The following is a 121,896-nucleotide window of genomic DNA, read 5'->3' as shown; positions in this document are numbered from 1 at the left end:
CTCAGGGAATTGACTGGACTTTTTCACATTGACACTGAGAATGTATCTCAACCTTAATCCTTTGACCTTTTATAAAAAAAAACTATTGTGTCCAGGAGGTCTGGCATATGGATGAGGCAGTTCACTCAGTCACAGAGTTCTGATGATCCACAATCCTACCCTGAGAGTAGATATAACTACAAATCTGGTCAGGAAGAGAAGCCTAATTCAAACCACACTGTAGTTTTCCTACACTAAACTGTCAGCATTTGGTCATAATACTTATTGGAGGAGTGACCGGGGTTCTTAAAGGCCCTTATGGTGGCAAGATAAATCTACATCTTATTTGAAAAAAGCAGCCTATAAACAAAGGAATAATCTTTCCTGAGTGCCCGCCTCAATTTGCATTTTGGAACCAAGAAAAGGAAAATTCATTTAAAATAGATTATCTGATGACAAGGAGTCAGACTTATGAAAAGAATATTTAAGCTTTATCCCAATGAAAGAAAGAATAAAATACATTTCTTACTAGGGCATAATCTTTGTGAAATTAAACACGTATAATGATCATACTCCAAGCATGTCAAGGGGCCCTGTAATAACAATGAGGTCATAAGTAGAAAAGACAGAAAACATGATCTCATCAAAGAGTATATATACATAATCATACATATATATGCATTCATATACTTTGGAAACTTTTTCGTCCTGCTAAATTAATGAATCATATTGCTATCATGTAGATAAGTAAATGAATATTATGAAAATATTAGTTCTAAATTATTCCTGAACAGGGCAGCCCCGGTGGTGCAGCGGTTTAGTGCCACCTGCAGCCTAGGGCATAATCCTGGAGACCCTGGATCGAGTCCCATGTCAGGCTCTCTGCATGGAGCCTGCTTCTCCCTTTGCCTGTATCTCTGCCTCTCTCTCTCTGTCTCTATGAAAAAATAAATAAATAAATCTTTAAAATAAATAAATAAATAAATAAATAAATAAATAAATAAATAAATCCTGAACATAATCAAGGTAAAATATTTAGTTCAACTATATTGTTAATTTTACAGATGTCCAGTAGATATTATGATGAAAATGATGATAAAGTATTGCCTTAATACATTTTATGGAAATTTAGATTTGACACTTTCTTTTGCAACTAAATTCAGCTCCCTAAAATTCTGTTTTCTGCTTACATTTAGATATGTTTTCATAAATGTGCTGCCAGAGAGAAGTATAATAGACACAGAAATCAAGTCAAGTATAGTGTGTTGGAAAAAACAGTTGACTAGGAGTTAGGCATCCTAGATATTTATTTTTCTACAGCTGAGCTAGCAGTATGACCTTGGTTAGGCAGCTTAATCCCTTTGAACCTGGACTGTCTAAGCTATATAATGAATTGGTTGGACTAGATTTTTAAAGTGCCCTTTGGTTCTAATAAAAATAAAATTATAAATTGCTCTGTGAGTTAAATCAACATTGCCAGTCTGGTTAATTCTGAGTCTCCAACCCCTTTAAAATGGAGAATAGTTTATGTGAATTATACAAAAAATTGATTCATCTCTTCTCCTTTCCACTTTGCCTTTGAACACACAGTCTCAGATTTTTCGTCTGTATGGTGGCATTGTGGGCCTATTTATTTTTCCAAAGACCTTTTACTCTGATTGTTTGATAAGAAACAATATAGTTTTTTCAAAGGTATTGAGTTATTCCCTTGGTTTGTATTAGGGTAGATAAGTCCTTCGAGTTTTTAAATGAGTTTACATTTTCATTCCATCTCTTTGATTCAAGTTTGAAGGGATTCTATTTTGGCTATTTTATCTCTCTGCCCCTAGGAAAGCCAGACTTTAAGTTATCCCCAAGGTATCACTGGCAGCATTCCACACCATCTGTAATGTATAAATATATTCAGTTATTCAGTATATTCCAACTTAGCTCGCTCTAGTAATTTTATATTATTGGAGTCTTTGAGGAGAAAAGCATTCATTCTCTACTGATTTATTCCTGACTGTTAGTCCTGAACTTTTGATTCAGCTGACAAGTAATCTAATACAGAAACAAAACCCTAAAATTTTTCACAATGAGTTAAGTAACAGAGAGTTCTGGAACCCATTCATTGTCTTTATTGCAGTTGACTGGCTGAATACATTTGAACACCCTTGGCAGATTCCAGATTTGAATTTAGGAGACTTAAAGCAGGTTAAATCATTCTCAATAAAGGGGGCTTGTCTTTGGGTCTCTTCACTTGATAGAACCTTTTGTTCACTTTCCTGACATGGTATCCCATTAGTTGCCTTGACTATTTCTTCTTTATTTAAAATTTCCTCTTTTCTTTTCTTACCACTATTATGAAAGAAAACACACCTCCCTCCAACCAATGTATGATTCTAAAAACTTGCTTTTTAAATTTAAATATTCAATGTGATTTTATTTTATTTTATTTTTTTTTATTTTTTATTTTTTTTTACTTTCCTACACGTACAGCTCCACCTATATAAGCTTGTCAATATAAAAATGCTTGGTTACAGTATATGACCTCTTGTAGAGTGCACTCTTAGGGAAAAAGTACAGTGGAGAACAAGGTGGTGAAAATATCAATGATGGTAAGACTGGCAAGAATTTTAATACCAGCTCTCTCACTACTGGTTATTATTTGTCCTTCAAGGATGTCATCTGTTTCTACATCAGTTTTGTCATCTGTAAAATGGGACATTTGCTATAAGATTAAATTATATTACTGTAAAATTTACCAGGCAAGGTAGCCTTTCCATAATTAGATGTTATATTTAAAGCTCCTTATGTATTTAACACTGTGCTTGCCTTTGGAAAAGACACAGAAAAGTCATAAGGTATAACTGTCCTTGGGAATTTATGATTTAGTTGAAGTGTAAAGTTTGCTGAGAGAGATTGCAAGAGGCTTCATAAACCATGCATTCATTCTTTCATTCATTTACTAACTCATTTATTCAACAGATGCTTCTTATATGCCAAATATAAGGGTCTAGAGGTAAATTAATGAGCAGAAGTACTTAGCTTGAGTCTATGAAAGTATACAGTTATAATGGATTTTTCCCCGCTAGACATAGCACAGTTGACACATTTGAATGGTTCTGATGACACTCTTGCCTCAGATTGCCTGGGTTAGAATCTCAACTCTATCAGGAACTATCTGGGTAATTCTGGGAAGGTTATATGTGAATGCTCTGAGGCTCAATATCCTCAACTGCAAAATGAGATCATAATCATATGTACCTTGGTGTGAAAATTAAATGAGTTAGTATACATAAAGTGCATTGAATAATTCATAGTATATAGTAAGACACAAAGGACCAATAAAATATTAACTTTATTATTGCTGTTACTATCTACTATTTTCTGGATATCAGATTAGTCATTTTCTCTTAGATAACAACCTCCTCTCCATTCTGAGGCTGTGTTTTGACCTTCATGTGCACTTCAAGTGATTTACACTTAAGCGAATTAGCATAGTTCATTTACCTAAGTCGTGGTGATTGGTTGCATTAAGACAAAAGCAAGTCAATGAAGTCCAATCCAAGTCCTTCCTAGGGCTTTTGAGATGCATGTTCTCTTTTCTGGTAAAACTGAACCTGAGTTGATATAGCTCTAGAGTTCCTGGCAATCTTCATGTCACCCAGATAGTAAAACCTAATGAAAAAGAACAGAACAAGAAGTTGTAGAGAAACCAGACACTAATGAAAACATATGAGCCTCTGGATCAAACGAGGCCAGACATTACTCCTGAACTTTTCAGTTTTATGTGGTAACAATTACAGTATCCCCACCTTATTTTCTTTTTTTGTGCTTAGCTAAGTTAGCCAGGATTAGTTTCTGTTGCTTGCAAGTACAGAAACCTAACAGATAAACAACTCAGTTACTTAGAGTTTGATGCAAGTTTCCAATTATGAAATATCATTCCTCCCTATCTCCATCTAATAATGCCATGCCACTTTATTAGCATTAGCAGAAGTTTCCCTTTTGGAGGGAAGACTGTGATGGTCTTTTCTAGGACTTGAGCATTGTTTGGAATCTACCTGAGGTGACCAGAGTATCATCAGAACACATAACAAAGTAATAAAACTGTAGATTGATTCAGTGGTGAGTAAGTGAGTATTTCTGTGTTAGGGAAACAGGAGAATTGGACAGTACAAATTTGTTACTGTGTATATGGCAACATAAGAGATCTGGTATATTTATTCTAAAAACAAACAAACAAACCACAACCAGATTAAAGAAGGACAATCAATGAGCTATAAAAATAAATAAATGGTTACAAACTTCAGTGAGTCTATATGGGGGAAATGAGGGGTGCAAATATTAGAGCAAATAACCAGAAAATTATTCTTATTTTTTGTGGTCAACGTGTGAAACAGTCAGCACCTTACAAAAAGTAGCATGTGACATACTTAGTCTGTCACTCACTTCATTATTATCATTTTTGCAAACCATCCTGAATCAAAACAAAGAAAAGCATCACTAATAGAATTGTGGTATTGAGCACCTAAGCATTCTAAGTACTTACCACATAAAATACATCTGATTTCTCTCACTCCCCATATGAGAATTAAACCCCAAAAGTTTTCTTAATTTCTCCAAAGAATCTTGAGATTGGGGAATTAGGTTTCTCTGATTCAAATTTATACATATATTTTTGAACTCTGAAGTTGTCACTGATTTTTCACCCCAATACTACACTGTACTTTGGTCTCTTAAAGGTCCAAAGGACCAATGTCAAAATATGCAGTGTTTAAGAGAAACCTGGGCACCTTCCTCTTTTAAGGTATCTGCTAAAATTTTATTATTTTATTTGATACAACCACTCTATGAACTAGCTCTATATTATTAATGTAAGGTGAATAAATTGGCCTTACTCAAATAATTTGGAGTTAGGAATTACTAGTGCAGGTTGAGGCTAGGGGAATTCCCTGGTATAATACATCCACACCTGACTGACAAAGCAAGAAGACCCGTAATGTCATGACTTCTAGTAGAAACCTGGTGTGTCTTTATGAGGAATAGCTGTTAGTGGAACAGGGAAAGTGGAGATTATAGAAAATATTTAAAAAGAATTGAATCTTTGGAGTTTTTTTTTTTTTTATAAAGTCTGATTTGTGGATTTATAAGTAGAAGGGACTAAGCTGGGAAAATAATTCAAAACCTAGGGACAAATATCAAGAAATAGAAAAAAAAAATCCTTCTTCCTTCTCGTTCATCTCGTTTTTTCTTGGCAAAGCCATAGCTTGTAAATTCCTTTTTTTATGACTATACAATCAAGGTGTGTCACTTTCTTATAAAATAATGAGTTCCTCTACCTCTTTGGTTGGGTTTATTCCTAGGTATCCTATGGTTTTTGGTGCAATTGTAAGTGGCATTCATTTCTTGATTTCTCTTTCTGCTGCTTCATAAAATAATGAGTTCTTATTTGAGTGACTGTTTTATTATTTATAAGGTAAGAGCTGAAAGTCATCTACCAAATTTCTCCTACCTGATATTAAATAGTAATATTCATGTTAAAGTGGAATGCTCTGTTTGTTCAAATTTATTCCCAAGAGGGTAATCACAGCTGAAAGCTTATCTGTAATAATTATAGTAATATGGTAACAATGGGAAATATTTATGGAGCTTTCACTGGATGGTAGGTACTTAGATTTATGTGCTCATTATCTCATTAAATTTCCCAGTGGTTCTGTTGCTATCTCCATTTGATACATGCAGAAAAGGAAGTGGATGCAAAACAGTGAAAGGACACGCCCAAGGTCACAGCAAGCAAATATGCTGTCCAACTGCTTCTTGTGTGATGAAGACCCTTGATTATTGTTTTCCTTGGATGCCTCATGTTTACTTGGATAGATGGAAGCAACCAGAATAATTTGGATGCTTCCATGATCAATTCTATTGTGATTTGCTATTTGTATCATCAACTCCAGCAATGGCCAATACCAAAACTTTCTTTTCTATTTATAATTAACAATTCTATTTTGAAGAAATGAGATGAATCAAGAACAAGGGGGAAAAGCTATCACCACAAAGATATAATTATAGAAATTTTAAGGAAAAATTTCCTAATGGATGAATAATAAAAGATGAAGATACCTGAGGCACAGAAATGTCAACTGAGTTGCTCAAGGTCAAACAAAGAGTTACATAAGCATATCACTTTCCTTTGTCAAAGAAGTTAAGTTTTTTAAGTAACTAATTTATTTTAATGTTGGAAGATCTCTATAAATCTTCCTGCATTACTTAGATAAATAATTTGCCACTAAAATTGTTTTTCAGTAATTTTGTTTGGCTATTTTAGTGTGTGTTTTTCATAATCTCTAACGCTGAATTTCTCATCAGTTCAGCCCTCCAGATTTTATTAGGTTTTGCGTGCTCAGGAAATAACACCATCAAAGCAGAGTTATCTTCACATACGCAGGACAATTATATTGATATATCATGTTCTGTATTTTAATTTCAGAATTATTGCCTCATTGTTTTCTCCTGGAGCCCAGTTTTTATTTCTTTCATCTTATCGTTAAAGGTACAGCGACAAGTAATTCACCCTTTAAAAAAGAGGAGAAAAGAAAAGGTTTGCTAAAAAAAAAATGTAGCTAGAAAAATCTCCCACAGAGTGAATTCCCACAGTGTTATGGAAGATGTAAATTTAGCCCAGTGTGATTCAAACAATCAAGTTAGGAATTTTAATTTAATGGTTTGTTCCTTTGAATTGTTAGACACTCACCTCATTGTGCAAGTTGTATTTGAATTGGAGAAAATTAAACTAAAATGTGTTGAATTTGCCCCAATCAGGTTATTTTAGGAGGTCTGATTCACAGACTCAGTGATGGACTAGTATGAAAGAGTCAACAAGCAAAATAGGAGGCCTCAATTAATAATAATTAATAATAATCATCCTATTTTCTCTCAGTGTGTTAGAACTTAAATATTTGCTTTGGGGGATGGCTATATAATTTTAGCCATTTAAATGAGTTTGGAGAACTCATCTTATTTTCTTCATTTCAACACAACCCAGAATGTTGGTCAGAAATCTCAGTGACTTCCAGATTGGAGGGTTTGTGAATCCCTTCCTGCCCTGGAGCTGGCTTGGTTGTGGCAAATAAAATGCTGGAGTAGAAAAAAAGAGAAGTTGGATGAAACAACAGATGGAGAATAAGAACTATGTATTTTTTATGATATTTCAGGGAACAGTCCAATAGGCCAAATGGACCTAGACAAACATGGCTCCTATCTGCAATTGTGATTGAAAGATTAAGTAAAATACAGCACTTCTCTTGGAAAATAAGAAGGCATTATAAAAAAGCCCATCAAGACAAAAGTGACTTGGTTACAAGCCTTTTTACATGTTTACCCATAAAGAAAGCAATGTTAATAAAGTGAGCCTTTTGACAGTAAAATGGAATTCTTACCACTTAGAGGTTTTAAAAGTTTGAGCAGATAGGGACCTTAGAGCCAGATGTGTTGTTCAACCTCTTCCCAAGGACATGGAGACAAAAGCTCAGAGAGAGTGTGTCATGCCAAGGGTCACACTGGTACTGGTGGAGTTAGAAAAGGCATGTTCTTTCTTGTCATGCCATCTTATCTCCTGACTTTCCCTTGGGAGCACTTCTGTCTCGAATAGTTGTCATTTCCCCTTGTCCCTTTCCTTGAATTTAATGTTGATCTTAGTGGAGAGCATGCACCTCTGCCCTTATGAAGGACTATGGCCCTGTCACACAAATGGTGACATAATTATTCCCACCACAGAACTGATACTACCGTGGCTCAAGATCTTTTCATTGCCATGGTGGTTCTGAAAGCCTCAAGCCCTTCTGAAGCAGACAGATCTAGTTCCCGCATGGTGGGACTGAGCCCCAAAGTATGACTCCTCAAAGCTGGGGGTTGGGGGGGGGTTCCACTGACAAAGGCTAGCAAAGACATATGGTTCTACCTGCCTCATTTCAGCATCTATAAAAAACATTTCTTAAGTCTCGATGAAACATGTTAATGTAAAACAATCAGATCATGAGAAACAAAAGGACATTTTGTGAAAGTGAACATTTGAATAGAGATGGAACATTCGGTCTACTGTACTGATTTTACCAAGAGCCCCAGAGGCTAGAGAACTTACCCTACTAAGGAGCCAAATGGCTTCAGGCCCCTTGACTTCTCCAAGTCTCAGTTTCTTCATCTGTGAACAAAGGATTTGGATTAGGTTATTACTAAATTCCCTCTGTGTTCTAGCAAGCTCCCTTAAAACATAGACATCTCTATTATCATCTTTGAAGTGCAGGAGGAATTAACAAAGGGATAAAGACATATTTTTTTTTATCGTGATTGTACAATTGCTGTCAGCTAAGATTAACCTCATTTGTGTGGTTTCCTATTGGGCCTCACAAAAATCTGGATGCTTTTCAGCTTAACATGTGTTAACATATTTGCTCAGTGTTTAGAACAGTAGTTTTAGAAAATTCTTTTTTTCCAGAATCTTCAACAAACAGTCCTTAAGCACTGACCAAGTGTAGGGCACTCAGCATCAAGAGTCAAAGAATCATAGAGTTTGTTGGCAGTCCTTGGGGAGCTTGTGATGCTATTGAAGAGAATCAAATTATGATTGAGGGCACATTTAATTAAGTGACAAATGAGTGATCTGGAGAATAATTGAAGATTGTGGCCTGTTGTTATTTAATTTTCCTATATTGAGGATTTCTGATCTTTAAATCTTTTTGGGGATGCTTGGGTGGCTCAGCAGTTAAGCACCTGCCTTTGGCCCAAGGCGTGATCCTGGAGTCCCGGAACTGAGTCCCACATTGGGCTCTCTGCATGGAGCCTGCCTCTCTGCCTGTGTCTCTGCCTTCTCTCTCTCTCTCATGAATAAATAAATAAAAATTAAAAAAATCTTTTTATCACAGTTTAAATAAATCTATTAATAGTTGACTCATCTAGGAGTGAATAACTGTCTTCTTATATTTTGAGATAATTCTCAGATTAAAAAAAACTTTCCTGGCATTTGAGTCTAATGACTGAATGCTGTGGGAAAGAAGTAATTTCGATGATTATGTCTAAATAAATATGTTATATATAGCTTTTTTGTTATGCTAACACTGTCCCCAAACCACATACTAAGATAAACAGAGTGTGTGGAAATGATTGGCCAAGAATCTTATGCAACTGGATGACATTCCAGATACTACAACAACTGCTAGTCACCTATGTCATCTATTCGCCCCCTTTTTATTAACTAACTGAGCTCTAATTTCACATGGTGTGGTATTAACTTGTTAAAAAATATCACATTTACCAAATTCTCTTGTAGCAAGGGTAGTCATGTGACAGTTTTATCCAGTGAGATATAAAGGTAAGTCGCAGGATTGAGCTCCCATAAAGCTAATTAAGGTTAAGGGAGAGGCTGATCCAAGTGGCAAATGCCCTTTGCCTTCCATCTTTCTCTCTGTGATATGGATGCAAGGTGGGATTTACTACAGCCATGTTGAGTTCACAAGGTAGTTCTGTAAATAATATATCCTAAATAAGGCATTGAAAGAGCTGGATAGAGCCGGAGTTCCAAATGCCAATATGAAATGTTATACCAGCCATGGACTCCTTACTTCTCTTACCAGGCTTCCCAGTCAGTGATGAAAATATAACCCCTAATTTGTTTAAGCCAGTTTTGGGAGATTGCTTCTTTATTTGGGGCTGAACATGTCTTAATGAATACGAGTAAATACTATGTGCAAAGTGTTAAAACTTGCTAGGTATATAGAAAGCCTTCTAGAAATTTCTGAAACTCATGAGAGAGATATTATTATACATATACATATATGTTATATGTGCATGTATTGTATGCATTTGTATATGCATATATATTATATATTTATATTATTTTAGAGGAGAAAGAGCATGAGTGTGGGGAGGTGAAGAGGGAGAGAGAGAATCCCAAGCTAAGCACAGAGCCTGACAAGGAGCTCCATCTCAGGACTCTGAGATCATGACCTGAGCCAAAATTACCAGTAGGAGGCTTAACCGACTGAGCTACTCAGGCACCCCATGATGGATGTGATTCTAAAGAACTCCATGAATACGGAAGAAAGCATTAATCTGGTTGATGAATCAGAGAATTCTTCTTGGCAGAGAATTTATTAGGGCTTTTGTTTTTCTTTGTAAGGGTAGGTACCACACTATAGGCAAATGGGGACCAGAAAGATGATGCCTGGGGCCGAGGAGCAACCTGAGTGGTGCCGCAGAGGTACTCTGGTTTGATCTCACCAGCTAATCAAAGAGCTCTAAGCAAAATAGAATGCTTCTCAACTGTTTTAGTTTGTTGTAGTGCAGATCACAAAGTTGGCCTGAACTGGAAATTGCAATCGAAGTGGTAGTTTTCCTGGGATTTCCGTATCAGCTTGTTTCTACCTCCTAACTGGGCACAGGACCAACCATGCTTTGTTATTGTTTAGCTCTTATACTGCAATCTGCAGGTGGAGAGAGCCACAGTAGAGCAATATGGGGGAAAGAGAACCAAATACCCATTTCTGTTCTTGGATATTTGACCACCTTACCTTTTAATCCCATAAGAGATGATAAGTGAACTTTCTAGTGAAACCTGAGAAAAAGTTATAATAAACTGTGTCCCCCTTGGGGGGAGGAGGCTTTCTCAGCCCTTCACCTCTTGCGTACCCCAGATGGTGATCATCAGGAATTTCTAAGATGTTGGAGGATGATAGCTTAGATTAAGTAAATTGACATGGTTTATGGATTTGCATATTTATGGATGTTATTCAACTATCTATAGTCACTTAGATAACAGCCATGTTCATTTAGGTGTTATACACATAAACATATATTCAGATGTTACCTTCTAGAACCTGCGTAAATGAGTGGTTATATTCTCTATGTGAGCTTCTGTTGCCAGAATCTTTATTTTTTCCTGAAATCCTTTTTGGAGGAGTTTCTGCTTTTCATGGCCCATTTTCTGGTTTCTTTCTTATATTTATCTGACTTTACAAGATACATGCTTGTATATGCAAAGTATTGCATGGGTCTGGAACAAATACTAAATGCACACAGGTATTGGATCCCCTCACTCCCTTTCCATGTGTGGACTCCTGTTGTGCATCCCTGAGGACTCAGAGCACTTTTCCAGTGAAGTTAGGTACATCAAGATCTTCAGCCTAAGTGCTTCAAGGAGTGACAATGAAAATATTTGATTTGTTAATAAGTCATTAGCCAATCATGGAATAGGTGAGAAGCCTTGTACACCATTTCTTGGATATAAAACTGGGCTAATGGAGATTCAGAAAGATTAAATTAGGAGTCCATGAACATTAAAAGGGGGAGCTGGGATTCAAACCCTATTTCTGACCTGAAATATAGAATTTAAAGCAGTGAACTACAAAATCCTCAGCTCTCATTCACAATAAGGCAGTGATTTTAACCTTATGTTAAATGAAATCTTACATATGTAACTGATATATCCCACTTTACCATTTAGGGGTTCAAAACAAGGTCATCTCTCTTTTAATATGCAAATTAAGTGACTCCAAGCCCCATCTTGCTGTTATAGAAATGTCATTCTTTCCTCCTTGGACCCTCCTTCCCATAACAAGCGCGAAAACACTAGAAGTATATATTCAGTCCATGACATAACATGGGAAGAAAATCCAAAATAGTCTACTCCGTTTCCCAGAAGCCAGGATCTCCCTGCTATTGCTGTCGCTGCTGTGTGGTGTCGCTGCTGGAGGCGGGAGCAGTGTGTGGGTCCGCTGCACGAAGCATGACAGTGATCTACTACACACTGGCATCTTTGGCTGATGGTGGACTCGATGTGGGTAGCAAGAGGAAACTGTCTCGAGCAGTTCAGGCAGTGATCTGGCTACCCACGCTTCTGTTCTTACAGCTCTACTAAGAAATTGTTCTTTCACAATATAATCCATGGCCATTTTCCTGGTAGAGGTGTATTTCTTTCTCACATTCTATCCTGACTTTTTCAAAGTCAAATCATTGACCAAGGCGTTCATTAAACCTGGATGCCTCCATCATCACATCCATATTCCAACCAAGAAGAAGGAGGAAGAGGGGAAAAAAAGAGAATGATCTTCCCTTTAAAGATATTTTCTTTACATCTCACTGTCTAGAACTTAATGCCAGATTGTCACACTTATCTGCAAGGGAGCATGGGAAATGTCACGCGTATTCAGAGTGGCCACATGTCCTGCTAAAATTCAAAGATGCTCTTTCTCAGGAAAAAAAGTAGCAACCAGCAGTCCCTAGTCTAAAGAAACACTAACTTATTACAAAGTCCCTCCATTTCATAAAACAGAGAGGAGCCAATTGCTCTGGTTGAAGCAGAGGTGGTTGCGCAGAGCCCTGCTCACTCAGCTTTGACACCTCTGCTGTGGTTCTTGAGGCAGTGCTTAGAAATATAGGGCTGCAGTTTGAAATTGCAATTCGAAAACTATTGCACAAAGATGACAGCTCACAACTCCAAGGGTTACTTGCTTCCCGCTTTTGACAAACATATCTACTTATTTTTCCTGATAAATTTAAAATCTACAGAAAAATAAAAAGAATAATATGGCAATAATACTACACGCCCCATCACATTCAGTCCAGTACTGCTTTAAAGAAAGAAAACATTTCAGATTCAGCTAGAATTCTTTTAAAATTCTACACAGGTGCATTCCCTCCTTTCTCCATGTCTATGTTCAATGCTATCCTCCCCCAGATGTATCATATATTGTTAGATATCCTGGTTCACTGAAAAAATTAAGGTTTATACTTAATTTTGATTTCTTTTATTTTTACCTAATGTTCTTTTTCTGTTTGAGGACCACATCAGGATACCACATTACATTTAGTAGTGATGCCTCCGCTTGGCTATGGCATTTGCATACCTTCCTTGTTTTCAAAGACCTTGATAGTTAGCAGGAGCATTGGTGAGGTATTTTGCAGGACACCTTTATTTTGGGATTTGTCTGATATTTTTCTCAAGACTAGACTATTAGACTAAGGTTATGGATTTGGGGAAGGAAGACCACAGAGAGAAAGTGTCATTTTCCTTATATCATCTCAAAGGTACATACTATCTACATGATTTATTACTATTGATATTGACTTCATTCACCTGGCTGAGGTAGTGTTTTTCAATTAGAAAGTTATTATTTTCTTCCTTTTCTTTCCATATGGTATTCTTTAGAAGAAAGTCACTAATACAGAGCTCACACTTAAGTAGTAGGCAGTTTTGTTCCTCCTTGAGGGTAGAGAATCTCTACATCAATTATTTGGAATTCTTCGTGAGAGAGTTGTCTCTTTGCTCCCATGTATTTATTTATTCAGTCTTTTATTTATGTCACTTTGGATTCATGGATATTTCTTTTATATTTTGGGTTATATTCCAATACTATTTTTTTTATTTTTTTTTTGCTCAAATTATCCAGCTTTGAACATAAGGAGCTCTTTCAATGTCCCTTTGTCATACTTTCATGCTATATCTTTTTGACATACTCCCAATATCTTGTTGTCTGTCTGTTTGTTTATTTCCTCACTTATTTAAGTAGTGCTTTATTTTCTGGTACCGCAAATGCTCCAGGTTCATCATGCTTCTGTCATAGAATCAGCTCTTTCTCCAAAGAGCTCTAGTTCGTTTTTTTTTTTTTTAAGATTTTATTTATTTATTCATGAGAGACACACACACACACAGAGGCAGAGACATAGGCAGAGGGAGAAGTAGGCTCCACGCAGGGAGCCTGATGTGGGACTCAATCCGGGGACTCCAGGATCACACCTTGAGCCAAAGGCAGACGCTCAACCCCTGAGCCGTCCAGGCATCCCAGCTCTAGTTCCTTTTATTGGCTAACAATATTAAGAATCAAGGGATGGTTGAAGTTATATATACACACAAACATGAAAAACACATATGTATATGTATATACACATGTATATTATATATATACAGGCATGCATTATATATGTACATATATATGTGTGTGTATATATATGCAGAAGACTTTTATTCTAACAGGATTTATTTATTTATTTTTTATTTTTTTTATTTTATGATAGGCACAGAGAGAGAGAGAGAGAGAGAGAGAGAGAGAGAGAGAGAGAGAGGCAGAGACACAGGCAGAGGGAGAAGCAGGCTCCATGCACCGGGAGCCCGATGTGGGACTCGATCCCCGGTCTCTAGGATTGCACCCCGGGCCAAAGGCAGGCGCCAAACCGCTGCACCACCCAGGGATCCCTCTAACAGGATTTAATAGTAAGCTAACAGGTGGCAGCATTTGTAGAGTGTGGTTCTTGAGGTTACCTGCCCTTCCCCACACATTGTGAAAGCAAGTCACTTGTTCATGTTACAACTTAATCTTAACCTTTTTTTGAGTTCCAAACATTTTTTGAGATGCTGCTGAAAATTTGACAGACCTTTTGCCCTGGTGGAAAAAAGAAAGGATAAATAAACACATAAGAATTTAGTCCAGGATTCCTGAGGTTCGCGGACTCCCTTCAATTCTGACCATTGGTGTCAGTGACTTCTGGTCGGAGACCATGGTGATAAAGGAAGGGCTAGGAAATCCGCACACCTTGTTGCTGGCTTTCTCACACCCCGCTTTTGCTATGACCTCTTCTCTGGCCAAGGAAATGGTATCATTTAACAAATAAATGAGAAAAGTCTGATGTAGTAATACAATTTCTTTATCCGTTAATTTCAGACATGTTATTTTAAGTGAATCTTTTTTGTGTAAAATCATGATGGAATTGTTCAGGGTTCACTTTTGATTTCTACAATTTGAAGAAAAAAATCTGAGTTGATTTGCATGGGTACTTTAATTCATGTCTTCCTCAATTGTGTTTGAGTCACTTCCCTTTTATATTAATGGCTTCCTATTTAAAACCCATACTGGGGGATGGAGGGTATATTTAGTAAAATGTTGTGTCTATGCAAGCTGACGTAGGTGTTAAGACTGAAAGAGTTAATGGGGTCCAATCCCAGTACATTTTTCTGAAGCTATGTTTAACACTGATTATTTCAAGGTGGTTTTTATAATCACTTCCAAATGTTTTAATGAGGCTGTTTTTCATTTTTCTTAAGACTTCTTTAAACATTTTTTTTTCCTTTCCATATTGATTTTCCAGCCACTTTCCTTAATGCCACCGTTGGCAGGCCCAGTTATGCACATTTATGGTTTGTTCCGGAAGCTTCCCTCTGCCTCCCAGCCCCATCTCTCTTCCTGCCTCCTGGGTACTCTTCATCTGAGGAGAAAGATCTTCTGGTCTGATTCCTCATGGTTTCCCTTGCAGCCCGACTCCCAGGCAGTGCAGTTGTTCTTTCAATCTGTCAGTCAGTCATAGCTACCTCCTGTTGTCGTCTTATTTCTTTAAGATCTCTCTGGAATAGAATCTACAAGATTTGCAATTTTACCAAATTTATCAGTTGTGAGTGTTGGAAATCTGTTTAATTTGCGTTTACATTCCTTTGGTTTCAGACTTAGCCTTAGAAGTGCTTCCCCTGGCCCTTCTGGGATTCTCCAGCCTGGTAAGGGGCCCCTTCCCTACTGTATCAGGTAGTGATAGGCAATTAGACTGCCCAAGGAAGGCAGGGCCGTGACACTCATCACATGTCACAGCTTTTGGACAGCTCTGTGTAAACACACGTTACCAACCAGCCCAGGCTGATGTCAGAGATTAGAGTCAGAATGCGTCTGCCATTCCCTCAGACAGAGGTTTTGTTAGGTCATGATAAACAGCCGCAAGATTTATGACTTCCCAAGGAGGAAAACCAATTCCCTAGACTGTTGCTGGGAGTGCTGTCGGTATGCCAGACCCTCTCCGCGAACATCATGACACAGAAACAAGATCACCCATCAAATGTGTTCTTATATCTTGGTGCAAAGTGTATTGGGTATTTTCTAAAAGGTAATGATAATAAATGGGCTTGTTTTCCTATTTTCTTTGCCTTACCGGTTGATTTGAGTCCAGAAGCCTATTTTCAATTTAGTCCAAAGTTTTTATAAATACAGTTTTCCCCCAAACTATATTACTCACACAAGCTTATTGAATGATTCTGCATTTTTATTTTGAAGTTGAAGTGGTCAGGATACATTAGTTTTGAATGGAGAGAGAGGTGTGTCTCAGGTTGATATCAAGATGTCTGCTGAGGTCAGCAGAGTTGAAAGCATTAACATAGTGTTCCTTATGTATATGCTTGGGAATTCAAGCTCTCTCGTTAGCTATTCCCTCAGGATGAGGAGCTATTTCTGTATGAATGATATTAAAGTAACTCCACATTCAATGGAGAGAAGGCAAATTAGGTAACTTGTTTAAGAAAAGCTTTTTAAAATCTGAATTATGGTACAATTTTAACATTAATTTTTGAAACTAAACCACCATTTTCCAGTGTAGTGGTGATACTGAAATAATAATAATAAATTATAGGCAAATGACAAGAATCTACATTTTCCTAGGACCAGTCAAATGGAAAACGAAGATTATCAAATCATTGGATAAACATTATCCCCAAACCTCAGATGTTTTGCTGTACATATGTAACCACCTGAGTATTTGGGAATGTCCATTTGGGGCTGATATTTTCTCCTCTCAACCAGGGTCATTTGGCTATCAAGCAAATTACGCAGCAACAGCAGCAGCAGCAGCAGAGGATGAAGGACAAAGGCCCATGTGAAAAAAAAAAAAAACTTTGGAATATCATGATATCAGGGTCTCCTAACATGAATTGGGGTCCCAGGCAGAATGTTTCATGATTCCTTCATTAATGCCCATGGAAGCTATTGATTGGACTCTACTCCTAGTCTGCTTAAGCAATTACAAACCTAAGAAAAAATGTTACTTGAATCTGGGGTCTTTTATTAATAAGATTAATTGGCATAAAATTTAATAATTGAGAAAGGATACCAAAAAGGAAGATAAAATAGGGGTTCTAATGAGAAACAGATACCCATCCCCAAGGAAATAAATGTGAGCATGGATGTAATGTTAATATAAAGAGAAGGGAAAAATATGTAGCTGCTGCATATAGTGGCAAGCTCTCTCCTAGGGCTACATACTGGCTTCCAGTTCTGTTCCCCCTATTATCTCTAACTCGGAAAAATTCTGCTTTTGGAGTTGAAATTCTCCATGCTTTGTTTTACCCTAAGGGAATGCATTCAGTTTTTCTGGAAGTTTTTATTTTGTGAAAGCTAAATCTCTTTTTCTTTTATCTTGGCAATGATGTATTTTAACAAACACATAGCTAGCAGTCCCAGCAACAATTAGTCCAGTCTCCGCATTGCCCCACAAGGGAATGGGAAACACCAGCTCACTCCCACTGGCATCTGTATCCTTGTTCATGTTTTATCTTCTCTGGCATGCCTTTCCTTCTTTTTGTTTCTTTGACTGTGACCAATCACAGGGTCAGCCTGAGTTCCATTTGTTCCATGAAGTTTTTCTGAAGGATTCTGGTCCCCTTGATCTCTTTTCCTTTCAGTGCTGATTGACACTGAAGGATTGATTTAGTCCTTGGCTATAAATTATCTTCTATCTATTTCTCTCTTTCTCATTAGCTAGATTGTAGGCCGCTTGAGAGACTAGAGATCGCATCTCCCATGAAGGTCTCTTCATAGAGCAAGTATGATCCTGGACATGTGATATTATACCATATGCTACATATCCACTTGTGAGAATGGCTTAAGCAGAATAGAACTGCTTACTTGGTTTTAATCGCTCCCATGGCATTAATGAGGGAATTTGTTACCTGGGAACCCAGTTCATATTAAGAGACCTTGATATCATATTTCCCAAAGGTTTTTTTTTTTTTTCCACATGGGTCTTTGTCCTTTGACTTCTTTTGTTTGAGAGGAAGAAACCCCTTGAAAAATTTATTTGAAAATATTTTCTAATTATATCATTAATGGATTATAAGAGATGACTAAGGTTTCTCTTATAATAAATTTATAAGAAAGTTACCACAAGTTAATGATTGTCCACTCACTGTGAAAAAATTTCAAAAATTCATAAGATTTATTATTTCAGACAAAATTTTTCTAACATCATTTTTTTCAATAAAGTATCTGACAAATGCTGTTTTTCATAATCTCTTGGGACACCCTTGTTGAGTCAGATTAGCATTTTACAGATTGTTTTTCCATGTGTTAAAATCCGATATACCTGAATTTTTTTAAATTATTATACCCGAATTTTAAGAATATGACTTACAATTATTCATAATGCCATTTTCCCAATTGGAACAGATCCCATATTGTACTAAACCAGTGTTTTTCTAAAAATGATTCTCATATTTCTGGGATAAGTTGGATGAGATATTTTAGGGAAGTGCATCAATAAACATTTTAGATTTTAATTATGCATATTTTAATATGTAATAGAAAATATATAGCAGGTATATAAAAGCTTGATTCACTGACATTAGTGCTTAGGATAAGCTATATAAATATGGTGAGCCAGGGTAAAGAAAATTATCGAGTATTTAGGTAGTTACTAAGTCTTTTTTTTGATGCATGAATAATGGCAAAAATTGTAAATTTATTAGAAGAGATCCAGTTAGAGGAAACATAGTTCCAAACCAAGACTAGATCTTCTATGAAGAGGGCAGAGAAGAGTTTATTAGCACTCATTCAGTGAGAGAAAAATATGTTCCTAACATGGTGCCTCCATTGCCTTGCATGTATTTCTAATGAAGGTCTTCTGCATGAATGCTTACTATAGGTTGAACATAGATAGCCCAGGTTCACTGTGACCAGGCCATCCACCTGGCATTGTGATAGTGAATACATTTCCAACTTCTAAATTTTTGATGTTACCATACTCTGATGAAGTATAACACAAACAATCTGCTAATGAGAAGCATTTATATTATATCAAAATGGACAAGATTTTCTATAAGTTATAAACTAAAGAAGATTCTGTGGCAGCTCTACAAATATCACTTCCACTTGCATTCAGTACTTTTTCTAGAGTAGGATAGAAAAGATGGAGAGATACAGGAGAGGCTGGAATTACCTCTATCTCTGGCTATAATCTTGAGTTTAAGGCCACTGTATGTCCTATATGGTCATTATTCTAAAGCATATAATAAACTCTACTTCTTCTTCAGCTAAGTCTTGAAATATGACATATTTCTGCACTTCAAGCTAAAATATAGTTTTAAAAATTGACTGCAGCTAAACCCCATCTCTTTTTCCCTTTTTTCCAATGGTCATAAAATTTGTGAAATTAAAGGAATGTCCCTTGTTCCTTCTAAGTATCACTTTGAATGGCTAAGAATACAAGATGTTGATAAAGAGTAAGTCACGCCTGGCAAGTGACGTAGCCAGCATTACACAAAGAGATCATCATTTCCAAATTGTAGAATATAGTGATCATTTTGCTGGAGATTAAAAAGTCATTATAGTTTAGCTGTTTGTTATACCTGGGAAGTATGCTTTCAGAATAGCTCTATGAAGAATTAAGAGCTGCCATTCTTTTGCTCTAACGAAGCCATTAGTGGAAATAGAAATCAGCCCTTAGAGGGGATTCTAAACTCTCAGCTCCTCCAGGAAGCTGCCATGTCTTATTCACGGAGGGTTCCATGGTCCTTAATGCAGAGCCTGGTCTATAGAAATGCATTGTTATTGTTACTCATCATTTTTATATTTGTCCATTCATGCATTTATGAACTTATTGTGAGTGTTACCAAAGACTAATTATATATTGATAGGTGGTCATGCTACTAGTTGAAAAAAGAGGGGAAAAGGAAGGAGGAGAGATTTGAAAGGGAGAGGGAATGAATCATGACAATCTAATTAATTATTTATTTATTAGATTGAAACACACTTTTTGCTACTAAAAATAATCTAAAAATTAAACAAAAGTTAAAAACATTATATGATTGTTTAAAGTTGGTTTCTTTTCACTTACTTTAGCAGATCATAATTATATCCTATAACTCCAACACTAAAAGAAAACATTTACTCAACATTTTCATAGCTTTTTAAGCAAAGCAAAACATTGATTTAGGCTGAAACAAGAATTCTTATCATTCCCATCCACTATAAACTCTCCATTAAGCACAATTGGATAATAATGTAGTGTGACCACTGCTGATCTCTATCCCTCTTTGCCTCCACATCAAGATAGTAGTTCTCATGATTATAAATGTGTTAATTTGAAATCAAGAATGCTACAGCATCACTAAAACTAACAGTTTTAAAGTTTACAGATCATTAATGTGACTTAAATTGACTGAATGACTCAAATATTGTAATTACAATTATTCTGTACTAAACCACTTGGTGAAGATTTGAAAATATTGTAAACTAAAGTGCTGGTTTATAACTGAAATCCAATGTGGGTAATCTTTTGATTTTCCCTCTCTCTTTCCCTCCCTCTCTTTTATAGCTTTTTCTATCTTTCAACTGAACTAGACTCTGTGTTATTTTCACCCATAGATTGCTCTGGCTTTACCATTTGAAGAAATGAAAACAATATTTCTGTTTACTGTTCTTTCTTAATATAAGGGCCTAGTGTATAATGACAAACATTTCTTCTAATGACAAACATTCTGCATTAAAGTTTATTAAATTATCTATAGGCTTTAAATCTTCATTTATACGTGCATAGTTGAAACAACACAAAGGAACACCAAAGGAATTTGATTATCAAGATACATTTGAATTTATGAAAACTCCTAGAAACTGGCCAATGATTGTGTTAAAAGTTATTTTATTTACTACTGTATTATCTGAGTGAATTTAATGCATCAGTAATTTAGATACCTGGATTGCTTTAAGACTTTGGATTTGGGGAGTTCTCATTACATATAAAAGCATCCTGCAGTGTCTTTGCTTAGGGAGCCCAACCTGTGTCTAAAAACCCTTGCAAGGTTTTCTTCATTTACTGCAGGGGGCCGAAACAAGTAAGCAGATAGGGATGTTTTAAAATAAAAAGGAAGAAAAACCTATTCTGTCATATGACAATTCTATGATACTTCTAAGGATCAACACTGGCTGTAAAAGAGGACAATAGAGGGTGTGTGTGTGTGCGCGTGCGCACGCGTGTATGATTTACATTTGCAAGGACATTTAAAAACTGTGCAGTAACACTGCTTTCTGAAAAATAAATCAAGAAATCAATCTCATCTACAAAAGCATCAAAAACAATAAAATATTTAGAAATACATTTAACCAAAGAGGTGGTAAGAGACAACTTTGAAAACTACTCTGAAAGCAGAAGACACTGATGAAAGAAACTGAAGAAGACACAAATAGATGGAAAAATATCCTGTGTTCAGAGATTAGAAGGATTAATGTTGTTAAAATGTCAACACTACCTAAAGTAATCTACAGTTTTGATGCAACTTCTCTCAAGATTCTAATGGAATTTATTACAGAAATAGAAAAAAACACTCCTAAAATTTACATGGAACCACAATAGACCCTGACTAGCCAAAGAAATCCTGAGAAAGAAGAAAGCAGGTTTCATATTTCCTGATTTCAAGCTATACTGTAAAAGCTATAGTAATTAAAACAGTATGGTACAGGTATAAAACAGACAAGCAAACCAATGGAACAGAGTTGAGAAATTAGAAATAAACCCAATCATATAAAGTCAACTAATATTTGACAAGAGAACCAACACTACTCAATGGAGAAGAGACAGTGTCTTTGATAAACGATGCTGGGAAAATTGCATACTTCACATGGTGAAAGGATGAAACTTGACCCCTATCTTACACCACTCACAAAAATTAACTAGAAATGACCTACAGACTTAAATATATGACCTGAAACCATGAAGCTCCTAGAAAAAAAAAAAGAAAAAAAAAAAAAAAAACAGAAGAAAAGCTACTTGACATGGGTCTTGATAATGAATTTTTGGAAATCACACCTAAAGCCCAAGCAACAGAAACATGAACAATTGGGACTACATCAAAATAAAATTTCTGCACAGCAAAAGAAAACATCAACAAAGTAAAAGACAACCTATGCAATGAGAAAAAGTATTTGCAAACCATATATCTGATAAGGGGTTAATATCCAAAATATACAAGTTACTCATGCACCTCAATAGCAAAACAATAAAGCAAACAAAATCCAATCCTTCCAAATAGTCCAATTTTAAAATAGTCAAAGGGGCAAAGAATCTAAATAGACACATTTTCCAAAGAAGATGTATGAAAGGCCAACAGGTACATGAAAAGATGGTCAACATCACTAATCACTGGAGAAATGCAATTTAAAACCACAATGAGATATCATCTTATACCTAATAGAATGGCCATCATCAAAAAGATAAGAGATAACAAATGTTGGCATAGATGTGGAGAAAAGGGAACCTTTGTACACTGTTGGTGGAATTGTAAATTGGTGCAGCCACCATGCAAAACAACATGGAAGTTCCTCCAAAAATTAAAAATAGAACTACTGTATGATCCTGCAATTCCACTTTAAGGGATATATCCAAAGGAAACGAAAACACTAACTTGAAAAGATATTTGTACCCCTCAGGTCCATAGCAGCATTAGTTACAATAGCCAAGATGTAGAAAGAACCTAAATGTCCACCAGGAGTAAGTGGATACTTACATGCACACACACATATAACAATGGAATATTTATTCAGCCTTAAAAAAACAAGAGAGTCTTCCCATTCGTGACATGGATGGATCTTGAGGGCATTATGCTAAGTGAAATAAATCCAACAGAGAAAGACAAATACTGTATAATCTCATATATGTGGAATGAAAACAAACAAAACAGCAAATTCATAGAATGAAGAGATCAGATTTGTGGTTCCCAGAGGTGGGGATAGGGAGTGGAGAGGGAGGGGCAATTGGAGGAAGATGGTCAAAAGGTATAAACTTCCAGTTATAAGATATATAAATATTAGGGATGTAATGCACAGCAAGATGACTATAACTAGCTCTGCTGTATGATGAAAAATTGTTAAGACAGTAGATCCTAAGAGTTCTCATCATGGGGAGAATCATTTTTTTTTTGCTTTCTTTTTATTATAGTGATATGAAATGAAGGATGTTAACTAAACCGATTGTGATAGTCATTTCACAGTATATGTAAATCAAACCATCATGCTGTACACCCTAAACTTATACAATGTTATCAATTGTTTCTCAGTAAAACTAGAAAAAAGTGCACAATGATGACTTGCAAAAACAAATACTGGGACCAATGGATAAAGTAATGCTCCTCCTCTGTGTCACAGGCTGGTGGCAGCCTGGGAATGCATACTTTTGAAACTAGAAATGAGGCTCTGGCAGGGCTCAATTTACATGGACTCTCCAGGGATGATTAGGAAGTTCCTATCCACAACTCTGTTCCTCATTGATTCTTCCTTGTGATTACTCTTAAAAAAAAAAAAAAATTAAAATAGGGACGCGTGGGTGGCTCATTGACTGAGCGTCTGCCTTTGGCTCAAGTCGTGATCCTGGGGTCCCAGGATGGAGTCCCGCATCGTGTTCCCTGTAGGGATCCTGCTTCTCCCTCTGCCTGTGTCTCTGCCTCTCTCTGTGTGTCTCTCATGAATGAATAAATAGGATCTTTAAAAAAATTAAAATAGTAGTATATACTCTTTTCTCTGTTAAATCTTATTCAGAACTCCAACATGAAAGCAGGAAAAAGCAGATCAGCTGCTTTTGAAATAAGAGTAAGAGCACTGGAGCCTGGCTGCCGAAGCTCTTTCCTGTCCAAGTCTCCCTCTGTAATCAGTTCCTCTACGGACTCTTCTGGAATATGGGGAATGTTCTAGTTATTCACTTATTTGGGTTAAGACTCTCAAGGCCTTAGCTACAATGTAACCATCTAGAAAGGCTTTCATAGTCTACCATTACTTATTAGTAATTCCTACCTTCAATCTCTTTTGTTAGCTAGTAACTAACAGAACCCAAGTGGCTGAGACAGAGAAGTGACCTCTAATTTGATGAGAGATTGAGGAGAAAAGTAAACTATTTTGGATTGTGTCAGAGAGAACATGAAAAGGCTAACACAAAAAGAAGAACTGAGCATTGGGGAAACAGCCTTTAGAATGCTGGTTGTCTCGTAGAAGGAAATAAGTAGGCCAAAAGGAAGGAATTATTATGGAAAGAGAGAAAGTAGGTTATGGAAATAACACTAGTAATTACTTTTAGGCGTAGGCCTCTGCTCTTAAGCTTGCTAATCTGGTTCAATGTTTGCTCCATTTGATGAGAAGCCTCATTAAAATCGGAGACTCTTTAAGAGCTTATTTTGCCTGAGTGATGGCCTGGGAGACCAATAGAGTACTTCAAAGAGGAAAAAAAAAAGTTGCCCAAACTTCCCAATGTAGATCCTAGACCTACAGAGCCAGATGTAGATCTAGACTTTAAGGAAATCTTTGGTTTAGAGGTCTACTTGGCTATATTTTTGAGCTCAATTTGATGATAACTGGTAACTGACTTCCTTCTTGAATTAGCCATTTATTCCCGAGGATGTCTCAGAAACCAAAAGGAACAGGATTGCCTTTTGTAGTAAATTTGCCCCAGTCTCTGCTGGATCCTCAGATTCTTTCTTCAGCTCGTCATGTGAGTTGTATGAAAGTTTTGAAAATTATTCCCATTTGTCAAAGGTCACAGTGGAGAAGAGTAGTTTAGGTGTGAAGGAATTCAGGTAAGCAACTCTGTAATGAGTTCAGGGGTTGATTTTGCATAGAATTTATGTGTAAATAAGAAAGAATAGCAAATAGAGAGATTGAGAATCATAGTGAGCTAGTTTCCCCATATCATCTTTTAAATTATCTGTATTTTCCATTTACTTATTCTGCTTTTTGAACACATTTGTAAGGAGTGTAATGTCTAAATGCATCTATTTCCCTGAATATATTCAACTTGAGTGCTTCTGTATTTGATGCCCTCAATACAGTGTTTGTATACAATTTTCACATATCATTTGTGTTTTGGGAATTTAGTTCAAAACACAAAGATATTTTTCAACATTATCAACTTTTAAAAAAATCCTTACTTCGTTCCATTCTCTCTCTCTCTTCTCCTTCTAAAATTCCAAATCACATATAACAGAATATATGATATTGTCCTATTGGTCCTTAAAAGCTATTTCTTTTCTCTAATTTTTTTCTCTCATCTTCAGATTGAATAATTTCTATTTATCAGTCTCATCTTTCTCTGTCATTTCCATTCTGATGTTAGGCCAGCCAGTGAAGTTTTTGATGATCTATTTTCCAGTTCTAGAATTCCTGTAGTTTCTTTCTATAGCTCCTATGTCTGTGCTGAAAATTTCTATCTTTTCATTCAATGTAAACATATTTTTATTTATAATATTGAACATAGTTACGGTAGATATTTTTAAGTCCTTCTCTAATAATTCCAACATGTGAGTCATCTCAGGTTTGGTCGTTTGGTCTCTGATTATCTTTTCTATTTAGAAAGGATAGCATTCTTCTGTTTCTTTTACAAGTAATTTTGAACTCTGTCTTGGACATTTGGAATGATATATCATGGAGACTGGGGATTCTGTTACATTCCTTCAAAGCATGTTGATTCTTTTTTCTTCTAGTAGGCAATTAAATCATTTTGAACTCAAAATGAGAATCTCTATCTCCCCTCTAGTGAATGACAGTCCAAACTTTAGTTCAGTTCTTTTATCATTAGCTAGGCTACTAAATCTATTCTGTGAATATGTTCAGGTATCACCCAAAGATTTGGACAAAGTTCATAAAAAGAATGTGAGATTTTCTCTGTCTGTATTTCTACATTCTGGAATTTTCCTCTCACTTCCCATTATGATAGTTGCTCTGAACTCTGTCCTCTGGTCTTGAAGAGAGCTAGTCTGCATGCTTTTCATTAAAGTTTTAGCTAGCTCATACAATCTCTGCCCTCAGGTTACAACAACAACAACAACAAAGATGGAGGAGCTCACTTCATACTCTTTCCTTCTAGCAAGTGTTAACTCCCCTCTGTCGTTTTACTGCTTATTCATTCTCTAGTGCCCTTGATGGTTTTCTCCCTCTAGTTTTTACAGTTGTTTTAACTTTGTAGTTTTACCTTTCACATTTATGTTAATCCACCCCATATTGTCCTTTAGTTTCAGTGTTAAGTGAAAACCAGTTTTATTTTTTTCATATAATGAGCCAGAGTTCCCCTCCATTTATTAGTCTGTCTTTTCCCCCATTATAGTACAATGCTCATCATACAAAAAATGGTCTGTTTCTGAGTTCTTTAATCTGTTATAATTTGTCTGCTTCTGTGAGAGTAGAAATTTTTTGTTAGAATGCATTCATCATATGTCAATATCTGGTGATGTAAGTCCTCTCCTTGCCTTTTTTTTTTTTTTTTTTGACTATTATGACTTCATTTCCTTAGAGAGGTATCACTTCACAGTAAAATTGAGGGGGAAGTACAGAGGTTATCCGTATACCACCTGAATCCACACACACATTATCATCATCCCCCACCAGAATGCTACATTTGTTATAATTGGTGAACTTACACTAACACATCATATTCACCCAAAGTCTACAGTTTACAATATGATCCTCTGATAGTGTTGAACATTCTATGGGGTTAAACAAATGTATAATGATGTGCACCTATCATCAAACAGAGAGTTTTCATTCCTCTAAGAATCCTTTGTATTCCACCTGTTTATTCTGTTCATCCCCTGCCCCCACATTGGCAACCATGGAACTTTTTACTACCTCCATAGGTTTGTCTTTTCCAGAATATCAGAGTTGGAATCATATAGGATATAGCCTTTTCAGACTGACTTATTTCTTTTAATATGCATTTAAGATTCTTCCAAATCTTTTCATGGCTTGATAATTCATTTATTTTTGGAGCTGAATAATTTTCCATTGTCTAGATGTAGCACAGGTTATTTATTCATTCACCTAATGAAGGACATTTTGGTTGCTTCCAAGTTTTGATAATTATGAACAATCTGCTACAAACATTCATGTGCAAGTTTTTGTGTGGACATAAGCTTTCACTTTTTGGGGTAAATAGCAAGGAGCATGACTGCTGGATCACACCATAAGATATATGTATAATTTTGTAAGAAACAGCCAAATTGTCTTCCAAAGTAGCTGTGCCATTTTGCATTTCCATCAGCAATAAATGTGAGGTGCTGTTACTTGACATCCTTGTCATCATTTGGTGATTGAATGGATTTTGGCTATTCCAATAAATGCATAGTGGTACCTCCTTATTTTAATTTTCATTTCCCTAATGACATATGATGTGGAACATCTTTTTATATGCCGATTTGCCATCTGTACATCTTCTCTGGTGAAGTATCTGTTAAGGTCTATGGCCAGTTTTTAAAATTGGGTTGTTTTTCTTATTAGTGAGTTTAAGAGTTCTTTGCATATTTTGGATAACAGTACACTTTCAAGTGTGCCATTTGCAAATATTTTCTGCCAGTCTGGGGCTTCCCTGTTCATTCTCTTAACATTGTTTTTCACAAGGCAAAAGTTTATAATTTTAGTGATGTCCAGCTTAACAATGCTTTCTTTCCTGAATATGCCTTTGGTGTTGTATCTAAAAAGTCATCACTGTACATAAGTACACCTTTGTTTTCTCCTGTTATCTTATAGGATTCTTATGGTTTTGTATTCTATATTTAGGCCTGTGATCGATTTTGAGTTAATTTTTGTGAAAAGTGTAAGGTCTGTGTCTAGATTTTTTTTCTTGTGGATGTCCAGTTGGTTGAACACCATTTGTTGAAAAGATGGTCTGCTCCTTGTGTTGCCTTTGTTTCTTTGCAAAATATCAGTTGACTATATTTATGTGGTCTGTTTCTGGGCCCTCTTTTCTCTCCTATTGATCTATATTCATCTCTTCTTTCACCAATACCACATTGTCTTGATTACTGTAGCTTGATAGTAAACCTTGAAGTCAGATAGTGTCAGTCACCCAATTTGTTCTTCTTCAATATTGTGTTGGTTGTTCTGGGTCTTTTGCTCCTCCATATAGGCTTTAGAATGAATTTTTCAATATCCATAAAATAGTTTGTTGGGGTTTTTATTGTGGTTGCATTGAATACCTTCATCAAGTTGTGAAGAACTGACATCTTGACAATATTGAATCTTCCTATCCATGACATGGAATATTTCTCCACTTATTTAGTTTTTCTTGGAATTTGTTTATCAGAGCTTTTTGGTTTTTTTCATATAGATCTCGTACACATTTTGTTAGATTTATTCCTAAGTATTTTGAGGGTGCTAACATAAATGATATTACATTTTTATTTTCAAATTCCATTTGTTCATTGCTGGTATATAAATAAGTAATGGACTTTTCTGTATGAAATTTGTATCCTGAAACCTTGCTATAATCACTTTTTAGTTCCATTTTTTTTTTGGTTTTTGTTTTTTGTCAATTCTTTCAGACTTTCTACATAGACATCTACAATCATGTCATCTACAAACAAAGATGATTTTATTTCTTCCTCCCCAATCTTTATTTCCTTTTCTTACTGCATTAGCTAGAATTTCCACTACAATGTTGAAAAGAAGTGGTGAAAGGGAACTCCTGTCTTAACCTGATCTTAGGAATTTCCAGTTTCTCACCATTAATGATGAGCTAATGATATTAGCTATAGTTTTTTTGTAGGTATTCTTTATCAAGCTGAGGAAATTCCTCTCTAGTCCTAGTTTACTGAAACCATTTTTTTTGTTTTGTTTGTTTGTTTTTTTGAATGGGTGTTGAAATTTGTCAACTACTTTTTCTGCATCTATTGATATGGATGTATAATATTTCTTCTTTCGTCTGTAGATGTGATGGATTACTTTAATTGATTTTTGAATGTTGAACAAGGCTTGCACATCTAGGATAAATCTCGATTGAACATGGTGGATAATTCTTTTTATACATTGTTGAGTTCAGTTTGCTGTTTTCTTGGGGATTTTTACATTCATATTCATGAGAGATATAGTGTGTAGTTTTCTTTTCTTATAATTTCTAATTTTTGTCATCTAATTTTGGTATTAGAGTAATACTAGACCTATAGAATGGATTAGAAAGTATTCCCTCTGTTTTTATCTTCTGAAAGAGATTGCAGTGAATCAATAATTTATTTCTTTTTAAAGAGATTTTATTTATTTATTCATGAAAGACACAGAGAGATAGGCAGAGACATAGGCAGAGGGAGAAGCAGGCTCCCTGTAGGGAGCCTGAATATGGGACTCAATCCCAAGATGCCAGAATCATGACCTAAGCCAAAGACAGATGCTCAACCACTGAACCACCTAGTATGTCCTAACAATTTATTTTTTAAATGTTTGGTAGAATTTACCAGGGAACCCTTCTGGGACTGATGCTTTCTGTTTCAGATGGTTATTAATTATTGATCAAATTTAAAAACAGATCTAGGTCTATTCAGATTGTCTATTTTTTCCTGCATAACTTTGCTCCATTTATTTGTGGTATATTAATGTTTCTACCTGCTTATCTTTTAATAGTTTTGAATTGTTTTACTCTTATTTTTCTTCTTCCTTATTTTCTATTGGACATATTAAATTTACTTTTATCTGGTTTGAATTTTAAGCTATGTGTTCTTTTGTTTATGAATGTATTTGTTTCTATGTGGTTACCTTAACCTAAGAATCATAGTTACATTTATTTATCTCTAAAGATTTTTGTAAAACACTTTTAAAAAAAGATTTTATTTATTTATTTGAGAGAGAAAGATACTGAGAGAGAGCATAAGCAGGTAGGAAAGGGAGAAGCAGACTCCATGCTGAACACGAAGCCAGATGTGGGGCTCAATCCCAGGACCCTGGGATCATGACCTGATCTGGAGGCAGATGCTTAACCAACTGAGCCACCCATGTGCCTCAAAATACTTTTTAATATGTAAAATTTACATCAAATAAAAAACCAGAGAAAATTATTTAATGAAACCAATAGACCAGCATCCTACTTCAACTGTTAGAAACACATTGCCAATGTTGTTTCATCTATAACTTCCTCATGCCCACACACCCAAAAAATTATTTTAAGCAAAAAAATTTTAAGCAAATCTAAGATTTCATGTCATTTTACCCATAAATAGTTGAGTTTTTATCTTTTAGAGGTATATTCTGAAATATTTACTATAACCATAATACAATTATAAAAAGCTACATTCTATGCAGGCAGCCTATGAAAGTGGGGAAAAGCAAGGAAATCGCTCCTTTCCTAGAGCCTCCAGAAGGAACCAGTTCCGCTGACAATTTGAATTTAGCTCAAACTGAATTTGTATTTCTGACCTCCAGAAGTGTAACAGAATATTTGTGCTATTTTTAAGCCACTAAATGGTAGTTTGTTATAGCAACAATCAGAATCTAATACATTGTTGATACTGGTCATTTTTTCTAGGACTTTTCATGGCTAGAGCAAGAAAAAACATATATTTTTTAGAAGATTAAATACATTATGTACTTTCACTGTTACTTCAAAGTCAAATTCAGAACTGAGTATTTACTTATCGTCATTAAATTTACATCATATCTATTTTCTCCCATGACCCAAATCTCAGTTCTCAGTGACAAAAAAAAAAAAAAAAAAAAAATTACTCATTTGCTTTATCACAGATTACAAAAACACCAGTTTTAGAATAATACCATTGCTACCACCAAAAACATGATTACTGAAAATGGTTTATTCTTGTATTATTTCCCACTGAGAGTGTAAAATAAAATTACTGCATTTTAAAGTCATTTGGAATAGATCTTCTCTGCGTGAAATGCCACCAACTGGATACTGAGTTAGCTTCATTTGTTTAATTTTTAGATTTTTAATGATTTCTTTTTGATTGAATTTTATTTTATAATCACATAAAATATTTTTATTGCTCCACCATTAAATCCACAAATCAAAGTTTGGCTTCTAATCCTGTTTCCCGCCCCCCACACTATTCTTCCTCTATTATGAGTACATTTTTTAAAAATCGCTGGACAAATGTTAATGATTTGCTTTTAAAAATAGTCCAGATAACACTCTTAACTATGCATTAGTAACATAAAAAAATGTGCAATCATGGACATTTTAAAATATACTAAGAGTGCACAGAAAGAATTATTAAGTGACCTGGACTCACACAAACCTCAGAATCATCAGCTCCTGTTCCCCTCTCCCACTCACTTATCCTTTTCTTGCATTATTTTGAAGCAAAATCCCAAAAAGCAAATAATTTTATCAATAAATATCTTAGGAAGTATCTGTAAAAGATAAGGAATCTCAAAAAATAAACACAATTATTAAATCAGCAAATATAAAGCATTAAAAGTTATAGATCATCGTTTATTTCTATTTTTTATTTCAGTGTAACTGACATACAATAGTCTATTAGTTTCAGGTGTACAACAATAAGATATCACATCATATCTGTCAGACTGGCTACTATAAAAAAGCAAAAAAATAACAAGTGTTGGTGAGGATGTAGAGAAAAGGGAATCATCAAGCACTGTTGCTGGGAACATGAATTGGTGCAGCCACTATGGAAAACAGTATGGAGGTTCCTCAATAAAATAAAAACTACACTACCATATAATCCAACGATTCCATTTCTGAGTATTTATCCAAAGAAAACAAAAACACCAATCTGAAGAGATGCATGCATCCCTCTGCTCATCCTTTATTTTTTGTAATTTTCTTTTTTTTGAATTAGAATTCAAATAAGGCCCATCCATTGAAATTTTTCTTTATTATTTTTTTTATTTTTTTTTAATTTTTATTTATTTATGATAGTCACAGAAGGAGAGAGAGAGAGGCAGAGACATAGGCAGAGGGAGAAGCAGGCTCCATGCACCGGGAGCCCGATGTGGGATTTGATCCTGGGTCTCCAGGGTCGCGCCCCGGGCCAAAGGCAGGCACCAAACCGCTGCGCCACCCAGGGATCCCGAAATTTTTCTTTAAAAACATTTTTAATCTCTAGCTTCTCTCTTCATAGTTTTTTTTTTCTTACAATCTTTTCTTTTTTTCTACTGTTGGTAAAGATCTATTGGTTATTCTATAGATTTACTCATAGTTGGCATTTTTATAGATTGTATCGCTCTGATGCCATTTAACATGTTTCTCTGGTCATTGTATTCCCTACACATTAATACTTGAATCTGGCATCTTGATAAGAGTTCCTCAAAGGTGATGTTTTGTTTTTTAGTCAAGAGACACATACTACATAGTTCTGTCTTTGGTGATCAATTCTTAGATCCATTAAGTCATTAGAAGTTGCAAAATGATGATATTTTAATTGTCATTACTTTGTTAATTTTTAGCTGGAATTCTTCCGTAAGGTTAAACAAACTTCTCATCTATTTGGTAAGGCAATGATACCTGATACTATTCATAATCAAAGCCAGGATTACAGTTTGATTCTTTTTATTTACACATTTTCAAAGTAATGAGATGATTCCCTGGTAATCAGGGATCTCCAGAGAAACGGCCAATAGAATGTGTATGTGTGTTTAAGAAGTTTATTTTAAGGAATTGGCTCACATGTATAGAGGCTAAATCCCAAGACCTGCAAATAGTAAGCTGTAGACCCAGGAAGCCAGTGCTATAGTTCCAGTCTGAATCTGAAGGCCTGAGAACCAGGGGAGCTGATGGTGTTAAGTTCCAGCCCAAGAGCAAGAGAAGACTGATGTCCTAGGTCAGCAGTGAGGGAGGTGAAGTTCATTCTTCAGAGAGAATCAGATTTTTTGTTCTATTCAGGCCTTCTACTGATTGGATAAGGGCCACCCACACTAGAAAGGACAATCTGCATTACTCAGTTTAACAATTCAAAGGTTAATCTCATATAAAACACCCTCATAGATATATCTAGAATAATGTTTGAGCAAATATCAGGTTACTCCAGGGTCCATTCAAATTAATGCATAAAATTAACTATAATATCTGGCTTCCTCAAACAGGAATCATTTGCTGTTTTCTATTCTTTTTTCTTTTTAAAAAAAGTCATCATGAACTCATGGATTTAAATATATTTGGTATGTTTCTAGCCATTGAAATTATTTTCATTATTGATGCTCTAATTTTTCCACCCTTGGACCCTTCAATTTGGCTCCTAAATCATTTTGACATAGTAACAGTAGGTTTTGACAGCCTCCTTCTTTTCATTATGATATTCACATTTTTCATGTACCTTTCTGGCCCTAAACTTGAATCTGTCATTTCCCTGAGGAGCCTTCCTTCTTTTTAGAATAAAATGCCATAATCTGGGTGTTAGGGGTGCATATTACTTATACAGGTGGTTGATTATTTAAAATTTTTCCATAGATAAAGCTGAATATGTAATTAATTCTTATTATTCCAATTCAGAATCATAGAATTTTGTTTCTTTTTTAAACTTTTAAAAGTTTAAAAACATTTAAAAGCCACTGGGTGGCTCAGTAGTTAAGTGGATGACTCCTGATTTCAGCACAGGTAATGATCTCAGGGTTATAGGATCAAGTCCAGTGTTAGGCTTCATACTTAGCAGGGAGACTTCTTGAGATCTCTCTCTCCTTCTCCCTCTGCCCACCACTCACTTTTTTTCTCTCTTTCTAAAATAAATAAATAAATAAATTTTTAAGAAAAAAAAAGGATTAGTTTATCAAATAATAACTACTTACTGGATCCTACATTACACACACAACGATATCAGAAGAATAATACCTAAAGTACCACCAATAATATGATTGTTGAAATAGCTCAAGATTTATTTTTTGGGGGACGCCTGGGTGGCTCAGCAATTGAGCATCTGCCTTTGTCTCAGGGAGTGATCCCAGGTCCAGGGATTAAGTCCCACATTGGGCTCCTTGCAGGAAGCCTGTTTCTCGCTCTGCCTGTGTCTCTGCCTCTCTGTGTGTCTCTCATGAATATATAAATAAAATCTTTTAAAAATTATTTAGTTTTTGCAGGTCTTTTATCCTTATGATTTATTCATTGGTCTAAGTAGTCAAACTATTATGTTTTAAACTCACTTGGAGCAGTATCTCTGTGTATCTCACATGATACACATATACATTCATTTCATTCTATTTTTAAAAATAATTAACAGATGAGTTGCCATATGATGCAGCAATTCCACTTCTAGATATTTATCCAGGGGGGGATCCCTGGGTGGCGCAGCGGTTTAGCGCCTGCCTTTGGCCCAGGGCGCGATCCTGGAGACCCGGGATCGAATCCCATGTCGGGCTCCCGGTGCATGGAGCCTGCTTCTCCCTCTGCCTGTGTCTCTGCCTCTCTCTCTGTGACTATCATACATAAAAACCCTTAGATATTTATCCAAAGGAAAAAAAAATCACTATCCTGAAGAGATATAGGTAACCCTATGTTCATAAGCATTACTTATAAGAGCCAAGACATGGAAACAACCTAAGTTTCCATCAATGGATGAAGAATATTATTAACCCTCCCCCCAAAAAAGGGATCCTACCATTTGTGACACATGGATGGACTTTGAAGAATTATGTTAAATGAATTAAGTCAGACAGAAAGACTACTATATGATCTCACTAATATGTGTGATCTAAAAAACCAAATTTATAGAAACAGAGAGCAGATGTGGTTGCCAGAGACAGGAGGTAGGAGTTAGGGGGATTGGAGGGATGGTCAAAAAACATTAACTTCCAGTTATAAGATAATTTGGGATTTCATGTACAGCATGATAACTATAACAATACTGTATTGTATATTGGAAGGATGCTAAGAAAATAGATCTTAAAAGTTTTCATCATAAGGAAACAATTTTTGTTTGAGGTGATGGGTATTAACTACATTTTTGGTATTCAATTCATAAATATACACATACCAAATCATTATATATTGTACACCTTAAACTTAGACAATATTATATACCAGTTACATCTCAATAAAACTGGCAAAAATTACCATCTTTTTTTTAGCACATTCTTAGATTTATAGGATAATTTAGCAGATAGTGTAGAGTTCCATATACCCAACCAATATATCCAACCCCAGTTTTTCCTATTGTTAGGCTCTTGCTTTAGTATGGTACATGAGTGTTGTACATTACAATTAATGAAAAATATTGATACATTATTAATAACTAATTAATAATCATTACATTGTGATTCACTCTTTGTGTTGTACAATTCTATGGGTTTTGACAAATGCATAATAATATGTATTCACCATTAAAGTTTCTTTTTTTTTTTAAGATTTTATTTGAGAGAGAGCAAGAGAGAGAGAGCATGAGCAGGAGGGAGGGCTAAAGGGAGAGGGAGAAACAGACTTCTCGCTGACCAGGGAGCCCAATGTGGGACTCAATCCAGGGACCCAGGGATCATGACCTGAGCTAATGGCAGATGCTTAACTGACTGAGCTACCCAGGTGCCCTACCACTAAAGCTTCTTACAGCATGGTTTTACACCCTAAAAATCCCCTGTGCTCTGCCTTTCATCCTTTCTCTCTCCTCCTAAACTTGGCAACCACTGATCTTTTACTTTTTGCTTTTCCCAAAATGTCATATCGTTAAAATGATATAGTATGCAGCCTTTCCAGACTGATGGCTTTGAGTTAACAGTACACATTTTAGATTCTTCCATTTTTTTCATGACTTGATAAGTAATTTATTTTTATCACTGAATAATATTCCATTGTATGTATTACTGCTCTTTATCTATTCACCTATTGAAGGACGTTTTGGTCACTTTCAGTTTTTGGCAATTACGAATCAAGCCACTCTAAATATTTGTTTGTCACTTTTGTGTGGACATCTTATTTGGGTAAGTATGTAGGAATGCAATTGTTGGATTGGATAGTAAAATTATATTTAGTTCATTTATGTGAAAGGATTCTGTTCTGATTTATCTTTTTTGCATATGAATACCAATACTCTGGCACCATTTGTTGAAAAGAGTACCTTCTTCCATTGAATTGTATTTACTTCTTTATCAATGATCAATTAGTTATATTCATATGAGTCTAGTTTTTATCTCAATCTCTTTGTCCTGTTCCCTTCATTCCTTGCAGGTAAATGCTTTAAAATATATGTATCCATCTACTTTCTTAAATTAAAGGGAGCATACTACAAACTGTCTTAGTCTGGTCAGGCTGTTTAAACAAGATACCATAGTCCAGATGGCTTAAACAACAGAAATCTGTTTCTCACAGTTCTGGAGGCTGTGTAGCCCAAGATCAAGGTTCCAGATAATTTGGTTCCTGGTGAAAGCCCTCTTCCTAGTTATATCCCCACATTCTGGAGAGAGCAGGGTGAAGCAAGCCCTTACCGGTCTCTTCTTAAAAGGGCAGTAATCCCATCATGAAGGCTTCACCCTCATCATGAAGGCTTCACCCTTACCACCTACATGTCTCGTCATCAAATATTATCACATTGGGGATTAGAGTTTCAACATAAGAATTCTAGGAGGACATAACGTTTTATTCATAGTACATACTTCTATCTAATTGGATTGGTCAGAAACCCCAACACAATGTTTAATAGCAAAGGAACTAGTGGCTAGCCTTTTCTGGATCTTTGTAGGACAGAAATACACTAGCATTTGAATAGATAGACACGTAGGTAGGTAGGTAGACAAAATGTTAAGAACTTCTTCATTCATTCCTATTTCATTGTTTTTAAAATTAATAAAATCTATAATTGAATTTTGTCAAGTACCTTTCCTGTATCTATGGAGATGATAATTTTTTGCCTTTACTTGACTATAATGATGAATTATAGTAAGGGTTTTCAAATGTCAAACCACACAAGTTAAGTCTATTTAGTCATAATAATCATGCTCCAATGTGTTGTTCGATCCTGTTTGCTAATATACGAGTTGTATAAAAATTCTGCAGTATTATATTTTTAAGTGAGATTAGTCTGTATTTTTTATGAAGAAATCTTTGTCAGGCTTTTGCATCATGTTTTAATTGCTTCATAAAAGTAAAGTTGGTAGAATTTGCCTGTGAAATCTTCTGTACCTAGTCCTTTTGTGTGTGTGGGGGGGTGGGGGGGTGGGAGGTTCTCTTTTACTATTTTTATTTCTTCTATGGAAAATGATCTGTTCAGATTCTTTATCTCCACTGGGTTATTTTTGGTAAGTTGTAGTTTTCTAAAAAATTACATTTTATATTCATTTATTGAAATATAAAGCCATATCTTCCTTCCAAAAGAGAAATATTCTCTCTTGCATTATTTATTCTTTTGATTTTTCTAAAATTTTAGTTCTAATTTATTTCAGATGTCTTTTTTACTTAAGTTGTTCTTATTTTTTATATGACAATATGTTTTAAAAAGTGATTTAAGTACATTAATTTCTGCATATCTTTAATTATTCTCCAGAGACTAGCTCTATTTTGTTAGAGCACTTTCCTTAAAGAGGGCACCAAAGTTTGGACTTTGGCAAATCTTGTGAGGATATTTTTTCAATCATATTTAAATGACATATTGGTAAATATAAAATATTATGGTCACAGACTTTTTCTTTCTACACCTTAGGAATAATACTATATTATCTTCTTGCTTCTTTCTTTTCAGTGTAATCTTGTTTCTTTGTAATATATTTGCTCTTTCATTCTGGAAGCTTTTAGAATTTCTTTTTTTTTTTTTTTGGATGTTAGTTTACTATATTATGTACAGATATAGGGTTTTATCTATTATTTTGTGCTCCATAAAGGTCCTCTTTTCAATCTTTCTATAAGTTGGGAAATTCATTTTTTTTATCAAATATTTTTTTCATTTGTGTTTTTAAAAAATATCCATCTAGTGCTTCTATTACCCATCTGCTTTTGCTTACATTTGTAATCTTTACAAGTATTATTCTCTTTGTTATGTATGTCCTATTTATTTTCTTTTGCTGTCTTTTGGGAAAGGTCTTCAATCTGCTATTTCAGCACACTAATTTGTTTTACAAATTACAAACTAGTGCTCTTTATTCACCCATCACACTTTCACACCTCATATTTCACCTTGTTCTTTTTTTCTTTCTTCTTAGAACTTTGTAACACTCTTAATATCCTCATTTTCCATTTAAGTACATTCTTTATGCTTATTTGGATTATCTATTCCAAAAGTTCTTCATCATGCAGTTATTTTTGCTCAGTGTATTACCTTTATGTTATAGTTTGCATCTCAGCTGTGTTTGAAGTTATGTTTGCCTGGGGATAACAGCCATATGAGGCTCTTAAACTTTTTTGATCTTATTCTGCAATAAGAAATACATTTTACCTCTCATGACCCATTTGATATAGATTACAAAATGATATTTGTAAATCTATTTTGGACATATATTACAAAATAATATTTATTTTATGGTGAGCAATGCACTGTGGTATTTCGTGGTCTATTTGATTTAATTGAAAAATACTAGTAACTAGTCACCATATTGAGTCCACACCCACAGACTGAAAATTCTATGCTATACAAGGGAAGGACTGAAGGACTGAAGGACTGAATGATTAAGAAGGAGGGATTAGAGGAATAAGCTATAGAGCCCTAGGCACCACAGAATCCCTCAGACTAATCTAGTTTGCTCCATTCCATTAGGCAATAGCTCTGTTTTGGCATTCACTTCTAAACTCTTAGAAGCAACACTAGGAGGTGACAATCCTTTCAGGTTATAAATTTCCAGCCCTGGGGGTTTGGTGGAGAGGAGATTGGATTAATGACTAGGCAAGGGTTACTAGACAGTTATTCCTACACCAGCCCCTCCCCCTCAAAAGGCTGCTCTAAGAACATCCACACCATAGACCTTTGTGTTATGTGTGATTTTTGATGTAAAGGAGCAAGCAATGATTATCCCAACACAACAAAGGGTAAGACAAGAGCAGAGCTTAAAAAATCTGCCCCAATCTATATTTCATTGCTGCTGTCAAGCTGCATTGGTCCTAAAGGGATTCCTGATTCCTCCCAGACCAATTCACAACAGCTTGTAGTCTCCCTGGGATTTCTCACTGTCTTTATGTTATTTCTCCAGATCAATAATTTTTTTTGCTTCCACAGTGTCTCCAGAGCAGATTATGTTGGGGGAAACTCAGCAGCCCTGTGTTAGGTTTTTCTTCAGGAATCTTCAAAATATACAGGCTCAAAAATCATACTTTTTCATGCCAAAGGCCTCAGTGATCAATCTGAGAAGTGTCTACCTCAGGTTAGGAATCAAGTGACTGAAGTGAGGATATATCATTTCACTTTTTTATGACTGTCTTTGCATTTATTTTCTTCTGCGTTGCTTGGGTAGCACTTATTCTTACAAGTTCTTGGTTAGGCTTCAGTGATGCATTTCAGCAGTATCTGTACAACCAAAGCCAAATAGGGGACTTTAGTCACTAATGCACGGGGAATGCAATCAATCAGAATAGCTCTGGGAAAACAGTCCCCACTTTCCTGGGTCACGTGGCTCATTAAGATAATTCAGGTCACTGTTTTTTTCCAGGGATGCATTATAGCCCATATGTGAGGATAAGTAACACTAGGGTTATCCAACAAGGAGATGAGATGGGTCTCTAACTCTAGAGTATGATATGAAGAGCTACAAAAATCACCTCTCCCTCCAAGAGCACCTCAATACCTGCTCTGACCTTTTCTTTAGTTAGTTTTAAGTTCTCCATCTTGCTTTGAAATTTGTTATTTCTAGTTTCTTTGAGCTAGAAAACTAAAACCAGAGAATTGTTTCTTATCCCCACCTATAAAGGTTATTTTGGATATTAGCACCCGTGATAATATCACCCCTCCATTCCAATTTAGCAGGTAAACTCTTCTACATCTGACTTTTTCCACAAATATATTTTCCCCTCCCATCTATATCTGTTACTACCTTCTACACAGTTGCTCACTGTGATCCTCAGGTCTTTCCTTGCTCTCACCAATCCACAACTTAATCCCGTTAGTTTTAACTTCTAAGTTTTTCTAGAATCCAAACACTTCTCTTCATTCCTGTGGCCAGCATCTTAGGCATCTTTCCCTCTAGTTATCTCCCACTGCTTTCTGACTAGTCTCCATATTTCCATATTTTCAATCTTGTTTTCCTCTAATGTTTTAACCATGTTAATACATTACTGAGAGTGTTCAATGTTACCCATTGCCCTTGAGGTGTTCTTCAAATGTTTTTCCCCACCAAAAAAAAAAAAAAAAAACATACCCACAAATACAGTGCACTTCCATTAGTATCAGCAGCAAATGCAGTTAATCTCATGATTTTGTGTGTATTCCAAAGTGGATTGGGGAAGATACGTAGGGACATATCTGAATCTCCTGAATAATAAATACATTATTTAAGCATAATATTTAAGCATTATTTAAGCACAAGTTTATAGCATAAAATTCTGTGAGTAGGGTGCACAAAATAATACTAGGAACCTATTAAAACTTAGTTTTGTGAGTATGTATGCGTTCACACAGATGTGTGCACAGATGAAATAACCAAAATGTGCTCTTCATATAGTAGGACGTCTACTCATAGTTTTTGAATAGAAGGAAGGTTTTAGGGATAAAATTGTAAGATAATTTTTGCCTGGGTCACCTAGTTTCTTGGCTAGATATTGGGGATTCCTGTGAATATATGAATAACTCATTTCAAACTGAATCAAATCATAATTTAATACAATGTGTCCCAATGTATTATTTGTGGAATGCTTATTTAAAAAAGAATTCCAGGGATGCCTGGGTGGCTCAGTGGTTGAGCATCTGCCTTGGCTAGGGTTGTGATCCTGGGGTCCTGAAATTGAGTAACCCCCCTCCCCGTACATCAGGCTCACTGCAGGGAGCCTGCCTCTCTCTGTGTGTCTCTTATGAATAAATAAATAAAATCTTTAAGACAAAAATTTAAAAATAAAAAAAAAATAAAAAGAATTCCATGGTGTATTAGTTTTCTATGGCGGATGCAACAGATACCACAGATTAACTGGCTTAAGACAATACAGATTATTACATAAAAGTTCTGGAGGTCAGGGATCCCTGGGTGGCGCAGCGGTTTGGCGCCTGCCTTTGGCCCAGGGCGCGATCCTGGAGACCTAGGATCGAATCCCACGTGGGGCTCCTGGTGCATGGAGCCTGCTTCTCCCTCTGCCTGTTTCTCTGCCAATCTCTCTCTCTGTGACTATCATAAATAAATAAAGAAAAAAATATTAAAAAAAAATTTCTGGAGGTCAGAAATCTGATGTGATCTCACCGTGTTACACTCAAGGTATGAGTAGAGCTGTGTTCCTTCTGGAGGCCTGAAAAGAGATTCCCTTTCCTTTCTTTTCCAACTTTTGGAGACTGCCCACAATCTTTGACCCACAATCTTTTTTTCATCTTCAAAGCCAGCAATGGCTCCCTGAATCATTATTAGCATCTTGCATCACTCTGGTACTAATTCTCCTGCCTCTCACTTTCATGTACAAGGACCCCTGTGATTACATGGGCCTATTTGTTAATCTAGTATAATCTTGCTATCTTAATGTCAGCTAACTAGAAACTTTAATTATATCTGTGATCTTAATTCCTCTCTGCTACTTAACATACTCACAGATTTTGGGGATTAAGACATGGACATTTTCTAAGGGAGGGATTATTCTGCCTACCATCCATGGTCATATTTCTTCTTAGAGAGTGTTAGAAATGACAATGCACAACAGCACAATGAACCATAAAACATCACTGCCAAGTGTGATTGTTCTAATTGTGCTCTACAGAAGGGTACTGGGCTGGGGAAGTTCAAGTAAAGAGAAGAAGTCCTGACTCATCTTCATTTGATGACCTCAACCGGATATTAAAATATGTATAAAGTTGCAATAATTAAAACAGTATGGTATCAGCAATAGAGTAGCTAGCATAATAAGACATAATAGGCTGAAATAAATTCATGTATTTTTAGGAATTTAACCTAGATTTAAGTTTTCATGTGACACATTTTTCTGTACTTTGTCCACTAATATCCCTAAAGTATGCTACATCAGCCAAATATTGGTTTTTACATATATGCAAATCACCAACTCTTCTACTCTAGTTCATAATATAGTTTTGGGAAGACTGTCATCATGTTTATGAAATTTTTGGTGTTTTGGAACATTTAAAAATTGCCTTCAGGCTATTATAATGAAGTAAAAGTGTAGAAATGGAAATGCTGATATTAGTAATGATGTATTTAAGATGTTATTGGCAATTTTCAGATGGGCCAAAAGTGTTGCATCTTTCTTTTCTATGGCAAGTTTATTGGGGTTAAGCTCATCAATTGTCTGGTTAGTTGTTAATATAATAAAACTAAAAATAATATACTGAGTCATGGAATTGTATTATATGACATGTGATTTTTTTCTTTCCCCTATAAGAATAGGCATAGTAGAGAAATGGAGAAAATAAATAGTTCATTAAAATTATAGCTTGGGTATCAAAGATGTTTTTACATCTATCTTTTTTCATATTACTTATATTACTCCAATAGTTTTCTTGTACACCACATTAATTTCCAAATGAATCAAAGATATAAATGAATAAATTCAGGGGGATAGAAAAGAACTACACAACATTACACATACTAGAAGAAAACATGAATGTATTTTCTATAACCTGAAATTTGGGGAAATATTTCTAAATATGTCTCAACAGTCTAGAAGCAATAGAAGAGCAATAAATTTAATTCCAGAAAACTGAAAAAGTGTATATAGCTAATTAAACACAGTAAAAAGACAAATTAAAACCTTTGGGGAAATATTTGCAATTTAATCACAGACATGGACTAATAATCCCTAATATATAAAGACTTCTGAAAATAGAGCAAAATGTTCCATAAAAATATGCTAGTGAAATGAACAGAAAGTTCACAGAAATAGAAAATCAAATGGCTCTTAACCATATGGAAAAATACTTAACCTCATTTATAACAAAAGAAATGCAAATTAAAAGTACTGTTAGCCCTTTCTTCACCCATCAGATGGGCAAAAATCCAAAGTCTGACAGCATACTTAATTGAAAAGGCTATGGATAAATAGACACTTTATACACTGTTAGAACTGTAGATGGTCTATGGAGGAGGATTTTCCAATATCTCACAAAATTATCTATGTGTTTACCCTTTGACCCAGCAACTACACTTGTAGAAATCTATTATGGCCAAAACAAGGGCAAACATTTGAAAAGATGCAGAAGACTATTACAGCATTAAGGGTAATAGAAAAGATTAGAAACAATCTTAATATCTATCAGTAGGAGACTCGTTGTTCAAACTATTGCATATCTGCACATGGAGTACTTTAAATAGAATGAGAAATATCTTTCTAAACAGTTATGGAATGATCTCCAGGATATACTGATGAGGACAAAAACAAGGTGGTAAAATATGCTAATGTTTAAAAAAGAGGAGATATTGATGTTTTTAACAAAACAATGAAAAGAGAACCATAAAACCAAAATTCGAAACAAATTAAAAAGCTTACATATAGTGGGAAGAAAGAAATACGGTGGAAAAGACAGATGTCTTTAAATACACCTTGTTTGGAAGATGTGACTTTGGAAACTTAAAAAATGTTACATTATTATCAAAGAAAATTTAATGAAAATGCAATCTCTTAAAATCTAAACAAAATAACATGGATGAAACTAATCCTATCTTCAGCTGACCTAGTCTCATAGAGACTACTATTCCAAATGACTTTAAAACTCAGTAATTTGACCTTATATTACAAGCAGGATCTACTCTAAGGAGAGAAAAAAAATTTAAAGAAATGTTTAAAAGGTATTTTTAATAACTATATCATTGGTGGCAATGGTTATTCTGAGACTGTTTTATGTGTTGTGTGAGATAGAGCAAATAAGTAATTATATTGAAATTATTGAAAACCAAACTTTTCATCATGAAGGGAAGGAGATACTGATGTACACATATAATTCTGAATTTAAAATGGAAGCACTCATATGACCTATCAACATACCTTTTAATAAAATACGTACTTTGTAGACTGGTTCTCTCTATAAGCCAATAAACAATTATCAACCCAGTTGAGTCTCATCAGCACCCAGATTGTGTCTTCAAAACATCATTTTTCCAGCTAAAGAAACTAGGTTTTTAAAAGAAATAGCTGAATCCTGGCTCTGGCTTAAGAAATGTAAGAGGGAAATGTGGCACATGTTGTAACTGATAAAACAAAGGTTACCAACCAGGCTCTCAATAACCAAAAGGATCCAACAGTTAACCTAAATTAGTTTCCACTGAACCAAGATGGGATAATCAGTTGGAATGGAAACATTTGATATATCAAATATGCAAAAATTAGAATTCATTGTGATTTCTGTATGCTAGAGAAGAACTCATTATTTTAAAAACTAGTAAGTAGAAAGGTCCAAATACTTATCCAGACTTTCCAGTATTATCTGAACCTTACAGTTCTCAAATAACTGATGAAACAAAGCTTCTTATTACGTATTCCAGCTAATAAATGAAGAAGAAGTGGTAGAATTAGAATATTACCATTACTGTATTGGTAATGATCACCAGTGGTTACTGGTATTAAAAAATAGAGATAATAGATAGCATGCATCTCCTGATGGAAATACATAAAACCATCTATAAAACGGTCATGGCATACACACAAAAAGTTGAATCTGAATCTTACCATTTTTCTATATCTCACTATGGAGATGCAATCAATAAAATTCAGATTATAGGGGAATTCTATATGACAGAAAAGCCAATTTCTTTAACAACAATAAAATATACATAGATAAAAACTCAGAATATTGAAGGTGGATTTATAAAGAGACGAGACAGATATCAATAAACTTCAATAATGCACCTTACTTGAATCACCAATCAAGTATGCAAATTTTTTTAAAAAAGAAAACAATTGGGGACTTGTGAAGAACAGTGATTATTGAAGATTTAAGAAAATGTTTTACGTTATTTTAGGGAGATGGTGGTTTGATTTTTAATGTAAACACAGAAGCCCTAAGTACGAGCTTAATAATTATTGAAGCTTGATGGTGGGTAAATCAGGTTTATCATATTATTCTCTCTACTTTTATTTGTGTTTTTAAATTTCCATAATAGAAAGTTAAAAATGTTTCTATTAATTCACATTTGTGTCATTACTAAGAGCAAAAAGAACCCCTTTATCAAGAAAGGAATTTTGATATTTGACTTTTCTCGATTAATATTTCAAGGAAGTTAATAAGATACATTAAAGTTAGAAACTCAATTACTCGCTCAAGCTTAACACTGGCATATTTTCTTTCCAATCAATTTCCTCTGCTTTATAAAAGTTGTTTCAAGTAAACTGAGAGAACTAGAAATTATAACTCAGAGATAAGAAATAACTTTGGAAATTTATTTTGTACTTTAAGTTCACATTTAATTGAGGCTTTTGGCAATTGCATACACATTGCCTAACACTCAAAATTTTAGAAAGACTGGACATATGTTTCATAGTTAGAGATCTCGCCACTTTTTTTAGCTGTCAAAGTATCTTTCCCTGTACTCAATCCTATGTTACTTCATTGAGTAGAACATTTTTATATAACAAAGTTGGAAAATCAAGTCAGTGAGCAAAGAATTGATTATACCTTTGGTATATTGTTCTAATGGATCAGTTATTTGAAAAAAATAATTAAATTGTATTCTTACTTTTTATCAGTTAATCACATACAGATTAAATATTTAAATATTAAACATGAGACCATAAAAGTTATATAAAAGAAAATATTAATGAATGTTTATGTAACCTATGTTGAAGAATGACTTGCTCATGTGATATCAAGTCAGAAGCTACATAAAAAGATTGACGGACTTGAAGACATGAGTTTTAAATGAAAATATCACCCAAGACCTCTTCTCCCCTAGTTAATGGCCAACTAGTAAATATTTAAAACATATAATATTCTTAATATAGTAAGAGAATTTATGAATGGATGTGAAAAAGATAATTTTTCTGGGAGAAAAATGGACTAAGCACATGCATAAATGCACAAATAAAGAAATACAAATTACTAATATACAAATAAAAAATTTCATACAGACTTACTGGTATTAAAATAAATGCAAATTAATACAAACTTCAGATGACACTGTCTCATCTATCAAATAGGCAAACACAAGCTATTTGATTGGAGAGGTATGTGTTTTGGGACTCCAGGAGGGCATACTGCTCGAGAAGGAGAACCCAGCTATCCTCTCTGGAAGCAGTTTGTCTGTACTAAGACCTTTAACATTTCCATGACCTTTTGCATGGAAATACTTTACTCTGGAAATTTATATTTAAAAAATAACAAAACAAATGTGGAAACACTAACAAAAATGTTTATGTATCATTATTTATAATAGCAAAAAGAGCAGCAAGCAATTTGGAACCAGGGATGAGGAATTTCTTCTACTTCTTGTTAGATACAGATGCTGCAGAATGCTCTGATGACATAGAAAGATGGTGACAGCTATGGTTAAGTGGGAAAAGAAGGATTCAGAGCAATTTATACTGTGTCATCCCATTTTATTTCATATATATAAAATCTATTTGCATTTAACATGAAATATATAACTTCCATAATGAACAAACTTTAAAAAGATGTTTTGTTTCCTATTTGTATTTGAAGAACTTCTGGTAAGAAGAACATATGCTGTAGAATGTAACACTTGGAAAGATCATTCTACACATAATGATGCTTGTTCTTGTTGAGGCAGAGCGACTGATGGGTGAACTGCAGCTCCAGAGGCAGAGCCCAGAGTGGTCAGCAAATATGCATGATGTAAGCTCACATCTGAGTTTAACATGCCATAAAGCAAAGATATGTAATAGCTTTTGTATTTGGTGGATGGAACATGGGTAGATTTTTACACACACACGCATACACACACACACACATTAGAAGAGCTAAAAACTGCCTGCCAGAGAAGTTTGGGGTAGGTAATGAGGAAAGACTAATGCTTTCATACTGATCAATATTAGCACTCATTAACTAAGGGTTAATAACTCAATGATACAAGCATCAAGTCATACATAATGGTTGCAGGTTGAAGTGACCTATTGGTTTAAATAAAATATAGTATTAAAAATTAATTTTACCCATTTTTTACCTTATTAAAGAAATGAGGATACTGGAAAATATAATATTAAATACATGGCATGCATTATATTTCTTTTCGACAGTTCTTGTTGGGCACTATAATTAAAATTTAATCATGTCATATTCCTGCTCACGATCTTTCAGTGTCTTCTTGTTACTCTTAGGATAGAGACCAAATCCTTAACATGGCCTATAAGGCCCTGAGGAGTCTTACCCTGGCCTGCCTCACCATTATTACCACTTCCAGATCTTCTCTTGATGTTTGAGATCCAACCAGTTGCCTTCTTTTAGTTCTCCAATATAGGATTTTTCTAGCTGCATACTGAAACTTAATAGTATGTCACAAAATAAGTTTAGTGAATTGAGACCAGCATCAAAAACCAGGATTGAATAGAAAATATAGTATATCACAAGCAAGAAGTGTAAATATTATTTTAGGTAAGTGCTTTTAATTTTGTGTGCTTGTTTACTGGATTATGTTGTGAAACTTATTTCTTATTAAAGTAAAAAAGTGTTTGAGAAACAATACTGTAACCCAGATTTCTCAAGTTTAGCACTGTTGACATTTTGGTTGGATAATTCTTTATTGTGGAGAGCTATCCTATTCTTTATAGGATGGTTAGCAGGATCTCTGGCCTCCACCCATTAGATGACAGTAGCACATCCCACCTCTATTATGACAATTCAAAATACCTCCAGACATTGACAAAGTCCCCAGTTGAGAACTATTGCTCTAACCCAGCATGTTTGACCCACAACAAAGCTTTTTCACAAGCTGTTTTCTCTTACTAAAAGGCGCTTGTTACCTCTTCTCTCCAGGTATCTTTCAGATCTCAGCTCAGTTGCACCCTCTTTGGGAAAGTCATCCTTCTATTACATGTTCTTATAAAATCATATGCTATACTTCAAGCACTTATCAATTTATAGTTTTCTCTGTTTACTTCTGTGATTAACATCTGCCTCACTCATAAGGCTGTTAGTTCCATGAAGTCAAGTATCATACCTGATTTTGCCACAATACAACATTAAACAAATATTTATTCAGTGTCTACTATGTGTTGATTCTGTACTGGATGCTAGGTGTTCATTGGTAGCCAAAAAAGCAAAATCCCTGCTCTCAAGTGCTTGACAGTCTTGTTGGGGAGAATTATAATACAGAAACATACCAACATTTAAGTACAAATTTAAAATCGAAATGTGCTAAAATGAAGATGTGTTTTGAGTTGGGAAGATAGAGTTGTCAGGAGAAGGAAGCACTGAGGATGTGAATGTGAATTTGAAGTGCCAGTAGGACACAGAAACATGAGAGCAGGGAAAGAGCATTCCAAGAACAAGTATCACTTACTTAAAAGCCTTTTAATATATTTCTAGGTTTTTAAAAATCATTATACTGTGAGAAGAATGCATCAGAGGAAATTAAGAGAAAAGAAGGGGACGTCACTGAAGAAGCCTTTCAGTCCAGTAGGAGACCACTCATGCCTTGGACTAAGGATTGTCATAGTGGAAATGGAAATAAGTGTATAAAATATAAGTACTTCCTAAGTACCTTGGATGCCAATTACCAGATTTGACATACTAAGTGCTTAGTAACTATTTGCTGATTTAATATCTATTGAGTGAATTCATTGAACATTACTAATAAATACATAAAAGCTTTAAGAAATTGACAATTTTTATTTTTGTCATATCTGCCTATTAAAGTTCAGTTAAAATTCTGAATTGTCTATAAAGAATTTCCCTATACTCTCTGACAAATTAATCTGTTATCACAGCTATATTCTTGCAGAAAATTCATTCTAGCTCCCTTGTAGCATTTATCACTGTTTCCCTTAAAAAAGATACTTATGTGTTCATCTGCCAAACTATGTTTTAGGTACAATGAAGGTTTATAATTTTTATTGCTTTAATTCTCATATAATAGATTGTGCATAGGGGATTGTGCATAGGGTTGAATGATATGAACCTCAAGAAAAAAATCACTTGGGAAAATTTAGTCTCTGAAACTTGCTTTGATGACTCTTTCAATCAGAAATATCTCCCAAATGGACAGGAAATTATTTATGCTTTTATTTGAAGTTAAAGTTTATTTTGAGAAAGCAGTGTTTTAAAACATGTCTCAATCTCAGAAATACCAAAAGCAGGTTTCACTAATACAAATAGTTTTTGATGATTTGCTTTGCCATGGGAGCTAAAGGAACATACATATTTTTATTTCACTGTGATTATTAGCTAGGAATGGAATTGCTGGGTAAGATATTGTTTACCTCTGTAAGAGTTAAGTAAAACTACTTAATCTTTTTCCAAAGATATTTACCACTTTATGTTCTCACTGACCTTGTATGAAAGTTCCAGTTTCTCTACACCCTTGTCAACTTTCACTATGCCAGTCATTTAAATTTTAGCTATTTTACTGGATACAAGTGGTATATCACTGAAGCTTTAATTTGAAGTTTCCTAATAACTAATGATGTTGAACACTTTCTTATATCCTTATTAGGCATTCATTGATCTTCCTTTTTGAAGTGTCTGTTTGGGCCCTTTGCCAAACTAAAAAACCTTACTTTCCAACTTTATTGAAATACAATTGACATATATTGTGTAAGTTTAAGGTGTACAATGTGATGATTTGATACATGTATACGTTGCACAATGATTATCACAAAAATTAGTTAACATATCCATCACCTCACATAATTACACTTTTTTTTGTTTTGATGGTAGTAAGAGTATTTAAGATCTACAGTACAGTATCATTAACTATAGTCACCATAACTACTCATCTTATAACTGAAAGTTTGTACCCTTGGACCAGCATCACCTTGTTTTTTCTACTCTCCAGTCCTTGATAACGATGAATCTATCTCTAATTCTATGAGTTCGGGTTTTGTTAGATTCCACATATGAGTGAGATCACACACTATTTCTAAGGTGTCATTTAGCATAATGCCCTACAAGTCCATCCATATTTTACAAATGGCAAGATTTCCTACTTTTTACAGCTGAATAATATTCCATTGTGTATTTTCACTACAATTTCTTTATCCATTCATCTATCAATGGACATCTATGTTGTTTCCATGTCCTGGCTATTGTGAATGATGCTGCAATGTCATAGGAGTGCAGATATCTCTTCGAGATGGTGATTTAATTTCCTTTAGATATATACTCAAAGTGAGACTACTGGATCTTAGGGTAGTTCTAATTTTTTTGAGGAACTTCCATACTGTTTTCCATAGTGGGGTACTAATTCACATTCCTATAAATAGTGCACAAGGGTCCTTTTTCTCATATTCCTCACCAGAACTTACCTTTTATCTTTTTGATAACAGTCATTTTAACAAGTAAAGTGATTTCAACACTGTGGTTTTGATTTGCATTTCCCTGGTGATTAATGATATTGATCACTTTTTCCATATACTCTTTTACAATTTGTATGTTTTCTTTGAAAAAATGTCTATTCAAGACCTTTGCCCATTTTAAAAATCAGTTTTTTTAAAAAAGATTTTATTTGTTTATTCATGACAGACACAGAGAGAGAGAGAGAGAGGCAGAGACGCAGGTAGAGGAAGAAGTAGGCTTCCATTCAGGGAGCCTGAGGGAGACTCGATACCCCGTCTCCAGAATCATACCCCGGGCTAAAGGTGGCGCCAAACCGCTGGGCCATTGGGGCTGCCCAAAAATCAGTTTGTTTTTTTTCTATTGAATGGTATGAACTGTATGTTGTATTAATATCTTAACATCATTTCTTTTGCTGTGTAGAATCTTTTTAGTTTGAAGTAGTCCCATTTGTTTATTTTTGCCTTTGTTTTTTGTGGTTTTTGGTGTTATAGCCATAAAATCATTGCCAAGGTCAATGTCAAGGAGGTTTTCCCCTATATTTTCTTCTAGGTATTTGATGGTTTCAAGTCTCATGTTTAAGTCTTTTAATCCATTTAGAATTAGTTTTGTTTGCTTTTATTTGAGTGAGGGAGAGAAAGAGAGAGAGAGAAAGAGAGAGCAAAAGCAGAGACAGAAGCAGATGGAGAGAGAGAGAATCTGAAGCCAATTCTGTGCTGAGCATAGATAGAGCCCTATGCAATCCTCCATCTCCTGACTGCGAGATCATGATCTGAACTGAAACCAAGAATCAGACACTTGACTGAGCTACCCATGTACCCCTAGAGTTAGTTTTTGTTGACATCTTAAGATAGGGGTCCAATTTCATTCTTTTCTATGTGGTTATCCCTTTGCCAAATACTTTTAAAAATTATACTGCATGCCTTTGTATTATTGAATTATAGATATTCTTTATATAGTACAGATATATGTATTTGCCAGAGATATGTATTACAACTACTTTCCTCCAGTTTGTGATTTGCCTATTCATTTTCTTAATGGTAATTTTACCGAAGAGAAGTTTTTACTTTTGATAAAGCCCAATTTCAGAAGTTTTTCTTTTTATGGTAAAAGTCTTCTGTGATGTGTCCAGCAATTGCTGGATCATATAATAGTTCTAGTTTTAACTTTTTGAGGAACCAATTGGCTGCCCCTATTGGTGGTAGCACCAGTTTGCATTCTCACCAGCAGTGCAAGAGGGTTCCTTTTTCTCCACATGTTCATCAACTCCTGCTCTTTCTTGTGTTGTTGATTTTAGCCATTTTGGTAGGTGTGAGGTTATATCTCATTGTAGTTTTGATTTGCAATCCTCTGATGGTAAGTGATGTTGAACATCTTTCATGTGTCTGTTGCCATATCTATGTCTTATTTGGAGAAATGTCTGTTCATTTTTTAATTGAAAAGTTTGGGTTTTGGCTGTTGAGTTGTATACATGCTTTATATATTTCAGATACTAATCCTTTATCAGATATGTCATTTTCAAATATCTTCTCCCATTCAGAGGTTGCCTTTTAGTTTTGTTGATTATTTCCTTTGCTGTGCAGAAGATTTTTATTTTGATGTAGTCCTGATAGTTTATTTTTGCTTTTGTTTCCCTTGCACCAGGAGACATATCTAGAAAAAAGTTGTTACAGCCGATGCTGAAGTTAGTGCCTGTATTCTATTCCAGGATTTTTTTGTTTCAGGTCTTATTAGGTCTTTCATCCATTTTGAATCTATTTTTATGTATGGTATAATATAGAGGTCCAGTTTCTTTCTTTTTCGTATTACCATCCAGTTTTCTCGACACTATTTGTTGAAGAGACTGTGTTTATTACCATTGCTTATTCTTTTCTGCTTTGTCAAAAATTAATTGATTCTATAATTGTGGGTTCATTTCTGGATTTTCTACTCTGTTCCATTGATCTATGTGCCTATTTTTGTGCCAGTTCCATACTGTTTTGATTACCACAGTTTTGTAATATAACTTGAAGTCTTAAATTGTGATGCCTCCAGTTTTGCTTTTTTTATTCAAGACTGCTTTGGCTACTTGGAGTCTTTTGTGGTTCCATACAAATTTTAAGATTGTATCTTCTAGTTCTGTGAAAAATCTTGGTAATTTGAAAGGGATTGCATTAAATGTATAGATCACTTTGGGCAATATAGACATTTTTAACAATATTTGTTCTTCCAATTCATAAACATGGAATATTTTTCCATTTCTTTGTGTTGTCTTGAATTTCTTTCATCAGTTGTACTGTTTTCAGAATACAGATCTTTCACCTCTTTGGTAAGTTTATTCCTAGGTATCTAATTGTTTTTGATGTAATAGTAAATTGGAATATTTTCTCAATTTTTATTTCTGCTGATTTAAATACAATAGGTTTTTGTACATTTATTTTGTATCCTATGACTTTACTGAATTTATCAATTGTGGTAGTTTTTTTGGTGGATTTTTGGGATTTTGGTTGTCTGATTGCTGTGGCTAAGACTTCCTAGTACTATGTTGAATAAGGGTGGTGAGAGTGAACATCTTTGTCTTGTTCTGACCTTAAGGGAAAAAACCTCTGTTTTTCCCCATTGAGGATGATGTAAGCTGTGGATTTTCCGTATATGGCCTTTATTATGTTGAGGCATGTTTCCTCTAAAATACTTTGTTGAAGCTTTTTACCATGAATGGATATTTTTCTATTACCTTTTTAAAAATTATCTTTAAGATATGTAGTGATGGGACACATGAAACAGCCTTTGGACCACCAGATTCAGCAGAGTGAAAGCTGGTAATCAAGCTTATTTCCTCATCTGTGGATAAGGTAACACTACAACTGAAAAGTTCCTAGGAGTAAATGAAATAACAAATGTAAAACACCTGTAACAACACCTAGCATGTATTAGGGATTCAATGAATTGCACTAAGAGACTTAATATCCTTATTTGTAAAATATGCTCTCAGAGTAAGGTTGTGAGTGTGTAGAAAGAGGTACATAAATAACATGATTAGCGCACGGCATGTCCTTTTAATATAGACCCAGAATATAAGCTTTAAGTGCTTGTTGAACCTATAAATCATGCTATGGTTATAGAAGATGGAAAGAAACCTATAGACACTTTCTTGGAGTTCTATTTTTTTGCTTAAAATCTACATCATGCTTCTGTAATGGAAGGCTTGGTTATTTATTTATTTAGTCAGTTAGTTGCTTTTCAAAAAGCCTAGCAGTGAGCCAGTGCTATATTAAAATAAGATGGAAAAGAAAGACAAGATGGGACACATGAAACAGCCTTTGGGCCACCAGATTCGGCAAAGTGAAAGCTGGTAATCAGAGAGTAACAATTTTAAATTCTTTCTTTGTACCTAAGTGATCATCAAATGAGGAGATCAGATAGTTATAGTCTCTTAGGAATTTCACATATTAAATTAATAAATGGTTACCTAGCATAATTAATATTTGCAAAATATTCACATTTCCATTATATCAAGGATTAGGGTTCATCACGATTTTCCCAGAATGTTGTCTACAGCCATACCACCCTGAATGCACCGATCTTGTCTGTTCTCAGAAGCTAAGCAAGGTCGGGCCTGGTTAGTACTTGGATGGGAGATTTTCCCAGAATGTGATGCGTAGTCATCACCATTAATATAACCAAATAAATATCTAAGATAAGAAAGACATAGGGTACCTAGGTGCCTCAGTCATGAGCTGATCTTGGCTCAGCTCAGGGCTGGATCTCAGGGTCATGCATTCAAGCTCTGTGTTGGGCTCCAATGCCCAGTGTGGAGCCCACTTTAAAGGAAGGAAGAGAGAGAAAGAAAGATCCTCACACTTTTCACTTCAGCTCACACATTATTGATCAAAAATATCATACCCATGAATAACTTCCAATGTGTGGAAAAGAGAATACTGATGAGCAGCAGTAATATTTACCACAAATTTAAAATTCCATTTTGAATATAATAAAAAGCAATAGGTATTAATTGCATGGTTCCTTCATTCTCTTTACTTAAGGGCCATAAAAGAAATTCCAACTTCAGATTAAAGGGTAGTTGATATAAATTCATTCAATCCTTATATTTCCCTGACTACATGCCACCATTTCTAAATGTTTTATACATATTTACTCATTTATTTTTCAGTATAATCTTAAGAGGTTGATATTACTATCCCCACTTTATAGATGATGAAATTAAGGTACAGAGAGGTTAGTAAGTTGTTTGCCCAATGTCACACAACTGCAATCATACCCAGACAATCTGTCCCCAGAATCCATGCGTAGCTTCTCAGAGTGGGCCCTTAAAATTATTTTTTAAATTTTTTTATTTTTTTAATTTTTATGGCAATATATTTAGTTGCATAGTTCAGTAAGAATCTGTTCTCTTTGTAACAGGTATAATTGGAAAATTGGTTATATTATCAAGGAGTGCTAGAATGCTATATTTGCTCAGGTTTTTGTACCTGTAAGGAAGGGTCTTTTCTTTTCTTTTCTTTTCTTTTCTTTTCTTTTCTTTTCTTTTCTTTTCTTTTCTTTTCTTTTCTTTTCTTTTCTTTTCTTCTTTTCTTTTCTTTCTTTTCTTTTCTTTTCTTTTCTTTTTTTCTTTCTTTCTTCCACCACCCCTCTCTCTCCGACCCCCCTTCTTTCTTTTAGAAGTGACCTTCCTTACACACCTGGTAAGGATGCTGGGAATATTGTAAAAAAGATATTAGGCTGATACATTTCCAGGGGGCTTTATTGGCTCCATAAAGTAAATTTTAGTATTTAAGCTGTCTAGTCATATCTGAGTCTATGCACACCTCTCTCAATTATAATGACTATTTTTTAAAGAACTGTGTTTACTAACTACCACAATTGATAAATTCAGTAAAGTCATAGGATACAAAATAAATGTACAAAAATCTATTGTATTTAAATCAGCAGAAATAAAAATTGAGAAAATATTCCAATTTACTATTACATCAAAATGTAAATGTAATTACAAAATTACTATTACATCAAAAACAATTAGATACCTAGGAATAAACTTACCAAAGAGGTGAAAGATCTGTACTCTGAAAACAGTACAACTGATGAAAGAAATGTACACACAGAACTGTGTGATGAAAGTTGTAGTGTTACCTTATCCACACAGTTTAACTATTTTTTAAAGAACCCATTTGAGCTGGGTATTTCACAAGTTGTCTTCAACCCTCATGAAATGTTTGTGTCAGAAAGAAACCATTAGGTGGGAAGGCCACTGCTGGACTTGAAAAGATTCTTTACAATGCAGCAAAATGTTTCAATGCTGCATATATTAAAAGCATCCTATTCATTTCATATTTTTTGCCACATTTCTATATATGACCCTCACATATAAGTAACTCTGTTGCTCAGTGTTTGATCTTCATCCAACAAAGTTTGAGTCAAAACCCCAAAATGTATCATTTTCCTCTTTTAAGAGGAAATTCTTAAATTTTCACAGTTGCATGGGACAAAAAGAAAGAAAATATACAAATCAGTTATATGTTTTCAGTTGACTTATAGCTTGTTTTTCCTATCTTTTGCACGTTAATACTAATAGCAAGTGATAATTAATTCATTCAAAAGACAAAATGGAAAATCATAAGTAATTTCTTATTGTCCAAACATAATTTGATTTTCTCAATTCTGCTTTTTCAAGAACCAAATTCTACATCAGATGCCATCTGCTAACTGAATGATTTGATCATCTATGCTAGGAGATGGCAAATACAGCTTGCAAGTCGAATCTGACCTGCTTCCTATTTTTATAAATAAAGTTTTATTTGAGCACAGCCACTACATTTATGTATTGTCTATGCTGCTTTTGCACTACAATGGTGGAGTTGAGTTGCTGTGACAGAGACAGTCTGACATAAAAAGCCTAGATTACTTACTATGTGGCCCTTTTCAGGAAAAACATTTTCCCCCCAAACTCTGGTCTGTGAAGATGATACCAGGTGCTGAACTGCTGACAATAAGTAAGGTATTTTGAATGTTCTTTATCCTGTTGTCAATATTTCATTTCATCTTGCCAATCGCTACTCACTAATACATGCTTAAAGAAGAGTCAAGTGAAAACACAGTGAACAGAGCCTCTTAGTCCCAGTAGATAATCAAAGCCCACTTCCGTGATATAATTGACCTCACTCTCAAATGATGACCATCAATATAAAACTTGCTATTAAGCATTTTTGTTTTATGCTGCTCTGTCAGGCTCTAGTCCTACTTCTACTTATGCCTGTTATGAGTATTTCTCAATCTAAGATACGCAATGCTGAGACAGAGTTCCATCTTACAGTCTAAATGAGATGAGTATTTAAACTGCTAATAATAAAAGAAGAAATCAGAATTCCTTTGCAGCTAGATATTTTGTTATCTACTTGCCCTATAAATTTTGATGGAAATTGCAGATCACAAAACTTTAAGAAAAAGAATTGTAATGAAACTTATTTACCAGGAAGTTGTGTCAAAGAGTTTGCTTTAAAAGACATCCTGTTTAATTTTGGGTGAGGGAAAAGGGTGAATAATTTTAGACATCCTTCTCTTAATAGCCACAAGCCAAGCTTAATTAAGGAGACAAAATATTAGTTTGCAAAGATAAACAGAATCAATGCTTAATGTTATCTTTTTTTTTTTCTTTTTGCTCTGAGTTCAACATACCAGCTGGCTTGAACTGTGGGTGACATACATAATTAAAACTTAAAATAAAGACTAGAGAATCTTACTTATCTGGCTTTCTATTCCTTTTTATGTTGCCCAAATAACAACCCTGTCATCATCTTTGCATAATAAATCAAGCAGAAATTCCTGCTGATATGATGAATATTTTATTTTTTCAGTCTTGACCATTGCTCTATCTTCTGCAAGTATAGAGGTAAATTAATGAAGCAAGTTGCTAAAAATAGTAAGTCTTATTAACTAATTAGGTGATCATGAAGAGGTGAAAATTCAATATCTAAAGTTGATATACTATCATTTATTTTTTTTGACTGAACTGATTGATATCCAATCAAGACAATACTGTCAAACTACTATTTTTTTCCTAATTTCTTTATTATGAAAAATTTCACGCATGCAGGACAACTGAACAAAAATAAATGCCCATCATCAAGATTCAGCAATTGGTAATGGCCATATTTGCAGTTGCTTGCTTTATTGCTAGTATTCCTAAATCTAGAATAGTCTCCAAGCAACATTTAGGTACTTAATTACATTGACTTTTTAAAAAGATCAAGTAAGTTTTCTCATAGATTGTCCTACATTTTGAAAGTACCTGTTTGTTTCTTTTTAGTGTTTTTACTGTTTTTCTTTATCCCCTATCCCCTATTTCTGGAAAACTGAAACGTGTATCTAAAAAACCAGATTCACAATAAATGTTTTGGAAGATAGTATTTCATGGGTAATGGTGTGTATTTTGCTTTGCCTCTTATCAAGAGGCACACGATGTCAGATTATCCCAGTACTAGTGATGCTAAGTTTGATCACTAATAGATTTGATGATCAGTAGACCTCCATATTGAAAGACATATTTTCCTTTGGCAGCATGTGTATATCTTATATTCCAATGACTATTGACCAATGATTTTAACCTTTTTAGAAATAGTCTTTGCCTGGATTGATTTCATTGAGGGTGGTGAGATAACTATGATATGTAATATTATTGTAGTTTATATACTCATTACCTAATATTCTTTTCTGAAAAAAATTTTTCCTCCTAAAAATTGATCACATCCTTCCCTTTAGTTTAACCAGCTATCAGAATAAGGAATTGGTGTAATAGCAAGATAACTAAATATTCCAGTTTATCCTCAACAGTTCTGGGTATGTCTTTTTCCCAGCATAAATATTATTGTGCTCCATTCAGTCTAAAAAATTAGTCTAAAAATATTATAAGATCATTCCATGATTAGTCACCTTGAATTTCTCTCTCTCCATTTCTTTTTTCATTATGAGAATGCTATGCTTTTTTATTCAATGTTTTACAAAAAAAGTTATGCTTTTTTATATCCAAATCTTTTATATTCAAAGATTATAAAAATTATTCCATTTGAAATACACAGATCCTTTTTCTCTCATTACAAATTTTATGTGTATTTCAGTACATCATATTTCCTCTGAGTATCCAATTATATTGTGTATATGTGGGTTTTTCTTTTTAATTTTAGTTAGTTAACATACAATATGATATTAGTTTCTGGAGTAGAATTCAGTGATTGATCACTTACACACAACACCCAGTGTTCATCACAAGTGCCCTCCTTAGTACCCAATATCCATCTAGCCCATCCCTCACCCATCTCCCTCCATCAACCCTGTTTTTTTTCTATCAATAACAGTCTCTTATGATTTGTTTATCTTCCCCCTTCCCATATGTTTATCTGTTTTCTTTCTCAAATTCCACAAAAAGTGAGATCATATGGTATTTTTCTTTCTCTAACTGACTTATTTCACTTTGCTTAATACACTCTAGCTCCATCCATATCATTGCCGATGGCAAGATTTCATTCTTTTTGATGGCTAAGTAATATTCCATTGTGTGTGTGTGTGTGTGTGTGTGTGTGTACACACACACACATACAGTCTCTCCATTGTTTGGCTATTGCTGATAATGCTACTATAAACATTGGGGTGCATGTACCCCTTCAGATCTGTATTTTTGTATCCTTTGGGTAAATACCTAGTAGTGCAATTGCTGAGTCACAGAGTAGTTCTGTTTTTAACTTTTTGAGGAACCTCCCTATTGTTCTACAGAGTGGCTGCACAAGTTTGCATTCCCACCAACAATACAAGAGGGTTCCCTTTCTCCTCATCCTCACAAACATCTGTTGTTTCTTATATTGTTAATTTTAGCCATTCTGACAGATGTGAGGTGATTTCTCATCTTGGTTTTAACTTCTATTTTCCTGATGATGAGTGATGTTGAACACTTTTTTTTGTGTCTCTTAGCCACCTGGGCGTCTTCTTTGGAAAAGTATCTATTCATGCCTTCTGCCCATTTCTTAACTGGATTATTTGGTATTTTTTTGATGTTGAGTTTGATAAGTTCGTTATAGATTTTGGATACTAACCTTGTATCAGATATATAATTTACAAGTATCTTCTCCCATTCTGCAAGCTTTTAGTTTTGTTGATTGTTTCCTTCACTATGCAGAAGCTTCTTATCTTGATGAGGTCCCTTTTGTCTTACTATTTTTGGTGAAGTTGTACGTGTGATTGATTCCTTGATTTCTTTTTCTTTTGCTTCATTATTGGTGTATAGAAATGCAACAGATTTCTGAACATTGGTTTTATAACCTGCAACTTTGCTGAATTCATGTATGACATGGAGTCTTTCAGATTTTCTACATGATAGAGTATCATGTTGTCTGCAAATAGTGAAAGTTTGACTTCTTTGCTGATTTGGATGTCTTTTATTTCTTTTTGTTGTCTGTTTGCTGAAGTTAAGATTTGTAGTACTATGTTAAATAGTAATGTCAAGAGTGGACATCCTTGTGTTTTTCTTGACTGTAGGGAAAGGCATTCAGTTTTTCCCCATTGAGTATATTAGCTGTGGCTCTTTCATATACGGCCTTTATGATGTTGAGGTGTGTTCCATCTACCTCAGCTCTGTTGAGGGTTTTTTTTTATCAAGAATGAATGCTGTATTTTGTCAAATGCTTTTTCTTTTATCAATGTGGTACACCATGTTGATTGATTTGAAAATACTGAACCACCTCTGCAACCTAGGAGTAAATCCCACTTGATCATGGTGAATAATTCTTTCAATGTACTGTTGAATTCAATTTGCTAGTATTGTATTAAGAATTTTTGCATCAACGTTCATTAGTGATATTGGCCTGTAATTATCCCTTTTAGTGGGATCTTTGGTTTTGGAATCAAGGTAATGCTGGCTTCATCGAATAAGTTTGGAAATTTCCATTCCATTTCTATTTTATATATATATATATATATATTAATTCTATTTATTGGAAGCTCACTCTGGGCCAATGAAGAAAAAAAATAGAAACACAATAAATAGAAATTTGACTTGTTGAAAAGCTAACATGTCAACTGACACAGGGCTACTTACATTTTACTGCCCAGAACAAGCACAGCAACCCCACTATATATCTTTAATGTTTCACTCTGCTAGACAATAAGCCTGGGACTCCTTAGCAGAATCCTAAATCTCTCAAAGTAATATGTTTTCTTTCAAATGCATGGTATCAATACCTCTTAAATAGTCATTGTTTTCTACTTTTGTCTGCAAGATATACCTTCCTCTCTGTTAAGGATATTGTGGTCTTCTCTCTTCTCTCAATGCCTGAGGTCACTCCCTGTTCACTATGAAATGTAAGATCTTCTCAAAGATCTTATTCTATATATAAAAAAAGAAGAACTTTATGATCATGTATAATTATAAATTTTCAATTTTCAGTGTCAGGGAATATGGATACCATGGTCATCCAGTGGTTGACCAGTATGCATTCCTCATCTTCTTGAAATATTGTTCCTATGAAGGATGAAAACCTTTTTATATAAATTTATTTTTTATTGGTGTTCAATTTGCCAACATATAGAATAACACCCAGTGCTCATCCCATCAAGTGCCCCCCTCAGTGCCCGTCACCCAGTCACCCCCACCCCCCGCCCACCTCCCCTTCCACCACCCCTAGTTCGTTTCCCAGAATTAGGAGAACAGTTTGAGGAGAATAGGTATTAATGCCTCTTGAAATGGTAGATCTCCCTTGGGAAACCTTCTGGCCCTGGACTCTTACGTCTTGGGAGATTTTTGATGACTGCTTCAATTTATGTGCTGGTTATGGGTCTGTTCAAATTTTTTATTTCTTTCTCTTTCAGTTTTGGTAGTTTGTAAGTTTCTAGGAATTTGTCCATTTCTTCCAAACTGCCCAATTTGTTGCCACACAATTTTTCATAGTATTCTCTTAGAACCGCTTATGTTTCTGTGGTGTTGGTTGTGATCCCTCTCCCTTCATTTGTGATTTTATCTATTTGGATCCTTTCTCTTTTCTTTTTGGCTGGCTAGGGGCTTATCAATTTTATTAGCTATTTTGAAGAACCAGCTTTTAATTTTGTTGATCTGTTCTACTGGATTTGTTTGTTTCCATATTGAAATTTTTTTCTTGTGGTTGACTTCAAGTTTCACAGTATTGTCATCTGAAAATATGCATGGTAGGATCTCAAACTTTTTTGTACTTCTTGAGAGCTGATTTGTGACCCAGTATGTGATCTATTCTGGAGAATGTCCTGTGTGCACTCGAAAAGAATGTGTATTCTGCTGCCTTAGGTTGAAATGTTTTGAATATATCTATTAAATTCATCTGGTCCAGTGTTTCATTCAAAGCCATTGTTTCTTTGTTGATTTTCTGCTTAGATAATCTGTTCACTGCTGTAAGTGGAGTGTTAATATGGTTTAAAATTTTGTATGAGTTCTTTTTTTTCTTTAAGATATTGTCTAAGGATGAATGGTCAGAACACTGGATCAAAAGTAACTTAAACATTGTCTAGCAAAAAAATACCACAAATAAAGTAGAAATGAATGATAAACTTGGGGGGGGGGAAATGCTTGCAGTTTTCATCATAGACAAATGGTTAATACTCCAAAAAAAAGTTTTACTAGACAGAGAAAATATAAAAAACAACAAAGAACACAAGAGAGATATAAACAGTTCACCTAGAAAAGAAATGCAAATGACTCTTAGTATATGAAAATAGGCTGGGGATCCCTGGGTGGCGCAGCGGTTTGGCGCCTGCCTTTGGCCCAGGGCGCGATCCTGGAGACTCGGGATCGAATCCCACGTCGGGCTCCCTGCATGGAGCCTGCTTCTCCCTCTGCCTGTGTCTCTGCCTCTCTCTCGCTCTCTGTGACTATCATGAATAAATAAATAAAATCTTTAAAAAAAAAAAAAGAAAATAGGCTTAGCTTATTCACTGGAAGTCAAATATAAATTAAAACTGATTAGTGGTACAATATTTGATTTTTCCCAGTGGCAAAAATCCAAAAGTGTGACAGTGTACTCTACCAGCAAGGCTGGATAGAGACAATCATTTATATTGTAGGTGATAATGAAAAATAGTATAATTCTCTATGGAGAAGAATAGGCAATATCTAGCAAAATTCTACATTTACTTATACTGTCACACAGATAATCCAGAATCTCTTTTTCTCAAGACCCTTAATTTAATCACCTCTCTAATCGCTCTTTGGATGTGTAAGTTTCTGGAAGTTCTTAAGCTCTGGAGGTCATGATATAGACATCTTGGGGGGTCACTTTCTATCTACCACACAGGATCATAAACAAGTAGATGAATTTAACAATAAATATGAAAGGATTGAAGTCAAACAGAATATCTTCTCCTTTTAGAACACAATTAAGAAAAAATAATCAATGAGTAAATGACCAATGGGAAATCCTCAAAATGATCAGTACACTTCTAAATTGTCCTTAAGTCAAAGAAGATATTGCAAGAAAAATTAGAAAATATTTGGAACTAATTGCAAAGAAAACAACTCCATTTCAAAATTTGTGGAAAACAGTTAAAGCACTGTTTATAACTTTTAAGGCTTATATTAATAAAATGGAAGAGTACACAATCAATGATCTAAACTTCCATTACAAGAAGTTAAAAAAAGAACAAATAAAAAATAAGGCAAGGAAATGCATAAAGATGAGAAAAAACTTATATAAGAGAAAAATAGAGATCAATAAAATTCTACAAAATGCATAATCCACTAGTTCTAAAAGCTCTCAGCCAAATGTAAATATTAGGGTAAAAGAAGGAAACATTCAGCTAATCTCATACTTAGTAGTGAAAGACTAAATAATCTCCCATTCTAAGACTGGGAATAAGGCAAGTACGTCTGCCACATTTATTTTATTCTACATTATGTTGGAAGTCCTAAACTGTGCAGTAAAGCAAGGAAAATAAATAAATACACACAGACACACACAGGAAAGAAAGACATAAAACTGTTTTTACTTTGTGGATAGCATCATGATGTATTTAAAAATTCCTAAGGATGCTACTGGGGAAAAAAAAAAAAAGCTACTCTAACTTTTGAGTAAATATAACAGCATCACATGATAACCCAAGACTAGTATACCAAAATCAGTTGGTCTAGATAGTAGCAATGAAAATACAATAGCATTAAAAATATATATGATGCAAAGAGATAATTTTAAGAACATGTATAATACCTGTACAATAAAATTTGAAAGATTGCTGAAAGAAGTTAAAGGGGACATATATAATTGAAGAATCATACAAAGTTCATGAATTGGAAGACTAAATATTGTTAAAGTATTGATTCTCTCCAAATTTATTTATAAATTTAACACAATCCCAAGTAAAATCTCAATAGACACTTTAAAGAAATTGTCAGACTGGTTCTACAGCTTATAAGGGAATGCAAAGCATATAGAATATAAAATTTTGAAAAAGAAGAATGCATTTGGAGGATTTATACACCCTGACTTTAAATAATAAACAAGATAGTATGATATTAGCATCAATATAGATATTTAGATCAATGTTATGGAATTGGGAGTTGAGAAGTAGTTGTATAATTATATGGTAAATTAGTTTTGACAAATTTCCAAAATGAGGGGTGCCTGGGTGGGTTGGCTGGTTAAGTGTCTGCCTTTGGCTCAGGTTGTGATTCCCAGGTCCTGGGATCAATCTCCCTTTCCCTCTGCCTGCTGCTTCCTCTGCTTGTGCTCTCTCTCTTTCTCTATCTGTCAAATAAACAAATAAAATATTTTTTTAAAGTTTAAAAAAATTATAAAAGGAATTGATGGGGGAGAATTTGTCTTTTCAATAAATGGTGTTGGGATAACTGGATATCCATACGGGAAAAAGAGGGCTTTGGCATTTTCCTGACACCGTACACAAAATTTGATTCAAAATAGATTATGAACCTCAACATGAGGTTATTTAAAAGCATAAAACTTCTAGAAAAAGACATATGAGAAAATCTTTGAATCTTGGGTAAGGCCAAAGTAGTGTAGATAGGACACGAAATATAAGAGTCACAAAAAAAAAAATAAATAAAAAAAGAGTCACAAAAGAAAATAATTAATAATTAAATTTCCCCAAAATTAAAAACTTGTGCTTGTCAGAAAGTTCCTTTAGGAAAATTAAATGGCAAGTCACAGATGGTGAGAAAATATTTGCAAAATGTACATGTTCCAAATTACTTGGATTCGGAATATACAAAGAAGTCTTACAAGGACGCCTGGTGGCTCAGCAGTTGAGCGTCTGCCTTTGGCTGAGGGCGTGATCCAGGAGTCCCAGGATCGAGTCCCGCATTGGGCTCCCCACAGGGAACCTGCTTCTCCTATGCCTGTGTCTCTGTCTCTCTCTCTGTATTTCTCATGAATAAATAAATAAAATCTTAAAAAAAAGAAGTCTTACATCTCAATAAGAAGAGAATCAAGTAAAAAATATGCTGATACTTTGTAAATGAAGAAGTCTAGGAAAAGATGTTCAACATCATTGGTCACTAAGGAGCTGTAAATTAAAACCACAATGAGATACTACTGCACACCCACTGGAAAAACAAAAATTAAAAACAAGTGTTGGCAAAGATGTGAAGCAAATGGAAACCTTATGAACCATATGTGGGAGTGCTAAATGGCAGTTGGAAGAATGGTAGTGATTCAGAAGGGGGCAGCTCTATGAAAGGGGGCAGGATGATGCAGAACAAAGCAACAGCCAATCCAGAGTTGTCCAGTGAGACAAGTTGTTGTTGCTGGCCACTGAGATTGTGAGATTACCTATAATATACATAACTTTTAAAAAGTTGAGTTGTAGTTTGGCTTTATTTCTTCTCCTTCTTTTTCTGTGCAAAATATTTTTTGTTGCTAAATTTGTTGATATTTTTCATTACTGCTTCATAATTTGTTTTTTTTCTTTTATTATTATTTTTTTATCGGAGTTCAATTTGCCAACATGTAGCAAAACACCCAGTGCTCATCCCACCAAGTGCCCCCCTCAGTGCCCATCACCCAATCACCCCAACTCCCCACCCACCTCCCCTTCCACTACCCCTTTTTCATTTCCCAGAGTTAGTGTCTCTCATGTTTTGTCAACCTCACTGATATTTTCACTCATTTTCTCTCCGTTCCCTTTATCCCCTTTCACTAATTTTTATATTCCCCAAATGAATGAGACCATATAATGTATGACCTTCTCCGATTGACTTATTTCACTCAGCATAATACCCTCCAGGTCCCTCCATGTCGAAGCAAAAGGTGGCTGTTTGTCATTTTTAATGGCTGAGGAATATTCCCTTGTATACATAAACCACATCTTCTTTATCCATTCATCTTTCGATGGACACTGAGGCTCCTTACACAGTTTGGCTATTGTGGACATTGCCGCTTCATAATTTGAATCATAATTCCCACTTTCCAACTTTCCTGTAATCTTTTAATTGAAAGTCCAGCTTTTTCCCAGTAATTTGAAATGCCACCTTTATTATATATCAAACATCCATATATACTTGCTCTACTTTTGTATTTTCCATTCTTTTCATTGTTTTGTCTGTCTGTCTTTGGACATAATATCACACTGTTTAAATATAGTGACGTTACAAAAGTATAATTTAATATGCTTTTCATTGCGCTTTTTCAATATTTTCTCGACTATTTGCTTCTGTATTTCAAGACTCAAATTTTCTAGCTTCACAAGAAATATTAGTATTTTTATTGGAATCACATCTTTTCATATGTCATTTTTTATATTAACTCAAACAATAGTGACTCTTTAGGAATTGAATCACCCAATTCAAGAATATAGAGTGTCCTTTTTGTCCAAATTTATTTTTGTATCTTGCAATAGTGTTTTGTTTCTGTTTTCTCCCACATTTTTGTTGCGGGATCTTTTCTTCTATTATATTTTTCTGACTAATAATTTGTACAAATATGAGATATTATTTTTACGTGTTAATTTTATATATCATGCCACATCATGGAATTATATTATTACTTATAATTCTATTTCCATTGACCCTTTTCAAGTACACTATCATAATTCATTTATTAAATTTATTTACACACTTATGTATTATTTATATCAAATACATATTATACATATTTATATTATCTATTTATAGATCAAGATACATTTTCATCTTTTTCTCTTATAATTACTATACTCCTAATTATTTCTTATAGTTATATTGGATAATATTTCTAACACAAGAGCATAGAGTAATGCAAATGATAGGCATCTTCCCCCTATGCTGTCTCAGAATTTATAGAGTGTTTCCCTATACTTATGTATGGGGAAACATTTATTTATTTATTTATTTTAATAATATCTTTTTTAAAAAATCATTTATTCATTCATGAGAGACACAGGGAGAGAGAGAGGCAGAGACATAAGCAGAGGAAGAAGCAGGCTCCATGCAGGGAGCCCCATGTGGGACTTGATCCCGGGTCCCCAGGATCACGCCCTGGGCTGACGGCAGCGCTAAACTGCTGAGCCACCCGGGCTGCCCATGGGGAAACATTTATATGTTACATTTTAGGTTCAGGAATAGAAATATAAACACACACACACAGGCAGACACATATACATACACACAAAATAATCCTCTTTTTTTTAAAGATTTTATTTATTTATTCATGAGAGGCACAGAGAGAGAAAGAGGCAGAGACACAGGCAGAGGGAGAAGCAGGCTCCATGCAGGGAGCCCGACGTGGGACTCGATCCCGAGTCTCCAGGATCATGCCCTGGGCCCAAGGCAGGCACCAAACCGCTGAGCCACCGAGGGATCCCCCACAACATAATCATCTTAAGATAATTCATCTTAGGATGAATTCATTAAATCTTATTTCAGAATATATTTTTTTAAGTTAGAAATTGTTGAATTCTGAAATACCTCTCAAGAATCTAGAGAATGTTTCCTTAAATGTATTAATGTGCTGAGTGACAATTATGGCTTTTAAAATGTGAACTGTTTCTGCATTGTTGTAATATACTCTACTTGCTCAGAATACATTATTTTTGAATGTACCGTTTTATTTTGTTTGCTAATTTTTATTTTAGATTTTTTTTGCGTTGACATACATAAATAAAATTGTCTTTAATTTTCATTGTTGGAGTTTCTAGCTTTATAGTTTCAGTGTTGTTCTCACCCCATAAAAATACTTTGAATATTTTCCTTTTCTTCATTATTACCTGTGTGATGTTGTTATTTGCATGCCTGCGTGATTGGTATGTTTTTTGGAGAATGTGTACAGAGAAATTAAAATTTGCTAATGGCCATTACATAATGGAAACCTGGAATATTTATCTTATTATATAACCTTGTACATGCTTATTGAAGAAATCCTACAAAGTACAAATGAGCAAAAAGCAAAATACAGTAAAGCAACAATGCTAATAAAAGCAACAACCTTTCACTACTTTGAATAATCTCTTCACTAGATGATTTTAAAAAAATGTAATAGTGACCAAAATCAGAAAAAAAAAAGTATCTTATATTGGCCTTCTTCCACCAGAATGTTGCCTTGAGAACCTTAGCTTTTAATTTATTACTACATTTTTATTTCTTTTATATTAAAAATATTTTAAAGTATTTGACATATATGGCTGTTCTCTTAAGCTAATGATTCTATAATGTTTGAAGACTAAAGGGTAGCCCTTTAAAAAAATAGGAAATATCTCATCTTAACCAATATCTCATGCAACCAGACGAGATAATAACTTCATATTAGTTTATGAAAAACCAACTATTGACTAAAAGGAAGACTACCATTTTGACTGCAGAATAAATTTTTTTGAGTACTTACTTTAACCTGTCACTTTTAAAAAGTTATTATAAAAGTTATTTATATAAATAAATGAATAAATAGTTATTCATACCCTCACTGAGCTTGTACCCTAAGTAATGATGTCTGAGATTCTTCTTTATGATTAGATTTGACTGCTAAATTCAGGTACTCTTATGTGGATACCATCTTGATTTATATTTTTTAAGACAGCAAAAAGTACAGAAGAAAAGATTGGTTTTCTATTTTCTCTGTTTAATTTTCCTCTATTTTTCCTTTTTATAAACCCTTTCTGAGATATTAGAATACTTTTTAAGGATCCCTTCTTATTTTTATATACAGTATTTTTAGTTTTAGTAGTGGTTGTCCTTCATATAATAATATGCATATGTGAGTTATCACCGTGTGATGTTATCAACATTTTACCTCTTTGAATGAAGTTTAAAGAATTTTACTTCTGTTAAGGTCCTTTTAGCAACCCCACTTTTTTTTTACTTTTCTTTATCTGTATTTTTTGAGTATAGGTGACACACAATGTTACATTTTCAGGTGTACAACTTACAAATTTGACAAATCTATACATTTTGCTATGTTTACCACAAGTGTAGCTACCATCTGTCGCCATACAACACTATTACAATATCACTGGCTGTATCCCTTAAGCCCTGATTTTTATCCCATGACTTATTCATTCCATACCCAGAAGCCTGTACCTCCTACTCCCTCTTCACCCATTTTGCCCATCCCACCATCCCCTGCCCCTCTGACAACCATTAGTTTGTTCTCTGTATTCATAGTTCTATTCTGTCATTTATTTCTTTATTCATTTTTTAGATTCCATTTATGAGTGGAATCATATGATATTTGTCTTTCTCAGACTTATTTCATTTAGCATAATGCCCTCCAGGTCCATCATGTCACAAATGGCACAATCTCCCTCCTCACCTCTTAAACAGAGTTTTCTTTAGTATTTACTCCACATACTTTAAGTACTACGTTACATGGTGTTATAATTTTTGCTTTAATCATCAAATATGATAAAAGAATCTCATGAGAAATAGGATTGTCTATTACAGTTACCCTCTTTGCCCATTTTGATGTTATTGCCTTCCGAAGTTCAAAGCCGCCTATTATTTCCTCTACAGTTAAGGAACTTCTTTTAGTTACTCTTTAACAGTAGATTTGCTAACCATAAATTGTCTTAGTTTTCCTTTTTCTGAGAATGTTTTTATTTACCCATCATCTTTGAAGGATATTTTCACCAGACTAGAGTTGGCAATTGACTTCTTTTCTTCCACTACTTGAAAAACGTGTCACTTCCTTCTGGCCTCTGTGGTTTTAGATGAGAAATGGGCTTTCACCTGATTTGGTGTTTTCCTCTAAGTAACGTGTCATTTCTGTCTGACTTCTTTGAGGATTTTTTCTTTGTCTTCAGTTTTCAGAGGTTTAATTACAGTGTACCTTGGCATGGATTTCTTTGGGTATTCTGAGGCTTGCTTGGCTTCTTGAATCTGCACATTTCTGTGGGTTATTTTGTCCTACAGGTCCCTGAGACTCTGTTTATTTTCAATCCATTTCCTCATTGTTCACATCAGGTAAACCGTATTTGTTTGTTCTCAAGTTCACGCTGTCATTCCCGTTCTACTACTAAGCACATGTAGTCAGTTGTCCAGTTTCACTTATCATATTTTTTCAGTTCTATAACTCTCATTTTTTTTAATAATTTGTTTCTTTGCTGAGATTTTGTTTTTTGTTTGTTTGTTTGTCTCAAGAGAATTTGTAATTGCTTATTGGAGCATTTTTATGATGGTTGTTTTATAATCCTTGTCAAATTGTCCCAACATTTGATTCATCTTGGTGCTGGCATCTATTGGTTGCTTTTCTAATTCATGTCATAATTTTCCTGGTTCTAGATATGATGAATAATATTTTATTGCAGCCTAGACATTTTGGACATTATATTAGGAGACTCTGGTTCCTATTTATTCATCTTTTTTGCAGGCTATGCTCCCATTAAAATGAACCTGAAGATCTTGATTGTTGTTTATGTTTAGCTTCTTGAAGGGCCTGGTGTACCTCATCATGGCAAAAGTGGGCCTGACATCACACTGCTTTGTTGCTGAGTGGTGTGACTGCAAACTTGGTTCCAAACTAAGCTCCTCTGATACCAGTGGAGTTCCAATTTTTCCTGCCATTACTGTTACCTCTTCTGCCTCTTTGATGCCAGATGAAGAGGGAGGTTCACCTCCATATTGTACCCCGCTGACACTAGGAGGGGGGACATATAGAAGAAGTGGACTGTCACTTTCCCTGCCTTATACTACTTTACTCCACCTCCCCAGTGCTAAGTGGGTACAGAGGTTCAACTCTCCACTTAGTCTTGCTAACTCCAGGTCTGGGGTGAAAGCAGGGTGCTTATCAGCTCCAAATGGTACCCATTGTTTAGTGTCCTTGATGCCAGTCCAGGTGGGTGCTCAGCTTTCCAAGGACTCCCTCACTTCAGTGGGGATATTGCAGGACCAGCCACAGGGCATTGGGAAGCATATCAAAGATCAGCTCCCTTCTCAGGATCTTGTACATAAACGATGAGGGAATCCAAGTGATTTTGCCTGGGCAGGGCCTGGGGTAGAAGATCAAAATTCCATACCAGGGCTGAAACTGCATGGGTACAAGGTGTGATTCCCTCCCCCCCCCCATAATGTTTGACTACAGTGGAGCAGGTATTGCAAGAAGATTCTACCTGAGGTCCCACGTTTTCCCATCCTTTGGCTTGGGATGAATGGGCTATTGCTGAGGGTTTTATTTTTCTTTTATTTTTGGGCTGTTTTGTTCTGTGTTTTATTTTTATGTTTTGGTGTGTACCTGTTAAAGTCTTCTGCAATGCCCTCTCAGATCTCTGAAGATATGTGAGGCAATCAGGAGATCTAGGGAACTCACTGGCATGTTATTCTTCAGGTCTCAAGGTCTCTTACAGCCAGCCTTCCTTCCACCTTTCAGAGAATCCCTATGCTTATTGTGTTATGTTCAAAGTTGTTTAATTGTGATGGGGAGAGCCTGTGAGGAATGGGGCTATTCCACTCCACCGTGACAGAACCAGGACTCCCTATCATAGAAAGATTTGAAATGTATAAAATCACATCTTTTATTATTTTTTACTTCACATGTTGCACACAAATCTGGTCAGGGATTCATTTGGCTGCCCAACCCTCCTTGTCAAATCAGACCCTGGAAGATCAAGGGCAGACCAGGTTTAAGTGATCATTAATCTGTTAAAAGAAAGTGAGAGGAGAAACCTTTTCCCTGAGTAACTAAGGCAGAATTTTTTAATATGTCTTTAGATGATAAATGACAAGTGAGAATATTTGATCTAGGGACAAGTGTAATATTTCCTCTGGATTTATATCTACCATTTAGCACCACCAACTTCAGTTCATGAACACATCTAATGATAAATATCCCTTTTAGGTTAATTTTTCTATATCTAAAATAGTGCCCCAGTGGGAAGTGATGACCAATCCATTCCCCAATGGCTTCAGGTAGGGAAATTACTGAGTTCATCATCAATCTTACCCTTCAGTCCTCCAGGGAAGATTATCTTTGTAGAACATTGTAAAGCTAAATAAATTTTAAAAATTATCAAAGAGAGATTATAAATCTAAGCAGAAGTTCTCCAGACTGGGCACTCACTGGGGAATTAGGAAAAAAATAATACTAAAGGGTTTGCATTGCCCCAGATCAATTAAATAAGAATATCTTGAGTGGGGCCTAGGCATCAGTAGTTTTTAAAACTGTCCAGGTGATTCTAACGTGCAGCCAAGACTGAAAATAACTCATCCGGGCAGGTAGTGTTTTCCTTTGACAAGGGAATTTATCTGTTATAACAAATTACGTCTACCATGCCACATAAAAGCTCACACTGAATAGATGTTCTGGTGATATGAGATAGCCAACTCAAAAGCAGTTCCTTTAAGATTGCTCCTCCCAACTTTACTAAATGCTTGTTTTGCTACCAGAAAGTCTTTTCAAACCAGGACGAAGAATGGGCAATGCTCTAAAACTATTTTCTCCCAACAGACAAAGAATCAAATCCTATGATTCTGGAGAGATGGATACTCTAAAGTTGAGATCTCTCACACAGAAATTGTGTTCATAACCATCAAGTTCAGTCCATTGTATTTCTTAACTTTGGAACCCATGACATTCTGACTATGTATAACAGAAACTTTACCTTGCAAAAAGTACTTGCAAGTGAGCCCACCAGGTGTAAAGCATTGAAATTGTTGGATTGTGTATTGAGCATTCCCTGATCCCACTGCTCCTGATGGAGAGCTCACTTTCAACCTAGCAAATCAATCTCATTTTGCCCATGGAGAACATTTATAAGCAAGAGTCTGCATTTTTGAAACTTCAAGGATGGATACCTATACTGCTGAGTTGGTTGTACCTGGAAAATGTTGGGACTTTTACCCAGGGGAATGGTGTTGAATGAGGGGGATGACAGTAAGGATAACTAATTCCTCAATCTGGAAGAGTATAATGGAAGCTGGATACATGCCAGCTCTGTGTTTGTGAGATCTTACAAGGAGACAATAAAAGTTTCTGGATGAGATGAGTATTGTTATTAGGGTAGAGGCATCAAAGGCTGGTTAAATTGCCCTTCAGAGAATGATACTTCATTGGGGCATTAAGTTATTCTCCCTTAGGGGCATTGACAAAGGATTGGAGAACACCAACCATAGTTTTTTCCTAAGAAAGGTAAGCCTGAGGACTGTGATAAAATGGATCTCTCCTCTTCAAGTTTTGATAGTCTGTTTCCTGACATGGCCTATCATGGATTCTGACAAATTTAGAGGGTTCCACAAATAATCTCATTTACAGAATTCTACCAGGATCTCTCTCTGTCCAGGTTCTCCTTAGTCTTAATACTGCTGACAACTGCAGCCATTGGCCCTGGTGCCCAGGTATTTTTGAGAATACCATTTTTCTCTTGATTTGGTTTAAGATTTGGGATTTTCTATTTCAAGAGGTTATTTATCTTGGCTTAAAAAACCGGTGGGAAGTCTCAATGGCACAATGTTAGACAACCTAGCTTCTAGAAACTTTACAAGTAAATTTAGCAATCAGCATCCACATACATAATCCATATGCTTAAACATAGTTGTGTGTGAAAATGCAAGCAGAAGATTCTGTGGAAGCTGTGCCATCCTTAGATTCCAGAGAAGGGCTAATAGTTCACTTAATGTTCTAGAGACAGAGTTGGTTCAGTTAAAAATTTATTTAGTAAATGCCAACTGCATCCTAATATATAGAGAAATGCATAAAATGTGGTCTCTGTCCTTTAGAAGCTTACAACTGATCATAATCTTTATATTCAGCCAAATCTGACCACAAAAAGTGCATCCAATTTCAGAAAGTGTTAGACAAATGTTTAACTTCAATAGTTCGCCAATGATTACATACATAACTCACTAAGATCCTTCATTCTAGCCTTAAATTTAGTCACTGCAGATTGACTCACTCATCTCTCATTGTACATACCTATTATTAAAGCTTTTCTATATGAACAGCCCTATAAACATTGAAATTGTATGAAGGATGGCTCATTAGACCAAGTGCATAGCTTTAGTTAGTGGCTCTTAAAGTCTTAGTAGGCTGCCAACTACATTTTCAATATTTATCAGCCACCTCTTACACATCTTTGTCCAAAAGAAGAAAGAGGCACATTCTCTAAATCTATGAGGAGCTACATCACACAAGCAGCATATAAAAGCTTGTGGCATGGTTGGTTGGTCTCCAAAAATATCAAATGAGAGTAAAATGAAGATAAAAGTTCATGATGGCTACACAGAATGCTTAAAATATTTGATTCATTTTCACTTAATGATAGTTGAAATTTTCTCTAAAATGAAGGTGATTGCCTCAATGTATTTTAGATGTTAAAGCTGAAATTGAAGAGAAAGAAATTCCACTTAAACTTCATACACAAATAACTAGTAAAGGATGTCAGCTGCATTACATTACTACTGCCCATATTGGCTAAGTAAATTATGTGCTCATTAGTTTATTGAGTTAATAAATGAGAGGCTTAAAAATGTACATGCTCTTACAAGTGAAATATTTTCACAGAGCCAAAGGAAGCTTGACTAATTTGAGTTAGATTTAAATCCTTTGTCTTCGGTAATGATTAATACCATGAGACAATAAAAGAGTAATCAGCTTCTAATTCTGACTTGGCCAGTTCTCTTGTTCCCCGAGAACATGGGAAATTCTCTTAGTCCATAGGTCTGTATCTCTTCATCTATAAAAGAACAAGACAAAACTGATTCTTTGGGCTACACCTCGTTCCATGATTCTGTGCCATTAGACAAAGATTCTAAGGGGTCTTATATTTATAACTTAATCTTATATATAATAAAATTGGTCAGGTATTATTAAAGCATAGTCTTATAAAATAAGGGTCATTTAAGGACTGAAATATATCCTAGGCTGAGAAAACTCTGGGGCCAAGACCCATGATATAGCTGCAATAATTAAATTGCTGAACTCTCAGAGGAGAATGGGGCTGATGATATATTATCACAAGATATGATAATGTAAATGAAAATGCTTTGTAAACTATTTGAGGCTGTATAAATGTCAGATATTAGGCATCATTATTTTCTCCACTGGGAGACCAACTTACAGAACTGGCCTCAACAAGGCCATGTAATAAGTCAGGGACATTTTGGAAGAAAATACATTTTTCATTCTGACATTCCTACCATCCTTTCATCTCACCAATATTTACGGAGCTGCTTCTACTTCTAAAGTGCCAGCAGGGAAATTAAAGGGGTGTCTAAGACTATTACTATCTTCAGCAAGTTTGCAATCTCGTAAATATGTATGAAACAACTGTTTCATCTGTTTGGGTTTTTTTCGAATGACTTTATGTGTAGATTATTTTCCTTAACTAGGTTTTAAGTTCATTGAAGCCCCAAAATAGACTTTTATTTCTTTTGACCTCCTTCATGATATTCAATGGACTATTGGGCATAATGATCCTAAAAAATTATTTTGATGGAAATATTAAAAATAATCTCTGTGACAGGGTGTAGACTCTCTGAAAGGCTAAACAAATGTAAATTATTACTACTATTTACTACTGTTATTTATAAATTGTCTCTAGTACAATGTCTAGGCAATTAGGATTCCATAGTTTTAGAAATGTGACTCAATAAGGACCTAAAATAATAATACAAAAATAAGCAACTTTTATGGAGGACTAATAATGTGCCAGACACTGTTACGTGCTTATAGTCATTGTCTTATTACTCCCCACAATCATTCTATTAAGTTGGAAATCACTATTATTCCCACACTATAGATGAACAGAGTAAGGTTTAGAGACAACTGAAGCCACATAGTAAGTAGAAGAACTAGAAAATGAATCCAGGTGGTGTAGTTGTCAACACCTGACAAAGGACACCATTACTGGCAGCCTAATATACCTGGTTTACCACATTAAAATTATCTAGAACTTTAGACCATTCTAGACCAGTATTTCTTTATGGAGGACAATTTTACCACCTAGGAAATATTTGACAATATCTGGAGATATTGTGGGTGTCTCACTTGCAGAGGTTCTACAAGGGTGTGACACTTGTGGGTGTCACAACTGCAGAGATTCTACAGAGGCCATAGACGCTGCTTAACATCCTGTACTGTCAAGACCCCCCACAACAAGGAATGATCCAGTCCAAAATGTCAATAGAGAAACTCTGATATAGATCTGTCTTTTCATGCCAGGACCTTTTGGTTGAAAATCAGTGATTTGGGGCAGCCTGATGGCTCAGTGGTTTAGCGCTGCCATCAGTCAGCCCAGGGCAATCCTGGAGACCCGGGATTGAGTCCCACGTTGGGCTCCCCGCATGGAGCCTGCTTCTCCCTCTGCCTGTGTCTCTGCCTCTCTCTCTCTCTCTATGTCTGTCATAAGTAAATAAATAAGTCTTAAAAAAAAATCTTTAAAAAAAATGAATATAAATGGCCTAAAACAGCCAGAACAAAAAAAAAATTTTTTAAAGAAGAAAATCAGTGATTTTGTTGTTTCTTAAATTGAAGTATTAACATACAACATTATATTAGTTTCAGGTGTACAACATATAATGATTCGATATTTGTATATGTTGTGAAATGATCACCACAATAGGTCTAGTTACCATAGTTACCATCCACAGTGACTTTCTTCTATTGGCTCAGGCAGTCATGAACAAACATGATCTGAAGGGCCAGCAGAGGAGCTCAGGTAAATGTAAGGATGCAGTTCGTGATACCAGAGTTTTTATGGATGGCAATACAGTGTGGGGTACCTTCCCTGAAGGTAAGAATGGAATTCTGCTTTGATATTTTTTTTTTGGTTGAATTTGTAATTTTTAAAGGTTTGGTTTATAGTTCATCTCCTACCCCCCAATAACCCCTGACACTTTTTGTTAATTTAAACAATGTTCTATAGCTGTTGTTGTTGTTGTTGTTTTTAATCTAGAATATCCTTGAAATCTTTCCTATATTTGAGACTCTTTCCATCTAACAGTTATATGGCTTTATCTATGAGTAGCTAAGATAAATAGCTATAGCAATTTCATGGTACTTAAAGTCACATTTCTTGATAATCTCTGGATTTTCAGGGACCATTAGAGATCCCTGTGTGAATCTTGGAATAATGAAAAGTACATTCTAGCAAATACTTTAGGTATTCTGCTATTGCTACATTGATTTAGAAATACATTTCTAAATCAATTTTTTTTCGCAATTTTAACTTGTAATAAAATGAGTCTTAACAAAAATGCCCTTTGCAATCTAAATGCTTGGGTTAGAACAGCAGGCCAAATTGAGAATTAATTAACATTTCGAAGTCATAGTGCTATATTGCTTAATCCTAAATTGTACTTCAAATAAGGATTGATTTCTACATCATGACAAAACAACTTTTCCCTCTTCCCATGCTTTTTTAGATGGGAAAATATGGATGGTGTAGATTTAGAGAGTAAGATCAAATAATACAACCATTAAATGTTTTTGATGAAGCCATAATAGTCTATTACAGAATCCGTGTTCTCTAAGTCATCTTTAAAACTTTGAGAAAATAATTATTACTAAATAAGGAAGACAGAAAACCAACCAGTACTGAACACATTAGTATAATTTATGTATTCATAAAACTGATAATAGACATTTATTTCTAAAAATCCTTAAAGCACAGGTAATAATGGAGCCAGTCAGCAATTTGCCACTTGCAATTAATCACTCTCTTCATATTCACAACATTCAATTTTTCTTGCTATTTGAGAGAGTAATGATTAATTGATAAAAGTTTAACAAGCGCACTAATAGCAGGTGCTCCTAATTGCAAAGTCTTCAGAATGATTCTCCCCAAACCTACTTTATGCTAATTTGTACAGCATTAGTCATAACACTTTACAATTTTACTTTTAAAACAACTTTCCTTTTAGTCACCCTAATTTAATTAAGAATTTTAACTAGTTACATGTATCAAGAACACCAATGAATTTTAAATTTGTGAGTTTGATTACCATAAGAGATTAACAAGAAAACTCATAAAAATGCACGGCTGCCAATTAGAAGCATCAACACTGTGTAAATTAGAATTTGTTAATTGGTTTAGCAAATGTAAATTCCATTTTTTGGAATTTTATGAACTGAAAAATTGATTATATTTTTGTGAGCCTCCAGAAATATCTTATTAGTGATGATATTTGTTTCAGTAGTTCCTGAGATTATACTTGTATCTTAGTCACAAATATTTCTATTTCATTTATTTCACAAATATCTGATTATAGCATTCATTTTTCATCCACACATATTTGCTCCTCACCATCCACACTATTAAATGAATACTTAAGTACACATTTTTCTTTCATCTGTCTTTCCTCTCAGCAAGACAGTTAAAATATGCATTCTAGGTAAGGTTTGTTATTTTGTACTTTCAATATTAAAGCATATGTAATTAATTTAGTTTCCTTAAACACTATGTGTTTATGACAAAACCTACAGATGCTTTCACAAAGATGAATACTGAAACAGCATTCCAGGTATGCAGATTAATACTGTTTGCCTCTAGGAAATAGACCCAGCAATCTTATATTTTATAATTATGAGAGGAGCAAAAGCTATATTTCAGTATGCATTGTGGAATGGGGAGGTCTCTTAGGAATGTAAGATCAAAATCGATTCACAGCAAAAATCTATTCTAGCTTCAAAGTTGCTCCCATGCTGAGTAACAGTCAAGAAACTGAGGGCAGAATTTAGGACAGGCCTAACCTACCCTTATGGCTGAGTCTACATACTATAATCGAGAAGCCGGGGGCGGGGGGGGGGTGGGAGATGGGGCACTGACTGGATTAGATTGTTCTGTGAATCGAGTACTCTGTTTTCCAGATAATGTGACTCATTTGATAGTGGCTGACACACACACACACTCTCTCTCTCTGCCTCCTAACTTCTCTGGCCCCTCCCAGAACTGTTTTTGGAAATCACAATGCCTGATAATCTCTCCTAAAGGCCCCAAATTGAGCAGATAATTATTTGGCCGTTCAAAACCTCTTGCATTAATGCATTACCCTAAATTAGTGTAATTAGATTACTCTACCCATGATTAGCTCCCAAAGGGATATAGCACAGGATAAGACCACAAGGTAGAGGGACCATGAACTTAGTGCTTTCCCCTTTGATCAATGGGGGTAGGAAGGGACTCGACATTTCCAGAGAACATGCTTCATGTTTATAGTTCCATATCTTCTCATCTTCAGGCAGGAACTGAGACCCTGGTGACTAGACATGGGAACCAGGTAGCAGCAAGAAAGCATCTGGCCTTGGAGGGCTGCTGCAGGACTCTGGGTTGCTAGGAATTAGCCGGGTCATAAGGAGGCAGAGCAGCCCTTGACAACCAAAAAACAGAGGAGCTTTGTTTTTTCACCCTGATCCCTTCCTCGTTGTTACATCCTATGTTATACTAGTTTAAAAGAAAAAACCTTGGAGGAGTCCAAGATGGTGGAGGAGTAGGAGACCTTAGTTTCTTCTGGTCCCAGGAATTCAGCTGGATAGCTATTAAATCATTCTGAACACCTGCGAACTCAACTGGAGATCTAAGAGAATAGCTACAACTCTACAAATAGAAAAGTGACTCCTTTCTGCAAGGCAGTAGTGCAGAGAAGGGAACCCCAGGTGGTGTAGGGGAAGAGAAACTGCAGGGGGAGGCAGCCTCCAGCAGCCGGCCACCCTACCAGAGAGTATCAGTACTCTCTACTGATAGAGCAGTGGAGCACAAAATCAGAACTTGTAGAAGACTGCTCCGGTGAGGGACGACCCTGCCCGAAAGGTGCTCAGGCAGCAAAGCCAGGGTGGAATCTTAGGTGGGAGAGTGTGGTCTCAGGAACCCCGGGGTCACAGGGGGACGGAGGGGGCCTGAGTGCAGCAGAGTTCCCACGCATGGGAGCAGGGAAGCTGGATGCAATCAGTGAGCCCAGGGAAGGTGTCTCAGCCCGGGGTTGCCCCAAACCTTGAAGCATGGCACAGTCTCCCCAAGCAGAGGCCAAGCAAGTGGAAGAACTGGTGAGACACCCCCGCTTTCTCCCGAGGGAGGAGCAGCACAGGTGTGGGCAGCAGGAGTCAGCAGGGTTTGGAGATCCCGAATGGGGTCAGGCGCCTGAGACAGAAATGCTGGGCCACAGGTTGGGGGAGGACCGAGTGGGGATAGAGACCAGGGAGACAGGAGGGACTGACTTTTCCCTGAGGGTGCACTGAGGAGTGGGGCTCCAAGCTTTCTGCTCAGGGGCTGGAGATGGGAGCCATTATCACTCTCAGCCTCTAAAATGGCTCAGACAGCCTTCAGGGAACAAAAGCCACACAGAGCAATCCAGAGCAGATTACTGAGCCTGGCCGCTGGCTAGGGTGGTGCAGTTCCACCAGGGCCAAGACACTCGAGAATCCAAGCAATAGGCCCCTCGCCCAGAAGATCTATGAGAACATCCAGCAAGACCAAGTTTACCAGTCACCGAGAACTGCAAAACTCCAGTGCTAGGGGAATATAGCATGTAGAATTCATGGGGTTTCCCCTCGTGGTTCTTTAGTCTTTCAATTTTAATTTTTCTCTCTTTCTTTTTTCAACCAATTTCTTGTTTTATCCATTTATTTATTTATTTTTAATCAACTTGTTTAAAAAGCATTTTTAATTTTCATTTTTAGTTACATTCTATTCTTTCATTGTATTTAATGTTATTTTTGTGTATATATATGTATATGTATATATGTGTGTGTATATATATATGTTTTTCATTCTTTACAATTTTGGGATGCAGTTTCTTATTTTCTTTCTATTATTTTGTTATATTCTTTTCTGTTATTTTTTTTGTATATATATATATATATATATATTTAATTCTTTACAATTTTGGGATGCAGTTTCTTCTAATAGACCAAAATACAGCTAATATCTAATGTATGGTTCTGTTCTCTTCACCCGTCTGATCATATTCACTTCTTTTTTTTTTTCTTCCTCTTTTTTTCTGTTTGTTAAAGTCTTTTTAAAATTTTCACCTTTACAATTACATTTTATCCTTTCAATCTGTTTAATTTCAATTTTGTATATGTATATTTTTCTTTCTTTACAGTTTTTGAGATGTAGTTTTTTTTCTAACAAACTGACCAAACTACACTCAGAATATAGTGTATCAGGAGACCTGGGTGGCTCTTTGGTTGAGCATCTGCCTTTGGCTCAGAGCATGATCTTGGAGTTCCAGGATCGAGTCCCACATGGGGCTCCCTGTACGGAGCCTGCTTCTCCCTCTGCCTATGTCTCTGCCTCTCTCTCTCTGTGTCTCTCATAAATAAATAAATAAATAAATAAATAAATAAATAAATAAATAAAGAATCTTTTAAAAAAATAGATGCAGAAAAAGCATTTGACAATGTATGGCATCCTTTGTTTGATCAAAACTCTTCACAGTGTAGGGATAAAGGGAACATAACTCATTATAAAAGCCGTATATAAAAAGCCTACAGCAAGTATCATTCTCAATGGGAAAAAACTGAGAGCTCTTCCTCTAAGGTCAGGAACACAGCAGGGATGTCCACTATTACCACCATTGCTCAACATCGTACTAGAAGTCCTAGCTTCAGTAATAAGACAACAAAAAGAAATAAAAGGCATCCGAATCAGTAAAGAAGTCAAACTCTCACTCTTTGCAGATGACATGATACTCTATGTGAAAAACCCAAAATACTCCACACTAACATTGCCTGAAAACACAGAGGAATTCAGTAAAATGGCAAGATATAAAATCAATGCACAGAAATCAGTTGCATTTCTATACACTAATAATGAGACAGAAGAAAGAGACATTACAGTCAATCCCATTTACAATTGTACCCCAAACCATGAGATATCTAGGAATAAACCTAACCAGAGAGGCAAAGGATCAGTACTCAGAAAACTGTAGAACACTCATGAAAGAAATTGAGGAAGACACAAAGAAATGGAAAAATGTTCCATGCTCATTGTTTGGAAGAACAAATATTAGTAAAATGCCTATGCTACCTAGAGAAATCTATACATTCAATGAAAGGCCTATCAAAATACCATCAATTTATTTCACAGAGTTGGAACAAATAACCCTAAGATTTGTATGGAACCAGAAAAGACCCCAAACAGCCAAAGGAATGTTGAAAAAGAAAACCAAACCTAGTGGCACCACAATGCCAGATTTCAAGCTGTATTACAAAGCTGTAATCATCAAGACAGTGTTGTACTGGCACAAACAACATACACATAATGTCAATGGAACAAAATAGAGAACTGAGAAATGGACCCTCAACTCCATGGTCAACTAATCTTCAACAAAGCAGGAAAGACTATCCAGTGGAAAAAAAGACAGTCGCTTAAACAAATGGTGTTGGGAAAATTAGCCACATGCAGAAGAATGAAACAGGACCACTTCCTCACACCATACACAACAATGGACTCAAAATAGATGAAAGACCTAAATGCAAGATAGGAATCCATCAGAATCCTAGAGGAGAAACAGGCAGCGACCTCTGTGATCTTGACCACAGCAACTTACTAGACATGTCTCCAAAAGTAATGGAAACAAAAGCAAAAATGAACTATTGGGACTTCATCAAGATAAAAAGCTTTTGCACAGCAAAGGAAGCAGTAAACAAAACCAAAAGACAACCAACAGAATGGGAGAAGATATTTGCAAATGACATATCCAATAAATGACTAGTATCCAAAATCTATAAAGAAGTTATCAAACTCAACACCCAAATAACAAATAATCAAGAAATGGAAAGAAGACATAAACAGAAATTTCTCTAAAGAAGACATACAAATAGCTAATGGACACATGAAAAAAATACTATCACTTGGCACCAGGGAAATACAAATCAAAACCACAGTGAGATACCAACTCATACAAGTCATTTGGCTAAAATTAATAAGTCAGGAAATGATAGATTTGTGAGAGGATGCAGAGAATGGGGAACCCTTGTACACTGTTGGTGGGAATACAACCTGGTGCAGCCACTCTGGAAAACAGTATAGAGGTTTCTCAAAAAGTTGAAAACAGAGCTACCCTACAAGCCAACAATTGCACCACTGCATATTTACTGCAAAGATACAGGTGTAGTGATCTGAACGGGCACCTGCACCCCAATGTTTATAGCAGCAATGTCCACAATAGCCAAACTATGGAAATAGACCAGAAGTCCATCAACAGATGAATGGATAAAGAAGATGTGGTGTGTATATATATATATATATACACACACACACATACATATATATATATATAGATGTGATATATGGACCCATAACCATCCTTTGGCTGTTTGCTTTGGCCTGGCCCTGTCCCTGCACCCACCTTGTTCCCTGGTGTGGGGGCCCTGCCCCATGACCCATAAGTCAGAGTAGCTTCCCATCAGGACAAAAGGTGGGAGTGGGGTGTTAGGGAAAGGTGAAGAAAATGGGAACCCCTCCCCTCTCCACTTAATAAAATTTTTATTTTTCTACTGAAAAAAAAAAAAAAAATCCCTGTACCCAGGCTTGTGGCTCCCGGCCCGGCCTGTCCACCCCGGTGCGGCCAGGACGCGCTTGACCAGTCGGCCCTTGTGATTTCTCCGTCCACGTCCCTCGGGAGGCTCAGAGAAGATCCCTGGGCTGGCGACAAGGTCCTCGCCAGGAAACGGGTCACACCCACACTTGAAAGCTTTGGCCGCATCTAAACACTGCAAACTGCTAGAATTTGTTATAAAACATGAAACACTTCCATGTGAAACAAAAACCCTCCTTGATTTAAGAGGCAAACGAGGAAAACGTGTGTCCCACTCCCTGCTTGTCGGGATTATATATATATATATATATATACATGTTACTCAGCCATCAAAAAAAAAAAATGAAATAAGTCGCGGACGGCCGGGGTGGCTCAGTGGTTTGGCGCCTGCCTTTGGCCCAGGGCGTGATACTGGAGACCCGGGATCGAATCCCACGTCGGGCTCCCGGTGCATGGAGCCTGCTTCTCCCTCTGCCTGTGTCTCTGCCTCTCTCTCTCTGTGTCTCTCATGAATAAATAAATAAAATCTTAAAAAAAAAAATGAAATAGCCATTTGCAATGACATGGATGGAACTAAAGGATATTATGCTAAGCAAAATAAGTCAGTTAGAGAAAGACAATTATCATATGATCTCATTCATATGTGGAATTTAAGAAGGATCATAGGGGAAGAGAGGAAAAAATAAAACAAGACAAAATCAGAGAGGGAGGCAAACCATAAGAGACTTTTTAAAAAAAATATTTATTCATTAGAGACACAGAGATAGATAAATAGATGATAGATAGAGAGAGAGAGAGAGAGAGAGAGAGAGAGGCAGAGGGAGAAGCAGGCTCCATGCAGGGAGCCCGATGTGGGACTTGATCCTGGGACTCCAAGATCAACCCTGGGTCCAAGGCAGGTATCAAAGCGCTGAGCCACCCAGGGATCCCAAGAGACTCTTAATCATAGGAAACAACCTGAGGGTCACTGGAGAGGACAGGGTAGGGGATGGGGTAACTGGGCATTGGGCATTAAGGAAGGCATTTGATGTCATGAGCACTGGGTATTATATAAGACTGATAAATCACTGACTTCTACCTCTGAAATGAATAATACATTATTTAATTAATTGAATTTAAGTTAAAAAACGTGTATTTAAAAATGAGCATATATACAAAACATATGTACATATATATTAAACTTTCATTCTTGGGAAACACCAGAACTGGTTTATCATGGCAGTGGTAGACATTTTTGATTAATGTGTGGATATCCACCTAGAAAAACATCTCTAAATTTGTGCTTTATCTTATTTCCCATTTTCTTGATTCTTGTATCAAAAATGTATAAAATATACTTGTTAAATAAATAGATAATAAAAAATATTTTAAAGAAAAGGAAAAGTGGGACACCTGAGTGGCTCAGTGGTTGAGCATCTGCCTTTGGCTCAGGGCGTGATCCTGGAATTCCGGGATCGAGTCCCACATAAGGCTCCCTGCATGGAACCCGCTTCTCCCTTTGCCTATGTCTTTGCCTCTCCCTGTGTCTCTCATGAATAAATAAATAAAATCTTAAAAAAAAAATGAAAAGAAAAAATTGCAAACAAGCTCAATTTCCAAAAACCAAAGATCTTTAGTAAATTTAGGTGTTGGTGGCACATTATGCAGCCATTAAAATAATAATGAAGATATATGGAGGAAATGACATGGAAACATGTTCATAATTTATTGGCAGGGCTTTCTTCTTTCAAAGTAATGTCTATACCCAATGTGAGGCTCAAACACAAGTTCACATTTTATTATTTCACTAGTTCATTGAATATGTTATATACATATTATGTGTCAGGTTCTAAGTGCTTCAGTAGTAAATGAGATAGATCTGTTCTCCCGAAGCTTGCATTTTAGTAAGAGATTCAAAAAATCAAAGAGTAACTAGACAAATATATAATGTAGTTTCGAGAGTCATATTTGCTATGAAGAAATATAAAGAAAGGGAAGGAAGGGTGGGTGAAAATGACATCTGACTAGATACAGGGATAAGTTATGGAGCTAAGAATATTCCCAGAGGGGAAAATTAGTGTAAAATCTCTTATTTGGGAATGAGAAGGCCAGACTTATGGTAGAAAAGACCAAGGCTAAAAGGAAAGCAAAATAAGAGGTAGGACAGCATAGAGAGAAATGCAGAAAGGTCTGTAGTGATCGCTGCAAATTAGAGATGCTCTAGCGCCCTCACTGAGCTCTCCTTCCAGAGGATGATTCCACAAAGGAAGCATCATCTGCTGTGAACTGGAGTTGATTCTGGGTGTGGAAGGGCATCCCAGAATGGTGTGCTTTACACATGATAATACCCAGGGTGTCAGACATATTGTCTCACATCCAGTGGAGAGCATATAAGTATGCTGGCACTGTAATTATGTTTACTTAAAAATAATACATTCTGTGAGCCAGTCAGTCACTTCTGTAGGTTCTATGTCACCTTTGAGGCTTGGAGGTTTTTTGTTGGTTTTTTTGTTTGTTTGTTTTTTTAAGATTATTTTATTCTTTTGAGAAGGGGGCAGAGGTAGAGGGGCAGAAGAAGAGGGAGAGAGAATCTCCAACAGACTATCCGCTAAGCACAGAGCTCGATCTCACAACCCTGAGATCTAAAAAACAAAAACAAAAACAAAAACAAAAAATTCCCAAGATATTGACCTGAGCCAAAATCAAGAGTCAGATGTTCAACTAAATGAGGCACCCAGGCACCCCTGAGGTTTTTAGCCTCCATTTTAAACCCAGTTAGTAAGCATTACTGGACTGGCTAAGTTGGAGAAATAGGGAAAACATGCATTGCTTTTACAGGAAATTCCCTAAGGGGGAGACTTTCTCTGGGGGCACTTCAGTGTTCCAATTCATCACTCTTTTCCCTCTTTTCTAGGGGTACCCCAGGACAGTTTGTCCAGTAACAGAAGCCCTCTGTAGATTTCACCACTTTGAACCTTGTCTCATAATGTGGTACTGGTAACCTTTATGGTCTACCCCTGGTCAATACAGGGATTCTAATCTTTGACTCTCCAGTTGCAATATTTTGGGGAAATCCCCAGAAAAACCATTCCACTTGAAGTCACAATTTCTTAGGCTACTAATAAGGAGAATAATATTTATCTTTCCCATAGGGTGGTGGGATGGTTGATTAATAAATCCTTAAAGGGTGTTTTGAAGATTACAAGTGTCAGCTATTATTGTGATTATTATTAGCTGAACCTACAATCCAGAATTAGAATGAGCATCAGGTTACAGCTGACTCTTTCATCTTCTGTACATATGTCCTATCCACTGGAGGAATTAAATTTAAGCCCAGCATAATTAATTGTTTATGAAGCATGTTGTGAGTCTCAACTGTTCAAGTGCCAAGTGCAGTTACGAGAAACATCATGGCTTTGGTTTGAATCTTGTAGTGATATTACATTCTGATGGGCTTCATTTACATTACAGATCAAGTAGTCAGGGTCTCATTTCTATATTCTGTGCAGTACCCGGTAGCCTGCTGGCATGTCACAACCATCCAATAAAAGCAGTAATAAAGCTGTAATCTCCTTCCCTTTACTCTTGATTTGCCTCCATATTAAAAAAGAAAGTAGACTAGACAGGAAGAAAGACGCTGTCTTATTTTTGGCAAAAAAATAATTCAAAATCATTGCTAATGAGACTATGGAATCTTCTTTTGCCTGCTTACCAATAAGGAAAATAAAAACTATTTACTCTGAAGTCTGGTTGTATCACTCTTAAATCATTTCTAGTCCACTAAGTGCTTTGAATAATGGAGGAGTTAGAAGGGCCCCTGATTTAATTTTGTCTCCTGTGTTTCTTTAGTATCTTTGAGCTCTCTTGCATTTAGGGGAATAGCACAGAAGAGAGAGTTAAGGATGATTTTTTTTTTTCAAAAGAAAGCTATTAAAAGCTTTTACAAGGGACTTGAGCTTTAATAAAACCTCTCTGTATGCAGGAAGGCCAAATCTCCAGGGATTTGGAAAGAGGCAACCTCAAAGTTAAACATTTGAAGAGCAAACTAAATTCATGACTTCAACATCACTTCCTTTCTTCTCTCTCCCTTATCCTCCTTATAATAGATCCAACATTGGTTCAGCACATTCTTTCACCCCAAATCTCCAATAGATCACAGTATCAAATTCTAAGAGCACATGTTTGCCTGACATTTTAGTTTATAAAATGTTATATTACATATGTGTTAGTTTTCTATTGCTGCCATAATAAATGACCATAAATGTAGTGACTCAAAACAGCAGCTATTTAATGTTTCACAGTTCTGTAGGTCAAAAGTACAGGCTCAGGTTAGACTAGCTGGTTCTCTGCTGTGGGTTTCACAAGGCTGAAGTCAAGGTACCTGTGGGGCTATCGTCCTTTCTAAAGGCTCTGGCGATGTATTCTCTTCCAAGCCCATTCACATTGTTGGCAAAATTAAATTCCATGTGTTACAGGACTGTAGCCCTGTTTCTTTGTGGCTGTTGGCCAGGGGTTATTCTCGATTTTTACAAGCTGCCCACATTCCTTCACTAATGGCCCTTTTTCTCCATCTGCAAAGCCAGCAATGGCGGATCAAGCACTCTTCAAGCTTTGAACCTTTCTGGCTTCCCCTCTGCCTTACTCTCTGCTTTTCAGTTAAGAAAATTCTCTTGTAAGGGCTCATGTGGTTAGACTAGGCCTAGCTGAATAATCCAAAATCTCACCATACCAAGGTCTAAAACTCTCAATATATCTGCAAAGTCTCTTTTGCCTTGTAATATAACGTATTTGAAGGTTCTAGGGATTAAGGCATGAACATCGTTGGGGGAGGTTATTTTTCTGCCTATTATTCTATGGCATTATCATACTAGACAAGGAAGACACTATTATAGATGAAGACTTGCAAGATCTCAGTAGCATATGTGATTTAACCCAGGTCACAGAACAAATAAGTGGCAGAGTTCAATGGTAATAACTGAAATCTTTTTGTTACTTGTTATTTTTGTTCTTTGATTTTAACAAACATTTAAAGGGTTCTTATTAAGTGTGAGGTTCTGTACTAAGCTGGAATGCAAGAATGAAAGATGGAATTTCTGCATTCAAGGGGTTCACAATTTTGTAGGCTAACCTGACAAATATGCAAGCAATTTTAATATGGTTTGTGAAGGCTTGACAAAGATTCCAGAAGGAATATAATCTCAGGGAGGGAACGAGTGGGCATTAGGAAAGACTTCCCAAATGAGGTGATCTTTAAAAGGCTTTTTAAGAACAAGTAGGAGATTATCAGTTAGATATTCAGGATGTAGTGAGAACATGTGCAAAGGCTTGGTGGCACAGAAAGCTAGGGTTCCTTCAAGAACCAGAAGATGGGATAAAATGTAGTGGTGGAGAAGAATGGACAGGGAAGCCATAAGACTGGATAGAGATATAATGTGAAAAAACTTTTTTTAACATATCCACCTTCCAGGCAGCCCCAGTGGCCCAGCGGTTTAGTGCCACCTTCAGCCCAGGGCCTGATCCTGGAGACCCAGGATGGAGTCCTACGTCCGGCTCCCTGCATGGAGCCTGCTTCTCCCTCTGCCTGTGTCTCTGCCTCTCTCTCTCTCTCTCTCTCTCTCTCTCTCTGTTTCTGTGTGTGTGTGTCTGTCATGAATAAATAAATAAAATCTTAAAAAATTAAAAAAATTAAAAAACCATATCCACCTTCCTGTACTGGTTAAGATCAGTTGCCCCATTTGAGTCAGATTTGACATAACCAGTGAACATTCTAGAAAAGTATAGAATGAGGAGATTCAGTTAAATGAAGGCTGAGATGATGAATAACAATGACTATCCTATTCAAGGCACTTGCTAGATATTTTAAGGGTCACAAAAATATAAAGTATATACTTTGGCCTTACAGATTCTTTCATCTCATGTCAGAACTCTTTTAGCTGCAAGAAGTAGAAAGCCAATTCAAGCTAACTTTGTCCAATGAAGCAGAATCTATCGATTCATATTTCTGAAAATCATGAGGATCTATGGCTTCAAGCAGAGCTAGATCCAGGGGCTCAAACAATGTCATTGAGGGTCTCTTCATCCCTGACTTCTGACCTCTTCTTTTAGAATCATTTCAGAGAGCTCTCCTTCGTGTTGCACCAAAACTGCCCAGCAATAATTTTAGGTTTACGTTGACTTTATAGCTAACAATCCTAGCGAAAAGAGCATTTCCTTTCTCCCAGCATTCAGGTGTTTCTGAAAAAGGATTCTGATTGGTTTGGTTTACCCACACCAACCCATGGACCAATCACTATGTTCACAGAGAAGGAGTACTTGAAATAGCTTGCCTGAGTTGTACATCCAACTCTGTAGTAGGAAAAGTGGAGCCAACCTCATGTGTTGGAAATGGGGTATTTTTTAAAGTAGAGTAATGATAGATATTCTGAAATAAAGAATGAGAGGTGAATATACCAGGTCTCCACTACACCAGTACATACAAATCACCTATGGGTTTGGTTAAAATACAGATTGTGATTCAAGAATGCTAGGGTGAGATCTAAAATTCTGCATTTTTAACAAGCTCCCAGGTGATGCTAATGCTACTCGTCCATGGACCAGGTTTGTTGCAGCAAGGCACTGGACTATCTATTGAAGGAACCAAGCAGAGTATGTGGAAAGATAACCATAACGCAATCGGAATTGTCTGAATGGATTCATGAGTGTTCATGATGTTTACCTCAAGGGAGAGACACTGGAATTTATCTCATTTTTTATCTCATTCCCTCATGTGTTGTTAGGATTTTTTTTTTAAACATTGGACATCTCTTAATTTGATAATAAAGAAAAAAATCACCATATGGGCAGATACAAAACAAGGAAATATGGTAGAGGTGACTGCAGAAATGTGGGCTGGTGCTCTTAGAGCCCAGAGGAGGCAACTCCTAACTCTAGAGGAGGAGATGGAGGGTTTTGCAGGTTGGGTAGGAGGGCGCTCAATAGAAATGAGCAGAGAGATTTATTCCAGGAAGAAGGACTCCTTGGGTAGTTGCAGGTATCAGGGATGAAGAGTTTGCATAATAAAAAAAATGCAAATGTTAATTTGACATAATGACACAAGAGATAGGAAAAGTGAGAGTGTCAAACAAATTGTAAAGGCAATAGGTATATAGGAATTCAAAGACGAGAGAATTTCCTTAAGTGAGGTCAGTAGTTCTCCAACTCTGGTCTGTAGTTTGACCTGGAATTTTTTCAAGGGGTCTTTGAGGTCAAAACTGTTTTAGTAATAATGACCAAGATGTCATTTGGCTTTTTTTTTTTTTCCTGTGTCCACATGTAGTGATGGTGCAAAAGCAATGATCAGCTGGCACCTAGCATGCATCAAGGCATGGGCATCAAACTGTACAGTGGTCATAGTGGTTATATTCATCATGACCAGCCCTCATAGGAAAAAAAAGGAAAAGAAAATCCCAGTTTTACTTAAGAATGCTCTTGATTAAGCGGTAGAAATTACTAATTTTATTAAAGCCCAACTCTGGATTTTGTTAAATCTTTTTAATATTCTATGTGGTTAAATGGGGATTATGTATAAAACATTTCTGCTGCATCTCAAAGCATAATGATCGTCAGGAAGGAAACCACTTGTATGATTGAGTTATAAGCCACACTGACAAACTACTGTTATTCTGACCTGAGTATTTGAACATTTTCTTAAAAATAAACAAGTGAAAAAATAAAAAATAAAAAAAATAAAAAAAAAAAATAAACAAGTGAGCCTCCTACTTCCAGGAACACAAATGACAGCATTCATTCTCAATGATAAAATTTGAAGTCTCCAGGAAAAATGAGAACTTAAGAAAATGTTTATCTGTTACCGTGAGCTTCATAGTATTTCAATTCTGAAAGGTAAGATTGATGGCATATTAATAAATGTGACTTTTGACACCTCTGTGTCATCATTTGGATTGTTTACATAATTCAGTGAGTCAGATTTTCCACATGACCCAGGCACAATGTCACAAAATTACACATGGGTAAGAAAATCCAATGAAAGTGCAAGACTTAGGGTGCCTGGGTAGCTCAGTCTGTTAAGCATCTCCCTTCGGCTCAGGTCAAAATCCTGGGGTCTGGGAATGGAGCCCTACTTTGGGCTCCCTGCTCAGTGGGGAGTCTGCTTCTCCCTCTGCTTCTCCTCCTTGCCCATGCTCTCTCAAACAAATAAATTTTTAAAAAATTTAAAACCTTAAGAAAAAAGAAAGTACAAGACAGCCCTATAGATATAACTCCAGTCTGTGCAAAAAGCTCATGGATATGGTTTCAGATTCCAGATTCCAACTATCCTTTAAGAAACTACCACCTTTCAGGTTTGAGCAGAGTATCAAAAAAGAATATACAAAATTATTTAGAAAGGCTGTTCAAATACTCTTTCTTTCCAAAATACATATCTGTGAGGGCCAGATTATCTTCATACACTTCAGCCAAGAACTATATTGCAGCAGATAAATGCAGTAGGTGATAGGAAGACTTTGCCATGTTCTCTGAAATCAGACATTAGAAGGATCTGCAAACAGTGCCACTCTTGCCCCTAATGGTTTTGCTTATTTATTTTTGACTTTGGCAAATACAGTTTTTTTTTCATCAAAAGAAGTCATTTATTTTAGCATCCATTTGATTTAATGGTATTTTTAATGGCATTAAAATTGAAATTTAATTTTCTTTCTTTTTAAGTGTTCTAATTCTGTAAATATTTGTGGATATAATCCACATAAACAAAAGATCTTTGAGGTTTTTTAATAGTTTCTCAGAATATGAAGTGGTTCTGAGACCAGAAAGTTTGAGAAGTACCAGGCAAGGCTTATCAGAAACACTAGAGTTGCTAGTTTTTTTACTGCCAATGAATTATGAGTATATTATAATACAGCAAACACATGGGTTCTTCCTCTTAGAATAAGCTTCTGTTATTTGGCTGAACATAGATAAGCTTTTGAGTATGATATCTGGACTAGAACCTATGCCTTTAGAATCTTACAAAAACTGAAACAACTCACCACCCCCAGCAAATACCTAAAAGTATAAATATCGCTGGTCTTTATTTCAATGCCCCTGAATAGAATAGAGCATTAAATATTTGCCCTTATATTTAAAATGTGATTTTTCAAAGTAAAATTTAGAGATCAAGTCTCTCACATTCCTAAACTATTTGGGCAGAGCTTCCTTTTGTTCTAGTTTTTTATTGCTCTGGGGGATGTCAAAACACACTTAACAAGTTTTTGGAGTTAGAAGGTCTATTTCATGGCACTTTGATTTCTCTTCTAATGCTGCTGAAGTTTGGGTCACTGGAGAGTTGGCTGATAGATTCCACCCAAGGCTACCACCTCAGGATAAGGGGATGAAACCCCTTCTATGAATAGCCATATTCTTTCTACCTGACAATAAAATGTTAAAAAAAAATAAAACTTCCCCACCAGAAGCTTTCTACCACCGATTATATTCCAAGTGTTTTTGTAGATGACACATTTAAATCTCATAGCAATCTTATGAAGGACCAATGAAATTGAAGATCATAGGGGTCCAATTACTTTTTCAAGGTCAAGTAGCTATTGAGTGGTGGGGAGACCAGGCCACCTGACCCAGGAGATGTGTCTTTAACCAAGACATTTTGTTGAAAGAATGCTTAAAGTGGAGATTATTTTTAAAATAACATTTCAAATTAAGAGTTGCTTAGTTTTTGTGGGAATGATTTGAATTAGGATTTGCTTGTGCTTTGGACACATATTCTATGCTTATAAGACTTCCAAGAAGAGATTCAGGAGAGGCTGAGGCCACAGGAAATAGAAGCTGAAATGATTTGGAGTTGGCAGAAATCTGTCATGCTCCTCAAACTCTGCCAACAAAATTACCACCAAAGGCAGAAATATGCAAACCTGGTTCTCTGTTACTAGTGACAAATGGCTTTATCTTTCGTGCTTTATCTTGTAAATGTTCTTGAATTCTGCATAATGTAATTCTTTGTTTTAGTATAATAATCATTTTTAAAAATGACTTATCGCTGAATAAAAGTGATTCTCCAAGAAAATCCAGTACTACAGTTCTTCATGTCTTGAGGAGGCTCCTATTACACCACCCCAATCTTAGAGAAGCCTGGTCCCGTAGACTATGTTTGGAAGACCAGGGAGGATTATCTCTTTAGTACATCCTCTTCGTGCACTATTGCTCAGGGACTCTGTACTAGTACTAACTTGGCTGCAGGGCTCTAAATAAATTGATAGCAAGAGGGAACGCCAGCGGGGCCTGGGGGCAACTCTGCAGGCTAGCTAGGGTTGGCAAACTCAATGAATGTTTCCCCTTTCACTGCTCCTTTTAACTTAACACCCATGGTTATAGAGTTGAACAAGAAGGAGAGAAATTGGCCAGGTATGACTGCTGTAGGGGGGCCTTGGGCTCACTGGAGGGAGCATCACATAGACTATTGGATGTGGGCTCCACTACGTATCTTCATCCCAGTAAGAATGGGCACCAGGTCTGCCTATTATTCTGATTTTTTTAAATTAGAGAAATAAGAGACTTATGACATAAAAATATGTTATTACATTTTAATATATATTTATATATATTTATATTTTATACATATAAAGATATATATTTTTTAATTTTGGTAAATAATTCAATTCTATAAAATATGTGGCCAATCAATAGTTTTGGACCTCTGGCCTATGCTGTATGTTCTCCCAGAGAATGAGGCAACATTTATGTTGCATATGGTTATGTCTTTGGTTGATATCTAGATAGGTATTCTCAGGCTGTATGGGTCAGGAAAGCTGTGAGAAGAGAAACTTATATCCTCCGACCATATTACAGTTTTTATTTCTGCCTACTTACAAGTACCAAGAGGGAGAATTAAGATGACTCTACTTAAATAGGATATCATTTTTATGGTGTTACCATCTGGGGAGTATACATTTCTTTTTGTTCTTTCTGGTAAAAAGGGGACAACTGTTTCCCATCTTCTGAAAATTCTTTTTGTATTTTGAAATAGTTATGAAGGCTATCCATGCTCATATTTTTGTTCTCAGACAAAATAGCCCCAAATCCTCAAATATTTCCTCAAGGATATTCCTTTTTACATTTTAATTATCTTCATTATAGACCTCTGAACTCTCTCCAAGTTTCCCATATCTTTGGACACACTGGCACAACTTGTTCTTATAAAAGCCCAGCCAATGCTAAATACAGATGGAGGATTTTTCAGTTACGACAGTTAAATCTTTGTGTTATTTTCGAACAGCATTGTATTTCTGACTGACACCTTCACTTGTAATCAATCTGCTACAAGCCTCATATAACTTCCACTATTTTTGTGCACAGCTAGGCCTTTCACAATCTTATGCCATAATTTGTGACCTGCACCTCCTTATAGTTCATCCTATATAATATCTTTTATGTTTAATTTTTATCTCTATATCTGGAATGCCAGAACTTTCATGCCAATATCTAAATAGTGTCCAATACACAATAGGTATTTAAGGTATGTTTACTGAGTGAAATAACACAAATATGATTGAGGCAATATGTCCCACCAAAAGAAAAAAAATTGAATCTGGTAGAAGCTTCTGGTATATTTTTTTCCAAAGTTGACTATAGGTTTAAATTCTACTTAGAGGAAGATTTGTGTCTAAGTCGTGGCTTTCACTTCTTAGCTATTTGATTTGGACAAGGTAGTCAAATTCTCTAAGCCTTTGTTTCTAATCTATAAAATATACATAATAATATCTCTTTAGATTTATTGTAGCATTTATATGAGATATTGCATATAAAATGCTTGGACACAGTCTTGGTATATAATGAACCTCTCTCTCTGGCCAAAAAAAAAGCTAGATTAAGAAGAAAATATAATGACCAAAACATGGAGCTCAATATCTGAGTATGTTAAAGAAAGGAGATATTTTCTCATCTCATGTTTACCTTCTGAAAATCCTTGTGCAGAAAATTATTTCTGGACTCTTTAAGAATTTGTGGTCATGGTATTCCCTCTCGATGCTTCACTTTCTCATCTTCTGCTCAAATTAAATGCATGGCATAAATGTTTGTCCCAGAAAAATGCTCACTATACAATATTAGCATTTCAAAATCATCAGTATCATCAGTTTCATCCTTTTCCTGTATCTTCATGAGATCAAAATCTAAATGGAAAATATAGCCGAATATTGCAAAAAAGAAATGTACAACTGCTACTAAAATGCTTTAAGGAAGAATATTTGCAAAGGCAAAGAGGGATGGTCCCTTTGCAAGGAAAGAAGCAAGCCTTACCCAGTGTGCTCCAGAGGAGGTGTGAGGCAAGTGTTTCTTGATTGATGATGGTGGTGGTGATGGAGGCATGCTTGCGTTCCCATGTCACAGAAAAAAAGGGTTTGGCCACTACAGAAACAACAGAATATTAAGTATTCCAGTGAGTATCAGGCTGTGGCAAAGCTTTAGGAATGACAGGAAAAGTAAAAGGAAATGACAGTTAGGAAGTGATTCACAGCAACATGAAAATAACAAACTGGCAGACTTCACGGATGCTAAAATTCACAATTCTAAAATGGTCACCAATTTAACTCCTGAAGTATGTGTCTCAGCAGAAATTGCTGTGTAAAGTGAAGATTTACAGTTTCTTTAGCAGGAGGTGAGTTGCTCAGGAACAAAACTTTTATAAGGCTTATTAATTGTCATCGAATGGTAGTATTTAGGGATGACGTCTGTTAGCACAAGTTACTATAAGGTGATAACTCACATAAAGTTTATATTAAGCTTAGGATTCATTAGAATAATTTTTGAAAGCCAGATGACCCTGCAGCAATTTTCATTTTCAGCCACTATAGTAGATCATTTTCTACTTAGAACTACCTCAAAATGATAATGTGTCCCAAGGACACACTGAATTTCGTTTTTATACCTTTCCAGCTTTACCTTCTCTGGGAAAAGGTCATTGACAATGACACAAATAAAATCAGAATATCCTATAGTCATCACTATTCTATTAGGCTTATGGACTAGAATAAATCAGTTACATAATTAAAAATTATTAGATTAAAATTTTCATATTGAGAAATATAGCACACTTGAATTTATAATATACTAGCCCAAATATTTGTTGTGTGTATTGACTTAGGATGACTAAATATGAAAGTTCATATTTAGAAATGATGAAACTAGAAAAATGTGGTGAAACAGGTCTAGAAATAAAATGACAGAATTTTGTACTAGTTCCAAAATTTCTTATGCAAAAACCCTGAGCCTCATTTTTCCCTTTAATTAAATGGGAATGATTTCATGATGACATCGCAGTGTTGTTTATTAAGACAAAGAAGATAAAGAAGGTCACAAAAATCCACAGGGCTGAATGGACACATGTAAAGTTCTACTACTATTACCATGGCTCCTACCCTACTTCTGCTACAATTACTGATATTACAACTGCTACTACCTCACTAACAGCATTACTCTTCTCGTTGTGCTTGCTTCAAGCAGCTATTTCTCATCCTGGATTTGAATATGATCAATATACAGATAAATTGCATATATACGTTCTTTGAACATTCAACTCTTATATAATTAAAAATAATGAAAAAAAGCGTAAAACATAGTAATATACTTTATATATGCATTTTAATAAAATCCATGAGTATCAATCATTTAAATTGTCAAAAAATAACCATATGAAGTATTTGAATGTACAGGAGAATGACTGTCTTCCGTTATCCTCTCAATCTCATTCACCAGAGATGACTCAGTCTGCACTGTCTCAGCCTACTGCTCTCAGGGCTAGCTGTTTCAGGAATAGAATAAATACATTTTGAATGTAAACTGTTCAATACTATACAAATTTCTAAATAAGTAAGTTATCAGGTAAAGACTTTCAAATACATTGCCTTCCAGTGGGGAAGACAAAACTAACTTCAATCAATGCCATTAACAGATTTGGAGTGTGTGTTAAGCACAGGGCAGAGTACTGGATACACTTAAAAATATCAATTCTCAGTTCTCCTTTCTGTTAAGCTTCATTTAGGCCCTTGTTCTCTTCTATCTACATTGACCATTATAACATCCCTGTTTTGTTTTTTAGCATCCCTCCTCTCATTTTTAATAGATTTTCAGATTATCTCACAGTTTAACCTTTATAATGTATTTCTCTTAGAATGTGTTTGTTCATGTATAAAATCACTTTGATTACAGTAATCAAATGTATCTGAATCCTGTTGTAGGTTTCCTGCAAACAGCAAATGTCATCCACCTTAGATGGAGTGGCTGGAGATCAGAGGGTAACTGGGCCTACCAAGGATTGCCCAAGACTGACATCGAGTAGCTGCATTGTGGTAAAATCTTGTTGCTGCTCTTGGGAGGACTAAGGCTATGTTTCGTCTGCATAGGCAGGGGTCATAAAAGGGTAATGCATCAAGCAGACATAAAAATATGTTTTCATCTAAAATTATAGCTTATGTATTCCTCCATGTAAAATTTAAATGACTATATGATACTCACAGATGTGCCATTCCACCGTTGTTGTGCATTATATTGTTTCTAATGTCGTATCATGAATAATGGCTGCAGAGAACACATTAAGATCTCTTTATGTTTGTGTTATTTCATTAGAATAGAGTCCTTGAGGTAAGAGTTCAAGTCAAAGGATGTGAAAATTGTAATAACACATATACAGAATGCCACCTTCCAGACTCACAACAATTTAACTTACAACATTGATGCTTGAGATGGTCCATCTCACAGCTTCCTCCACCTCTCCTCTGACTCTTTAATCCTAGATTTATTAGTATCCAAAATACATAAAAAACTCATGCAAATCAATAGCAAAAAATTCAAACAATGTGATTTAAAAATGGGCAGAGGATTTGAATAGACATTTTCCAAAGAATATATACAAACAGCAGGTAAATGAAATGATATTCCACATTACTAATCATCAAGGAAATTCAAATCAAAACCACAATGATATATTATGTCACTCCTGTTAGAATGGCTACTATAAAAAAGACAAGAAATTATAAGTGTTGGTTAGGATGTGATGGAAATGTAAATTGGTACAGCCACTATGGAAAATAATATGGAGGTTCTTCAAAAAATTAAAAAGAGAACTACCATGTGATCCAGTAATACAACTTCTAGAGCATATATCCAAAGGAAAATGAAAATAGGATATCAAAAAGATATCTGCACTCCCATGTTCACTATAGAATTTTAAAAATAGCCAAGATATGGAAACAGCACAAGCACTCATAAGTGGATGGATGGATAAAGAAGTTGTGATATATCTATACAATGGAATGCTATTCAGACATGAGAAAAAACAATCTGCCATTTGCCACAACATGAATGGAGCTTATGGGGCTTGTACTAAGTGAGATAAGTCATATAGAGAAAGACAGACACTATATGACATTACTCCTATGTAGATTCTAAAAAAGTCTAACCAGAATGGTGATTACTAAGGGCTGGGGGTTTGGGGAAAAGGGGAGATGTTGGACAGAAAGTACAAACTCCAGTTATAAGATGAGTAAGTTCTGAGGATCTAATGTAAAACATGGTGACTAAAGTTAATAATATTGTAGTATATACTTTAAAGTCACTAAAAAAGTAGGTCTTAAATGTTCTTATCACAAAAAAAGAAAATTGGAATGGTAATAGGGGCACCTGAGTGGCTTAGTTGGTCAAGCATCTGACTCTTGATCTCAACTCAGGTCTTGATCTCAGGGTCCTGAGTTCAAGCCCCATGAATATATATATTTTTTAAATGGTAATTATGTAATGTGATGCAGGTGTTTGCTAACTCTGTGGTGGTAATAATTTTGCAATATGTGTATCAAGTAAACCTTAAGCTTAACTTAATAACTTAAACTCACACAATATTATGTCAATTTTATCTCAATAAAGCTAGAAAAAATATTTCTATTCTTTCATGAATTACTGATTAGTATGGAAAATATACAAACTTTAATAACTTGTCTGACCTTTCTATATGGAATTTATCTCAACCCACTGTCAGACTTGTAGTAATATTGCTTTCAGCTTTATTCTTTGCCTTTTAATATGAATTACGTTATCTTTCATTTTTAGAATAAAAATTATTTCATGAAATCAAATTAATGATTTTCTTATTATTTGCTTTATTTCCATTAAACAAGGCAATTAATCACAGGTAATAATGCAAGGTCATTTAATTAACTTGAAACTACTCCTACAACCATCATGGCCACCATCACTACCATTTTAGTTTAGAATACACAGATTAGAAAGTGAAAATCTGCTTCACTTTTTCCCCCTCATCCAAACCCAAAGCAGAGATAACAGCTAGTACTTTCATGCACATCTTCCAAAGCTCTCCTTTTACATGAATTTACACTCTCCATCTGACCCAGCCTTCTCATCCTTTCCGTCATCGAGCTCAGTAGGTACACTTTCAAGTTACATTTTGAATTCTCTACTCCTTTTTGTTTCCCAGTCACTTTTCTGGTCCAAATCATCATCAGTTCTTGCAATAGCCTAATTAGTAGTCTAGCAACTTCCACTCTGTCTTCCCTACAGCCCATTGTCTTCACAGTGGTCCACAATGATCATTTCAACTTGTATTTTCTTTTTAAACCATTGAGTGGCCTCCCATTACAATTAAGTTTAAATATGCATCTTAAACCAGTTTATAATGCCAGGCAGGATTGGCTACTGTTTCTGCTGCTTCCTGCCTTGACTTTTCGGCTTACCAACACTACTTTTATTTTTCAGACCCTGGAAGCTCTTTCCTAACTCAGAATACATACTGTGCCCTTTTCTTGAGATTTTCTTCTGTCTCCTCTTTCCTTGCCTGGCTAACTCCTCCTCATCCTCCATGTTAAATACCACTTCTGCCTTGTCTTTCCTCACTTTCCTCAATCTAAATGGTATATCTCTTTTCCCACTTTTAACTTTCCACTCAAATATTGATATAAGTGGTTTATAACCACTTGTGTGATTATTTACTTAATATTTGTCTCCCCCAGTAGACCATAAGCTCCATGACAGAACATGGTCTTACTTATTGAAAAGGGAATATTATCCAGGATACAACACCAGGGAGACTTCTAAAGCATTGAAATGAAAACATTTCAGTTTTGATTTGGTTGGTGGTTATGTAATTGTACATATTTACTTTTCCATGAGTACAAGTGAGTAAATTCGTACAAACTCTTAAGCTTTGTAAAGTTTATCACATATACATATGCTATCCCTAATATTTATCTTTTTCTCCAATTTAAAAGTTTAATAAATTAAATCAAAGATAAAGATTTTGAAAGTTTTCATAGTAAATATCAGGTTGCCCTTGAAAGCTGTAGCAATTTACATTTCCACTCACAGTATATAAGGGTACTCTTTTACCTGTATGTTCTCATCAATATGCTCTTTCCATCAATATGACAAGTCAAAGATAATATCCCATTGATGTTTAAATTTGTTTCCTTGATTATTAATGAAATCAAACTAACATCTTTAATCTGTCTGGATTTATTGAAATACAGAACGTAAGAATTAAACTTATGGGGTGCCTCGATGGCTCAGTCAGTTAAACATCTATCTTACACCCAGATGATGACCCAGGTGGAGTCCCACGTGGAGCTCCTTGCTCAGCCCTGAGCCTTCTTCTCCCTTTCCTTCCCACTAGTCCTCTCTCTCACTATCTCCTTTGCTATCTCTGTTTCTCTCTCAAATAAATAAATAACATCTTTAAAAAAAAGAATTAAACTTATTTTGCCTATCCAGTTGTTCTAGTACCATTTAGTGAATAATCTTTCCTTTCCTCTTTAAATGTTATGCCATTAATCTTTATCATATTTTTGTGATGTCAATGACCTTGATAATATAATAAATTTTTATATAGAGTAGAATCTGTTTCTGAGATATCTCTTCTCATCTATTCATTTGTCTCCATATTGTTGCACCAGTGCCATGCTGATTAAATTAACATAACTTTAAAAAAGTCATCCTCATTAATCTTCTTTTTCAAATGTAGAAAGAATCCTGATACTTCAAATCATATCTAAAATGGTTTTATCAGATAAAAAATGCCAAGATTTTGATCTACAGTTCATCTTGGGTGGGGTTCCTCGGGGAAACAGGCATTGAGACTGAGATTTTTGCATGCCGGTAGTTTATGCAGAAGTGCTTGTGGTAGTAATGCCTGTGAGACACTGGATAAGAGATGTAAAGGACAGGGTGAACTGCCAGGAAATAGCAGCACAGGCTTCCACTGATCCCCGGGGGGGACCTAAGGACTGAGATGATTCTTCCAATTGACCAGAATTGAAACAAAAGGGCTATATCAACCAGCCAATTGTTACAGGCTGCCTCCAAGGAAGAAGTGTAATGGGCAAGGCCAAGGGTAGTTCCTGGAAAAAAGCGCAGCTGAGTTACCAGTAGCCAATGCTCTGTCTCTGGAAATGAGAGTCTTGATCCCCAGTGGGGTTACAGGCAGTGAAGCACAGCATCCACTACGCAATTTTCACAATACTGCTTCCTTTCCCAGGAAAGTGATTAGCTTTTCCTTTTATTCAGTCATTTTATATCTTAAAATAACCCTCTCAGGCTCAAAATACAAAAGCAGAAAGCTGGAAAAATGGAGTAACTTTTCTGTGTAATAACTAGTAGTCAAAAAAATAAAAGTAGCTTGGAATAATGAGCCAAATCAACAAGGGAATTTAACAGGACTCAATGGCCATCTTTTACCCAATGTTAGCTAAAAGCATAATGTGGTTCTCAACAAAAGAAAAGTTAACCAATTCCTTTTCTTCACATTAATTTTTCCATACCAACTCCAAACTCTTCATCCTCCTTGAGCTAAAGTAAACTTCAAGAGCCCTCTCTCATTCTTCTCGCTCACACTCTGCGTCTTCTGACACAGCTGACCACCAACATCTGGCATTTGTCCATCCAATGGTCTGCTGAACACGTCTTTCACATACATGTATCTTTCACCCCCAAGCTCCATCCTCCCTTAGTCTCTTGGGTCCATCTGTGACTCTTCTCTCACAGTCATCTTTCAGGTTGTGGTCAGAACCTACCACATCTATCTGTTAGATATGTCGGAACCTGCCTCTTGTTTTTATTCTCAGTGCTATAGACAAAGTTCACATCAACATCATTTGTAACATGGACTAGTGTTGTAAACTTCTGGTTTCTATGTCTAATTATTTCTTATTTATAATCAATTATGTCACTAACAAAACAGCAGTAGCCACCTGAGCTCAAAAACTTTGAAGACTACCTATTCCTCATAGAGTAAAATTTAAGTGTGTTTAATATGGAATTCAAAGCTCTGTGTGTTTTCTGTCTCACTGGGAATTTTGTTCTGTGGTTTTATTGCATCTCTTGTGTTCTCCTTCTGGTTTTTTCCCCATGTTTCAGCACTACCTATAAATGTAACTCTCTCAGCACCCCCTAAAGACACTGTTTTCATCTTCAAGACTCAACTCAAATGCTACCTCAGTGAAGTATTCTTGGATTTCCATAGCAGAAATTCATCGTGCCTCCTTTCATTTCCCATGGTACTTTGTTTATACTATGCTTGCAAAATGTATCCTGCTTTTATATATTTATATGTTAGTGTGTTTCCCTGACTGGCTTGAGTTTTGGAAGGCAGAAGCTGCTTATTTCATTCATTTTTGTATTCTTCACGATGGATTAATATTCACTTCTTGGTTTTGGAGTAGGGTCGGGGAGGGTGCCTTTCTTGAGCATACCACACTTTAATATCCGAACAAAATAGGCCTCTGCTGGCAAAGAGAAAGGGCAATTCTAGTTGAGATGTGTAGCTAAGCAAGAGTCTGTCACAGGTATAGGTACCACATTTTGAAGATATAAGCAGGGCCTAAAAACTGTATCCTATTTTGAATAAATAACAGAACCAGGCACAATCCAGAGCTCTGATGTCTTTAGACAACTGGATGAACCAATTCTTAAATTTCCTAATATATAGAATACAAACTTGAAGGATATCATAATAATTATCATTTAATATTTGAAGAAATACCATTAGGTAGTAGATTAAATCTAATTCTGATGCACCAGGGGATATAGCTAGGCCCAGTGTAGGAATTAGACTTTTCCCCACATATATTAGACAGACATTTCCCTTTAACAATTCATAAATAATGTGATAAAGTAAGTAATATCTTCCCCAAAGAAAATTCAAGTGACAGCTGAATGATACTAACAATTTACATTCCTATAGCACTTTATGTATAAAAAAGGATAAATGTATACTTTTATATATTTATAATTATAATTTCAAAGTATAATTACATTTGACTACTCTTAAAACCCTATAAGGTGGGGGTTGCCTGGGTGGTTCAGTTGGTTTAGCGTCCGACTAGATTTCAGCTCAGGTCATGATCTCAGGGTCATGAGATTGATCTCTGGGTCAAGCTCCATGCTGGGGGTAGATATTGTTTCAGATTCTTTCTCTCCTTCTCCTTCTGCCTCTCAACTCTCTGTCTCCCTCTCTAAAACAAAACAAAACAAAACCTATAAGATAATAATGCCACCATGATGCTTGTTTGTTTCTTAATGTTCACTTTGATCTGCTATTTCCTACTAACCTGTGTTTTATTTTGGAGTAACAATAACAAAAATATAGTAAACAATAATATCTAATAGTTATTAAGAGTTTACTATTCCAACACAGAATATTAAACATTTTATACATTTTACACAACAACCTTGAAGACAGAGTACTATTGTTATTCTCATTTTACATATTTGATCTGAGGCACAGGGAGGTTAAGTAAATTATCCAAAGTCATACAGCTATAAAGCAGCGAAGCCAAGATTACTTGCCCGCCAATCTAGCTAAAGAACCCTCACGCTTAATCACTATGCTTTTATTATAATTATTATCATTAATTGTGCTCACCAAGTTGAAATTTTTAGTGGGCTGGCAGGGAGGCATAAATGAAAACTTATCTCTTAGAATGCATTACTGCATTTCTTTCTTCCCTTCAAACAAATTCCTGATGTTTTAACTTGCATTTAGTGTTGGCCATCTCTAAATATTTCCTTTTTACCTGTTTCTACTCTTTGCTATCTATGTAAAGAATACATATAATATATATGTATATTGTATTATATTAATTATATCATATTAATCATTTGTATATAATAAATTGTTAAAATAGGTATTCCGAGTAAACTCTCTGTTCAGACCTCTAAAATTTTCAAGGTTAGAGACTGTGCCTTGAGAATTTTCTGAAGAGCTGACTTGAACTTTCTTTGAGGGAAGTCCAAACTAAGAAGTAAACATGACTAAGACGAACACAACTAACCAAAACAATGATGTGAGGGATTCTCAGTAGTTGTAAGGACAATAAAAGACGTGAATAAAAGAGAAAAAAAAGTTTAAATCACAAGTCCTGAAGGAGAAAAGCAGTTGAAATAGTATAAATATTCTTGGATGGGGAGTAAAATATTAGGAATGTTTAGAGATAAAAGTTAATCCATAGGATGAGAAATTTCAGATTAATTTTTATAAATCAGAAGAACAAAGGAATTTCTACTAAGAGGTACAGATATACACAAGAAAGAAACTGAAATTATTATTGCAGAGGCTCCAAAAAATGAAGGAAAAAAAGAAGCAAAAAATCAAGATGGATAGGGAAAAAGTGTGGCAAAGTAATAAAGAAAAACAAGAAAGAAAAATTGAGGGAGCAATATTCACAGAGAAATTCCTATGGTTTTTAATGACACAGATACATAAAATGTGAGAGAAAGGCAGAGCTGAGTCATTCCCACAGCTGGCTGCTGAAGTAAAGGCTGCAATGTTTCTCTATTATGACAATTGACCGGCCAGATAAATTATGATTCAGTAAGTTACAGGTGTGGGAAATGGAGTGGAAATGTACAAGGGACTCAGCAAACTGTGAAGCGGCATTGGCTTTATCAGTGGACTCCTGTTGAGTCCATCTAGTCGATGAACATCTTTATCAGCCAGCAAATATAAATGACTTATGGGAATAATATTTCAAGGCATAATGACACAGCTATATCTAGTATTCTTCTAAGATCTGGGTTATTAAATATTAAATATCAAAGCTGTAAATTATAGTAGCAGCTTTATATAACTAAATTAAATTCAAACAAAACCTAATTTCCTTAATCATTGGCTGTAATCCTCCAGGAACATATGCTATTAACTCAACTACAAATGGCACAGAATTGTATGACTTCAGTTAAGTTATTTGATATCAAATTCTAATCCAGGGCAGACTTCTCTGTAAATCTCCTACAGGGATTTTAATACTTCTGCAATCATATTGGCTTTTTCACAGAGTAACTAATCTTTTCGTACTCTTATTTCTCACTCCTTTATCCAATTTCTTTTTCTTTTTTTCTTTCAGAGCATATTCTAGGTCAATTTTTTAAAACAAACGTCTGTGGATTTTAAAAAATATTATTCAAAATTATCACCACGACTATCATAACCTTAGATTCTATACAGAGAACTAATTAAACTTAACTAGGAGTATTTATAGATCCAATTAACTATCTATGGCCATGTATGTCAGTGAAAACCCAAAATAGTAAAGAAATGATCAGTATAATTTGGCTCATTGTCCTCATTGGCCAAATGTTTATCATGGAGTTTGTTCAATGATGAAGTACATTGTGTCTATTGTAATTATGAACAAATGGTTTAAGTGAATTTATTTTGTGCTCTTCTTGGAGAATCGTTAGTCATTTTTTGAATAGTCCATAATTGGCATAGACTAGATAAATATATGATTAAGAATTTATTTATTTATTTATTTATTTATTTATTTATTTATTTATTTATTATGATTAAGAATTTAAAATTGGTTAAAGTAAAAAAGTATGAAGGGGAAGGAGGAATTAGCTCATATTATGGGGATTTACACAGCAGTAAGGAGATGAGAGTCTTGGACAAAATGAATGCCTGAGAAGTCTGGCCTTCTGTTCATAATCAAGGTAAACAGTGATGTTAGGCATGGGGAGACTGCTCTTGATAGACACTAAGAAGAAGGAAAGTAGTTAGTTTAGGTTTTAATCCTAGATGTCAGGCTTCCTGAATGTGAGGATGGGGCAGTCCAAGACTGCCTTGAATTCAACAAGATGATAATTCAAGATGGTGGGCAGTTCAGCCAAAGGGGAGGGTTGTTTTCTTGATAAGCAAAAGGTCGTAAGGATTCCCTTCTGCATCTGTATGCTGAGGATTCTTAAATGTTATTTCCCTGAGTCCAAACTCTTCCAGCCCTAGGGTTTCTCCAGATTCCTTTTTGCTTGCCTGTCTATATCTTCGCTTGGATGTCTTGTAGGAAAATCAACAAGGACATGGCTTCTATCACACTCAGGGGCTCCTCATGGGGCACCTTCAAAAAGTTAACGGAGACAAATTTAATGAGAAGCAGTACATAAAGGTGTTGATAATATTAAAGAAGCCAATACAGAATGCTGGAGCATCCAGGGATGGGTAACATTGGGAATCTATTATCTCCTTCAAGCCTGCATGTAGGAACATGGGCAAGGATCCCAGACAAACTTTGATCCATGGAACAGAGTCCATCAGATTGAAGAAGTAATCCCAGAAAGCAGTCTCTGGTGGGACTGGAAGGAATTAGAAGGAATAAATTCTTCTACTTTTATTTTCTCCTGCTTCCTGCTGTTACCTCACATATATGCATCTATGATATACATACATGTATAGATACATCCATTGATCGATCTATCTATGTATAGATTTATAGAGAGAAATTCTTCATTCATATGTATACGCATGCATATATGTACACATAAGTCAACTTTCTTCTGTATTCAAAGTACACACAGGCGTCAATATTTTTACTTGTTATTGTAGACATCTGGGCTGGTTGATCTTTGCATGAGGCAACTGGCTTTGAGGTAGTACTTCTCCTAGGCTCCCTCCAATGCCTAACTGGAAGCATCCCCAAAGTCTGAGTCTTCAAACCTCTACTCTTTCTCCTTACATTCTATCCCCAGCATTCAACTATTGTCTTTATGCTATTGTGAGTTCTGACTTCAAGGCGTAAGTCTTAATTCATGTGGACACTATTTGATTAGGGGTATAGAATTTAAAACAAGGTCTATCATTTGCTATGAAAAGATGTGGAATTAAAAATTAAATAGACTAACTTCTGCCCTTTCTTGACTAAAAATGAAGCAACCCAAATGAAAAACAAAAGATAATCGGAGCAGGTGGCCCATTAAAGTAGCAATAAATAACATTTAAGAAGTATATAAAGTAATATATATTTTTAAACTAGCCATGTTTTGCTCCATAGTCATAAACAATGTTGCTCTAATGTGGTTTAAGATATAAGCAACTCAAATGTTTCCTGGTTTCTCCAGATTGTGGTTCTCCAGCTTATAGATAAAGTCACCAAAATGGTTGCCCTGCATATAATTGATACTCTGTTGAGTATCAGTGCCCTTTGGACAGATCATCTCTGAAAATACCAGACTAGAGCTCCTGCTCTGGCTAGTCATGTGTTGGTGTTCATCACCCATGGTTGCTCCCCTCTGAAACATCATCCAAAGCAAGCAGATGACTCAAGGCTGGAGGAGTTATAGAACGACCTCACAGAGCATGCAGGACTACTCTTTCCTCACCTGCTCAGTCTACTCACTTGAGTCTGACTCACAGAGCCAGAAGGATGGAAAATCCTTCATCAACTTTGGTGAGTGATCTCTCAGGGGCCCTCCTTGTAATGGCTCTCCTACAATCTGTCTCCCCTTTTACATTCATCCTCCATTAGACTATATCCTTGCTGTGGATGGAATTCAAGTTCTTTGAGACTTATGGGTCCCACAGAGGCCTGTGGCATGGCTAGTTCTACTAGTGTGGAATGGGCTGAATGGGAGTGGGGTAGTAAAAGAAGAATAAAAAAGACTTTCTGAAAGCAGGAGAGCAAGTTTCCTTAGCTCCATTTGGGGCAAGACTGGGAGTTGGCGGCAGGGGGGTACAGGTAGCAAATGGTCTGAAGTGTGGGGCAGAAGGACCCCCCTCATTTATTTTACTAACATGCCCAAGCCTCCAAATTTCTTAAGAGATTTATGTGGTCATCCCTACCAAGGTTTTCTTTCATCATAATCTATGTTTAGCTAATTTCCTTAGGGATATCTTTATCTGTGACTAAGTTTTCAACTCTTAGCAGTTTTAGAAAATGATTAAAATTGTCTTAAATGTCCTTGACTCCAAATTGGATTGGGTTGGTTCATGAGAGACTATTTTGAAGTTTCTTGAATTTCTTGGAAAATGTACTACTGTCCTTAAACCTGCTCTGTCATTGTTTCATTCATCATTCATCACTCATTTTACCACCACAACCTTGAGAATTTGTCATCATAGTTGTAGAAGTTGATAGAAGTTAGTAACTAAGCAGTAACTATGTTGATATATGACTTTTTTTAAGGCTCTCTGGGAAACAAAGGCAGCATGAGTGTAATTCTTAGATCTTGGGCTGTTAAAAAATTGAAACTTTTTTTTCCTATATTGGGGGTTGAAAAGATGAAACTAAGAATTGCAGTTGATTTCATACTAAATACAGAATACTATAGGCTGAAAACTTCTATATTGGAGGCTTCAAAGAAAAAAAAAGCAGCTCATCTTAAAGACATAAAGCTTACCTATTCCATTAGGTAATTTGGCAAGTCCAAATAGCTTCAACCATTGCTATAAAGTCTCCACAATTTTCTGAAGACAGTTACTCTTCAAGCCACAACTGCTGTTCAATAAAAAGAAAAGATGCTGTAGCCATGGTATTTGTGCAATATTCCTGCATTATCAACTTTCGCTACAGAAAGAGGGGGGAAAAAAACCCTTTAGTTTCTTCAAGGAAAGTCTGTACCAATCTATTAAGTGAGTCTCACATTGTACGTATTGGAGAGTTTATAAATTGTTTCACAGAAAAATTGTATTGCTTTTATTTACAGTTTCATAGGCCATCTCCAAAATCTATGAATGCAGCACAGTGAAAATTTGAAATACCTAGTGTTGTTACAGATCAGCCTTTGTTTGGCTTTTCTTTAAGACATACTGCATAAAGGTGTTATATTAACATTGAAAATATTTCAAGAGCTCTCTGCAACTTTGTCAAAAAATAGTCCAAAGAATGAAAATCATCATACAAACATGGGCTTTGCAACAAATTAGAAGTTGTCTATGTAAGTATAATAGAAAGCCCCATATTAGAATAAAAAAGAGCCCAAGCCAGTGGCTGGAAGCCCCTATTAGAATAAGAACAGAGCTTAATGCCCTTGAAGGCCCCATATCAAAATGTAAACAGAATTTGAGTAATTGCTCCACCCCTTCTGGATAGACCAGTTCTTAAAACTAAGCTGAAACCCACCTCAGGGTCCAAGTCCCTGCTCCACTGTGTCGGGTATACTTGGACCCAAGCTTGAGCTTGTAAATAAACCCTTGTATGTTTGAAAAAAAAAAAAAAAAAGAGAGAGAGAGAGAAGAAGAAAAGAAAGAAAAGAAAAGAAAAGAAAAGAAAAGAAAAGAAAAGAAAAGAAAAGAAAAGAAAACACAGCACACACACACACACACACACACACCCCAGACTGTAAACTCCTCAGACCTAAACCAAGTTTTTTACAATCCAGTTGATAGCGCAATGTCAAGGTGTTAAGGTGACCAGGCTAGGCCATGTGCTACTCCTGCTGATAGCCAAAGATCATAAGTAAAAAAGCAAACACTTCCTCCTACAACCAGGGAGAAATAACCTCCAGTTAAGCTTCTGGGCTTTCTGCTAGACCCTCCAAAAAAACTTTTTAAAATCAAATTTTTTTTTTTTTTTCATGACAACCTTACAGATTCAGAGGAAGAAATACTCTATCCCTACCCTGGAACCTGGGATTACTCACTAAAAGAGTGTCTGAGAATAGGAACAATGTGTATCTTTTCCCCGTTGTATCTATAAGGCTCAGTGTATGGTAAACACTCAATACAATTGACTGTCCTCTCTTTCCCAGTTATCTCCTACTATTGGAAACTTCACCATACTACTTTTGAGAAGACATGGGAAGATTTAGCAGCTTATAATTTATAATCCAGCCCTCAAAATACCGGGAAAGTATGTCTTTAGAGAGCTTTATAAAGAAGCCTCATATAGGGTTTATGCCCAGCCTGGAAGTTTAATGGAATGGATTAACACTCACAGACGATTATTGGGCTGATATGCTTCAAATAAATTCCCTCTTCTGTGATAGTAACAAATTTCTCAGATAGGGCTTTGATCATTGTATTAGTCAGCTCAGGCTGCCATGACAAGATGACACAAGTGGGGGGCATACACAATAGAGTTTTATTTTCTCACAGTTCTGGAGGCTGCAAGTCCAGGAACAAGGTGCCTACAGGGTTGATTTTTGAGGAGACCTCTCTTCTGGCTGGGAAATGGCCGCCTTCTTGCTGTGTGCTTATATGGCCTTTTTCAATGCATGCACACGTTGAGAGAGGGAGAGATCTATTGTCTTTTCTTCTTCTTATAAGGACACCAGTCCTATCAGATTAAGATCCTACCATTATGACCTCGTTTGGCTCTAATTATCTCCTTTAAAGCCTTGTCTCTAAGTACAGTCCCACTGTATTTAAAAAAAAAAAATACAGGAATTTTGAGAAAGGACACAATTCAGTCCATAGCATCTTACTCCCATAGTCCCTAAGTTATAAGATATCAAAGAGAAGAGTAAATATCACTCAAGGGCTTTTTTCCTCTTCTGGGAAAAGGGTTAGTGTATTTTGGTTATATGCAGGATAGTTATATCATGTTAGGTTATCTTTCTATTTGCCTTATTTTGAGATTAAGTATGGTGTAAGGAAAAGTGTATGGATGACAAATTGGCAAGGGGTGGACTGGTGATGATTAATTTTATGTATCTACTTGAATGGGCCCAGATACTCAATAAAACATGGTTTTGGGTTTTTCTGTAAGGGTGTTTTTGAATGAGGTTAACAGTTAAATTGGTAGACTGAGTAAAGCAGATTGCTCTCCATAACGTGCATGAGTCTTATCCAATCGTTATAGGTCTGCACAGAACAAAAAGCTGGCCTTCCCCCAAGTTAGAGTGCATTCTCCTGCCTCATGGCCTTCAAATTGGACATCTGCTCTTCCTGGTTCTATAGCAGCCTGCCATTCTTCAGACTCCAACTGGGACATGGACTCTGCAGATTTTGGTCTTGCAACCAATTGTTTATAATAAATCTCTTTATATATTTTATTCTGGACTTGACTAATACAATCATCCATACCTTTGGGTAGGCTATCTCTGACTTGTCACTTAATCATGTAAGCACACATTTGTTGTAAATGTCTCCTATGCAGTCAACTTTACAGCTTGTTGTTGCACAATTTAGAAAATCCTAATCATAGTTGCTACAGTTTTCTGACTTCTAATTTGAGTCAGAAATTTGAGTGATTACAAAATATTCAAATGACTACACAATATTTCCTGAATTCTCTAACTTACCAGCAGCATGATGTAGCATGAATCGCTTATCTTTTCTGAAATTGAGTTCCTCACTTGGAAATGGGGATAAAAATATGTCCCATTTCTATCTCACGAAATTACTTTAGAATCTCATGAGACAATACTTGAGAAAGTTCTTCTGAAGATACAAAGCATCATCATATTATTGGATTTATTACTATTACTGCATAATACACATAAGCATTTGTTACTGTGGGTTGATCTTAAAATAAAAATTTCCAACCTTGGGAAGCAGATCTTATTACGACAAACTCTCTTGGTTAAACAAGGGACAATAACTAAGTAGCTCATGTACTGCTACTCTCTCTGCCCACTCCCCTGGCAGACATCCAAAACCTACCAGCTATGCACTTCCCCACTGAGTTTCTGAAGAGCTTTAGGATTCTTCTAGTACCTCCCATTCCTGGCAACAGCTACCAGTGGACCTGAGTAGGCACACAGTTGATACCTTGTTGTCATCTCTGAATTAGTTACTAATCCATCAGTTCTGTGGGCCAGCCTGTTCTGTCAAAGGAATGTGTAGATTACTGCTAATTTATGTAAGGCAATATGGATCTGTGAACGAGGTGGAGAACATATATCTAATCTCAGCTACTACATTTAGCAATGGGAATCATAACTTCATCTGCTTTGTAGCACATCCCTCAGCATCTTTAACCTTTGTGGTGGGAAATACAGACATGTCTGCTCTCATCTGCAAATTTCCTTACAAAGGGAGTTGTCTTTGTAGAAGAGAGTTGTTTGAGAGGGATCAAGAAATCAAACAGATTGTGTGCCAAAAGAAGAAAATAAGCTAAATTATCCACCTTCCTCACCATCTCTTTCTTACCCTCCACCTCCTCTACAGGTACAACTAATTTTTCTGGAGGTATTTCCTCAATTCTTCAGATTACATAGAAGAAATCTGAAGTCTGTGATTAAAGTAAGCAGAAGGTTTTATGTTTCTTTTGTCACTGAGTCATAGAAAAGAAACAAAACAAAACATGTTCAGCTCAATCGAAATCTAACCAATCACATAGCTTTATTAAACATAGCATCAACAGAAAGAAAATATGAAGTCCTTGCCCAGGAAGGATGGATGCCAAGAACAGAGTAATTTTCTGGCTTTGTCCTTGATATCTATAAATTTTACTCTTTGTGCAAGTCACTACATTCCTGTATAGCTGTTGATATTAAACATTGGGGGAAACTTACAAATGGACAATGAAACACATTAGGGATTACCAGATGTTAGCTAGCCACACTCCATGAGAACCCTATTCACATCTGGTTTTGACCTCCAGAGTACATAAAGCACTTTCTTTTCTCTTCTATTATTTGATCTCCTTATTTTTATGGCCAAATATATATTGGATGCAAAAACTTTTTCAGACCAAAACTTGGCATGTGAACTCTTGATTTGGCTGCAGTTGGGTTACCACCAATTTGCAAAATAAAGTATGAATAATAATCCAAGCTGTAAGAGTGCAAAGTAAAATAAATCTTTACTTTACCATCTTATCAGGGAATATAAATCAATCTGGCACATACGTCAACCTTAATTTCTGTGTAAAGATTCCAGATGTAGTTATGATTCTATTTTATAAATATAACCAACATGTTATATATAATGAGAATTAAAGACCCCATGGATCTTGTGAATGGCCCTTTCCTTATAAACACAGCCTAAGCCCAGAGCCATTGAATTCGATTGAGTTCACTTGACAATGTTGCCTCTATACAGGTTTTTCTCATCTCTTTGTTCCTGCCCCTTGTTCAATTCAACTTCTTTCCCCTCTCCTTATTTTCTACCATGTCTATGCCTCCTCCCTACCTATGAACAATAGATTAGCTCTTTGGAGAACAATCAGGGCCCCCAAAGGAATTGTTTTTAGAACACATATCTACAGAAGTGATTTGGGATGTTGGCCTCTCCCACATTTTTGTATCTCAAAATAGACTTCAATACTAAATTCTTGCTACAGGTTTTAAAAACCAGTACCCTTAGTTATATCAGAATGTGCCACTCTTATTCACCTGTCTGGGATCAGGGGAGCAGCAGCACAGCTCTCTGTCCACTGTGCCCAGGATGTGCTTAGACAGGCCAAACCACCAGGACTCTCAGGCACAAAGTGGAGAAGAAAACCCATGGCTCTCACTTATTATGGATCTCCTGCTTATTGAGGTACAGACGCATGATCTTCTTTAGGGCCACAACAACCTCTCAGAGCAGAGCTCCTACAAGTGGGGAAAGGGAGGCTCCGGGAGTTCATGCACTCGCCTGTAGTAACATAGGTGGGTCAGCTTGATCTCAAAGCCCAAGCCTTCAACATGAACTGATTCCCTCCCGGATGTAGTAGACATAATCTATTCTAGAGATTTCTCCCATTTCTGTGATTCTTGGTCACTAAACAGAAGGCATATGTAACCATCTCCTCTCCTTGCTGCATTTCCATCCCTTACTGCTTTGTCATTCTGCACCCCTGCCAATGCTGACACCTGGGATGCATTCTCCTGGCACCCCACCAAGTTTTTACACTCATGTAAGTGTCATCCTCTGTTGAAGTCATTGTTACTTGGGGTGAATGTCTGTTGCCTCTCTCAACTGTCCAGGCATCTCATTTTATTTACTCAGAAGCTCTACACTTGGATTAGCCTTCTACTAAATTTAATTTTAAGGGATTTTTACTTTCCCTTATCCCTATAGAGACATCAGATGTCTTGCTACCTTGATTTTCTTTTACTCTGTTGACGTTCTCAATTTCCTATTTTTCCCTGCCCTTCCTGGGCTTTATTGTTGATGTCTGAACAGTTGACATTAGCCATTCTTGGTTCCCTTTGATCCCTATACTCTGCCCACCCTGCCTGGGAATACTGAAACCAAGATGAATGCTACAATCCACTTCCTCTGTATTTTCACTACACTTAGACAGCTGAATGCTGCCAGAGGAAATTGCATATTTCCATATGTTTGTGCTAATGCCAGCTCAGAAATGTTCACTAGCCTGTATTTACCTGTGCTTACATTTTACTCTCTTTTCCCTCAGACATAGGTCCAAATCTCTACCTTTCTCTCTAAGTTGCCCACCAATGCCCACCCCTCACTATCAGTGCATGGCCTCATACCCTACTTCACTGTGAAGAAGGCGAAGGGGAAGAAGGTGTCCTTAGGCCTGATCTCAGCTGACTTCCAGTCACCCCTCAGCCTCTGCTTTATCTAAACTCACACCCTTCCTTCCTTCCTTGCAATCTCAAAGGACAAGTCCCTTCTGTCTGGAATCTCTTCCTCCTCTCTCTCCATTTGGCTAACTCCTCACTCATCTTTTAAGATATCTTGAGTGGTCACTCTTCCATGAAGCATGCCTTCAAGCTGGTCCTGTAGTTGGCTCAGATGCCTCCCCTTAGAGCTTTCTCAGCATGTATGCCTGCTCCTGTGCTTATGAGGTTCTAGTGGAAAGCTGCCTAGGTGTTTGCTTGCTAGATCAGGCTGTGAGGTCCTCAAATTAGATACCAGATCTCCTCCCCTTTAAATCTTCAATCGCTCATATGAGCCTGTCACATAAAAGGACACAATTTTTTTTTCATTTCTTTTTGTTCTCAAACTTCTGCCCTTAACTGAGCTGGATATGTTTCCTTAGTAGTCTAGACAAAAACAACAACAACAATAGAAGAAACCCGCCAGACTAATAGACCCACTAAGGAGACTGTTTTATGCTTTTACATCTTATTTCTATTAAAAAGAAAGGTTTCATATGTCATGCAATATATGATATCTATCATGTGTGTACATATTTCTGCAAAACACACACACACACATATATGTACATATTTTTTAGTACTTCACATGCAATTAAAAAGAATCTTTCACATTCTTATCACTGCCAAAAACTAAATGAGTTGTGACTTTGGATAAGTCACCTGCCCATTCTGAGCCTCAGTTTGCAAAGTGAGGAGTATGATAAACTCTGTGGTCTCTTTGGCTTTGAGATAATTTTGTTGATGACAATGATAATAAAGCAGAGACTCCTCATGGGAGACAGCAAACAAATAATTGACTCTGCTATTCTAAAAGTATTCTCACTATATCACATAATTCCTTTCTCTGACATTTTTCAAGTGAGTGTTTGAATTTTTAAGCTACTTTCAAGTAAAATGAAATAACCAAATAAAATACTATATGCATTTTAAAATAATTCTTAAATTTTATCATAGTTTTAGATTTACGTAAAATTTGCAAAAGTAATTCAAAGAGTGGGAGTCCATAATCTCCCACCCAGTTTCCCTCTTCTCACATCACCACTTCACATTAGTCACAACTATAGAACCAACATTGGTATTACTACCAATGACTATAGATCTTATTTGGATTTCACTTATTTTCACACCAATATTCTTTTTGTGTTCCAGGATGCCATCCAAGATACCACATTACACTTAGTCATCATGTCTGCTTAATTTCCTCTGGTCTGTGAGAGTTTCATAGTCTTTCGCTTGTTTTTCATGACTTTGACAAACAAAAAAGTAGAAATAGACTCACGAATAGAGAACAAAGTAGTGATTGCCAGAGGAAGGGGCATAGGAGGATAGGTGAAGTGGATAATAAGGAACAAAATTCAAGTTACAAAAGAAATAAGTCATTGCAATGGAAAGTACAGCATGAAGAATATTAATAATAATATTGTAATAACTGTGTATGGTGACAGATGGTAACTACACTAATCATGGTAAGGACCAAATAATGTATATAATTGTTGAATCACTATGTTGCACACCTAAAACTAATATAATATTGTATGTCAACTATACATCAATTAAAAAAAAACTTAAAAGAATTTTCATGATTAAATGATACATAGTATCTTCAAACTATAGCTGTCACCCTAGGCTTATTTGAACAAATTCAAAATGCATCAAAATGTCCATTTAACCAGTCAAATACATGAACTACATGAACGAAGCATCATGATTTAAATTTGTATTTTGGATAAACTTTCTTTTCCAACCTGATTATTTTGTGTTTTATAGTCATATTTTATTGTGTCAAATATTCAGGTCTTCTTACCAAACCCCAATCATTCAAAAGAAGGCTGTTTCCTCATCTGTAAAATAGGCTTGTAATTACAAAAAAGATGCAACATTTTGGGTGTGTAACAATGTCTCTCACTTTTCAACTGCATAAGAAGGTGGTCTGATAACTGGACTCTCTGAAATCGCTAATAACAACAACAATTATCACTTTTTATAATTATAGCAGTAGTAATAATAATAGCTAACATATTTAGTTCTTACTGTGAGGCAGGCTCTGTGCTAAATGTCAATCTCATTTCATCCTCAAAATCTATGGATTAAAGTCCTGCTAATATCCTCATTCTGCCCATGAGTTAACTGGGGCTCCAGTTAGCTGGAGAGAGAGAGAGAAATCTACCCACATTTATAGAGATCATATGTTTGAAGCATTTAGTTTGCTCGGGCTACTGTAACAAAACAGCACAGATGGCTGAAAGATAGACATTTACTTTCTCACAGCCCGAATCACAGAAAGTCCAAGATCAAGGTGTTGGCAGGTTTGGTTTCTTCCGAAGCCTCCCTCATTGGCTTGCAGATGGCCATCATTTTTGCTGTGCTTTCATATGGTCTTTCTTCTCTGCTTGCGCATCCCTGGTGTCTCTCTGAGTGCCCAAATTTCTTCTTTTTAGAAAGATACTAGTCAGACTGGTTTAGCACCCAGCCTAATGGCTGCATTTTTATTTAATCACCTCATCTTGAAATCTGGTTACATTCTGAGGCACTAGAAGTTAAGATTTAAACTGTGGATTTGGGGGAACATAATTCAGTCCATAACAGGAGCTGTGATTTAAACCCAAGCTGTATGACTCCAGAGTCAAAATCCTAACTACTCAGATGAATCTCACACTATTCAGGGTGGTAAAACCATCAGGTTTTAAGACTTGTTTATCATTATCACCGAAGATGCAGTGTCTCTACTTATCTATGATCTCTTCAGGATCTCCTTCAGGAATGAGGCCTTGAGCTCAGACCGATGACATTTACTGGCTTTATTATTTCCCCTATCATTTACAAGCAGCTGGCCTTAGAAGAAGCCTCAACTATGGTACCAGCTGGGGAGTAACACATTTCTGTTTTAGGATGTTGTTTATTCAACCTTCACTCATATCTTCATTTATTTATTCAATAAATATTTACTGAGTGCCTGCTATATTTCAGGCACTTTTTATAAGTGCTTTGAAGTATCAACCATTTTAACCCTTAAGATAGACAAAGATACTATCATTCTTACTTTATAGATGAGAAATCAATGCCCAAGGAGATTAAGGAATTTGTGGTCTGCAGTTGTATCATTTTAGGGGGAAGCCAGGGCCCAAATTGCCCAAGGCAATTTGAAGAATGCAACCTCCCTCCAGGTCCTTCACTCACACCCATTTCTTTTCCTTGCTAGCTTTGGAAGTGTGTGAAAATTGATCATTCCACCAAAATTTACTTACTTTTTTTTTTTTTTAAAGAAGAGTAATCATTACTGTTATTGTTAACGTAATAAAGCTCTGCTTTCCTCCACTATCATACATATGTGCAATAGTTGCAATTGCTATTTCTACTTAATCAACATGTTTCACAACAAAGAAATCTGTGTTTTCTGATTCAAATTTTGGCCTAGAGACTAAGACTTCACCTTTAAGATGATAGAAATAATTTTTAAAACCAAAGAGTATGCAATAAAAACAGTACTAGAAAGTGTGAAGGGGTGGACCAGTAATGTTGAGGACTTCCAGGAAGATAGCATTGGGCAGACAGGACTGGGGTCAATGTCGAAACCAGAGCAGAAGAAAACAGCCTAAGCTAGGAGAGGTGAGCATGGTTCCTCTGCAAAAGCCCCCAAGAAGCTGCAGTCATACAGCTGACTGCAGAAGAGAAGAGCGAAGAGAAGTTGCGTTCAAGGGACTTGTGCAATAGCTATACTCAGGACAGGAGAAATGGTTGAAGATCTTCTCTGCTTACTTACTCAGAGTCATCAATAGTTTCAAGCTAAATCTGAGAGCTGTTCTTTAGAGAAAGATGGGAGTGGGGTGAGACTCTTAATAAAAGTATAAAGAAAATCAGAGCATTCTTGAGGGGTGGATATGGATATGCCCAGCAGCCAGGGCCGGGGCTAGAGAAGTAGAAGAAGAGAGATAGAAGAGAGAGAAGTAGAGAAGATAAATCAAGGAGGCTCTACCAAGGGTGGAATGAAGTGTACCAAGCACCAGCTCTCAGAGGAACCTTTCTTACCCTTACACCACAACCTGCTTCCCCTCATTGAATGCCACAGGGAGGCTGACCTGCAAGAGTATCCTGCCCTAGCCCTTATGACCATAGCCAACTCTCCCAGTCTGTAGACAGCAACTCAGAACACCTATACCAGATACGTCTTCCTGGCCAGCCTAGTTCATTATTTACAAATACAAATGGACAACAAAGGATCATTCCATTATTTGAGGATCAGCAGATTATAAAACTCTGAAAGTGAAAAAAGGAATAGAATAAATGGAGCAATCAATAAAGTGAAAGCAGATACAATTCACTAAAGAAAAAAATAAAATTTATAAGTAATATTTTTAAAGGAATTTTAAAAGCTATTGCTTCCATCAAACAAGAACAAGCTGCTGTGGAAAAAAATGGTATATTGATTAATTAATCAATAAGAAAGACTTATTACAAAATAATTTGGCCTAAAGAATCATTGATAGAGTTGAACAATAAAATCAAATCATCTGAAGATTAAGTTAGACATCAAGAAGATAAGGTTAGGAAACTCTACTAGAACACTGAGCAAAAAGACAACCATGGGAAATATAAGGCATTCCAGAAGGAGAAAACAGAAATAATAGAGAAGGAATTATCAAATAAACAAAAGATTTGATTTCCCTATAAAAAACTACTGTGTGGGGTAGTGTATATGGGAAAAGTCTAATATCTACTCCAAAGTCTGAAAAAATTCTAAAAATTCCAGGGAGTAAAAAAATACTTACCTACAAAGAGAAGACAATGAGATCTACATGAGACTTCCTATCAGTAATATTGGATTCCAGAAGATAGTGGAAGTCTTCAACGTTCAGGGGAAGAATACATTGCATATGAAAAATACAGTGAATAATAATTACATGTTTTAAATATTTTTTGATGATTTTCAATTTTTAGGATCAACACAGTATACTTAATTATACGTAGAGAGAGTGTTGTTGTTCTAGACAATATCATCATTCACGAAATTCGGGTAGTAGAGGTAGAGTAAGAAAGAAAAAAATACTGTGGGAGTATTGGACTCTCCAATTTTCACATTGAGAAGTCAACAATTTTGTTAAGTTGGCAAATTAATGTGTGTGTGTGTGTGTGTGTGTGTGTGCATGTGTGTGTATAAGAATGATTTCTGGGAGCACCCAGGTGGCTCAGTCAGTTGAGCTTCTGATTCTTGGTTTTGGCTCAGATCATGATCTCTGGGTCGTGACATAAAGCCCTACACCAGGCTCTGCACTCATCAGGGAGTCTACTTGAGATTTTCTCCCTCTCCCTCTGACCTTCCTCTACTTGTACTCTCTCTCTCAAGTAAGTAAGTAAGTAAATTAATTAATTAATTAATTAAAAGAATGATATCTGAATAGGATCAAAATGGAGCCAAAGAAGGAGTGAAAATTACTTAGAAGCTGTGGCTTTTGAGACTCACTGCAGCTCTGGGGACCTCGGGATATAGATGTGATTTTGGATTGCATTGCTGTTGGGAGGTCATAGATGAGTCCATGATTGCATGTACAATGTTTAATTAGTATCACACAGGGACATCTCTAGCACTGTAGGCATGTGTACGTATCAGCCAAGAGCTGAATGGTCCTAGATGCATCCCTCAGTGTGTCTGCTGTGACCCTTCCTCCCCTGCCCAAACTGCCCTACCTAGAATGTCATGTTGAAGGATGATGAAAGCAGCATCAACATTGGACTTTGCTTGGGGACAGCCAATGACTGGATTATAGTCATTCAATAGCCTACTGTCTGGTTCATGGTGTGACCTGATACCTAGAGTTGAAAAAGTTCAGTGAATTCCTTTTCTGGGCAATTTGAACTCAGAATGTGGAGAGATGTGCCTGAAAGTAGACAGTGTTAGAGAGCTGCTGTGAAAAGGTCTACAAACTGCAACCGGAAGATCCCAGAGCCATCCAAGGACACAGCTGTGCTACAATTCCAGTTGCCCAAGGCTCTACTGTACTTCCTGTGCTTGATTTCCAAGGGGTCCCATCTCCTTGTAAGACCATTATGTATTCTTCCAATAATTACTCCTTTTACTTGAGTTAGTTTGAGACAGACTCATTCATGCAACCAAAATCATTCTAATTGAAAGAAAAGATTGACAACTGTTTTACTTTGAATTCAGAAGGGAAGAGAGGGCTGGTGACTACTGTCTCCTAAGACAATAGGGTGAACTCCACTTTGTGCAACCCCACCCTATACAAGAACTGGGTGCATGAGAGACTAAGATTGCTTTTTCAATAAGAATAGCATTTTTTTAATTGCTTTTTTTTTTCTTTTTAAAAGATTGCTGCTCTATTGGATCGAAGGTCTTAAGATAGTTCTTGAAACCTCCAATCCTCTTTTTTTTTTTTTTTTAAAGATTTATTTGTTTGTTTTAGAGAGAGAGAGTATGTGAGAGGGAGTGAGGGACAGAGGGAGAGAGAGGATCACAAGCACACTCAGCGCTAAGTACAGAGGCTGAGGCAGGGCTGAATCTGAGATCTTGACCCTGAGATTCTTCTTTTTTTTTTTTTTTAATTTATTCATGAAAGATACAGAGAGAGACAGAGACAGAGACACAGGCAAAGGGAGAAGCAGGCTCCCTGCAAGGAGCCCGATATGGGACTTGATCCTGGACCCCAGGATCATGCCCTGAGCCAAAGGCAGACACTCAACCGCTGAGCCACCCAGGCATCCCATGACCCTGAGATTCTGACATTAGCCGAAACTAAGAGCCGGAGGCTCAAACCAACTGAACCACCCAGATACCCCAACCTCCAGTCTTCTAAAATGAGCTTAGGAGAAAAATTTTAAAAAACAACCTTTAAGTTCTATTTAAAGAACTTTTAAATAGTTCTTTATTTATTACTATTTATTTTGTTTTTCAAACCTGGAAATAATAGAACCTATACTGAACCTAAGCCTTCAAAACAGGGAACAATAAAGACATTTGGAAGCTGTTAGACTGACCTCCTTCCTTTCTTGTCAAACCCTTCTCCTCAAGCCCCTCCTTGGAGGCCTAAGAAAAAGG

At 35.8% G+C, this 121,896-nt stretch overlaps 2 long non-coding RNA genes across 4 annotated transcripts; one reads left to right on the top strand and one right to left on the bottom strand.

The window, feature by feature from the left end:
* Positions 1–3,334: 3,334 nt before the first annotated feature.
* LOC112651901 (uncharacterized) lies at positions 3,335–95,797 on the bottom strand. The gene is made up of 3 exons (XR_003131149.3): positions 95,379–95,797; positions 8,102–8,161; positions 3,335–3,639 (listed from the first exon to the last, which is right to left on the bottom strand). It is a non-coding gene; the product is annotated as an uncharacterized LOC112651901 (long non-coding RNA).
* LOC112651900 (uncharacterized) lies at positions 76,154–111,341 on the top strand. 3 transcript variants are annotated; one of them, XR_003131147.3, is made up of 5 exons: positions 76,154–76,372; positions 97,316–97,426; positions 107,469–107,797; positions 110,097–110,197; positions 111,149–111,341. It is a non-coding gene; the product is annotated as an uncharacterized LOC112651900 (long non-coding RNA). The 3 variants fall into 3 exon arrangements; XR_003131146.3 differs by lacking the exon at positions 110,097–110,197 and having other exon boundaries at positions 76,171–76,372; XR_003131148.3 differs by lacking the exon at positions 107,469–107,797 and having other exon boundaries at positions 76,216–76,372.
* The last annotated feature ends 10,555 nt before the right edge of the window (positions 111,342–121,896 follow it).

This window comes from Canis lupus, chromosome 4 (genome assembly GCF_003254725.2).
Source record: "Canis lupus dingo isolate Sandy chromosome 4, ASM325472v2, whole genome shotgun sequence".
Taxonomy (NCBI): domain Eukaryota; kingdom Metazoa; phylum Chordata; class Mammalia; order Carnivora; family Canidae; genus Canis; species Canis lupus.
The sequence above is the reverse complement of the archived record's forward strand: the minus strand, read 5'-3'. Positions and strand labels throughout refer to the sequence as shown.